Below are 144,179 nucleotides of genomic sequence, written 5' to 3'. Positions count from 1 at the left end.
AACCTGACATCATACTCACCAATAAAAAGAAGAAATTAACACAACTAATCGAAATATCCATACCCAATGCAACAAATATACAGAAGAAAACAGGAGAAAAAATTGAAAAATACACCCAACTGGCTGAGGAAGTCAAGGACATGTGGCATCAGGACAAAGTTGACACTATACCGATTATACTATCAACTACAGGAGTCATACCTCACAATATCCACCAGTACATCAACGCAATACAGCTACATCCAAACTTATATATACAACTACAGAAATCTGTAATTATTGATACTTGTTCAATTACCCGAAAGTTCCTAAATGCAATGTAACATATACCGTACAGTTAAAAGGAAGTCACGCTTGATCAAGATCCGCGTCACTTTCCATTTTTAACCAGACATAACATCTGAGAAAGAAAAGAAATAATAATAATAATAAGCAACTTGCCATACAACATAAACTAATAAAACAACACGTTCCCACATACAAGTATGCACCACAAAATATACTGGAGAATGATGAATACAAATTATACTGGAACAGAACAATTATAACAGATAAAACAACACCACATAACAAACCTGATATCATACTCACCAATAAAAAGAAGAAATTAACACAATTAATCGAAATATCCATGCCCAATACAACAAATACACAGAAGAAAACAGGAGAAAAAATTGAAAAATACATCCAACTGGCTGAGGAAGTCAAGGACATGTGGCATCAGGATAAAGTTGACATTATACCAATTATACTATCAACTACAGGAGTCACACCACACAATATCCACCAGTACATCAACGCAATACAGCCACATCCGAACGTATATATACAACTACAGAAATCTGTAATTATTGATACATGTTCAGTTACCCGAATGTTCCTAAATGCAGTGTAACAGTTAAAAGGAAGTCACGCTTGATCAAGGTCCGCGTCACTTTCCATTTTTAACCAGACATAACATCTGAGAAAGAAATATAATAATAATACAGATAAATGTTTCTTTTTTCACATATATTACACCGATTTTGCAAATGTCTTGCGAAACGTCATAGCGCCCATATCGAAATTTATGGTAGAATTTTTAAAGATGCAGAGGAAGGCAGAATGAGGCAGCTGGTGCTCCACTTCTCAGACGGAGTCCTTTAAACAGGGGCGTATTCGGCTTTCTTTTTTTCTCCAATACGATCATTTTTCCGTTGATATCAAACGGATCAACATTTCCTGCACCGCCCGGTAGCAGAATGTTTCCTCCAGTTAACTTGTCCTCAGTCCCTGCGAGCGCTCAGTTTCGATCGCAGACACAGAGGCCGGGATCTGCTTGCTGCTCGCGCCCCTCCACAGCTGGCTGGCGGCGCCCAGTTCCGGATCGTAGGAACAAACGAGGCGGTCTAGCCGAGTAAACTGTTTACTCAGCCGCTCCGCACGCCTCCCTCCCAACCTCCAGTGTAGGAGTCGCCCAAGGCGGGCCCTGTGACTTGGCAACTGTTGGCTCGTCAGCCAAGGAGGCGTGCAAAGGGCTGCCACTGACTGAGCGCTGTCGTAAACACACTGGTCGCCAGACTGAGCCATCTACGTTTTTCGGTGTTACAGCTTAAAACCATTCTTCCAGCTGCGTGTACCGGCGCATTACAACGACTGCTGTCAAATAACACAGATGCTACATGTATGGACTGCATTCGAGAACACACTCTAGAAATCCCTAAGCTAGCAGGACAGAGCGGATGAGGTTATATTTGTGGAAAGGGGCCAAAATAAGTTACTGTCAGTTGCACTCAACACATAAACTTTATTTCCTAAAACAGACAATCCCACAAGCAAGAATCAAAAACTCTCAAGGTTTTAACGAAAAGCCTCCTTTGATTTAATTTAGATCGCCTGAAGGCCACATCGAAAATCCAAGGCACAAGGCATAAGCAAGGAATCGAGGTACAGGAGTTCTTCTAGAGGTTTCACTTCCTTAATATAAATAGTTTGAAAGCCTTAGCTTAAATTTCTCCATAGAACTCGGCTGAAGGCCTCACATTAATCAAGAACAGTGTTACGGCTTAAGGCCGAGTCAAAGATTTTCAGTGTTCAATCTAAATAGGCTGAAAACTAAGGCCGCATATCAACAAAACAAAAAAAATGGTTTAAATGTCTCTGAGCACTATGGGACTTAACTTCTGAGGTCATCAATCCCCTAGAACTTAGAACTACTTAAACCTAACGAACCTAAGGACATCACACACATCCATGCCCGAGGCAGGATTCGAACCTGCGACCGTAGCGGTCGCTCGGTTCCAGACTGCAGTGCCTAGAACCGCTCGGCCATTCCGGCCGGCTATCAACAAAACAATTTAACGGCTTAAGGCCTAGGAAAAAGAGCTTTCAATTTGAAAAAGCTGAAGGCCTTATCTTAAAATATTTTGTTTAAAAGTCAGCTGAAGACCTCATACTAAAGAATAACAATTTTATGAGTTAAGGGCAAGACAAGGATTTGATTTTTTAATTTAAGAGAGATTAAAACTCGGCTGAAGGCCACACACCATGCAGAAAAGAATTTTACGGCTTAAGACCTAAAGGGAAGAACTTCTAAATTTCAACTAAAATAGGCTAAAGGCTGTATCCGAAAATGCTTCACACAAAAATCGGCTAAAGGCCACATACGAAACCCCAACAATCTCACGGCTTAAAGCCTAGACAAAGAAATTTCCAATTTTTAATTTAAACTGGAAAACTCGGCTGATGGCCACATACAAACTAGAAAATATTTCTTACGGCTTAAGGCCTAGACAAAATTGTTCAACTTTTGATTTAAAAGGCTGAAACTCGGCTGAAAGCCACATACTAACTTGAAACAAATTTACGGCTTAAGGCCTAGGCGCAAGGAATTTTCAATTTTAATGTTGAAAGGCTGAAACTCGGCTGAAGGCCACATGCCAAACAAGAAACAATTTTTTTACTGCTTAAGGCCTAAGAAGAAAAGGCTTCTAATTTTTATAGACTAAAATTCGGATGAAGGCCACACAGACTACTTAAGACGAAAAAGGAAATCAATATGTATAACCCATGGAGCGGTGCTCAGAAGGTTCCAAGGATCGGGCTGGGAAGGTAACACTAACGCACGTTTAGGTGAGACAGGCAGCCATACCAACAACCTCTTCATCGGAAGCCAACCCAACCGAAACCTAGCCAACGAACTAACTAACAAGATCAGTTCTGCTCCAACCGACCAGCAAAACAACAAGCTATCAATAGCAAAACGTTCTGGATTCTGGTACCCAATCCAGCCAAGTCAGAATAAGCGCCCAAAACTACCAACAATCCTGAGCTGTCGAACTACACGTCTTGCTGGCCTGCATCAACACTGCCGAAAACTACGTCAACGACCAGGGCAGGTCACCGGAACGTCAACGGCCATAAGGCAGGAGATACCGCTGGCACACTTCATTAACGAAGGAATGAATTAAATTAAGATAAACACCACACAGGAAGACGGCTGCAATTCTAGCCGACTTCAATGCACACACGTTGTTGCTCGCAGGAATCCCCCAGAAAGCGACGACCAGGATCAAACGAAGAGATGTGATAGCAGTTGAGGCTCGATAGTAGGTTAAGTGAGCACTCAACTTTAGTGTTCACGATCGGTGGGCGACGAACTTCGCAACCCTCGCTAGAAGCGCCTCACAACTCCAACCGCGCATGCACACTGCCAGCGGTTCCGGCCTGACTGCTCGCCACGGAGACTTCCTCACTGCTCTGCCCCAACCGACCGACTGCCCCAGATCGCACAGCCGGAAAATATATCCGTCACACCAAAGATAGTACAGCAGTACTAGTATCGATACGTGCTGCTGCTGCTGCCATTCATGGAGAGAAGACAGCAACGTTATGGCGGTAACCGAAGAACAAACAAGGCGCGATGCGAGCCAGCCACGGCTCAATTCTCTTCAGCTACTGTTACTGCAAGCTGTAGTGGAGAGAGAGAACACCCACACGCTACTTCAGCTCAAAGTGATGAAGGACTAAGACCAGTCGACCATTGTAGCGCGTCCGAGTCAAGTACAGGGTTACTGGTAAGTAACTCCGGGGTTTTAAAGGACGACTGCGACAAAACCACACTGTTAAGCCAAAACATTATGACAACTACCCACCGCGAGGCTGGATGTTGCCTGGTGATGCGGTAGAAAAACTATGTAAGTGGAGCAGAGACAGGCGAAGGATCACCCTAGTGAAGATATGAGCTACAAATCCATCGAGATAAGCTACTTTGACAGGGGGCAAATTACACTACTGGCCACTAAAATTGCTACACCACGAAGATGACGTGCTACAGAGGCGAAATTTAACCGACAGAATGAAGATGCTGTGATATGCAAATGATCAGCTTTTCAGAGCATTCATACAAGGTTGGCGCCGGTGGCGACACCTACAACGTGCTGACATGAGGAAAGTCTCCAATCGATTTCTCATACACAAACAGCAGTTGACCGGCGTTGCCTGGTGAAACGTTGTTGTGATGCCTCGTGTAAGGAGGAGAAATGCGTACCATCACGTTTCCGACTTTGTAGCCTATCGCGATTGCGGTTTATCGTATCGCGACACTGCTGCTCGAGTTGGTTGAGATCCAATGACTGTTAGCAGAATATGGAATCGGCGCGGTCAGGAGGGTAATACGGAACGACGTGCTGGATCCCAACGGTCTCGTATCACTAGCAGTCGAGATGACAGGCATCTTATCCGCGTGGCTGTAACGGATCGTGCAGCCACGTCTCGATCCCTGAGTCAATAGATGGGGACGTTTGCAAGACAACAACCATCTGCACGAACAGTTCGACGACGTTTGCATCAGCATGGACTATCAGCTCGGAGACCATGGCTGCGGTTACCCTTGACGCTTCATCACAGACACGAGCGCCTGCGATGGTGTACTCAACGACGAAGTTGGGTGCACGAACGGCAAAACGTCATTTTTTCGAAAATGAATCCAGGTTCTGTCTGGAGCATAATGATGGTCGCATCCGTGTTTGGCGACATCGCGGTGAACGCACATTGGAATCGTGTATCACCTGGAGTGATGGTATGGGGTGCCATTGGTTACACGTCTCGGTCACCTCTTGTTCGCATTGACGGCACTTTGAACAGTGGACGTTACATTTCAGATAGTGGGAGCATTATTATGCTATGGGAGACATTCTCCTGCGTTTGCATGGGACCGATGGTTGTAAGCGAAGACACGCTGACCTCTGCGAACCTCAGCTGCGAACCACCTGTATCCGTTCGTGCTTGATGTCTTCCCCGATGGCGATGTAATCCTTCAGCGGTATAATTGTCCGTGTCTCTGAGTCAGAACGGTACTACAATGGTTTGAGGAGCATTATAGTGAACTCCCTCCAAGTTTTTAACTCGGACTACAGATGCTCAGTGTGAGCACTATGCGCAGCACAGGGAACGTCAATACATGCATGCAATTCACTTAAGTCACTGACACGAGTTGCATGGGAAACTGGGACAGCAAGCCACTTTGGAAATCTAGTTGTTAGGCTACCTATCTGCAAATATGGACTAATTCGATATGACAGTGAAGAACGGATGATTTGTCTGTATGTTCTGATACACTTGAGCCGTGCACGGCTCGTGTTCATGCCATTTATTGTTTGTCATCTTCTCTTACGGTGCTGTCGCCTCGTTTCCTTATTCCATTTACTGGCGTCACTAACTTCCTGACTTATTTGTCCGTGAGCGGCAGCAGCAGCGCGTATCGATAAGTGCACTGTCGTACCATTTCTGGACTGACCGACAGTATTTCCGGGTCGTCGTGTGTCTGGCAGTCAGTTGGAGACGGACCAGCAGCGCAGTCCGGACGCAGCAGCAGTGAAGTCGAGGACGGAGCGCCGGTGAGGCGCGGACAGCCAGTGCTCGCCGACCCCTGGCGACACACATGAACTGTCCAACAGAGGGAGATTGGAGTGGGACGACGGTTGGTTGGTCGTTCGGTTGGTCGTCTCATCGGCCGACGTATATTTGGTCCTTTCAGCGTTTCCGGGCCTGGGAGTCGGTCAGTTGGCGTGGAGCAGTAAGGAAGTCTCCGTCCCGCATACTCTGGCCGGAGCCGCTGGCGGTGTGCACCCGTGGTTGGAGTGTGAGGTGCTGCTTGCGAGTGTTACGAATTTCGTCACCCACCGATTTTGGACATGAAAGTTGAGTCCTCGCTTAACCTACTATCCAGCCTCAATTGTTTACCTTTCTTCGTTTGATCCTCGTTGTCGCTTTTGGGACATTCCCGCGAGCAACAATGTGTGTGTATTTAAGTCGGCTAAGATTCCAGCCGTCTTCCTAGGGAGTTTAACTTAACTTATTCCCTGTTATTGAAGTTGACCAGCGGTTGTTTCCGTTGACGTTCCGGTTACCTCCCCTGGTCATTGATGTAGTTTTCGACAGTGTATTTTCCTCGTCATGTTGTTGCTAGCCGCGCTGGTTAACCGAGCGGTCTAAGGCGCTGCAGTCATGGACTGTGCGGCTAGTCCCGGCGGAGGCATGGGTGTATGTACTTGTCCTTAAGGTAATTTAGGTTAAGTAGTGTGTAAGCTTAGGGACTGATGACCTTAGCAGTTAAGTCCCATAAGATTTCACACACATCTGAACATTTTGAACATGTTGTTTCTGTCCAGCGCGGTGTGTAGTTCGACAGCTGAGTTGTTGTCGGTCTTTGTGGGCGGCAATATTCTGTGCGTCGTTGTACTGAAATCTTATGGTCGTTTTGCCGGTTGCGTGGAACGGGACTGATTTTGTTGATTGGTCAGTCGGCTGTCTGTCGGTTGGGTTGCCTTCAGATTAAGAAGTTGCCTGTCTCGTCTAAACGTGCGTTAGTGTTACAATGCCAGGCCGACCCTTGGAAACTTCTGAGCGCCGTTCCTTGTGTGTTACATAGTAATTTTCCTGTTTGGGTGTTAGTAATGTGGTTGATGTGTGATCTTCAGTCGAGTATTTATATCTCTTAAATTAACGTTCTTGTCTTGCCCTTAAGGCATAAGATTGTTATGCTTTTGTATGGGGCCTTCAGCCGAATTTGCATGAAATGTTTTAACATAAGGCCTTCTGCCTTTTGATTGAAACTCTTCTTATTGCTTAATATGCGGCCTCCAGCCAAGTTCCATTAAAATTAAGTTGCTAAGGACTTCAGCCTGTTTAGATTGAAGAGTGTGGCCTTCAGCCGATCTAAAGTTAATCAAAGGAGGTCGATTAAAGTTTTGAGTGGTTTGCATCCTTACTGTAATATTGTGTGTTGATAAATAAAGTTTGTATATTGAGGGCAACTGACAGCAACTTATTTTGGCCCCTTTCCACAAACTAACCCGCTCTGTTCGGCTAGCTCAGGCATTTCACTAAGTGTCTTTGGCTTGGATGTTACATTTGCAAACAAAACACGGCATTTCTGTGTAGCCAGGTTGTTGAAAAAGTAACATACCGGCTACTTTCTAATCCCCTCATATTGTTCAAGGATGTTTTTCTAAGTTCACGTGCAGCCTTGAGGTTTCTATATGTCTCAGTGTGGTATATTGAATGGGCAATAGATACGGAGACAAACTTTCATTATGTAAAAGCACATCTTCAGGCTACTTTTTGACGAGTCTATAAACAAGCTCCACTGCTATGGATCATAAGTCATTTTGAGATTTAGTATACCCTCAGTGTCAAAAAAGTATTTTTTTCTTGAAACTTCCTGGAAGATTAAAACTGTGTGCCCGACCGTGACTCGTACTCGGGACCTTTGTCTTTCGCGAAAATCTGCCAGGAAGTTTCATATCAGAGCACACTCCGCTGCAGAGTGAAAATCTCATTCTGGAAACATCCTCCAGGCTGTGGCTAAGCCATGTCTCCGCAATATCCTTTCTTTCAGTAGTGCTAGTTCTACAAGGTTCGCAGGAGAGCTTCTGTAAAGTTTGGAAGGTAGGAGACGAGATACTGGCAGAAGTAAAGCTGTGAGAGCGGGCGTGAGTCGTGCTTCGGTAGCTCAGATGGTAGAGCACTTGCCCACGAAAGGCAAAGGTCCCGAGTTCGAGTCTCGGTCGGGCACACAGTTTTAATCTGCCAGGAAGTTTCATATCAGCGCACACTCCGCTGCAGAGTGAAAATCTCATTCTGGTATTTTTTTCTTCTTTAAGAAATTTTATTAATTCTTTTTCTCTGCTTCTGTACGAAGAAAATGATACTCCGGGTAGAAGCGCTCTGTTGCTTTTAGTTTTGATCCCAACCATTCGGTGGCAGCTTTTGACAGACTGAAGTCACGAGTTAAATCACTTAGTTCATTTTGACTAAATAATTCTGGTGCTGATATTCAAGGATGGTAGGTGGGCTTTGTGTAAATGGTCAGGCCGAAGAAATGTTAGGACGTTTTACATCCTTCTTAGATTTTGCGTTATGCCGTTCTACGTTAAGCAAACAAAAACAATAATCTTATACACAATTTTGCGGCTCCCTCCAGACAATGGGAATTTCGAAAAGCGCTGATCTCTTCTTCTCATTTTTACTTACAACTTAAAAGGTGTGGCTACAAACTAACGGGATCGAAGCTGTCACAGAGTAAGTACGCATGCGTCAAAAAGCAACGACCAATAGCTGTGAAGCGCGAAGCTTTCTCAGTCGAATGCGGCATCTCTAATGGTTCAAATGGCTCTAAGCACTATGAGACTCAACTGCCGAGGTCATTAGTCCCCTAGAACTTAGAACTAGTTAAACCTAACTAACCTAAGGACATCACAAACATCCATGCCCGAGGCAGGATTCGAACCTGCTACCGTAGCGGTCTTGCGGTTCCAGACTGCAGCGCCTTTAACCGCACGGCCACTTCGGCCGGCCCCGGCATCTCTAATGTCTGTAAACTAACCAATTGGCCGTGGCCTTCGTCTGCGTAAGAGCTGTTATTTTGTTTCGTGGGAAAAATGATACGTGAATAATAATGAAACGCATTGTCACGAAGCTCGAAACACTGCTACTGAAACCTATCTCTTACGAAAACAAGTGAATGTTGAGGAATGTTTATCACGTAGGCAAATTTTTGAGTGGTTCAAGCGTTTCTAAAATGGTCAAGAAGCCGAGGAAGATGACTTACGCTCGGAGCTCTCTTCAACGTAAAAAACGGATGAAAATAAAAAAAAAAATGTAGGTAACTATTTCGGTCTGACAATCGGTTGAATATTCGATCGATTGTTGAAACTGTAGGAATCTGGGATTGACAAATAATGCTTATGGAAAATTTTATATAGCCAATTTAACATGAGAAAATTGTGGGCGAAACTCGTGCCGAAAATTCTCGCGGTCGAATAAAAAGAAGCTCGTGAAAATATTTGTACTGGTACTTTGAATACCATTGAAAATGGCCCTAATTTCTTGGAAAGAGTGATAACATGTGGCGAATCTTGGTTTTTCACTTATGATCTAGAAACTAAGCCCCAATCAATGCACTGGAAGGACCCAAGATTCAAAGTGATGGTGATTTTTTATCGATATTCATGGAACTGTGTATCTTCACTAGACTCTCTTTGTGGAACTTTGGCTTAAATGGAAAATGAGTTTACTTTATTTGTGAGAAAACTGTACATGATAGAAAAAAAATTAATATAAGATCGGAAATCAGTGCAAGAAAGTTCTTCAGGAACAGCTAAATTTGTGGAAACATGAAAAGTCATATGAACTTCCAGCATGCTGTAGTAGCTTGGGTCAGTAACTTCTGTTAAACAGTAGAAAGTAAAACCAATCCAAGTTGCAAATATTTTACCGCCGGCCCTGTTTCCTTCACACCCTTTCCTTCCTCCATTTCCGCCCCCCCCCCTTTTCTACTCATTTTATAATATTCTCATAACCACATTTTGCTCTCTTGATTCGTTGTCATGTACTGCGATTCAGGTACCAGCTTTTTTATCTATCTAGTTACCGCGTGCAACTTGTACTACCCCCGCCCCTTCGCCCTTACCTTCTCCTTTTCTCATTTCGTAAAAATATATTGCATATTTTACGGTATGTGGATCGGTTGTTGCATCGTTGTTATATCCTATTTTTGATACACTGAGGAGTATAGCTCTTTTTTTTAAGTATGCACTGTTGTCTGTGGTGCCTGTAGGCTGCTGCTAGTTGGAAAATAACGTTTCCGTGTTTGTTGTGCATTTACGCTGCTTATGTAGTCTGATGTGTACGGCATATTATGAAGCTCGGTTACTTGTTAATTTTGTGGTCTTCACCACTAAATTATTTTAAAAAGTTGTTTGGATTCCTTTTTGTTAGTATATATTATCTGTACGGTTATTACTGAGTAACTTATGGTTTCTCTATTGAAGATGGCAGTTATTATTTATTAGATTGTAAAGAGATGGCACATTTACATTCATGCCGTGCTGTCCACTTAACCTTTTCCTTTCTTGGCTCCTTCATCTACATCCCCCTTCCCCTCCCAGTTTCCATCCTCCCCCCTCTCCTCTTCCCCCCCTCCCCCTACAAACGTAGTCCCACCTTACAAGCCCATGAGTATGGTTATGCAGTGCCTTCCTCTGAAAGGCATGTACATCTTCGGTGCCTTGAAAAATGACAACTTCTGGTTCAATGTTTGTTTTTACGTGGGACATATTATGAAAATGTTGTTTTATGTGCACGGAATTTGTAAAGTTTGGGCGTTAAAAATTTTTATAATTGTAAATGGTCGGAAGTGATCAAGATTTTTAAATTCCTATTGTTTTCTTTTAATACTAAGGTTGCTGTTCATTTTTAGAGATTTTTTCGTGTCTATATGGCATCCAACTTTGTTTTACTGTTCAGTGGTTTTAAATAGTTGAGAGTTTTTGGTAATGGATTTAAAAAGTAATAATTTTATTGTAGAGTTGCACGGTTTCACGTTTAATGATTTTTACGTGACAACATGACATTCAGTTTTGTAATACAAGCAGTATGTGGCACTACTATATATTACTGGTTTATGATTGTTAGGTGTTTGACTCTTTTTGGTAAAGATTTTAAAAAGTTCTCCGATTGTTTGGTTTCTTTTAATACTAGTTTTTCTGTTCGTATTTAATGTCTACGTGCCAACGTGGCATACATATACGCGCCGTATGTGGCGCTGCTGTGTATTACTGTTCAGTGATTTTAAGTATTTGACATTTTTTGGTAAATACTTTAAGAAGTGTTCATTTTATTCTGGACTTGAACGGTTAATGTATGAACTGTTGTAATCTTGATGGCTGGAGAACATTTAAATAAATGTAAAGGTTTCCGATATCCTGACAGGGCGCCTCGTTCCCTAGGTTTCCTTGCGATAGGGAAGGAGTATACTGCCAGTTATCTGTAAGCACTGTAAATGTACATCACACATTTTTGACATCTTCGGAAATGCCATTTTCGACTTTGCTATGTAATTTTAAAACGATACGTTATGTGTCTTTGGCATATGCTTAAGACTTTGGTAAGAACTGTATTGTGCATGAGTGTAAATGCGGTTTTCTGCCCTGTAGCTAGATTTGAAAATGGGTCTCTCCCCGAAACTAGTCATGGAATGAATAAAATGTAAAATATTTGCAACTTGGACTGGTTTTTCGTTCTACTGATGAAAAGTCATGTAATGTATTTAATGCTGGCAAGTCATCCGAACTGTCTGAGAAATTTACTTTTTTGGTAAAACCACACTTTAACAATGCGTTTCTTTGGTATATATGATCAGTAGTAGCCACTTCTCCTTATTACAATCTGATCCCAAACCAACGAATTTGATCGTTGTTTGTTTGCCCAGCACTCGTTAAAACTGCTGATACTATGGGATGATCACAAGATGTCTGGTGCCCAACTTGGCCTCTCGAAAAATGTAATGCAACATAACTGGTACCCACAATGGGGCCAGTAAGGGTAACCACTACAGTAATCACGCATCTGTAGGATGTCTTACATTCCAGTTCAGGAAAGGCGATACGAAGGAGAAACAATCCGGGGGATTATAATTCCAATTCTTCGGGTATTACTTGGACGATATTAACCCGTGTATATCATCTGGATATGAAGAGAGCTATTTTTCATGCTCTTCTCAGACGACAAATATATCGTCAGAACGTTTCGTGGATAAAGGGGGCGCACTTTTGACAATACAACATAACGTACAGTATAATGCAGTACTTTCTTAATTGTCTTTTACCGAAATATGAGTATTTAAAAACTTTCTGTGTCCTGTAATTAATATGCACATCTGTACATATATTCATATAACACAAAATGATTTGGATTTATTTTCCTTTTTGTTTGATAGAACTAGAGAGATAACCCTTAGCTAATACAGAAGCGTGGATATCTGCTAAAATGTAAAATGAACTGATTGTAAACCGAGGCGTGTTTCTTTTATGGATTACTTAACTATACTGTAATGTAAGCTATCAGAGATTACCTTTTATGTTACTTCCACCTTCAGTAATTTAGTGCCATCCGACATCTTTCCTTCCTGATGCCAATCATTTCATAACTGCCATAAATGCCAATTAAATCGGCAAATGATAGAAAAGATGAATATGAAATTGATCCGAAATATCGATAGCAAATCACAGCTTCGTGCAAATAAAGTGCTAGGTTGCTCCAGGTCAGGGGCTATGGGTCAGATGACAGAGAAATCTGAAACTATGGTCGTGTGGTAAATGTCATCTGCACGTTGCTCAAATTAAAGCGACTGGCTTGTTCCTGGCTAAGCTAATGCGTTCAGACTGTCTCGCAGGTGTGTGGCATACATTAAGTAGGACGCGCAGAACCAAGCCCAAGTGCGCAGTGACAAGGTGTACTGGAAGCAACAAGCAATTATTTTATCAGATTATCTGTAAGAATCTGTAACGGCCAACTTAAATATGACGTTGATGAAAGTGTGTGATAAATCTGCTAAAAACTTCATCCAGGTTTGTTACAGTTTTCACATAGCGATATCAATAGAACAAGAAAAAATTTATGCCTTTCTAATATACACTCTAAAAGCGAGTGGTACGGAAATCGGTAGATGTGATCTACATGCTTCGAGAAATGATAATTACAATTTCAGAAGAATTGGATGACTTATTTAAGAGAAAGAGCTTCACAAATTGAGCAAGTCAGTAACGTGTACTGGGTTTGAGATTGATCGATAGTATGATTACATGTCCTCCTGAGGTATAACGTGCCAAATTCAGTCCAATTGGTGCGTTAGGACGTCAAAATTTAGAGCTGGTTGGAGCGACCTGCCTATAATGCTCCAAACGTTTCCAGTTGGGGAGAGATCCGGCGATCTTGTTGGCCAAGGTAGGGTTTGAGAAGCACGAAGACAAGAAGTAGAAACTTTCGCCTTGTGCGGGCGGCATTATCTTGCTGAAATGTATGCCCAGAATTGCTTGCCATGAGTGGCACAAAACGAGGCGAAGAATGCCTTCCACCTGCCGCTGTTCTTTAAGGCTGACACGGACGATAACCACAGGGGTCCCTCTATGAAAAGAAAAGGCAGCCCAGACAGTCACTGCTGGTTGTCGGACCGAATGGCGGGCGATAGGCTGGTCGACATCCCACTACTGTCCGAGGCATCTCCAGACGCGTCTGGAATCTCAATGACTGCCAGGAAGTTTCTCAGCAGCACACACTCCACTGCGGAGTAAAAATGTCATTCTGCAGTAGACTTGTATTTAACGATGAGTCCTTCTTTGAACTGGGCCACGATGACCAGCCCCAGAGAGGAATGGAACGCAGCCTTACAGGACAGCCCTACATCGGTGATATTCTACGAACCGTTTTGTTGCCTTCATAACAAGCCATCCTGGGCTTACGTTTCAGTGAGATAATGCCCGCACGCAGATCGGTATTTTTACTATCTAACGCTGCAGCTGGACAGAATTTGGCACTATATCGCTCACGAGGACATCCAACTTCGTCAGTCAATGCCAAGCCATATAACTGCTAGCATAGGGGCAAGTGGTGGACCAATGGCTCATTGACTTGCTCAATTTGTGAAGTTCCTTCTCTTGAATAAATCATTTAGTTTTTCTGAAATTGTAATCGTTTGTTTGTATGTTTACATCACCCCCCACCCTCCCCCCCTGTGGTGTCACCACCAGACACCACACTTGCTAGGTGGTAGCCTTTAAATCGGCCGCGGTCCGTTAGTATACCTCGGACCCGCGTGTCGCCACTATCAGTGATTGCAGACCGAGCGCCGCCACACGGCAGGTCTAGTCTAGACTCCCTAGCACTCGCCCCAGTTGGACAGCCGACTTTGCTGACGATGGTTCACTGCCTGCATACGCTCTCATTTGCCGAGACGACAGTTTAGCATAGCCTTCAGCTACGTCATTTGCTACGACCTAGCAAGGCGCCATATTCAGTTACTATTCTGAACAGATAATATTGTGAATCATGTACCGTCAAGAGCGACGTTCATCATTAATGGATTAAAGTTAAGTATCAAACTAATTACGTCCACTTTCTGAATTCTAATTCCTTGTCATGTTCCAGACCTCACGCCAGTATAGTCCTTCCCTCCTCACGCCAGCCTGCGTGAGCTAAAACGCGTGCATTTCGGCCTCCTCTAGTAACACGGTGTTGGCTCTTCTGCCAACACTACACCCCGCCCCCCCCCCCCCCCCTTCCCGGTTTCCGTCCTTCTCGGATAACTCCTTCGTGGTATGTCGATTTTTATTTGTCTTTCTAATATGCTTCGATACTGAGCAATGTAACTGGTCTGGAAACTGATTATGATGACAAGAGTGCATCAGCACTTAACATAGGCGATCGAAATTATACGTAAGATTAATTGAAAGAGTAAATAAATAAATTAGAGAGTAATAAAATGTGTCCATCTGGAAACACTACTCTTTTAATAATCCAGTTTAAACACTGGTACTGGCATTGCAACAAGAATGTATCAAACTGTGTGTACGTTCCACGTGATCAAACACATCCGTCACTAATTACGCACAAGAACGTGTATTGTTAGTGTATGATTACATAATTAAGGTGCTCAGCCTGAAATGTTATCTGCATCGTTGAGCACACGTGCCACGTTATTAACACTGTTTGTGGGTGACCTGCATCATTAGCAGCAGAGGAATACATAAATATTTCTAGTACATAACACATTGTGATTATTTCGCATGTGTCTGTTTCGCTGACTCGGTGTTATGCGCGGATTACACTGAGACCATATGATATGCAATACGGCACGTTGCAGTAATGGTCGCGTTATGCGATACTTAACACACTCGTATTCTCATCGGGACGATACGACAAGCAACAAGACAGCACGTATTACGATTCTGCCTCAGTTGCAGTTGAAGAGGGCGTACATTATTGCGGCTTATCATTAGTTAAAGCGCAGAAAACTGAAAAAGATAAGGTTCAAATGGCTCTGAGCACTATGGGGCTTAACATCTGAGGTCATCAGTCCCCTAGAACTTAAGGACATAACACACATCCATGCCCGAGGCAGGATTCGAACCAACGACCGAAGGGAAAAGATAAAGAAGTATTGGGTGTATTCGCACAGTGCTTGTTTCTCGTCAGCTCTCTCTCTCTCTCTCTCTCTCTCTCTCTCTCTCTCTCTCTCTCTCTCACACACACACACACACACACACACACACACACACACATCACGAACACAGGTTCTACGAATTGTACTGAATGTATCCAAACATTTTCCAGTTTTTGGAGCAACTAGTTGCAGCCATACTGGTAAATCGGAACAGAAATTTTCGACTTATTATTTCTCCTATTGAGAAGCTACTCATTACAATACGATAAGCTGGTGCAAGTGTTTGAAAATACCGCTGTGAAAGATTTATTTTTGATAAGAGCGCCTAGTACAGTACTTTATGCAGTGTATTACATATATAAATAATGGTTACAAATTAATAAAGCTAGTATACTGTTTCTATAACTGATGAATTTCAATAGGCAACAGGGGGTACTGAAAAGTAATACCCCCGAAGTTTTTAGTCTGTTCTCAATATCTGCTGAAGTATTACACATCAAGTATATTACTCGGACGACTTACCCCGCTCTCTGACGCAAATTGCAACCCTCTGCCGCTAGGTCTCCGAATCGTAGCATGTAACGTGGCGGTGTGTAAAATAGCTATTTTGGTGCTTGAGAAGCAGCGTTCTGTAGTCGATATTGTAAACGCAGAAAACGTGCCGAGAAGTTCGTCCACATATGGCGCGTCCTCTCCTTCAGCATGACAAAGACCACACACGAGCGCTGCGGCATCTGCAACAATCCGATATCTGATATCGATCATCCTCCGTACGCTGTCGACATGGCCTAGTGCGACTTTTACCTTTTTACAAAATTTATACAACACTGAGCTGTGGCTGGCTCGTCATATGCTTTGCATTAAACCTTGGTTGCTATTCTGTGTTTAGTCTTCCGCGGTTATCGCGATTATGCTGCTATCCTCTCTCTTCACGAGTGGCAGCGGCAGCGTGTATCGATATTGGCACCCTTGTGCTATCTTTGGCCTCGCGCTTTTAGTTTCCGCCTGCGCCGTGTGCGGGCAGTTGGTCGGTTGGCGTGGAGCAGCGAGGAAATCTCCTCGGCACGTAGTTGGCCGGGGCCACTGGCGGCGTCCATGCGCGGAGGGTGCGTGAGGGGCTGTTCCCATTGCTACGAGGTCCGTGTCTTACCGATCGCGGACACGAAAGTTGAGTCTTTACTTAATCTACCAGCCAGCCCCAACTGTTCACATTGTGTCGTTCGAATTTCGTTGTGGGCAGTCGGGACATTTCCATGAGCAACAACGTGTGTTTTCAAGTTTTAGAAATTCTAGCTGCCCTCCTGTGGAGTTTAAATTGATTATTTTTGAGCTGAAATACACCAGCGGAATCTTCTGCCTTGTGACCGTTGACGTTCCGGTTACCTGCCCTGGCCGTTGAGGTAAGTTCTGGCAGTCTATTTTCTTTGTGGTGTTGTGGCTGTCCAGCACGGCATGTAGTTTGACAGTTGAATGTGTAATTCGTTGTGGGCGCCGATACCTTCTGTGTTGTTCCATTGAACTCCCTGTTGTGTGCTGGTCGGGTGGAGCAGAAGTTATCCCAACGCTTGGTTCGTTGACTGTCTGTCGGTTGGGTAGCCGTCGGATTGAGAATTGTTGGGCCGAGTGCCTGTCTCACCTAAGCGAGCGTTAGTGTTTGAATTCCAGGCCGACCCTTGGAAACCTCTGAGCGCCATTTGATGTACTGCCTTTTCTTATTTGTCCTTGTTGTTTGTTTATGTTTGGCTTCTAGCCGGTTTGAAATTAAAGTTGTTTTGCCCTTAAGGCGTGAGATTGTTTGGGCCTTCAGCCTGGTTTAAAGAAATTTTTAGGATAGGGCTTTCTGCCTTTTAAAATTCAAATTCCTGTTTTGAGCTTTAAGTTATTGGCCTTCAGCTGGTTTTAAATTAAAGTTGTTTTGCCTTTAAGGCGTCAGATTGTTTGGGCCTTCAGCATAATTTAGAGAAATGTTTTAGGATAAGGCCTCCTGCCTATTAAAATTCAAATTCTTGTTTTGGAGTCTTAAGTGATTGCCGGCCGGGGTGGCCGAGTGGTTCTAGTCACTACAATCTGGAACCGCGCTGCTGCTACGGTCGCAGATTCGAATCCTCCCTCGGGCATGGATATGTGTGATGTCCTTAGGTTAGTTTGGTTTAAGTAGTTCTAAGTTCTAGGAGACCGATGACCTCATAAGCTAAGTCCCATAGTGCTCAGAGCCATTTGAAATCTTAAGTAATTGGCCTTCAGCTGGTTTTAAATTAAAGTTGTTTTGCCCTTAAGACGTGAGGTTGAATGGCGCATTTAGCCGGGAATTAAGCTCTAAAATTAATGTTTGGCTTGCTCTGTTTTTAATGTTTTCTTTACTCTTGCAATGTTTGCCAAATGAATAAAGTAGTATGTTCGAGTGCAACTGACAGCCACTCATTTTGGCCTCTTTCCACAAAATGGTTCAAATGGCTCTGAGCACTATGGGACTTACCTACTGAGGTCATCAGTCCCCTAGAACTTAGAACTACTTAAACCTAACTGACCTAAGGACATCACACACATCCAAGCCCGAGGCAGGATTCGAACCTGCGATCGTAGCGGTCGCGCGGTTCCAGACTGTAGCGCCTAGAACCGCTCGGCGACTCCGGCCGGCCCCCTTTCCACAAATTAAACTATCTAGCCTGTCCTGCGGGTATAGCAGGGGTTTTCTAACACCTTCGAGGACTTCACTTTGATAGTGAAGAAGCTGTGCAAGCAGAGGTGAAGCTCTGGCTCAAACCTTCTATAATGGCGGTATCAGTAAACTGGTGTCTCGTGGTGAGAAATGTGTTCGTCGCAAGGATTATGTTGAGAAGAAAACATGTAAAAACTAAACTAAGGTAAACTAAACTCCGTCCGAACAGGCCTCAGAAGACCCAACGATGTTGACCGATCGCCGTGTCATCTTTAGCCTGAAGGGCATTTGGTCAGCACACCGCCCTCCCGGCCGCTGTCAGTTTTCTCGACTGGAGCCGCTACTTGTCAATCAAAAGTTCGCCTCACAAGGGTTGAGTGCACCTCGCTTGCCGACAGTGCTCGGCAGACCGGACGATGACCTATCAAAGTGCTGGCGAAGCCAGAGTGCGCTTAACTTCGGCGATGTGATGGAAACCGGTGTTACCACTGCGGCAAGGCCGTTGGTAAATAAATGTGTAGACATGAAGAATAAAAATTCAGAATATTAACAGCGCTTGTTTTATTTAAAAACCTTTATGCATTTACACATGAAAAGTCTTAAGCATTACTTTTCAGCACGCCCTCATAGTATACAATTCAACTTGAGGAGTACAGAAAAAACGTTGATGGATTTGAAGTGAGGTCGATGGTGTAGCTGTGGGTGTTGAATTCTGCTTAGGGGTAGTTAACTTGTTTGAGGAAATGAAAGAAGCCTACGGTGATAAGGAAAATCCGACCGTATGCTTCTCAGCTTCGTCCAACTGCTTGTTCAGAAGTAAAAGGAATTTTAGTTCCAGATCTCTTTTACGCCTGTCACAAAGCTTGCTGTAATAAGGGACCATAGACTGAAAAAGACATTCAGTTAGAACCATCAGCTGTTGCCTCATGGTGTCTTTTCATTTCAATAAGTTTTTTTATTTCCAGCTTCAGTTTCTGTCGGCAGCGTACGGAAAAGAATAACACGAGGCAGGTCCGTACTCCGCATAGCAGGCGGCAATTGCCTCGCGTGTAGTGCACGTAGCACGTAGCTGCCAGACCCTCGTTGCGAGCGACCTCCGATATATCTCACGTATTTTCTTGAGAATGAAAAGAGGTTGAAAAAAATGTCTATATGTTAACTATAATCTGTAAGCAGCAACGTATATCGTAAAATACCAAATGTAAACTCAGCAGTGACTGCGTTCTTCACTGTAAACTTTTCAAAAATGTGCCCAGAGTTGTAATTATTTCCCAGATATCAAAACACGTATCAGCAGTAAACAGCAGAAAAAATGTTTGTTATCAATCTATTGTATAGGACAACAAGAGGCAACAAAAAACAATTTCTTTTACTGAGTATTTGCCATAGAATCGAGTGAGAAAGACTGCACTGTGGAGAACACATGAGAATCTAAAATCTGTGGCTTTTAATTTTTTACTATAGAAGTAAAATCTTTACTAAGAAATGATGTAGAGAGACGGAAGTATCTTTGCTTCACTTAAAGAAAACAATTTTTTTCGAGACACATCTGATAACTGGAAATTTGAAGCATACGCCGATTGGAGCAGCCAGCAATTCCTGTTGCGCCGGGCATTGTGATAGAAGATACGTTTCGATGTCATATCGGTATCGTCCCAGTGTGAACCAGTCAATCTGTATTCTACGCACTCCACCAGTGCGGGTTGTTCTGCGTTGCATCGCGTGTCGCATCGTACAGCATTATCGAATCGCCTCAGTCACAACCACGCATTAATGTGCCCACCTAGAAACTGAAGGTCTATTGTTCTTTCCCTGGTTAGCCCTTGGAATTTTATCTGTTATTTATAATTTTTGTCACATCTGGCAATGACTGTTGATGTAGAAACAACGTAGACTTGTTCCGTGATTCGGATTTCAAGTTCCACTGTGTGTCCCCCTACAGCTGACTAGGTAAGTCAGGAACTGAAATGGAGGAAGGCAACGGATTCTGACAGGACCGTGCCTAGTAAAATACTGTGGTGTTCAGACCAACCATCGGAATGATGATTGTTCTACCTTTATTTTATTTTATGATTCGAGAATTCTCATGGGGGCATACGAAGTTGGAAGATTCTCTCGTTTTTGTAGCCACGAGATGTATGCTAGTGCTGCTCCTATTTCAGCTCAAAATGCACCCTCGTAGATTTACATCTACGTGTGTATCCCTCAAGCCAACCTTCGGCGTGTGGCGGAACCTACCATCGTCACCGTCCCATTCTTACTCCATCACTGACGGTAACTGCGAAGAGAACTATGGGCTAGAACTGCTCAAAGTTTAACGTTGTGGTCATTATGTTAACTGGAAGCTTGAGGAAAGGGCACGTTCCTGAACTGGCTCGTGCGCTGTCGAAATTTTGTCAGCGGGGTTCTTCGCGATGCACAGGGTTAAAACACAGCTGCTCTTGGGCAGCTTTTGGTTCATACTGGCGAACGAGCAATGCTTCACAATTGCTAAATACACTCCTGGAAATTGAAATAAGAACACCGTGAATTCATTGTCCCAGGAAGGGGAAACTTTATTGACACATTCCTGGGGTCAGATACATCACATGATCACACTGACAGAACCACAGGCACATAGACACAGGCAACAGAGCATGCACAATGTCGGCACTAGTACAGTGTATATCCACCTTTCCCAGCAATGCAGGCTGCTATTCTCCCATGGAGACGATCGTAGAGATGCTGGATGTAGTCCTGTGGAACGGCTTGCCATGCCATTTCCACCTGGCGCCTCAGTTGGACCAGCGTTCGTGCTGGACGTGCAGACCGCGTGAGACGACGCTTCATCCAGTCCCAAACATGCTCAATGGGGGACAGATCCGGAGATCTTGCTGGCCAGGGTAGTTGACTTACACCTTCTAAAGCACGTTGGGTGGCACAGGATACATGCGGACGTGCATTGTCCTGTTGGAACAGCAAGTTCCCTTGCCGGTCTAGGAATGGTAGAACGATGGGTTCGATGACGGTTTGGATGTACCGTGCACTATTCAGTGTCCCCTCGACGATCACCAGTGGTGTACGGCCAGTGTAGGAGATCGCTCCCCACACCATGATCACGGGTGTTGGCCCTGTGTGCCTCGGTCGTATGCAGTCCTGATTGTGGCGCTCACCTGCACGGCGCCAAACACGCATACGACCATCATTGGCACCAAGGCAGAAGCGACTCTCATCGCTGAAGGCGACACGTCTCCATTCGTCCCTCCATTCACGCCTGTCGCGACACCATTGGAGGCGGGCTGTACGATGTTGGGGCGTGAGCGGAAGACGGCCTAACGGTGTGCGGGACCGTAGCCCAGCTTTATGGAGACGGTTGCGAATGGTCCTCGCCGATACCCCAGGAGCAACAGTGTCCCTAATTTGCTGGGAAGTGGCGGTGCGGTCCCCTACGGCACTGCGTAGGATCCTACGATCTTGGCGTGCATCCGTGCGTCGCTGCGGCCCGGTCCCAGGTCGACGGGCACGTGCACCTTCCGCCGACCACTGGCGACAACATCGATGTACTGTGGAGACCTCACGCCCCACGTGTTGAGCAATTCGGCGGTACGTCCACCCGGCCTCCCGCATGCCCACTATACGCCCTCGCTCAAAGTCCGTCAACTGCACATACGGTTCACGTCCACGCTGTCGCGGCATGCTACCAGTGTTAAAGACTGCGTTGGAGCTCCGTATGCCACGGCAAACTGGCTGACACTGACGGCGGCGGTGCACAAATGCTGCGCAGCTAGCGCCATTCGACGGCCAACACCACGGTTCCTGGTGTGTCCGCTGTGCCGTGCGTGTGATCATTGCTTGTACAGCCCTCTCGCAGTGTCCGGAGCAAGTATGGTGGGTCTGACACACCGGTGTCAATGTGTTCTTTTTTCCATTTCCAGGAGCGTATGTATGGCAACTGGATACTGGTCCCTCTCTCTGTAAATCTCCTCCTCTCTTATCATTATCACCATCCCCCCCCTTTTCCTCTTTGCCCCCTCCTGCTGACCTTGAGACTTGTTTATTATTATGCTCAACGAAGCCTTGATTGGAAATAAATGGGTATATCAGTTGCGATCTATGAGGATAGTAGCTTCAATGACAGTATTTCACATAATTTTAATCTGTGAATGGGTAAGAATATAAAGTTTCGGACGATTCAGATTTCGTAGTAGTATTCTAATCAGAAGCCGATAAACCATAAGCACAACGTGGAGTACATGTGAAATCAACTATTAGTCTGATGGTTTAAGTGCCGTGCTATCGTAGTTAAAACTGACTGCAAGAAAGAAAACGAAACCGCATGTCTTCACAGGACAGCATTTTCTTTCTCATGGTCGGTGAGCCGTGGGTGGCTCGTGTTCCCACCATCATGCGTTTTACACCCTCTTTTTAACGTACTTCGACCTCACTACGTTAATTTAAATTACTACTGTCACTGAGTTGCTGCTTTGCCTGACCGTGACCGGCGCTGGCAACGCGTATCGATATATCCCCTCTCGTAGTATCTTTGCTTGAATGCTATTACTTCCCGGTCGTTGTCTGTCTTATGGAGTTCGGGTCGCGAGTTCGGGCTGCCAGTCAGTTGGAACGCGTCTGGAGCGCAGTCCGGACCTGCCAGTCGGTGAGTTGCAATGCGGCACTAGGTTTCATGGGACAATGAAATTACATTTTCTAAGGTGTTTTCTTGTGAGGACAAAACAGAACACAAATAATTTTTAATTGTTTATTACCAAGATACATCAACATTAATACAGTTAACTTGCAAACAGAGCCCTCAGCACAGTGAAAGACTTCAGGAGTGTCCTTAATTTCTACTGTTACTACTACTATCTGGGCAACCAGATCCTCTTTTCGTTCAAGAGGGCTTTTGTAAACATGGTTGCACATGTCACACAAAAAAATCCAGAGGGGTCAAATTATGGGATCGAGTAGGCCGTGATATAGGACCACGACTGCCTGTCAACTTTTCTGGAAACTATCGGTTCGAGATCGACGCACCAGGACGACTAAAATGTGCCGGCGACCCGTCATGCTGGAACAACGTGCGCTGTCTTATGGCGAGTGGCACGTCATCCAGCAACTCTGGCAATGCTCTAGCGAGGAAATTGTAGTAATTCCTGTCATTTAGTGGACTAGGTAGGAGAAACGGCCCAATTAAATAGTAACCAACAACACCTGCCCACATATCCACGTAGAACCGCACTTGACGAGCGCGAGTAAATGTGGCATGTGCATTAGCATCACTCAAAACACGGGAATTGTCAACGTCGAAGACTCGATCACGCCCGAACGTTGCTACTGCTGTAAACAGCACAAGCCACGAATGTGTAAGATACTTTTGGCACTGCGAAAACTGTGCTCCGAGTGGATAATCATCTAGTTCCAGGTCGCGTACGCGCTGTAAGTCAAATGGATTGACAGTGGCTCATGATGGACGTTTCCTACATTCAGCTGATTCGTACTCATGTTATACGCAATTGCGCGAGTGCTGAGGACGATTACGCGCTCTACCGGATTAAAACGTGTTCGCAGGTAACTACGACATTAGAGAGAAGTGTTTGTTTTGGTATCCCATTCAACCTACTAGAGTTCGTCAGTTTAAATAATTTTCACCCTCTATAAAGGAAAACACTGCTTGAACGAGACCAATACGAATGAAATGTGCTTTATATGTTATATAAAGATAAGTCAATGTTAAACGTTGTCACGAAAAATCTCGAAAAGTTCTTAACTGATTTAATTCAACTTTTTACGTGATACGTAAATCCAGAGGGGTCAAATTAGGGGATCGAGTAGGCCGTGATATAGGACCACGACTGCCTGTCAACTTTTCTGGAAACTATCGGTTCGAGATCGACGCACCAGGACGACTAAAATGTGCCGGCGACCCGTCATGCTGGAACAACGTGCGCTGTCTTACGCGTTGGAACGCGTTTGGAGCGCAGTCCGGACCTGCCAGTCGGTGAGTAACTTTTTAGATATATATGATATATAAATATACAGTGAAAGTCAAAAAGAAGTTTACAGATTTGGAATGGTATGGAAATTTGTTGAGATAACTTACAGAACAGGAGCGCCAGTCAAAGTGGCTGCTTTCACTGGTGCGGAGAATGCTCACTGTGACTTTTGATTTCACGAAAAGAACTCTGTAACAACTGTTCGGCGTAAATTCCACACCGGATACGCTAAAGGACCCCCTAGCAGACATACAATTTACTCTGCCACAAGAACTTTGTTGAGACTAGTCGTTCACTACGACATGCTAAATCACCAGGTCGACCGCGTGTTGATTATTGTGTCGAACAGATTAGGGACAGCTTTGCCCGCAGTCCACAAAAATCAACGCGACGTGCGTCTCGTGAGAGGCATTCCACAAAAGACTGCTTGGCGAATACTATGAAGATGTTTAGACAAAAATAAGGTTGCTCGTGTGGAATTCTGTGCGGATATGCTGCATCGTATACTGGACGATGAGACTTCCTGGACACAATAACCTTCAGCGAGGCGTCCACATCAGTGGCATGGTGAATACCCACAACTGCAGAATATGGGGCAGCGAAAATCCTCATGGAACCCTCGAACACGTTCGTGGTAGCCCCAAGGTTAATTTGTTTTGTGCCCTTAGCAAATTGAAACTGTATGGCCCTCTCTCTTCTTAAAGAAGAAAACTGTCACCGGTATTGTGTATTTGGATATGCTTGAAAACCTCTTAATTTCACGGATGGATGAAGAGGACGGGATGGTTTACTACCGGCATGACGGTGCGCCATCTCATTTCCTCGCCTAAGTTTCCTCGATAACCGCTTCCCAGAAGGGCCAATCACTTGGCCAGCTTACTCCCCAGACTTGAGACCACTAGATTTGTTTCTCTGGCGTTTCATTAAAGACCATGTCTACGTTCCTTCCCTACTACACAAGTTAGCCAACTTCAAAAATCGAATCCACGCTGCTGCTGCACAAGTTACACCCGATTTGTTGCAATGGGTGTGTGAAGAAACTGATTATTCGTGGGATGTTTGTCGCATCGCAAATGGTAGTCACATTGAACCAGATGTTGTTTGCTGCAAAATTACACACCTACCGATTATGAAAGTTATCTCAATTAATTTCCGTATGATTTCAAAGTTGTATAGTCCTTTTTTTAATCACCCTGTATATGTACTCGTAGTACGTAATGAGTCAAGCTTGGTAGCAAAAATCTGGAAACGTTCGTGACCGAATCACTTCATATATTTACACGATGCTCTAATAAACCTTCGCATAGACATGGGTTACATTTTTGTTAATATTTATTGTGTATAAATATATATTTAAAATTTATAATACTAAATAAAGACAAGTAAGTATAGTTGTTACCAAAACTCTCGAAAGTATCTTGACCAATTTATTTCGAATTTTATCATGATACTCTAATATAAGGTGGAAGGAAAAGCTGATAGCATAACTCTCGAAAAGTCCTGGACTGATTTACTTCCCATTTGCACGTGATACTCTAATGGAAGTTCGGACAGACATAGGCTCTATATTTTTTATAAACAACACTGAATAGGTTTTCTGTTAAAACCGACCGAAACGGCCACTAAACCCGCTGCGCAGAACATGTGATTAGGACTGTGGAAAGAGCCAAATAATGTTGGGGTCAGTTTCACTTTAACATTGTAATTTAATAACACATTTACAACCAAAGTGGCACATAGCCAAACTTTTACAACTACGAGTTTCAAACTCCAAATCTTTCACGGCTGAAGGCCTCCAAACAAGAAATCATAAAAATTAACAAGGTAATTTCAAGTGATTGAAAACACGCAGTTACAATTACAAATAAAATAATTAAAATGTACATATAACACAACTAGACTGAAAGCCTCGAAACAAGGGTGGACAGACGAACATAAAATTTTCAAGATTTTAAAATAAATTACCATAACCTTTCAAAGGCAGAAGGCCGCAATGTTTAAGCTTGAAAGGTAATTTTAAGAACAAGGTTCCAAGGCTGAAGTCCCATAATTAATTTTCCAAAATTAAAAAAAATATAACCATAAGCCTTAAGTTTTATGTAGCTGAAACTGAACTAAAAGAAAACAAAATGGCAAAAACCTTTCAGCAAATATCCATTTGCCGGAATTCAAACTTACTTACATAAAACACAGTAAATCCAAGAATTTTTCTTTTATCATTGGCTGTGACAGATTGTAAACAGACAATTAAACACCGGTGAGCAAGACAGTAAAGGCAATAGCACTCAGAAGCCTCCAGGGGGTCGGTCTGCCCTCGTTCACTTAGGTGAGACAGGTGGTGAGCGCAACTACACTTAATCCTTCGGAACCCAACCAAGCGACAGCCACGGACCGACCGACAAACGACTTTCTTGCAACCAATCAGTACATGAGAATTCGAACACAAAATGTTACGGGCGTGATTATCCACAATGAAATATGTATATGTATTAAGCTGTCAAAACTACACACTGTGTTGGACAGCGACAACAGGTGAGGAAAGGACACTGTCTGAAATTACGTTAGTGGCCAGGGCAGGTAACCGGAACGCTAATAGCCACAAGGCAGAAAATTCCACTGATGCATTTGAATTGTAGTCAACCAATATAGTTAATTCCGTCGCATTGTGGCTAAATTTCAGCAATACAAACACTCGGTGTCGCTCACAGGAAAACCTCTCCAACAGCGAACCACCGAAACGAAGCACACAACATGAATGGATGTGGCTTAGGTACTTGATACCATTACTCAACTTTGACGTCCAGGGTCGGTGAACCACGAAGCTCGTAGCCATCGGACAGCTCCACGCACCCTCCGACATTGCACAGGGACCGCCAGTGGACCCAACCGACTGCACAGCATGGAGATCACTTCCCTGGTCCGCAGCAGCCGACCGACTGCCCGCACACCCCCTAGCCGGAAACTATATGCACAAGAGCAAAGATGGTACATGGTGCAAGTATCGATACACCACGGCATAACCGCAACAAGGGTGGGAAACCAATAATCGATGCTTTTTATTGTGTTAAAAGCTCCTACGCGTGATGACACAGTGCTACTATAAGGTGCACAATATTTTAAGAGAGTGACATTTGTAAGGGTCAGTAGTTTCCGTTTGAAAGCCGCACAACCCAGAACCGGCCCGCCAATCAGACAAAATTTCAGCGACCCTTGAGGCAATGCTACTGTAAGGTGCATAATATTTTAAGAGATAACATTTGTAAGGGGCAGTGGTTTCCGTTCGAAGGCCGCACAACCCAGAAGTGGCACGCCAATCAGACAAAATTTTACTGAGCCTTGAGGCAATGATCCCACCGACGCACAAATTGAAGATGCTCTTTTCATAAAACACTTTGTCTTGCTGCGCAAAGAAGTCCTTAACTGCTTGCCACACATCCTCAACCGACAGGAATCGTCGACTTTTCGATGCCTTTTTTAAGGGATCAGAGGCGTGAAAAGTTACTCTGTGTTGGTGGGGTCAACTTCGTATTTTAAAATGTGGAGCTCCCTTTTTATTGCGTATTCGGATTCCACGCCAAAATGTACAAGTTACCAAACTACGGTTTTGAATTCGTGGTACATGACACTGTAATCGATAAATATCATGTGTGCCTACTTTTGCAATTAAGAACCGTCACTTTTGATTCTACATTTCATTTATAATGAAAAGGTAAACCTTTGTGTTCTATCCATTGATACTGATGTTCAGACGTTTCATAAGTGTTGCAAACGTGATTTTACAATACAAATAATATGGCTAGATACAGACATTTCTGGTAAATAAGCTACTTGTCTGGTAACATAGTTTTCTTTTCTCTATGGGATTAATCGTGGTAAGCCCCTAAACCTCCAGGATGCTTGATTTCTGTGACCGCCATCGAACCCCGCTCTAAGGGTGACTGGTCTCGGTGTATGATTCCATGCAACCGCCGTAACTCTGGATCTGACCATTCCGCAGCCTTCAGCGGAATACAACCCTCAACCATTGTAATAAAGTGAAAAATGTTCTTGGAGTAATGGTGACGGCGCACTTGTAGTAGATACTCACCGAAGTCTAGCACCCAAATAGTGAGAGGCAACGAGACTCAACGAGTCCCGTTGAGGACTTGTAATGTCAATGACAATATTTTCTGTCGCCACTGTATGGGACAGTGCTCGAGACTTATGAATTAACGAATATTTTTCCAGAAATGACTTTTAACTGAGAAAAGAATTATTATTATATTGTGAAATAACAACAATATTTTTTATTATTTTATAACCAGTTTGCCGGCCGGGGTGGCCGAGCGGCTCTAGGTGCTACAGTCTGGAACCGTGAGACCGCTGCGGTCGCAGGTTCGAATCCTGCCTCGGGCGTGGATGTGTGTGATGTCCTTAGGTTAGTTAGGTTTAAGTAGTTCTAAGTTCTAGGGGACTGATGACCTCAGAAGTTGAGTCCCATAGTGCTCAGAGCCATTTGAACCATTTTTTTATAACCAGTTTCCTACAAAGAATAATCATATAACAAAAGAATGTATTGGGTTTGTATTGTCTGTGGAATTCTTCCTTCTTCTCTTCTTCTCTATAATGTATGAAGCGGATAAGATCGAATATAAGCTGAGGTCTCTTCTTGTAAATATTGTAACATGTAGTCATTTAGTCATAAGTGACCAAAGGAAAAATATAACGTAAAACTTACTAAATAGAATTCTAGTGTACGGACTTTTATTTATAACTAAATAACCAACTACGAACGTTTTAAGTTTTGTGTCCGCAGCTGTCCAGACTGTGCTTTGTTTGCCGCCTTTACGTGAGCGTATGGAGCGGCAATTTTAAACTGCAGGAATAGTCAGACACTAATTCTTTCGATCGTTATTGCAATATTTGAACTCCGAGGACAAGACCCCACAGGAATTTTTTTCTATTGTAAAAGTGAAAATGACATTCAATATTTCATTTATTGCATAAATGAAATAATATTTGGCTGGTGCGTAAGATTATTTTTTCCCAAACTAATTCATCAGTGACTTTAAATAAAAATATTTACGGCACCAGTGTTGTTATAGGTAGAGGTTGTGCTGTGATGTATTAGTTATTTGGTGCATACATTTTAATGTCAAGACTAGAATTATTGAAACTCTTATAGTCGGGCTCAGCAGCACATAAATAAGAATTATCAGATTTCATTCATTTCTTTCAAATAATACTGTTGATCTTTCTGCAACATTTTCATACGTTTTACAATAACACGTACGCACCAAAACTACAACATTAAATAGAACCCCATTACCCATTACAGACTAAAAACTGTTATGTCCACATCGGTGTCCCAGGATCACTCTATACGTAGGTTCTAGCCAGACATTGAAACGGCCAACCATATTCTACGACAATTAAATTTGCAACACTGAAATAAATTTCGAAGATACATATCAACTCTTATAACTCAAAGGTTTACATTTACACCGTAAACGAAATGTAGGGTCAAATGCGTCAGTTCTCAATTGCAAAAACAGACACACATGGTATTTGTAAATTACTGTGCCATACAGTACGAATGGGAAACAATGTTTCGAGTAATCCGCACGTATTTTTTGGCGTAGAATGCTGATATGACATGGAAATAGGGGGTTTCCGTTGGAAAATACAATGTTTACCCCACCAACGCAGGAGGGGTGGGTAGGAGGTGGCCAGTTGTAGCACAGACGGATGGGACCTTGACTAATATGAAAGTTCCATCTTGATTACTTTTTTCGTACGACACGTAGTTTTCGAGGTACTAAGTTGTCCCAATTTAGAACAAATAACATGTATACTGAGTTGCGATGCGCAATAGCGATGCGCACATACAAACACATATAAAGTTGGCTGTACGCTCGTAGATACATTGATTGACGAGAAAGGTTTCTGTATACTATTTATAAACATTTCGTACAAATTACCTGAATTATGTGGAATTAAAGTTGTGAAATGGACGCCATTATCATCTAGCGAACTGTAGCCATAACTCGTGAGAGAGCAGCGCCTCGAGAATGCAGCAAGTAGTATATAATTAACAGTTGGTGCAGTGCCCTAGCGCTACCGCTTAGCGCGTTGGGGTAGCAGGTTGTCCCAGTTTCGCCTCTTACCGTAGCGCCGCGTGTCTTCCTTGTTTATGTTCAGTGCTGCGTGAGTCCTTGTTGGCTGCTGTTTGTCGTCTAGTGTCTGGTGCTTATGCCGCTCTGCCTGACGCAGCATTACCTCGCGCCGTGATGTTCAACATGCTTCCCACGTCTATTCCAAGTACAGTTACTGTCAGCTTCAGGTTTGATAAATCCACACAGCATCTGCTGTCCGACTCTTTAAAGGTACACGATCGGTTACTACGCATCAGATGCATAATACGTACTTTGATTCGGAACTGTACTTTTTCTTGCTAAATTTTTGGACCAGTTTCAAGTTTACAGGATATTATTACGTTATGGTACTCAGGTCCCCTTCACTCATTATGATGATTCAGAAGTGGTCTATACAAGTTCAAAAATGGTTCAAATGGCTCTGAGCACTATGGGACTTGACAGCTGAGGTCATCAGTCCTCTAGAACATAGAACTACTTAAACCTAACTAACCTAAGGACATCAAAACCATCCATGCCCGAGGAACGATTCGAACCTGCGACCGTAGCGGTCGCGCGGTTCCAGACTGAAGCGCCTAGAACCGCTCGGCCACCAGCAGCCGGCCTCTAGCAGTCGACCTGACCGCTGTTACCCTTCTGATACCTTGTGCGGGCAGCTTTTGGGCTTTGACGGTATACCCGTTTGTTTTACTTATCACTGCGTTGCAGCTGTCACATCTCATTATTTTCGGCAACCTATAAAATTATATCGTCTTCTCTGGATGCTCAGTGCAATCTGTATACAAGACCGTTCCCTTGGTGTTTTCATGCGGGAAATATGGGCCCGTTGTTCTCGCGCTATAGAACGGTACTCTTCTATTGTGGAATAGAGGACACTGCATGTCAAGCCAGAAATTCGTGAAGTGCTCATGCTTTTTGAAGGCTGCAGACGCCCGGCAAGCCCAAAAATTTTCTTACTCCGTGTTAAGTCAACATTACAATAGTGTTAGGCAAGCTCCTCTACGTTGCACACCTTATCACATAATCACCGGAGTACAAACAACAGCTTCGCCAACGTTGCGCCCTTTTGTACCGTGTGCACGCGATAATACTGCCATTTGTACGGTGCATATCGCTAGCCCGTGACTTTCACTATATGTGAGTAACGACTCAAATGACGGGAAGAGCTAAATCCCAGCCTTCCGAACGAGGCTTGCAAATGCAATACTGCATGCGAGATTGACATTTCTTTATAGTTGCAAACAAATCTCTGAGTTTTCTGAAGCATATATGTCGACTGGTAACATGCACAAGAGCAAGCAGTCAACACTGATGTGCGAGGGGACCCGCGCCGCAGTCCCTCGTCTGCCTTCCACCTCCCCCCTCCGCCCCTTTCCGTGCCCCGCTCCACGGCCCTAGGTCTCAGGTAATGGAAGAAATACAGGGTGACCGCAAAGTCTTGCCCTGATTGTAACAATTTATTACAGAATAACCGTTTGACATAAAAATTTACATTTGATGCCGTTACATAGGTTAGTGTTACAAGTTTCTTTATAGACTTCTTACGTTAGCAAACCTCAACGTGTGCTCCCTTGGTAGCTTGGAGAATGTCGAGGCGGTATTCCAGTTCCCGCCAGGTGTTTCGTAACATGTGTTCTGTCACGGTACCCACAGCAGCTTGTATCCCAGCCTTCAGTTCGTCGACGTCAGCAACTGACGTGACGAAGACTCTGTCCTTGATATAGCCCCAGAAAAAAAATCAAGGGGCGTAATGGCTGGAGAGCGGAGTAGCCAGGGTGTTGGACCGTTCCTTCCAATCCACCGATCCGGAAATGTTTCATCCAGGAAGTCACGTACTATCAGAGCCCAGTGCGGGAGGGGGGGGGGGGGGGCTCTATCTTGCAGGACTATTATCTATGGTTGATATTCTTCTAACTCTGGGGCAATGAACTGTTGCAAAACGTCTAAGTAAATGATGTTAGCGGCAATGGATTTTTCCGCAAAGAAAAACGGTCCACAAATATTTTTTGCATGAGGCCGCATCAAACATTCACTTTTTCGCTGTCTCGCTGTAACTGTACAGTAGCATGTGGAGAGTCTGAAACCCATATACGGACATTATGCTTATTTACCATTCCACTAACATGAAAGGTGGATTCATCGGCAAAGCAAATGCGATTTAAGTAATAGTTAGTGCCATCAATCCTGCTGAGAATTTCAGTTGTAAATTCTGCAAGTGTCAGCAAATCTTTCGGTTGCAAGGCCTGCACGATTTGCACTTTGTAAGGATGCAACCTCAGCCTTTCATGAAGAATCTTCACCACACTTGCTTGCGCTATTCCAATTTCACGTGATGCTTGACGAGTTGATTTAGACGGACTCCGTTGAAAGGACTGCCGAACACGATCAACAGTTACATCAGTCACACGAGGCCTGCCACTTCGATGATGGTCTTCAACGCTGCTTGTTTCGTTAAACTTTGCGTACCATCGCTTTATTGATTTAACGTCCATAAGACGCCCGAAATTTACGCTGAACACTGATCGACAATTCGTTTCGTGAAACCAAAGCTGACATTGCGTTTTCTCCTGCTTCGACGCCATTTCTCCAGCAACTAACGTGACGTAACAGACCGCGTCGCTGTTGTGGAATCCTAGCGCCATCTATTGGTCACAACAATTAGTAACACTAACCTACGTAACGGCGTTAAATGTAATTTATTATGTCAAACGGTTATTCTGTTATAAGTTTTTGTAATCAGGGCAAGACTTTGTGCGCACCCTGTATACTGTAGTAAAGTGTTTTTATTTCAAGAAAATAATTGAAAGTTGGTGTTATGCGGTTTCCTTGTAGGGTCGGAACTGGAGATTTTTATGGCGATTCGTCTTCCAAAATATGAAAAATATTCCACACCTCAGGTCTACCAGCCTGCCCCCCCCCCCCCCCCCCCCCTTACTCCCATACAAACTATCATGTGCCCTTGTTGATGTGTGCTTCAGAATGTGAGTGGCTGTGGTTGCGTATAGGGGTGTGCGGCAAGAGATGCGGGGAGCTCTCGGCGCTGTTGAACGATGCTCTGGTCTTAGCCACGGGGGGCGACCAGCGAGGCGTAACGAGGAGCTAGTGGGGCAGCGTAATCCGGGGCCACAGCGGGGGATTACTGGGTGTCGGGCGCTGCTCCAGCCCACACACTGACCCCTGGGGTGCGCACAGCACGCAGTATCGAAGAGACCCACGGCGTGAGCACTAACGGCGTTCTGCGTGATCACTGCCACACCTGCAGTGGTTGGAATGCGTACGTCACCGAGTTAGTGGGTGAACTGTGAAAATACACTCCTGGAAATGGAAAAAAGAACACATTGACACCGGTGTGTCAGACCCACCATACTTGCTCCGGACACTGCGAGAGGGCTGTACAAGCAATGATCACACGCACGGCACAGCGGACACACCAGGAACCGCGGTGTTGGCCGTCGAATGGCGCTAGCTGCGCAGCATTTGTGCACCGCCGCCGTCAGTGTCAGCCAGTTTGCCGTGGCATACGGAGCTCCATCGCAGTCTTTAACACTGGTAGCATGCCGCGACAGCGTGGACGTGAACCGTATGTGCAGTTGACGGACTTTGAGCGAGGGCGTATAGTGGGCATGCGGGAGGCCGGGTGGACGTACCGCCGAATTGCTCAACACGTGGGGCGTGAGGTCTCCACAGTACATCGATGTTGTCGCCAGTGGTCGGCGGAAGGTGCACGTGCCCGTCGACCTGGGACCGGACCGCAGCGACGCACGGATGCACGCCAAGACCGTAGGATCCTACGCAGTGCCGTAGGGGACCGCACCGCCACTTCCCAGCAAATTAGGGACACTGTTGCTCCTGGGGTATCGGCGAGGACCATTCGCAACCGTCTCCATGAAGCTGGGCTGCGGTCCCGCACACTGTTACGCCGTCTTCCGCTCACGCCCCAACATCGTGCAGCCCGCCTCCAGTGGTGTCGCGACAGGCGTGAATGGAGGGACGAATGGAGACGTGTCGTCTTCAGCGATGAGAGTCGCTTCTGCCTTGGTGCCAATGATGGTCGTATGCGTGTTTGGCGCCGTGCAGGTGAGCGCCACAATCAGGACTGCATACGACCGAGGCACACAGGGCCAACACCCGGCATCATGGTGTGGGGAGCGATCTCCTACACTGGCCGTACACCACTGGTGATCGTCGAGGGGACACTGAATAGTGCACGGTACATCCAAACCGTCATCGAACCCATCGTTCTACCATTCCTAGACCGCAAGGGAACTTGCTGTTCCAACAGGACAATGCACGTCCGCATGTATCCCGTGCCACCCAACGTGCTCTAGAAGGTGTAAGTCAACTACCCTGGCCAGCAAGATCTCCGGATCTGTCCCCCATTGAGCATGTTTGGGACTGGATGAAGCGTCGTCTCACGCGGTCTGCACGTCCAGCACGAACGCTGGTCCAACTGAGGCGCCAGGTGGAAATGGCATGGCAAGCCGTTCCACAGGACTACATCCAGCATCTCTACGATCGTCTCCATGGGAGAATAGCAGCCTGCATTGCTGCGAAAGGTGGATATACACTGTACTAGTGCCGACATTGTGCATGCTCTGTTGCCTGTGTCTATGTGCCTGTGGTTCTGTCAGTGTGATCATGTGATGTATCTGACCCCAGGAATGTGTCAATAAAGTTTCCCCTTCCTGGGACAATGAATTCACGGTGTTCTTATTTCAATTTCCAGGAGTGTATAAAACTTGTATTGGGAGGACATGAGCTCAGATTCCTGTCTTGCCACGCAGAAAGCGGTTTCCCGTCGTTTTCGTTAGTCGCTTTAGGCAAATGACGGCACAGTTCCTCCAAAACGGAAACGGCTGATATCCATAATAGGTCAGTTATTTTATTTCATCGTATTGATATTTATCATACTTACCACACAGCCAGCCAGCATCATATTACAGGGCGTTTAAAGAGATTCTTCGAATCACAACACTGTACAGTACCTCATCGCCAGTATCCTGTCATGGCACTCCTATGTAATGCGGATTAATGGACCACTAGATGCCTAGAGTTGTAGACACTTGTGAGAAACTGGAATGTGGCGACACTTGTGAGAAATCCGTGATACTGAGGGACCGGCACAGGGTGTGTCGCAAATGCTGCGCCACTACCTGCTCGGCCACTACCTGCTGCCGCTTGGTGTGACTGAGCGCTCGGCTTGTGCCGGCCCGGGCAGCTGCCGAGGGACATTCACACTCATCCAGTGCAGCCAGGTCACATTATTTCAGATGTTTTTGGGCAAGGAAAAGTAGCCTTAGTCAGATAAGAAATTGGAGCTGATTTTGCCCCCAAGATATCATTTCAACCATTAGTTGCAGCACAGTTATGCGTAAGACCTTTTTCATTGGCATTTTTGTTCTGATTAATCTTATATAGGGCATAATTTTCGCTCAACCTCATACTTAACGATGTACTTTACAGAAACTATAGAAACCGAAAACGTTTTCCATCTTCCAACCCCTCACCCAAAATTTGATATGATAGGAGTGGCAACCTTTTACCATATATTAAGAGGAGCTAACTAAAGAATTTTGTTCTCAGTAGAAACTTTTTCTTTAATTATTTCGAAATAAACCTCAATTTTTCCGTACCACGCAGGGAAGTGTACTGAGGTATAATGTGAGTCCTGCTAGCAATTAGCGTTAAGGAATGAAATTTATGTATTGCAACAAGATGTATTCATCGTCCACTCAAACAGACATTGTTTCTAAAATTCTCTACACAAAAATTCTGATTGTTAGAAAACCTATGACTTTTCAGACTTCATTAGTGAATCTTTTATAATTTGCAAGACATTTAGCCGACTTTGTGTCGTTTCCAGTGAACACCACGAGGAGGTAGTCTCTCTTCGTCCCACATTATATTCATTTACAATATTTACAGAATGATTATTTATTTACAATTTTTACAATAGGGCTAACGGCGTGAACTTTTTCCCCTTTTCAGTATTTACAAGTATTGCTGTAGCTTCAGCCATGTCCTTTTCATTTTAGTTTCTGAGCATAAGCCACGCAAGTAAGAAATGATTTTATATTGCCGTCAACTTGGAGTCATGTAAGGGTCTTAGAAACTATCTCATCTGTCTTAATTGCGGACTTCTTTCTTCTTCTCCCTCTTAGATTTAAAACTACTCGGCGCCCATGATATTCTGTTTCTTCTCTGAGAATTTTTACTACGGATTAAAAAATTTGGATGAACCTTCGAAATTAATGTACTTATCCTCCGATTCCACCCTTCTGAAACATTGTTGGTGCGGTGACGCCTTCCTGCGCAGTTCCACATATCTCTTGCCATGTCTTCATTATCCAGCCATTGTTCAACAAAATAGTCGTAAAAATCCTGCAGTTTTTCATTATCTGGCGTGCTCTCCTGAATGCATAGCCACCCATCATCTAACATGTCCAGGGGAATGTGAGCCAAAGAGGAACACAATCTTATGTGAAAACGAATTTCTTCGTTTTCCTTGTAGGCAGCAAGAAGGCCGCAATTCTGCATTTGCCTCCACAAGCACTGATTGAAATGGTAGTTGCAGCTATTAGTCTTTGCATCAAGAAACAAATGTCTTACTGACTGGATGATTGCAGCTTCAAAATCCATCATGATAGCTGTAGGATTCCATCCAGGTATGATGCTCTCAACAGATGTGAAAAAGCGATCGTACGTTTTTCGCTTTTTATTGGGTAGCAAGGCGTACACGGTTGGAACTGTGTTTGTTTCCTCCTCAGAACTAGAAATATAGGCATGAACAATAAATAACTGTCCAAACTGCTTGCTTGAGCTTTTGAACATTCCATCGACAAAGAACGAATTGCAGTCTGTTAAACAGGATTTTCCCCTTTCGCTGGCGAACACCAATATCCTATCATTTGGTCCTCTGTCGTCATCTGCAAGTAAAAGTTTGCTCCCATCATACATTAGCAAATGATGTTCTTGCAGAAATATTCCTGCAGCATCAGTCGGATCTTGTGTAGATCCCATGCTTTTTGCCTGATGCGTTGCAGCGATCGTTTTGCACTCCTGAGTGACGGCAGTGATGTGACGATGCAGTACTGAACTGCGGTGTGCTACCTATTTGGTATCCCTGTAGACCCCCCGCTACCTGTTCGGCCAGGTCTCCTCACAACTGTCGCTCCTCACAACTGTCGCTCCTAACAACTGTCGCTCCTCACAACTGTCACAACCCCGTGTTGTTAGTAGAGGAACAGTAACAGTAGAGTGGCAGACAGGGAGCGTCGAGCACTGCTGAATGTGTTTATAAAAAAAAGAAAAAAAAGTTTGAAATTAGCGGATGGAATCACTCGCGAATTCCAAAGTGCTACGAGAAATGCAGCTAACACAACAACCATGCATAGGGAGTTAAAAAGACTGGTATACAGTCTTCAGGCAGCTCCACGTAAGCCACACATTTGTGTGGTCAGTGCTGAGGGATGCCTGAAGCGGTGCAAAGTGAGACGCTACTGGACAGTGGATGATTGGAAGAAAGCGATTTCGAGTGATGAATCATGCTATACCTCATGGCAATCGGATAGAAGGGTTTGGGTTTGGTGTAAGCCTGCAAAACGTGACCAGCTATCATGTGTAGTGCCAACAGTGAAGTACTGAGGTAGTCATGTTGCGGTATGGCGTGTTTTTAGTTGTTAGGCTGTGATTCGTTTTCTGCGCTTAAGAAGAAGTTAATACGGAAGCATATGAACACATTTTTCAGTATTGACAACTGCTTACAGTACAGGGAGTATTAGCGGCTGATGACTGTTTGTGTCAGCATGGCGATGCCAGCTGCCATAAAGCTGCTGCATACGTGAGGCAATGGTTTCTGACAGTAAAATTCCTGAAATGGATTTGCCTGGCCAGAGTCCACACCTGAACCAAATAAAACACCATCGGGATTCCTCTTCTATTTCTATAATACTGTCCTCAAGCTTATTCCCCTTATATAGAGCCTCTGTACAGTGTGTCCCAAAAAACACTGACAATGGGCAGAAAGACACATTGATCGGTTTTTAAGAAGGAACCCATATCTCGAAAAGCATGGCTTGGACGCTGGGAATGGCGGACTTTCCACTTAACATAAATACATACAACAGGAGTAGCACTGCGCAATCTACATTACAGACGAGCTTCGAACTGCGTACCTCCTACGTCAATGCAGAGCCTACATCGGCGGTGCTGAGCCTCATCCACGTGAGCCAGTAAGTGCAGTTCTGTTTACAGCATTTCAATCCTTCCGCGACGCGCTGGGTAGCCGCGTTGTCTCAGGCGTCTTGTCACGGTTCGCGCGGCTCCCCCCGTCGAAGGTTCGAGTCCTCCCCCGGGCATGGGTTGGTGTGTCGTTCCTAGCGTAAGTTAGTTTAAGTTAGATTAAGTAGTGTGTAAGCTGAGGGACCGATGACCTCAGCAGTTTGGTCCCATAATACCTTACCACAAATTTCCAGTCATTCCGCAAACAAGAGCAATACCACCCAAAAGAAAATAGTCGACATGTGTCACGTCTGGCGACTGATGTAGCCGTGGAACTGGCCCGCCTCTACCAATCCATCGATTTGGATATGCGACATTGAGGAGATTCCACACATCGACATCAAAATGTGCTGGAACTCCGTTGTGTTGCACACGTCCATTCGAATATTTAGTAACACTGTATTCAGTAGCGCAGGAAACATTACTAATAAATGTGAGGTAGATCGGTCCTGTTAATGTCTTTGGCAGTGGATTTGGTCCAATGATGTGGTCACCAATTATCCGGACCCAGACGTTAATACCGACCCTGACATGCATCATCTTATGTTAAATGTTGAAACTTATCACAATATAAAATCCATTAAATCTGAGTTCAGAAGGGTAATAAAACAGTCAAAACTTTAGAATTTTAGGAGACTCCTCAAAGGCATGGACTGGGTAGATGTTTACAATATTACTGATTCAAATGGAAAATACAAAACATTCATTATTAAGTTTACTTCCTCATTTGAAAACTGTTTTCTTCTAAAAGTAAAAATAAACCATAAATTACAAAAATGACTCAAATGGCTCTAAGCACTATGGGACTTAACTTCTGAGGTCATTAGTCCCTTAGAACTGAGAACTACTTAAACCTAACTAACCTAAGGACATCACACACATCCATGCCCGAGGCGGGATTCGAACCTGCGACCGTAGCGGTCGCGCGGTTCCAGACTGTAGCGCCTAGAACCGCTCGGCCACCTCGGCCGGCTATAAATTACACAATGAACAAATGTATCATGTGGGACAAAAAGAGAAGCGTATCTACTATTTAGGAACAACTCTGATGTTAGTATTTTAATGCATTACATAGAACACTGCAAAATATTGGAGCAAGTAATCTATAAATTTCAGCAGCTTCGTTATGAGAAAAAGATAATTATATTATGCAACAAAACAAAAACTATGTGGGATATAGCGAAGACAGAGACATATGTCTCCAGAAAAGAAGACGAATAGATAGCTCTAAAAATAAATGAAACGTTGGTAACAAGTGAATGCAGTGTTGCAAACCTTTTGAGCAAAAACTTTGTCCTGATACTAAAAGCTTGGGGTTACCAGGTTTAGCAAATAGTGCAAAGGAATATCTGAGACCAGTCTCTACAAATAAGTGAAATGGAAATAACACTCACTTCTCCCAAAGAAGTAGCATCCATTACAAAATCCTTAAAATCAAAGTATTCCGGTACTTACGATAACTTATCAACGAAGTTAATCAAAGAATGTTCATGTGAGTTGAGTTCTGTCTCAAGCTATTTTGTAATCAGTCTGTCATCCATATTGGCTAAAATATGATGAAGTTAAGCTTCTTTACAAGAAGAGGGATGAAGAGATACCGTCAGACTATCGACCAATTTCAACTTTTCTTGGCTGGAAATATTTGAAAAGGTTTTGTTCAAGCATCTTCTTAAACATGTTACTACAACCAGTATATTGTTGAAGTTACAATTTTGGCTCCTTAAGAGTTCTGGTATAGAGAAGGCTATTTATACGTACAGTTAGAATGTACTTAATTCATTAGATAAGAAATTGAGGCTAGTGGCACTTTCTGTGACCTGTCACAAGCCTTTGACTGTGTGGTGTTCCCTTACGTAAATTATAGTTTTATGGTGACACTGGCGGTGGCACAAAATGTTTTGAGTTTTACCTGACTAACAGGAAACGGAGGGTGTCGTTGTGAAATATCTGTGGATCAGTCTTCATTTGATTGGGAATTAGTTACTTTTGGTGTTTTGCAAGGTTCATCTTGGGTCCTTTGCTATTTCTCGTGTACATTAATGACTTCTCGTCTGTTACATTGCCAGATGCCAAGTTTGTTTTGTTTGCAAATGATACAAACACTGCGATAAATAGCTAATCAAGTACATATTTAGAAAGGGCTGCCAATCAAATTTTCACAAACATTAAGAAATGGTTTAAAGTTAATTCACTGTCATTAAACTTTGAAAAGACCTACTGTAGGCAGTTCAGAACCTGTAAGAGATTTCCTTCCAGCACGTGTATAACATATGAAGACACGCAGATAGAAGAGGTTGTCAGTGTTAAATTTCCGAGACTGTAATTCGATAGTAAATTTTGTCGGGAAGGGCATATCACGGAATTGCTGAATCGTCTAAACAAATCTGTATTTGCAGTGCGAATAATGCTAGATGTAGGAGATATAAATATAAAAGCTTGTATACTTTGCGTATTCTAACGACCGCTTCTCTGTAAATTTATCTCTTAATGAAATTTGTTGAAAATAATATGTCTGTATTTCAAACCAATAACTCAATACGTTGTATCCATACAAGGAATAAGAAAAATCTACATAAAGACACATTACAGACATTGATTACGAGTGAGTGAGACGTGGTATTTACTGATATTAAGGGAAACGTGGGAGAACCAACCAATGTAACTTTCTTTTCATACAACCTGTGTATTTAACAATATATAATTATAAATTTGTTTTCTTTACAAATTAACAAATTTGTGAAAGGAATGAGCTTTTACAAGAGAAATCAAAACAAGAACAACATGGCAATAATTACAAGGGCGCGTACCTGCAGCCCGCCCTTTATCGGGTTAAATAGCGGTGTGTACTACCGCACTGGACATGGTTTCTCTTATTAAACGCCCCTCTGCGCTGGCCGTTGTGACCGAGCGGTTCTTGGCGCTTCAGTCCGGAACCGCGCTGCTGCTACGGTCGCAGGTTCGTTCCTGCTTCGGGCATGGATGAGTGAGGTTTAAATAGCTCTAAGTCTAGGGGACTGATGACCTCGGATAATGCTAAGAGCCATTTTAAACATTTTGAAACGCCCTTCTACAACACATGAAAACATATAAGTAAATAGATGACAAGAGTGTTTCAGTTACTCAAACAAATGACGTAAAATGTTTTTTATTTGGAAACTGTATGCCGAAAGGTTCAGGGTTATGATGCACACCATTCTTAAAAGTTAAACAAATTAGGAAACAATTATGACAATTATAAGGCTTGCTTCAAAGCTAGGAACCTTTTACATTTCAATCAGCAACAAGGTGCGACTGGATCCCAACTCGTCCCTTTCGACAATCTTATTCTGACTAAAGCCCTGGTGACAGTTGGGTACATCTACATCTACATTTATACTCCGCAAGCCACCCAACGGTGTGTGGCGGAGGCCACTTTACGTGCCATGGTCATTACCTTCCTTTTCTGTTCCAGTCGCGTATGGTTCGCGGGACGAACGACTGTCTGAAAGCCTCCGTACGCGCTCGAATCTCTCTAATTTTACATTCGTGATCTCCTCGGGAGGTATAAGTAGGGGGAAGCAATATATTCGATACCTCATCCAGAAACGCACCCTCTCGAAACCTGGCGAGCAAGCTACACCGCGATGCAGAGCGCCTCTCTTGCAGAGTCTGCCACTTGAGTTTGCTAAACATCTCCGTAACGCTATCACGCTTACCAAATAACCGCCGCTCTTCTTTGGATCTTCTCTATCTCCTCTGTCAACCCGATCTGGTACGGATCCCACACTGATGAGCAATACTCAAGTATAGGTCGAACGAGTGTTTTGTAAGCCACCTCCTTTGTTGATGGACTACATTTTCTAAGGACTCTCCCAATGAATCTCAACCTGGCACCCGCCTTACCAACAATTAATTTTATATGATCATTCCACTTCAAATCGTTCCGCACGCATACTCCCAGATATTTTACAGAAGTAACTGCTACCAGTGTTTGTTCCGCTATCATATAATCATACAATAAAGGATCCTTCTTTCTATGCATTCGCAATAAATTACATTTGTGTATGTTAAGGGTCAGTTGCCACTCCCTGCACCAAGTGCCTATCCGCTGCAGATCTTCCTGCATTTCGCTACAATTTTCTAATGCTGCAACTTCTCTTTATACTACAGCATCATCCGCGAAAAGCCGCATGGAACTTACGACACTATCTGCTAGGTCATTTATATATATTGTGAAAAGCAATGGTCCCATAACGCTCCCCTGTGGCACGCCAGAGGTTACTTTAACGTCTGTAGACGTCTCTCCATTGATAACAACATGCTGTGTTCTGTTTCCTAAAAACTCTTCAATCCAGCCACACAGCTGGTCTGATATTCCGTAGGCTCTTACTTTGTTTATCAGGCGACAGTGCGGAACTGTATCGAACGCCTTCCGGAAGTCAAGGAAAATAGCATCTACCTGGGAGCCTGTATCTAATATTTTCTGGGTCTCATGAACAAATAAAGCGAGTTGGGTCTCACACGATCGCTGTTTCCGGAATCCATGTTGATTCCTACAGACTAGATTCTGGGTTTCCAAAAACCACATAATGCGCGAGCAAAAAACATGTTCTAAAATTCTACAACAGATCGACGTCAGAGATATAGGTCTATAGTTTTGCGCATCTGCTCGACGACCCTTCTTGAAGTCTGGGACTACCTGTGCTCTTTTCCAATCATTTGGAACCTTCCGTTCCTCTAGAGACTTGCGGTACACGGCTGTTAGAAGGGGAGCAAGTTCTTTCGCGTACTCTGTGCAGAATCGAACTGGTATCACGTCAGATCCAGTGGACTTTCCTCTGTTGAGTGATTCCAGTTGCTTTTCTATTCCTTGGACACTTATTTCGATGTCAGCTATTTTTTCGTTTGTGCGAGGATGTAGAGAAGGAAATACAGTGCGGTCTTCCTCTGTGAAACAGCTTTGGAAAAAGGTGTTTAGTATTTCAGCTTTACGCGTGTCATCCTCTGTTTGAATGCCATCATCATCCCGGAGTGTCTGGATATGCTGTTTCGAGCGACTTACTGATTTAACGTAAGGCCAGAACTTCCTAGGTTTTTCTGTCAAGTCGGTACATAGAATTCTACTTTCGATTCACTGAACGCTTCACGCATAGCCCTCCTTAAGCAATCTTTGACATCGTTTAGCTTCTGTTTGTCTGAGAGGTTTCGGCTGCGTTTACACTTGGAGTGAAGCTCTCTTTGCTTTCGCAGTAGTTTCCTAACTTTGTTATTGAACCACGGTGGTTTTTTCCCGTCCCTCACAGTTTTACTCGGCACGTATCTGTCTAAAACGCATTTTACGATTGCCTTGAACTTTTTCCATAAACACTCAACATTGTCAGTGTCGGAACAGAAATTTTCGTTTTGATCTGTTAGGTAATCTGAAATCTGCCTTCTATTACTCTTGCTAAACAGATAAACCTTCCTCCCTTTTTTTATATTCCTATTAACTTCCATATTAAGGGATGCTGCAACGACCTTATGATCACTGATTCCCTGTTCTGCACTTACAGAGGCGAAAATTTCGGGTCTGTTTGTTATCAGTAGGTCCAAGACGTTATCTCCACGAGTCGGTTCTCTGTTTAATTGCTCGAGGTAATTTTCGGATAGTGCAATCAGTATAATGACGCTCGATGCTCGGTCCCTACCATCCGTCCTAAACATTTGAGTGTCTCAGTCTATATCAGGTAAATTGAAATCTCCACCTAAGACTATAACATGCTGAGAAAATTTATGTGAAATGTATCCTAAATTTTCTCTCAGTTGCTCTGCCACTAATGCTGCTGAGTCGGGAGGTCGGTAAAAGGAGCCAACTATTAACCTATCTCGGTTGTTGAGTGTAGCCTCCACCCATAATAATTCACAGGAACTATCCACTTCTTCTTCACTACAGGATAAATAAACTACCACTAACAGCGACAAACACGCCACCACCAGTTGCATGCAATCTATCCTTTCTAAACACCGTCTGTGCGTTTGTAAAAATTTCGGCAGAATTTATCTCTGGCTTCAGCCAGCTTTCTGTACCGATAACGATTTCAGCTTCGGTGCTTTCTATCAGCGCTTTAAGTTCCGGTACTTTACCAATGCAGCTTCGACAGGTTACAATTACAATACCGATTGCTGCTTGGCCCCCGCATGTCCTGACTTTGCCCCACACCTTTTGAGGCTGCTGCCCTTTCTGTACTTGCCCGAGGCCATCTAACCTAAAAAACCACCCAGTCCACGCCACACAACCCCTGCCACCCGTGTAGCCGCTTGCTGCGTGTAGTGGACTCCTGACCTATCCAGCGGAACCCGAAACCCCACCACCCTATGGCGCAAGTCGAGGAATCTGCAGCCCACACGGTCGCAGAACCGTCTCAGCCTCTGATTCAGACCCTCCACTCGGCTCTGTACCAAAGGTCCGCAGTCAGTTCTGTCGATGATGCCGCAGATGGTGAGCTTTGCTTTCATCCCGCTAGCGAGACTGGCAGTCTTCACCAAATGAGATAGCCGCCGGAAGCCAGAGAGGATTTCCTCCGATCCATAGCGACACACATCATTGGTGCCGACATGAGCGACCACCTGGAGATGGGTGCACCCTGTACCCTTAATGGCATCCGGAAGGACCCTTACCACATCTGGAATGACTCCCCCCGGTATACACACGGAGTGCACATTGGTTTTCTTCCCCTCTCTTGCTGCCATATCTCTAAGGGGCCCCATTACACGCCTGACATTGGAGCTCCCAACTACCCGTAAGCCCACCCTCTGCGACCGCCCGGATCTTGCAGACTGAGGGGCAACCTCTGGAACAGGACAAGCAGCCATGTCCGGCCGAAGATCAGTATCAGCCTGAGACAGAGTCTGAAACTGGTTCGTCAGACAAACTGGAGAGGCCTTCCGTTCAGCCCTCCGGAATGTCTTTCCCCCCCCCTGCCACACCTCGAGACGACCTCCCACTCTACCACAGGTGAGGGATCAGCCTCAATGTGGGCAGTATCCCGGGCAGCCACAGTCGTAGTCCGATCGGGGGATGCGTGGGACGAGCTGGCCGTCCCCGACAAACCCCCATCCGGACCCCCACAGTGATGCCCATTGGCAACAGCCTCAAGCTGTGTGACCGAAGCCAACATTGCCTGAAGCTGGGAGCGAAGGGATGCCAACTCAGCCTGCATCCGAACACAGCAGTGGCTGTTAATATGTCAAAGTTAAACTGCGTCTTAGTTATGAAGGCCGCTCTGAAGGAACGTTTTAAAACATTACATACGAGCACGTATTACAGAGAACTCACTCGGCGGAACCACAAGATCCAGTTAAAATACACCAATAATGATCAGGTCTTTCAAAGACAGGAACGCACAGCTTAGTACCACAGGTAGTTCAGATTATCTCAAATACAATTATAAACAAGGAATTGAACCGGCTAACATCTAAATCTAACCAAATGACCCCTGTTTGTTTAATGGCAACCTGTGTCTTGGTACAATTGGTCCGAATGTATTTCGGACCTGGAGCTGATTCATTAAAACATTAATGATCGGGTATGAACTAGAAAGGAAGGACAATATAACATCAGAACAAATTTTCAAACGACAGCTAGTGTCTAGTACAACATTACGTTCTATATTTACGACCAAAGAGCCGACCGAGTGGAACTCTGAGGGTCGGGTACAAACCAGAAAATAATTAGGAGGTCGGGTAGACAATGACGCCAATCACCACGACGATTACAGAATGTTACTCCCCTTTATCAACAAGCAGTTCCATGGATCCACGGTGCGTCGCGGTGGTCACTGAGTGGTGACGGCGACAGCCAGGCAGAAGGGGGCAGCCAGGCCACGAGCGGTCGCCCGACACAGCTGTTGCCAACCAACCGACGGGATGTCGGCCTGCTGCTTGTATTCGACGCTGACCCGGTGAAGTACTCCGGTACTCTTCCTCTGCGCAGGCCCCTCTTGCGTAGCTCGTGGCTTCGGCCGCTCGGACCTTGTGACCGCCTCTTGTCGCGACGCTACCGTCAACCCCCCAACTTGGTGCCACCCCTCCGTTGGGCCAGTGAACCACGTGTATATATCGGCAAGCAAAGACCTTCTAAGGATACAACTGTTCTTCGTAGGTATTGGCAATGGGGCCGCAAGAGGGATAGTCGATACTACACCTGAGCCAGTGGCGCCAGACAGAACAGTCTACTAATTCAATGGCACCACGGTTCAGCGAGCATTGATTAAACAGTGTGTGGATAAGAATTTGGGTTGGACGGGAGGTGTACGATGGTAGACCGTGCAGTTGCCCTGGGCACTGTGTTCGGATGGCTTAATGGTCAGAACATCTGCCTAGTAACCAGGAGTGAACATGGTTCAAATCCCAGTACGGCACAAATTTTCAGCTTTCACGACTGATTTCAATCAATGCCCGCTCGCAGCCAATGTCTGTAATTCCATTGTCACTTGATCTCAAAAACATTTCTCAGTTCACCACTTTTCTGACAGCATCTAAGAATGCCAGTTGGTTCTAGGTTCAGTAACACTGTACTGTCAATTCGTTGCGTTTTTTTCTACTGCTATCAGTCGGTGTCAAAAACTACTACAATTGTGAATACAGACAATGTTCTCATGTATTTAGAGGTTGTCTCCCTGACAGTGAAATAGTATCAGCAAAACTTACACAAACTATAATCAGGAACATTCTAGGATAGGTACCTATTATAAAGTGGTAGCATTCGAGAACATGGTTAATAATAAACACAGTTTTCCAACAGATTTGAGTTTTACTTTATAAGAATTGCGCTTCGTTCCCTCTACTCCTCCACTTGCATAAAATCAATGGTTTGCCTCCCATCTCAGTTTAGATCTTGATTACACTCTTCATTACATCTGAAGTTTTAGCAAATTATGTAAGTACACACAGAGCTCATACTAGCTGAAAACGGAACACAGAAAGACCTCAGTATAATGGGGCAAAGAATACAATCCATTTAGTTTAATTTGGAGAAAAGGTAAAGAATAGAGCGCGCGCGCACACACAAAACACACACGCACACACTAATTTGTTTTGAAGTGAGAGTACGGCATTACCTTCTGATTATACAGTGTAATTCAAAAGGAAAGGATTCGTCGATACTTAAATAAGGCATGTCCGTGGTAAGATACAGATGTCTTTGGGAATAGATACTCAATCACTGTAAACTCGATGTCACGTACCCCCACAGGACGTGGTAGCGGTCAACAGTAGAAGAAAGGTGCCTATAATGATGTGGCTGGAAACCAACACCTGGTCAGATATGAGGCAATCTATAGACAAATCACCTGCTTCGTGTTGTTGAGCTGAATTAACTCACGCCTGCAGACAGGCAACACAGCGGGTTCTGTTGTTGCTACGTCACAAACGGTATGCGCATGACGTATTTTGTTTGTGACAAGCGTGTGTAGTACTCGGTCGTGGCTGTCTTACTGTTGCAGACCATTGGACATATCTGAACCACTGTAATTCTTATGGACACCGATGATGGCGCTGATAACAATCATAGCATAGTTCCTCATACGCTACGTTAGCAGAACAAGGTTAGTGAGGAAAATGGCAGACATGGTACTGTGTTATGAGTGGACAGTAATCGCCGTGCCCGTCAACTGCATCCCGAACGACATCAACAACTCTCTATTTGACAAACTGCCTATTGGCTTCTGTCTCGGGTTCTTCGGCCGACGTTCATCCAATGATTTTTCTGACGTTTCGCCGGCACGAGTGGCTGGCATTGTCAAAGCTTCACCCTCCATTGCCGGTGGCGAACTGGAGCCGAGCTCGCGGCCGCAGACTATATGTACCTGGCGCGCCAACGTCCGAGGGCTTCTCCGCGGTCATTTCCGGTGCGGTTCTCCTCTTGCTACCTGCGACGGTCGTTCGCTGCAGTACGGGAAGCCAGGATCCGTTTACCTTAAGGCTTTCCTCTTTCTTGTTCAAACTGTTCGCGTGTTTTTGTATTTCTACAGCTTCTCTGAACATGCGCGTGTGATAGTGCTTCTCTACAGCCAGAACTTCCGTATCAGCGAATTTTATTACGTGGTCGGTCTCATTCAGTGCGTGCTCTGCCACTGCCGATTTCTCCACCTGCAATGTCGCTTATGCTCTTTGATCCTGGTGTTAATGGATCGTCCAGTCATTCCGACATAAGCTTTTCCGCATGTGCATGGTATACGGTATATTCCCGACATTGCAAGTGGGTCTCTTTTCTCCTTCGCCGATCTAAGACACTCTTTGATCTTCCTTGTCGGTTTGAAAATCGTCTTTACGCCATGTTTGCGCAATATACGGCCGATTCTGTCCGTCACTCTGGGAATGTATGGCAGAAAGACCGTACCCGACATTTCTTTTTCTGGTTCCTTACTTCGCCGAGTGTTTGGCTCTGTTACACTTCTAATATAATTTCTGGAGTACCCATTGATCCTCAGGACAGTTTCCAGGTGTTGCATTTCTCGTTTGAGGTGTTGCGGCTCACATATTCGTCCTGCTATCGTGACGAGCGTACTGATCATGCCTCTTTTCTGGCTAGGGTGGTGGTTTGACAGTTTGTGCAGGTATTTCATCACCTAGAATGTTCGTCAGGCTATTTTCAGCGACTTGCAGGCACTGGAGCATTCGCAGCAGGGACAGCAGACAGCGGTACGCCTCACACAGCTCGCATTCTGGAGATGAAGGAGCAGGTATCGCGATATGTGGAATACGAGCCTGAAACAGGCGTACAAAGAACAGGAGCTGCGTGGTCCGCTCTGCACGAGCAGTTTCTTTATCCCTGTCACATGCTATGTGTGTAGGTTTTTTGTCCAGTAGTCCACCGCGCCCGATAGAAGTTCTGCCAATGGCTTGTGCAACATATTGCCGAAGCTCAGCAGTCCACAGCCTGCATTCCGTTTCAGATAAGGCAAAGTTCACAAGAGATGGTGTAGTATATTACTACAATACATAACTGTGGGGTACAGCAAATCCTCAAGAAATCATGGAGATTCGGTATCAGTGTCGCTTCAGTTCAATTAATTGGCAGGTGTTGCATTTCTCGTTTGAGGTGTTGCGGCTCACATATTCGTTCTGCTCTCGTTACGAGCGTACTGATCATGCCTGATCAGCCCTATTGCAGAAAGACAAAGCTGTGGTTTTTGTGTGATGGGCCACCAACCCGTTTCGTACGTATCATACGATAGTATCTCATTTCACAAACTTGAAATAACTAGGATCGCTTTACAAACAGAATTCCTCTTCACCATACCTCATATTGGTCGAGGGTGTCTGATAGCACGCGCTGTCCCTTAACCGGACCTGAATGTGTGTGGTTATTGGTTATAGTCCATATGCTCAATACATCTACAATGTGCAGCTGTTACAGGAACGTGTGACCAATGCATACGATGCAATCAGGATGGGGTCGGGTTGTTGTGGGTTGGCAGGAGAGCCAACACCGGTTTACTAGAGGAAGCCGAAAGGCACGCGTTTTAGCTCACGCAAACTGGCGTGAGGTCTGGAACAGGTCTAGGAAATTAGAATTTAGAAAAACGGACGTAGCTGGTGGAATACTTAACTACTTTAATGATGAGCGTCGCTCTTGACTGTACATGATTCGGTATCAATAGTAACTGGTAATGGCGCCTTGCTAGGTCGTAGCAAATGACGTAGCTGATGGCTGTGCTAACTATCGTCTCGGCAAATGAGAGCGTATTTTGTCAGTGAACCATCGCTAGCAAAGTCGGTTGTACAACTGGGGCGAGTGCTAGGAAGTCTCTCTAGACCTACTGTGTGGCGGCGCAAGGTCTGCAATCACTGATAGTGGCGACACGCGGGTCCGACGTATACTAACGAACCGCGGCCGATTTAAAGGCTACCACCTAGCAAGTGTGGTGTCTGGCGGTGACACCACACGGGTGTATTTGAAAGAGTGCGTGAATCACTGCGAAGAGGACTGGAGAATGTATCAGAATGTGTCGTAACCACATGCAGTATTGCCTATAGTGCCTACAACTATGTTCAAGCAGAGGTGGAAGAGAGGATAGAGTCGCCAACGTCTCAACGCGCTTCTGTCTCCGGAATATCATTATAGGAACTTTTCTGCTAGTTTTGACCAATACTACCTCTTGCAAGAATTTGTAACGCATTTTTTAAACTCCCATTATATACAGGCTACAGCCTTATTAAAAGTCGCTTATTTTGTACTTTTTAATTAATTAATTTTATTTTTTATGAGAAATTAGAAGTGTCTCATCTTAGTGTCTTGTACAAACTGGTGCGTTCTTCGCGACAGCCGCACGGGGTAGCCGTGCGGTTTGGGGCGCATTGTCACGGTTCGCGCGGCTCCCCCAGTCGGAGGTTCGAGTCCTCCCTCGGGCATGGGCGTGTGTGTTGTCTTTCGCGTAAGTTAGTTTAAGCGGGATTAAGTGGTGTGTAAATTTAGGGACTGATGATCTCAGTAGTTTGGTCCCATAGAACTTGCCACAAAATTTTTTCATCGTGACAGCCATACTGTCATCTTAAATCGTACAAACAAGTTTGTGCAGTTCTACTGCCTATTCTGTGGAGGGGACATTTACAGTTACCTGGATGGGAACGTATTCATCTACCGGACGTTAGATATCGACTGCTGTATGTCTTATTCGTAAAGCACGATCTGTCGGTAGGAACAGATTGCACACTGTAGAAATATAGGCCTATCAGCCACCATGCTTCTTCCACTCTTGTTTCAGTCCTTTAAATGCCATCGTTTTACGTTGAAGAGTAGTGGTGGATGCACTGAAATAGGGGCTAAGTGAAGTGCCGGTTTTGCGCTGCGTCCATTGCGCGGAGGTTCACGTTTTTGTTTTCTTGGAGTTCTTAGTGCACCGGAGCCCAAAGAACTGTCTTCGAAGTTCCGTACCGCTGCAGGCGGCTTCTGCATTATGTTCACACGACGAACGGCTATGGTTTCAATTTGAGTCGCTGGTGTGTAATAAGTGGAGAGAATAATTACAAGGGTCAGGCATGATCCATATTTTGTTCAGTCGGAGCATCCTGTCAGCATGGAGACTTTCTGAACTTGTGGTCTGTCTCTAATGACACTGTAGTAGACTGGACATTAAACCATAAGCTTCCTTCATTCCATCCTTCGCTACGCAGTTTATAAAAGAAGACAGTGTGAATTAAGGAAGCAAAATTTGTTAACATCGAAAGCAAATCTGATGATAGGAAGACTTTTGTGAAGATATTTCTTTAGGATGATGATGATGATGTTTGATGTGTAGGGCGCTCAACTGCGCGGTCATCCGCGCCTGTACAAAGTCCCAATTGTTACACAGTCCATTTTCTTTTCACAATCCAGTCTAGTCACTCTCACAAATGATGATGACAACACAAACACTCAGTTCCTGGACAGAGAAGGTCCCCAAGCCGGCCGGGAATCGAACCCGGGACCCCGTGATTCAGAGGCAGCAGCGCTAACCGCTAGACCACGAGCTGCGGATTTGTCTGGAGTGCAGCCTTGTACGGAAGTGAAACGTGGCTGGGAGAATGCCGATTACTGGGTAAGTGGATCGGATGGTTAATGACAAAGTACTGAGTCGAACTGAGGAAAAATGATTTCTGGCAATGAAGTGGACAGTACGTCCGCTTTGGGTAATATTGTGCGTAACTGGTGCCACAGCTTTTTGCCTGCAGCTAACTAACTAAATTTTTTTCTTGGCGCTGCAAATTAATAGCCCAGCCTATGGTGAAGCAGAATTTACATGTGTACATTTATTTCTTTGTCTCAGTGCAGTCCGTTTTGCCTTCCATTTCCTCCTGTGCGAGTATGGATCTATGTAACTGGCAGTATAAGCATGTTTAAAGTCCTCTCCACCAAAATCAAAGAGGGAGGCAGTGCAGTAGGACTGTGATACTAACATAACTTTTTCGCCGCCTTGTGGTAGATCGAAAGACGTGGCTTTGTAACAAGAAGTGGTCGCTCCACTCACGAGTGACATGCAGGCAGCGGTAAGTAGATCCTCTTCCTCTTTCTCATCAACCGTTCGTTTTAGGCGTGCTTGGACGCTATGCGGTGGGCTCAGTTTTGTCGTGGGGTCAGTAAGTAACGCACGCATTTGGCTTGCTCTGCTGTGAGTTGGTGAACAAAGTGTGTTGCTAGTTGGGATTAGCAACATATTTCTGTCTGTTAAATTCCTCTGTTTATCGTGAGAATATGTAGTGTGGACGAATCGCAATTATTTAACAAATTTTGGTTTAAATTTATGTGAATAAGTGTGAATTATGAATTTTGATTTGTTCTCGAAAACGGGGTTCAGTACTAGCATGTGAGGTACGGTGAAGAGGAATTCTGTTTCTAAAGCGATTCTAGTTATTTCATGTTCGTGAAATGCATTTTGTTCGCTTTCTTGAGATGAATTCTGATAGTATTTCTGTGTACACCTGGTAGACGTGGGCCTCAACCACCACTTGCTCACAAACTCCAACCTGACCCTCCTCCTCCTCCGTCCAAAGGTGCCCCAGAAGGCCCAACGGTACCGACCGACCGACCGACCAACCGACGGACCGACCGACCGACCTCAGCCTTTAGGCGTCACTGGATAGGGATACGGAGGGGAACGTGCTTCTCAATCAAGCAGCACATTAGTTGGCCTCACAATGGATGAGTGCACCCCACTTTCCAACAGCGCTCGACAGAACCGAACTGTCACCCATACAAGTGCTAGCGATTAACTTTGGAGCTCTGATGGGAAACAGTGTTACCTCTGCTGCCAGGGCTTCGGCAGTCTAACTCTGCTTTGCTATAATAAATGCAAATAACTCGTATTCGTGAGCTGAATGAAGTTCGTAGGCACAAATAAGGCAAATATTTTGCGAGTTACAGAGTTCTGCGTCAATGACTGCTTTTAGCTCTTAGTCACGACGTGTTCCTGAATTAAATTAATTGCGCAGATCTTTTCTTTCTGGACTCATTTATGCTATGTAGGTTTGTATAAGCTGAATACTTTGGAAATTTTAAGACTCCCCGGTTGAACAGATTTTGGGGCGCGCCTGCCATATGTGTCACGGTGTGAACCATAAGGCTCAGTACTTCTGGCCACAGTATAGTGAGGTGTTTCACGTGTATGGCGAGTTTTTGGAGATCAGTGACTTGTCAATTTCTACCACCTTGCCCTTGGTAATGATGAATTTCCCGATCATACCCATGCTAACCTTCCTTATGTTACAGAACGTTCTTAGGGCCTGCCCAAAGCATTTCTGTTCGGTTGGACCACTGTAGATGAGTTGTTGCCTGCTTTCCCTAATGTCTAATGAATGATTTTTACTTTGATGCTCTCTTATGACATATTAACATGACAATCCAGATTGCACTTTGTTGAATTATAGGACTACTGCTTCTTTGCTGACTACTGAGTAATATTAATTGAATACCAAGTATATTTCAGGTTTGTGTTAAATGTTAGTGGAATAGGAAAAAGATCCCATTGAATGGATGTAATAAATCACAAATGTCGTCAAATGACTTGGAAGTGACTGATCTAACCCATAAATCACCACTAATCCCCAGTCCCCTCCCATCAGATGACCATGAAAACCTTGAGCTCTAATAATTAAGGATGAGCCCCCTTCGACATATTTTATCAATCTAATGCACAACTCTCTAGTTATCTTTGAAATGAGTCTGTAGGCCTATCGTGTGTTAAATAGCGTCATAAATTCGTTATGCGTTGCGCGATAACAATTCTAGATCAGTTAACTTTGGGGCTATTTCTGTTAAACACTTTGTTTGAATGTGATCGATCGACATGCAGACAATGCGAGCGTCTACGCCGATCGGAGTACAAATGCAAAGCGTAGTAGGTTCGGTTAATGGCCAACAGTAGTGACCAACAGTAGCTGAGATTAGTCCTACATACACAAATCAAAAAGAGTTTTGCATTACTTCGGTTCCGAGAGTTTCAGAACCTGTACAGAAAATTGGTACAGAGATCAACATAAACATCATTTTCGCCCTTTCTAATGCTCATGAAAACCACGCATTGCATGTTTTACCACCATACAGAAACCTTCAGAGGTGGTGGTTCAGACTGCTGTACACACCGGTACCTTTAATATCCAGTAGCACGTCCTCTTGCATTGATGCAAGCCTGTATTCGTCATGGCATACTCTCCACAAGTTCATCAAGGCACTGTTGGTCCAGATTGTCCCACTTCTCAACGGAGATTCGGCGTAGATCCCTCAGAGTGGTTGGTGGGTCAGATCGTCCATAAACAGCCCATTTCAATCAATCCCAGGCTTGTTCCATAAGGTTTATGTCTGGAGAACATACTGGTCACTCTAGTCGAGCGACGTCGTTATCCTGAAAGACGTCATTCACAAAACGTGCACGATGGAGGCGCTATTGTCGTCCATGAAGAGGAATGCCTCGCCAATATGCTGCCGATATGGTTGCACTATCGGTCGGGGGATGGCATTCACGTATCTTACAGCCGTTACGGCGCCTTTCATGACCACCAGCGGCGTACGTCAGCCCCACATAATGACACCCCCAAACAGCAGGGAACTTCCCACTTGCTGCACTCTCTGGATAGGGTGTCTAAGGCGTTCAGCCTGCCCGGGTTGCCTCGAAACAGGTCTCCGACGATTGTCTGCTTGAAGGCATATGCGACAGTCATCGGTGCGGAGAATGTGGTGCCAATCCTGAGCGGTGGATTCGGTATGTTGTTGGGCCCATCTGTAGAGCGCTGCATGGTATCGTGGTTGCAAAGATGGACCTCACCATGGACGTCGGAAGTGAAGTTGCGCATCTTGCAGCCTATTGCGCACATGAGTCGTAACAAGACGTCCTGTGGCTGCACGAAAAGCATTATGGTGGCGTTGTTGTCAGGGTTCCTCCGAGCCATAACCCGTAGGTAGCGGTCATCCATTGAAGTAGTAGCCCTTGGGCGGCCTGAGCGAGGAATGTCATAGACAGTTCCTGTATCTCTGTATCTCCTCCATGTCCGAATAACATCGCTTTGGTTCACTCTGAGACGCCTGGACATTTCCCTTGTTGACAGGCCTTCCTGGCACAAAGTAACAATGCGGACGCGATCGATCCGCGGTATTGACCGACTAGGCATGGTTGAACTACAGGCAACACGAGCCGCGTAGCTCCTTCCTGGTGGAATGACTGGAACTGACCGGCTGTCGGACCCATGCACGGTTGTTTACATCTTTGGGCGGGTTTAGTGACATCTCTGAACAGTCACAGGGACTGTGTCTGTGGTATAATATCCACAGCCAACATCTATCTTCAGGAGTCCTGGGACCAGGATGATGCAAAACTTTTTTGGTGTGAGCATATCTGACAGGCTATAGAGAGCTCGTAACAAATGTAGAAATAGGAGGAGCATCTTTCAGCACAACTTGACTTAAAAGAAGGGCCTAAGGCTTCAATGAATCATCGATTTAGATACGGAGGGAACGGTGGGTGGAAAAAAATTTGTAGCGAGAAAAGGGATTGATTACAGTAGCCAGGCTCAAGTGGAATTAGACTAGCAATTATTCAGAGAATAACTTAGACAGTATAGAGTTTTTCAAAGCAACCTGATGATACAACAACAACAATAATAAATCAATTACTAATCCATTGCTGTTCATTGTCTACAGAGTGCCTAAAAAAAGATCATTCTTACCCATGTAAAAACCGCACCTTAATACTACTCAGTCAAGTCATGACGAAACGTAGGTTCAGAACCATCATTGTCTTATAGTCGTTGTAGGATCGTGATATAGAATCTCACACTTGGTGTAATGACCTTCAGTCGGAGTGTAACCCTGCGAAATGATAGTTAGAATCCATCTCTGTATTTAATATGGAATGTCTTGACTGACTGACTCATCATCGCCCGCCCTAAAGACTAAGGATAGAAAATTGAAATTTGCAGACGGTGTTGATCTTATACTGTAGACGACGTTTAAGAATGGTTTTTTGAAATTACTTCCCAAAGCGGGTGAAATAAATGATGAAAGGTTTTTTGAAAACATGTCGCTATTAAGGCAATTTTGAAGCTAGATCTACGTTAATTCGTATTTGGTTTCTCAGTCAGAAATAAACAAATACGTGTTTCACTATTTTTTAAAAATTAACGTCTAAGGAGATGAAACATTGAGCGAAAGTATTTTTGAAAATAAAACAGTTTCAAAGAACAACTTAAGTATTTTTAGGCTACGTCTTTGAAAATTGGTACTCGAGTTCTTGGCTACAAATAAAAAATACATGTTTCAATGTTTTGGGAATTCAACCCCTAAGGGGGCGAAACAGGGGCTGAAATGGTACATGAAAATGTTTCATTATGAAAGCACTTTTAAAGCTAAATATTAGAATATTTGAATTTGGCTTCTCGGTTAGAAATAAAGAAACTACGTGCTTCAGTGTTTTTGGAAACTCAGTACCGTAAGGGGGTGAAATAGGAGAGGGAAAGTTTTATTAAATTATTTCATTATGAAAGCATGTTAAAAGCTAAATCCACACAAATCGTATTTGGCTTCTTGGTTAGAAATAAAGAAAAAAGTGTTTCACTGTTTTGGTAAGTTAACCGTTATGAAGTTCAAATACCTATGGGATGAAAGTTTTCATGAAAATATTTCATTATGAAAACATTTTTGAAACTAAATTTATGAAAGCTGTCTTCCCTATTAGAAATACAAAAATACATGTTTGACTGTTTTTCGAAATTTAAGCTTTAACGGGTGAAACAGGGGATGAAACTTTTTAAGACAATATTTTGTTATATTAAGAAAAATTGTAAAACTAAAGCTATGAAAATTGGTATTTCATTTCTCAGTTAGACATACTAAAATATGTGTTAGGGTATGACAGTTTCTATGGAAATATCATCACATGAACCCAAAAGACATGATTAACAATAAACTAAAATCGCTATTTGGTCAGTAGCACATTCGGCAAAGACCATGCTTAATTAGCTTGCAAAGTTTACAAGGTGTCGCAGTTTGTGAACAACGTAAAAACTCAATAAGAAATTAAAAAAAATATTTTGCAGCTCAAACAGACTACGCGAGCGAAGCAGCGGGTGCTAAGCTAGTCACTAATAAAACAAATTGATTTATTTATTTATTTTAGGGTTATCACCTCATTGTAGACAATAGGGTGTCCCAGTTACATGCCTAAACCACAAAATAGCCCAGTACCTCTTTAAAGCGTCGTTTGCAGCATCACACTAAGCATTAGGAATAAATAAAGCTGAACAATTTGTACTGTTTTCCAGGGAAACGCCGCCAACGTTGATGCGACAGGCATTTGTCTGTTACGGAAGATAAGCAGAATATGAACAACTGCATCACAGGCGTTGCCGATTCAAGCTCTCGGAACTCCACTAACAGACATTTCCGACCATTGGTTACTCATATGGAAACACCGTTCGTAAAATTTTGACCCTAAAGTTTTCGGAAGATTGTTTATTTAATTGCAGAGTGTCGTGCTGCACAGTATTTTTATAAGGAGAAAAGAGTTGTATTAAGTAACACTCATACCATTTATTTTAAGCGAAAAAGATACTATCAATGTCTAACAGAAACGTTTCTGAACTTCACCCGATGGATTGTGCCAACAAAAAGTGACGAAAAAGTGAAGCAGCCAGAAGACGTGGTCGGAAGTCAGTGTTACTTCGGACAGGTACATACTATAGGTGGATAAAAGGGCCCGAGAGTGCATTAGCGGTGTTCGTGATTGGTGCTGTAATGAGCCTGATAGGGCACAATTTGGCGTGAAGAAGGTCGGATACTGAGTGATTACTATGAAGGATACAGAGTTGCCGTTTAGTCGTGTATTATCAGCACCTGACGGAGTTTGAATGGAACGTCATTATGGGTCTTCATTTGGCCAGATGGTCGAATCGTGCAAATATCCAAATTTGTGGGCCATTTGGATGTGACAGTGACAGAACGATGGACGACATGAGAACGTGATGGCAGGCATACTCGTTGTTTAGGTTCTGGTCGACCACCTCTGATCACCACAAAGGAGGATTGACGTATCGTGCATCAAGCACGTATTAAGCCCTTTACACTGTGCCTGCTTCCGAGAACATGTAACATTCTTTGTCATACCTGCCCTTGGTCGGAGACTAGTAGTAGCCAGAGTAGGGAATTACCGTCCCATGCGTAGAACTGCATTAACGTCACAACACAAATAGCTGCGTTTGGTGTGGTACAGTGACCGGGAATCTTTGACTGCTGATGGGTGGTGTGGCGTTGTGCTGAGCGATAAATCGCTGTCGTGCTGTACCTCAAACTGCCATCGTCGGCGATTATGATGGCGATCTGGTGAGAGGTCGTATTCCTCCAAAGTTCTGGGAAGGCTAGGCGCAGCTACTGCTGGAGCCACGGTGGGTGGAGGCATCCGGTATGACTTCACGTCACAGATGGTCACAGATGGTACTAATTGAGGGAACTCTCATGGCACAATGGTAGCAACGTCTTGGACATCATGTGTCCTCACGTGTTATCTATCATACGACAGTATTATGGAAAAAGATTCTCTACCCATGTCTGTATGCTCTGCCTGTGGCCAGCAACACCCTCATATTTGTCAGATCATGAATGAAATCAGCTCGGAAGTCTACTCCGTCCCGCTACCAGTATCAAGGATATCAAGGACCAGTTACAACAGTAAGGGGCAGCTTGCCTCGGAAGAGGAGAAAATGGCTTTATGACACTTTTCCCAACCCAATTACTGCCCACATCCTTGCTAGAGAATGTGCAACGTCGTACTGATAAATGTGCTCATAGTGACGAGTTCTTTGTCTGTTCGACTTGATTGGGTAATCACTGAAATAACGTCCCATACCCTCCGAAACCGTTTGATTTCTTTTCTTCCTTCTTTTGTGGATGCCTCCCTTTCTTTGTCAGGTAGTGTATCCTGAGAGATACTTCTTTGAGAAAGGATTTGCTGTAGTGTGGGCTTACGCCTACTCTGCCAGCAACCCACGTTAACTCCTAGTAACACAGGCAGCCTGCTTTTGTACAGGTGACACTGCAATGAAGTGAGTGATGGGGTCAATGGACGGGAGGTCCTTACGGGGCAGGTCCGGCCGCTTTGGTGCAGGTATTCTTACATTCGACGCCACAAAGGGCGACCTGCGCGCCAGATGGGGATGAAATGATGATGAAGAGAACACAACACCCAGTCCCTGAGCGGAGAAAATCCCCGCCCCGGCCTGAAATTGAACCCGGGCCTCTAGAACGGCAATCCGTCACGCTGACCTCTCAGCTATCGGGGCGGACACAATGACACTAGAAGGCTGCCACACCAGACATGGCCAACAGACGGGGACGGAAGCATCAGCATAGGTTGCTAATCCCATGGACCTTTCTCCTATGCCAGCCACGTGACAGGAGGCAAGATCGACTGTACCCTGGCACCGAATTCCGTACTTAGTTCAGCGTACAGACAGTGACAGGACAGTTCACTCTGAGTGAGATTCCTGGACCAGGTGCTGAGTACTGACGCATTCTTCAATCATCACTTTCGAGCCCCAGCAACGACGAGGCAATGCTTCATGTTAATGTGTCTGTGGGTTAACTTCTATACATTCTGGACTTTGTTTTCATTTTTCATATACCGGTCCTCACTATGTTTTCGTCATACTGTAACTGTAACATTGGACCGTCCTTTGGGGATTTTAACTTGAACTGAGTTTGAGTTCTCAACATTTTAACATGGGAGTGTCGCGTCGGGACTTGAACTTTTTCTAGCGTTGTCCTTCATGCAGTTACTAATCAGTAAAATTTTCCAATAGTGTTTACTTTCGTCCTTCAGCTTTTGGATGAGATACATGTTAATTCTTTCTTATTGCCAGCCTTCTGCCGCAGTAACTGTTTAAGGTTGACTTCAAACTTTTTGTTTATTAACCATTAATGCACACTCTACCTCAAGCGCTGCTTATATTCAAACCAAAAAGGTTTATTTCGTTCCTGACTGTTTCACGATGTTTCCAATAACGAAGATTGTGTTTTGTTAATTAAAATAAACTTGGCGAATACATTAAGGCCAGCACTTTCCAAGCAGCAAAGCCTTCATTTTTAAGAAATTTATGTCGTTTCCAGAAAGGACCTGTATAGTGTAGCTGAGTATGTGCTGTTTTGAATCTTACTGGCAGATTAAAAACGAGTGCCACACTGGGACACGAACCTAGACCCTGGACTTTCGCAGGCACCGCTCATACGTCATAACTATCAAGGAATGACCGATACCCATGATCGGCCCCCCCCCCCTCCAACTCTAATCCCACCAATATCTCTCCCCTGCCTTCCAAACTTTAAAGATATTAAACTAAGTATGGCTTTGAGGACAGAGCGTGAGTCGTGCTTGGGTAGCTCAGTTGGTAGAGCACTTTCCCGCGAAAGGCAAAGGTCCCGAGTTCGAGTCTCGGTCCGGCACACAGTTTTAATCTCCCAGGAAGTTTCATATCAGCGCACACTCCGCTGCAGAGTGAAAATCTCAATCTCTTCAGATATTCTCATGTATGACTTGAGGGACTTTTCTCCGAGGACTGCTAGCCCCGCAAGGTATGCGGGAGAACTTCTGTGAAGTTCGGAAGGTAGGACAATGTTACTGGGGAAATAGAGACGTTAGGACGGGTCGAATCAGTGAGCTAAAGCATTATCTGCAAAAGACCTAGGATAAGGATTCGTGTCTCGAGCCGCCACACAGTTTTAATCTGCCAGGATGTTACAGTTCTGCCGTTGTCTCCTATACATTTCTATTGCTTTCACGTTCATGGCGTTTTAATAAAATCTTTCGCAGTAGCAGCCAGGAGAAGTTGTGTACTGTCACGAGCTTTCAGTAGAGATAGTATCTATTAGCTTTATGGTGTTTTATTAGCCTGGGGGTACACTGATTCACCTATAAATTAAACGAATACCGAATTAAGCTCTAATTTCCAAGGACATGGTCGATTGTGGTGTGACACTGTCGATACACCCAGAAATAATGTTGTTTGGTTGATAAACGTGAACATGGTCCGTAGTAGGCTGTAATTGCGATGTTTATTTAATAGTTCAAAAAAAATGGCTCTGAGCACTATGGGACTTAACGTCAATGGTCATCAGTCCCCTAGAACTTAGAACTACTTAAACCTAACTAACCTAAGGACATCACACAACACCCAGTGATCACGAGGCAGAGAAAATATCTGACCCCGCCGGGAATCGAACCCTGGAACCCGGGCGTGGGAAGCGAGAACGCTAACGCACGACCACGAGCTGTGGACTTATTTAATCGTGCGATTAGCTAAATTCGGCTATGCGTCATTGTCAAGCACATTTGTAACATCTCTATTTGATGTAAAAAGTAGTCATATTCCGTCATTTTACGAAAGGATCCACACCGCAGAGACACCTTTTAAGGTCTACTTGTTACTGATAGTTAAAAGTGATTTGAAGATGACATGAAATACAGATGTTACAAATGTGTCTGTCAGTGACACTTAGTCGAAATTAGCTAATCACACAGTTAAATAAATACCGCATTACAGCCTACTACGAACCATGTTTATGTTTATTAAGCATCTGGAAGCTGTGGATCTCCACAAATACAAAATTTTAATTATGCTTGGGATTCTCATTTTCCTTAAGAATTTAAGATTTTCGTCAAAGTGAATCGGGTTGAATCACCGTATTTAAATTTTGCAGAATATTATCAGACGTGAAATTCTGCTCCATGTTTGATAACACTGGCCACGGATGCACATCTGGCTACTCGTTACTTAGCGATCTCCACATTTAGTTGCTCGTTACTTACTGAGCGGTAAGGAGAGTGCTTGCTTCCGACGCCACTGTTGATGAGCACTCCGCTGGCAAAGTGCTCCTAGGGTCTGATGTACTCGTTACTACTCCTGCTGTGCAGTCGAAAACTCGCCTGTGTACGCTACGTATTTGCTTGCGGACTAGATGTATTTGGCAGAGTCAACACTCACAGATTGCCGTTTCCACGTATCTCGCTCTCTGACAACCCCGACAGTTGGTCAGAGGATGCCCTTAAGCAAAGAGTAAATAAAACCCTCTCTCTGATTTTACACGATACCATCGTTACCACGGTGTAGCGGATCACAGGCTGGCTGCAGGAAATGAAAGGTGCAGTGTACCGGCGTTAATCTAGTAGAAGGTAGCATCTAATTCTACCGCTGATTCCACTAATTAGTACTCTACTAAATAAAAATGTGGACCCTGAGACAGTTGGTATACGACTGCCATGTTACGGACAGCTAGCGTATATGTGGCTCACAAGTACCGCCCATCCATGGACAAAGGTTGAAAAAATAGTTATCATAAGAATAGCTATGGATGGGGGCGGAAAAGTGACTGCATACTACATGAGCAGGATGCGAAACATAAGCAGACTTTCTGATTACGGGCAACTGTAGCAACACACGACACCAAACAACACCTAATTACCGGTTATTCATAAGTAACTCTGGAGTTTCAGAAGCGAGTAAGCGAAATCTACAAACCATACAGAAAGAAGAGACATACCAGTGGATAGAGCATGTACAGTAAAAAACGTTTAACAAGAAACTCAAGGGAACGAAATGCCATTTCGCATTATACGAACGACGTATTAAACGAAGCAGGCGAAAAGAAAAACATTTCGTGTCGCAAAATTTTATTATGTTACAATAATACCACATCCTGCCAGCGGTCTTCTTCTAGGTGCGTATTGTACGACAGTTATATACAATATATAGGGTGGGATTAAGAAAAGTGGATCGGACAATTTTTGGCAGCATTAGCGGAGGAGGAAAGGACCTTCTGTGCTCTCGTCGGTATCGACGTCTTGCATGCATCTAAATAAATAAATACAAATCAGTGTGATGCTTCCTCTGAATGTAAAAAAAAATATTCACTCTTTGACACCTCCATCGGTACTGACGTCATGCACCATGTGACAAAAAAAGATTAGTTTGTTGTATGTCTCAGCCTTTTTGATCAAAGTTCGTAAACTAATTTCAAATCAAGAGTCTATATAAGACAAAAAATAGTGAAATAGTCAGCCTAGTTTTTATTAGGAATCTGCTCTTTTTTTCCGAAGAGATAATACAAATGAATTTTGACAAATGACCAACAGAAACTATTCGATAGTGAGCACTAGAAATTTTATTTAAGTTAATGAGCCAACAGTCATTTAAGACCACAGGGCGCTTATTTTATTTAAACTCGAGGCGTTGTACTGGGATTCGAATTCGATAAATGGTTCCAGTGGTTCTGAGCACTATGGGATTTAACAACTGAGGTCATCAGTCCCCTTGAACTTAGAATTACTTAAACCTAACTAACCTAAGGACATCACACACATCCATGCCCAAGGCAGGATTCGAACCTGCGACAGTAGCAGTCGCGTGGTTCCAGGCTGAAGCGCCTGGAACCGCTCGGCCACATCGGCCGGCGATTAGAATTCGGATCTCCTCTTTCCTGGCATATGACCCAACGAAAGGGGCTTCTTTTTTTTCACTCACCAGTCTTCTGGCCGATTTGATGCGACCCGCCACGAATTCCTTTCCTGCGCCAACCTCTTCATCTCAGAGTAACAACCTACATCCTCAATTATTTACTGGATGTATTCCAATCTCTATCTCCCTCTGCTGATTTTGCCCTCTACAACTCTCTCTAGTGCCATGGAAGTCATTCTCTGATGTTTTTATAGATGTCCTATCATCCAGTTCCTTCTACCATATAATGTCGTGGTATACACGTACATTCTTAGATACGTCTTCCTCAAATTAAGTCCTGTGTTTGATAGTAGTAGACTTCTCTTGTCCAGGAATGCCTTTTTTCCCCAGTGCTAGGCTGCTTTTGATGTCCACTTTCCTCCGTCAGTCATTGGTTAGTTTGTTACCTAGGTAGCAGAATTCCATTACTCCATCTACTGTGAGATTATCAGTCCCGACGTTAAGTTTCTCGCTGTTCTAATTTCTGCTACTTCTCATTACTTTTGTCTTTGTTCGATTTACTCCCAATCCATATTCTGCATTCATTAGATTGTTCACCCCATTCAGCGGGAAAGTAATTTCTCTTCACTTTCACACAGGATAGAAATGTCATCAGCGAATCGTATCAACCATAACGTTTCACCTTGAATTTCCACTTCTGAACCTTTGTTTTGTTTCCATCATCGCTTCTTCGATGTACAGATAGAACAGTAGGGCAAAAGACCAAATCATTATCTTAAACCGTTTTTAATGCGAGCACTTAGTTGTTGGTCCTCCACTCTGATTATTCCCTCTTGGCTCTCGTTCATATTGTATAATACCCGTTTCTCCGTATAGCTTACCTCCATTTTTCCCAGAATTTCGAACATCTTGAACGATTTTACGTAGTCGAACTTTTTTCCAGATGACAAATCCTGTGAATATTTCGTTATCTTTCTTTAGTCTTGCTTTCATTATCAACCGCAACATCAGAATTGCCTCTCTGGTGCCTTTACCTTTGCTGAAGCCAAACTGGCCGTCATCTAATAAATCCTCAATTTTCTTTTCCAACCTTCCGTACGTTATTCTTGTCAGCAACATGCAAGCATGAGCTGTTAAGCTGATTGCACGATAATTCTCGCACTTTCCAGCTCTTGCAGTCTTCGGAATTGTGTGGTTGATATTTTTCCGAAAGTCAGATGAGATATCGCTAGACTCATACATTCTACATACCAACGTGAAAAGTCGTTTTGTTGCCACTTACTCAAACGATTTTAGAAATTCTGATGGCGTGGTATCTACCGCTTCTGCCTTACTTGATCTTAATTCCTCCAAAGCTCTCTTAAATTTTGATTCTAATAGTGGATCCCCTATCTCTTCTAAATCGACTCCTGTTTCTTATCGTATCAAATCAGACAAATCTTCCCCATCACAGAGGCCTTCAGTGTATTCTTTCCACCTATCGGCTCTCTCATCTGCATTTAACAGTGGAATTCCCGTTGAACTCTTCATGTTAGCACCCTAGCTATTAATTTTACTGAAGGTTGCTTTGACCTTCTATAGGCTGAGTCAGTCCTTCTGACAATCATTTCTTTTTCAGTTTCTTCACATTTTTCATGCAGATATTTCGTATTAGCTTCCCTGCACTTCTGTTTATTTCATTCCTCGGCGACTTTATTTCTGTATTCCTAATTTACCTGTAATTTTTGTACTTCCTTGTTTCATCGATCAACTGAAGTATTTCTTCTTTTACCCGTGGTTTCTTTGCAGCTACCGTCTATGCACGTTTCTACCCGTGGTTTCTTCGCAGTGACCTTCTATAGAACTTTCTTTTCCAAATTCTGTGATTGACCTTTTCAGAGATGACCATTCCTCTTCAACTGTACTGTTTACTGAGGTATTTCTCATGCTGTATCTGCAGCCTTAGAGAACTTCAAGCGTGTCTCGTCATTCCTTAGTACTACCGTACCCCACTTCTTTGCATACTGATTCTTCCTGACTAAGCTCTTAAACTTCCACCTACTCTTCGTCACTACTAAATTGTGATCTGAGTCTATATCTTCTCCTTGGTAACCTTTACAATCCAGTATCTGATTTCGGAATCTTTGCCTGACCATGAGGAAATCTGATCTCTTCCCGTATCACCCGGCCTTCTCCAAATATACCTTCTTGAACAGAGTATTCACGAATACTAGCTGAAATTTATTACAGGACTCAATTAACCTTTCTCCTCTCTCATTCATTGCCCCAAGCCGATATTATCCTGTAACCTTTTCTTCTACACCTTTCGTTCTACCGCATGCCAGTCTCCCATGACAGTTATATTTTTATTTACTTTTACGTACTGTATTACTTTTTCAATATCCTGATATACTTTCTCTATCTCTTCATCTTCAGCTTGCGACGTCGGCATGTATACCTGTCCTATCGTTGTCGGTGTTAGTTTGCTATCGATTCTTATCAGATCAACTCTATCACTGAACTACTCGTGGTAACAGACCCTTTGACTACTTTCCTATTCATAATAAATCCTACTGCCGTTATACCATTTTCTACTGCTGTTGATATTACACTATACTCACCTAACGAGAAACCCTTGCCTTCTTTCCATTTCGGTTCACTAATGCTACACTGAAGGGCCAAAGAAACTGGCATAGGCATGCGTATTCAAATACAAAGAGATTTAAACAGGCAGAATATGGCGCTGCGGTCGGCAACGTCTATATGTGACAAGTGTCTGGCTTAGTTGTTAGATCTGTTACTGCTGCTACTATGACAGTGAGTTTGAACGTGGTGTTACAGTTATCGCACGAGCGACGGGGCACAGAATCTCCGACGAAGCAATGAACCATATCACGAGCGTACCGTGAATATCAGGAATCCGGTAAAACATCAAATATGCGACATCGTTGTGGCCTTAAAAAAGTCCTGCAAGGACGGGACCAACAACAACTGAAGAGAATAGTTCAATGCGACGGAAATGCAACCCTTTCGCAGATTGCTGCAGATTTAAATGCTGGGCCATCAATAAGTCAGCGAGTTGACCATTCAACGAAACATCATCGATATAGGCGTTCGGAGCCGAATGTCCATTCCTGTACCTTGATGAACGAACGCCACAAAACTTTACGCCTCGCCTGGGTCCATCAACACCAATATTGGACTGTTGATGACTGGAAACATGTTGCCTGGTCGGACGAGTCTCGTTTCAAATTCTATCGAGCGGGTGGACGTGCACCGGTATGGCGACAACCTCATGAACCTATGGACCCTGTATGTCAGCAGGAACTGTTCAAACTGGTGGAGGCTGTGTTATGGTGTGAAGCGTGTGAAGTTGGAAAGACCCTGACACATGTAATACGACTATGACAGGTGACACGTACGTAAGCATCCTGTCTGGTCACCTGCATCCACTTATATCCATTGAGCATCCCGGCGGACTAGGGCAATTCCAGCAGGACAATGCGACGCACTACACGTCCGGAATTGCTACAGAGTGGGTCCAGGAATATTCTTCTGCGTTTAAACACTTCCGGTTGTCACAAAACTCCCCAGACATGAACATTGTACAAATGTGTGTGAAATCTTATGGGATTTAACTGCCAAGGTCATCAGTCCCCAAGCTTACACACTACGTAACTTAACCTAAATTATTCTACGGACAAACACACACACCCATGCCCGAGGGAGGACTCGAACATCCGCCGGGACCAGCCGCACAGGACATGAACATTATTGAGCATATGTGGGATGCCTTGCAAAATGCTGTTCAGAAAAGATCTTCACCCCCTCATACTCTTACGGATTTATGGGCAGCCCTGCAGAATTTATGGTGTCATGAATGTTTCTCCAGTCACTTGGCAGTTGATGGTTGGAGTGCTGACACATTATCTGCGTATCCAGTGATGATAACTGATGTGAGAAGGTCGCTGTGGCCGAGCAGTTCTAGGCGCTTCAGTCGGGAACACGCGGCTGCTACGTTCGCAGGTTCGAATTCTGCCTCGGGCTTGGATGTGTGTGATGTCCTTAGGTTAGTTAGGTTTAAGTAGTTCTAAGTTTAGAGGACTGATGACCTCAGATGTTAAGTCCCATAGTACTTAGAGCCTTTTGAACCATTTTTGAACTGATGTGATATAGAGATCATACCAACCCGTACCGCATCAACAACAGCCTGAAGATGGCGCATTGAAGCGTTGAAACTGGTTGCAACAAAATAAGATAAAATCATAAGGATGGCTATAGGTGTTTTATTTTGTCATAATAGTAAACGGCCGTCATCCCAAAGACCTCCGGCCAAAAGGTTGGACTTACAGAACCTAATTCAAGGAGATCAAAGGACCACAATCGTGCACCTCGCTGCTCGACCGGACGTCTCTGTCGGTGGTGCTGATACAATCATTCACCGTTGGGTTACTCAGAGGTGTGTGCCCATTGCGTCCCTCACTGCCTAACAGAAGACCATAACGAGCAACGGAAGACCACGTGTGCGGAATTGCTCGTGGGTTACGACGCTGATCATGACAATTTTTTGTCCAACATCGTCACAGGCGATGAAATATGTGTTCATTACTTCGAACCGGAAAGAAACGGCAATCCATGGAGCGGCGCCACATCACGCCTCTCCGAACAAAAACTTCAAAAACTGCACCCTCATCCGGTAAGTCATGGCGATGGCCTTCTGTGACCCTGAAGTTATTCTTGTTTGGGGTCCATTCCCATGGTGGGACGATCACCTCTGAAGTGTGCTGTACTACCCTCAGGAAATTGAAGAAACGACTTCAGCGTATTGGCTTCCCAAAACTGCAAGCTAACTTCTCGTTCTCCATGACAACGCAGTGCCTCGCACATGTGTGCGCAGCCGAGAGAAGCTCAGAAAACTTCGTAGGATTTCTTGTCCTCATCCACGCCAAGTACTTAAACGTATGGTGGAAATCTTGCAGGAGGACACAGTTGGCTAAACTTCGTTGAAGTAAAATCTGTTCGGGTCTGAGGGATGATCCAGCCGAGCTCGTTTTTAGTGACAGAGATTTTTCGTGAGACTTAGAATATTTCGCGTGAATTCATTAAGGACTTGGAATTAATCACCCCTAGTCAGGACTCTGATTTTTTTTCTGCCAGCAGTTCGGCAGATCTTATAGTTCTCCATGGGAATATGTGAGCTGATTTTGGGCTTGGAATCAGTTTGCAGCAGTCCGTTATGGCCGAGCGGTTCTAGGCGCTTGATCCAGAACCTCGCTGCTGCTACGGTCGCAGGTTCGAATCCTGCCTCGGGCATGGATGTGTGTGATGTCCTTAGGTCAGTTAGGTTTAAGTAGTTCTAAGTCTAGGGGACTGATGACCTCAGATGTGAAGTCTCATAGTGCTTAGAGGCATCTGAACCATTTTTTTTTTTTCAGCTTGCAAGTGAGGGACTTTTTTCAGCTATTAACCAGCGCTTAGCTTATAGTATCGTGTATTGAACAGAGTGATTAGACGTGAGATAGTATGAGATATAGCTTCAGTTACCTTTTAACTGCGAACATTGTGTTTCACATCTGTTGAATTTTCTTTACACACTGTTAAGACAAAACATTATGACCACTGCCCACCGCGACGTTGGTTGCTGTTGTATTCTCCAACAATTTATTGAACGTAACTTCTTCTGCAATACAACAGCTGGATGTACAATAGATGTAGACGTCCGTCGATCTAGCCGGAGATGTGGTTCCTTTCGGTCGGCTGGTACTTCGATCGGCGGTGCAGTACAGCGGCTTCGGTGATATCTTCTCGGAGCCTCTGCTATAGCGGTTGCCGTTAGCAGCGGACGAAGACTGGTCTGCCTTCGACCGGCCGGGCCTATATAGTGAGCTGGAGCCAATAGAAACCCGACGTAGCAATCCATGGCCGGATATGTCGCGGTGACCTCTGCAAGGAAAGGTTCCTATTAATCGACTGGAATCTTCGGCGTGTTTACCTGATGTCTTCGCCTGTTTGGCTGTTCGTTTGTTTCCCACATAGCGTGGCTGTTATGCGGTGCTGCCTGCCATGTAGGGGAACCCGATGGCAGACAGTACAGATGCTGCCAGCTGGCGCAGCGGGCACGTGATGCGGTAACGAAAGTATGTAAGCGGAGCAGAGACAGACGGAGAATCACTCTAGCGAAAATGTGGAATGCAAATTGGGAAATCGATTGATATAAGCGACTCTGACAAAGAGCAGGATGTTATTGTGCAGCGCCTATGAACGAGTATCTCGGAAACGACGAAGCTGGTCGAATGTTCACGAGCTACTGTCTTCAGGATCTACGGAAAAAGCTAGAAGGACAGTTGAACTACCGTTACGCGCTAAACGGTTCGGTGTCCATGACTCTTCACTGAACATTGGATACGGAGGTTTGTCTGTTCTGTAAACTAGACTAAATGTTGATATGTGGCATCTCTGCCGAGAAAGAGTACAATGCTGGTGCACGCACAAATGTTTCGTAGCACACCGTTCATGGTATTCTGTGGAACATTTTAATGTGCCCGTACTCTGACTGATTTTTATACATTCTTTGAAAATTTTATTATTTGCTAATTAAATATTGCTATTATTACTTCAGTGAAATTGTTTATACGTGGCGTAATATTGCTACAATTTTACAACAGTAAACGCATTCTAGCAACGCAATAAAAATTCTAAGCCACATACAATCGACATTTTACGAACACATTAAAACACAACCAAATACAATTTGATATTTATTTGTGAAAATAAATGTGTTTTAGCTATCACACAGCTTTTCAACGTTCCGGGTCTAGGTCAAATATAATGTTCAAGCTTTGCAGTGAAAGTCATCTTCCTTCAGAAGTAGTACAGGCCAAGGCTTAATTCCAGTCAACACCTTAAAATGACTTGCAAATTCGCCATTAAACTGCATGCTACAGGCTTCCAGATTTTCTAGAAGAAGAATTATTAAACAGTTTGCGCAGATAGCAACGCGCCTGAGAAACAGAAATGTAAATTTTTTAAATGTGCCACGTAATGGCGGCGGACTGCTGTGCTCCAGCGACGATGTCTTTGCTCCGCTACAAACAAATAATTATGAAAACAAGGGTTATTTGACAAAGGTTTAACACTTTTATAAAAAAAACTTAACTGACATTTTAACTTATTATCTATTTGACATAAGCTCAATAAATTACATTACATTACAGGCTTTGATAGGCAGTATACGCAGTAACGCTTCGGAAAACACACACACACAGAGTGAGAGTGAGAGAGTGAGAGTGTGAGAGTGAGAGAGTGAGAGAGTGAGAGTGTGAGAGAGTGCGGGAGAGTGCGGGAGAGTGCGGGGGAGTGCGGGGGAGTGTGGGGGAGTGCGGGGGGGGGAGTGCGGGGAGTGTGGGGGGGGGAGTGCGGGGGAGTACGGGGGGGAGTGCAGGGGAGTGCGGGGGAGTGAGGCGGAGTGCGGGGGAGTGAGGGGGAGTGAGGGGGAGTGAGGGGGAGTGAGGGGGAGAGGGAGGGAGAGGGAGGGAGAGTGAGGGATGGAGAGGGAGAGAGTGAGGGAGGAATGGGGAGAGAGTGAGGGAGGGAGAGGGAGAGAGTGAGGGAGAGAGTGAGGGAGAGTGTGGGAGAGAGGGAGAGTGTGGGAGAGAGGGAGAGTGTGGGGGAGAGGGAGAGTGTGGTAGAGAGGGAGAGAGGGAGAGAGGGAGAGAGGGAGAGAGGGAGAGAGGGAGAGAGGGAGAGGGAGAGGGATAAATCGGTTGAATACCGCAGATAAACATTTGGAAGTATAATGATATCGTTTATTTTTCAAATACATTATTAATGTCACTGTTTTCGTAATTGTTCGCGTAAGGCAATGTCTTTACACATTTCTTAGTCACAGGACCTGTTTTTGTTGTTTGTACATGTCTCATTTCAATTGCAAAAAACATTGTTATTACATATTGGGATCGGGACGCTATACAATGGAGCTCCGCAGCAGGCCATCCCCTGTGTGTTCGCACGTTGACACAAGGACATCGTCAGTCACGATTCTAGTGGCCCGGGGACCTTCAGGATTCGATCGTCGATCGGTGGATGTGTTCGCTCTTCGAGTGAATCACATGTTTGCCTCAGTAGACGGATGGTCGTTTCCACATACGCCGTCATCGAGGTGAACGGCGGCTCGAAACGGGCAGCGCGCTACGGACGCAGGCTGGTGGGAGCAGCATTACCCACCGGGAAACATTCTTCAGCAGTTGCATGGGACCTGTGGTAGTAATGGAAGACATGGTAACAGCTGCGAACCACCTGCTTCTTCATACTTGACGTCTTCCTTGGCGGCGATGTCATCTTTCAGGAGTATAATTCTCCGTGTCTCGGACTCACATGCTACAACAGTTTGAGGAGCATTACAGTGTACTGATCTTGATGTCTCGGGGGACCAAATTCACCTGATTAAATCCTATGGAACCCATCTGTGTCGCTATCGGGCACCATCACCGCGTACTCAGATGAGAGGCCCGTTATTTACGCGAATTAAATGACCTGTGGGTGGACATCTAATGGCAGCCATCCCCACAAATCTACCAACAAACTGTTGGATCCTAGATGCGCAGAATCAGTGCTGTATTTCGTTCCAAAGACGGACACACAGGCTATTAAGCAGGTGGTCATAATGTTTTCATCAATGTATATTTCATGTAATGAGTTCGCTATCCACCATTATGGGGTGGGGGGAGGGAGGGGGGATGCCGAGGCCTTTCGGATCACTTAATTGCGTAATTGTTTTCACAATCCTACAAATTAATGTGTGCTTTTTATGGACAACACAATTTAATAGACTAAAATTTAAACATTGTAGTTCGGACTCGTTATTAAACGTAAACTGAATGACTGGTTAATTGCAGTTAGGGCGAGTTCACTAATTTATCTGATTTTAAAAGAGCACTGAAGGGAGGCAAGTGGAAATGTCATCCCCAAATACACAACGAGAGTCGTCGTATTTTCTTGCAGGACAGAATATTCCGATTTGGGTTGTCCGTGCTTCCCGGAAATGGATCCTTTGAAAGGACACGGTTGATCGGCTTACCCATTCTTTAAAAATTCCGAGCCTGTGCTCCGTCTCAAACTACCTCGTTGTCGACCGGCCCGTGAACTCTAATCTTCCTTCCTTCTTCCTTCCTTCCTTCTCGCTAATCTGCAGTAATGAGTTCGACTTGCAGGATCTTTAATCACTTTTCTGCTCACTTTCACTGTCAGCTGCAGACATTCTTTTGTGTATTATAACAAAATCAATAGTACGAAACAAAGCGCATGACGGTATCAAATCAGAACAGTTGCATAAGTGGCCGTAATCGGCATCCGCAGAGCGACATGATAATATAGAACAAAACAGGGCCGAGATTAAACTTATAGTGACATAGGGACACCTTACAAATATCTACACCTTACGTTAATTTTAGAACTTCTACGTGGTTTTTGTGGGAGACAGGCACTTAAGACATCATACATGTTACGATTTAATTATTGACGAAACTGCCGAAACTGCTATTATAAGAATTTCCTGACGTTCTGGAGTAATTTTTGTCGTTTATAGTCGCCCAGTTACGACACCGTCTTTGTTTCTTTTTAATGCAAGTATATGCTTTATTGTGACATTTGAATGAAGTTTCTAAGAGAACTTCCGTGGTATTTGATTAAATAGCAACAAGATAACAACGCCGCAAACCACTCTCCAGTCTTCAGGACAAGAAGTTCCCCAAACGTCTGTCCTGTTATGCCAGTTGCAAGAAAACACGTTACTCAGGTATGGTTATTACTTGAAGCCCATCAGTGTTTGATCTGCTGTTGTAGCAATCCGATAACTTGCTTGTAAAGCTGTTAAGACATTCGCAATGTATACGGCAGCCGAAAATGTTAACATCGGTAGAGCAGGAGTGGAACTTAATGCTGGAGAGTATCCAAGCACTCACGATCTGTTTTTGCAAACGTTATAAAAGGAAGTTCGAGAAACTGGAAAATAAAATACGCCAAGGAAAAAGAAGAGTAATTGATGAAAGAAATCAAACCACCATTTTAGCAGAAGTAAAACTCAATGCAAATTTCACTAATAGGCATGTTAGAAGTACGAGAGGTATCAACCATACGAGTGTTCTGCGAACACTACATTCCATAGCATTTCATCCTATTCACATTTCGCTGCATCTACAACTTCACGGCAGTGACTTCCAAAATTGGTTGTTTTTCCGAATGCCGTCTATGAAACATGCAAAGCCATGAAACACATCTTTGCAAAAATTTTGCTTAAGGAAGAAGCATCGTTTACAGACCATGGGCAAGTCAATCTTCCTGAGCTAAGTAAAAGAAGTGGTTAAAAATGTCACTTGATCTATAAACATTTAGTGCGTGCTTCTCAAGACCCGCACCATTGTTCCCTATTTTATTGAGGGAATCTAAACACACCCAAGTATCTCGAGTCCCTACGATATGCTGCTGCAACGTTTACTGAAAGACATCTCACTGGGAATAAGGCAATCAGAGTGATACCAACGTGATGGATGACCCTTCCATTCCGCACATGTAATGATAGAGTCTCATCAGAGGAAATTTGGAGAGCATTGGAACGGCCGTTCAGGAAACACTGAATGGTCTACACACACATCAAACATGACACTTCTATACTTTCATCTGCGAAGAAAACTAAAACAATAGGTCTGTTTGGAAGCATCGACGACCGCTGAAGCCTTGAAAGCCTTATAACACGGGCCTTTGATGGCGTTAACTCTAGATGAAATTCAACGTGCAATTTCTCTACAATCACTTTATAGCTTGCAGCAACGTTTTGAGTACTTCATATGACAGCCGTGATAATGAGGACTCGAACGGTACCTGAGCTGTGCGTTTGCTCACATTTAGTGCAGCAGAGCAAACGTTTGTGGAACCTCTTCTCCTGAAGTAGGGATAGTGGTTTGAGGCGCTATTTGATCCAAGCCACATGTGTCTTAGAAGCTCTTTTCAAATGCCACAAAAGGTATATAGTGCCATTAGAAGAAAACCAAGTCGATGTAAGTCGGCGAATATAAATGGTAAAAATTACTTGCGATCATCAAGAAATTGGCCATATTGTCCGCTATAACTTGGCTAAAACCGCAACTCGTTGTATGTATTCATTCTGGGTATATTTGGGGCGGTCTGTCTTCGCTGGCTCACCTCGTGTAGGCTGGCTGCTTCATCGACACACTCCTGTCAATATCAGTGCAACTGCAGCAGTGGGTGGTAGCGCGGGTGGGCTGCCGGCGCCTGGTTACGAACTGCAGTCTCCCGTCAATCAGCGGACTTCACTGGCGGGAACGCTTTGATTTTTCTCTGCTCAGTACAGGATTCCACACCTGAAACAGCTGTAGGCCGCTATATCTGTTAATTCTACATCTACAATACATACACCGCAAGCCATCGCACGGTCCTTTGCAGAGGGTACCCTGCACCACTAAGAGTCATTTCCTTTCCTCTTCCACTCGCATACAGAGCGAGGGAAAAACGACTATTTATATGCCTCCGAATGAGCCCTAATTTCTCGTGTCTTACCTTCGTGGTTCTTACACGTAATGTAAGTTGACGGCAATAGAATCATTCGGCACTCAGCTTCAAATGCAGCTTCTCTACGTTTTCTCAATAGTATTTCTCGAAAAGAACGTCGCCTCCCCTCTAGGGATTCCCGTTTGGCTACCCGAAGCATCCCCGTAATACTTACATGTTGTTCGAACCTAACGGTAACAAAACTAGCAGCCCGCCTAGCGACCTGGTACCGATCCCAAACACTCAAGCAGTACTCAAGAATAGGTCGCACCACCTTTTTGTCTTTATAGGTGAACCAAGCGTTCCTAAAAATCTCCCAATAAACCGAAGTCGAGCATTCGCCTTCCCTATCACAGTTCTCACATGCTGGTTCCATTTTATATCGCTTTGGAAGTTAAGCCCAGTTATTTGAACGACTTGACTGTGTCAAGCAGGACAATAGTGATATTGTATCCTAACATTACAGGTTATATCATCCTAATCATGCGCATTGACTTACATTTTTCCACATTTGACTACCTGCCATTCATCACAACAACTTGAAAATTTGTCTAAGTTGTCTTATATCTTCCTACAGTCACTCAACTTCGACACCTAACTGTACACCACAGCGTCATCAGCAAACAACCGCAGATTGCTGCCCAACCTGTCCACCAAATCATATATGTATATGGAGAACTACAGAGGTCCTGAAACTTCCTGGCAAATCAAAATTGTGTGCCGGACCGAGACTCGAACTCGGGACCTTTGCCTTTCGCGCCCACGTGCTCTACCATCTGAGCTACCCAAGCACGACTCACGATCCGTCCTCACCCAGCTTTACCCCTGCCAGTACCTCGTCTCCTACCGTCCAAACTTCACAATAGTTCTGCTAACCTTGCTAGTTCGCCTACCAACAACAATGGCTGCTCACACAAACAGAGACTGACAGCAAGTCGTTTGCCTGCAGAGGTCAAAGCAGGTGAGTGGTAGCACAGCCCTGGCTTCCAACTGAAGCCAGCCGGGGCAAGAAGTCAGTAGCAGCTGAAGCTGGTCCACATGTGGCTCACCGGCTGAAGTCAGCAGCATTGGACTCAGTGTGAACATCAGGGCTGCAACTAGCATCAGCAGAGTCCTAGGGCGGTGGAAACTTGATTGATGCAGACTTGTAAATCTGTCCAGGTGCCCCCCCCCCCCCCCCCCCGAGTTCTAAGGTTGTTGTCTGGTTGATTTGAGGGGATGGATCAAACACAGAGGTTATCGGTCCCATCGGATTAGGGAAGGATAGGGAAGGAATTCATTTGTGCTCATTCAAAGGACCCATCCTGGAGTTTGCAAAATCAAGTAAAACCTAAATCAGGATGCTCCTACTCCTCTTTCTGCTTTGATTCATTCTTCTAATCTCGTTACTGCTGGAGTTTATTTATTAATTCTAATAGTTACTATTAAAATCAGTCTTGATCACAAATGTATTTATTCTGGTAACCGGTTACCAGTAACTATTAGTAATAGTTACTCGTACTATTAGTAATAACATTAATCACTGTCTGCTCGCACAATGTATACAAAAGTAATTTATTAATTCGTTTTAGCCCTTTATTAGAAACATGTAAACGGACGCGGGTTTGAGCCGTCGTCCTCCCGAATTCGAGTCCAGTGTGCTAATCATTGCACCACCTCGCTTGATCTGAAGGATGTCAGACTGCATACTTCTGTCTAGAAATGAGTTGTATTTATAGGGTTTGACCCATTCTAGTTTTGACAAGGCATCGATTATTATCACATGAGCAATGATGATGTTTGGACATGAAGTAATCAGATCACCCACACCACAGTAGCTCTGCCTGAAGTGTCTCCGCTTGGGACACTTTCACAGCAATTCATTTGATTACACTAAAAATCAGTTCATTGACACAATCAGTTTACGTTAACAAATATAAGTTCTATGATTCGTTTGCAGTTTACCACAAATAAGAAAAGTTCCTCTAGAGATCAACAGTAGGTAGAAAATTAAAGTCCCATTTCACGAGCAGTAAAAGGAGTTCTAGCATCAAAATCTACGGACGCTGAGTCCAAGCGGCGGCGTGATTATGGCGATCTTATAATTCTGCCGGTGGAGACTGAACTGCTTGCTAGTCGCCGGGCGAGAGCAGCTATACTATCGTGGCCAGACAGCTGTTGGTCTAGCGATGTGGGCTCGGATTGGCTGACGAAAATGGTGCGGCGAATACAGCAACAAGTAAGTGCACGTGACGGCCTATACCGCTCTTGCACGCGCCCTCTGAACTACACTACTGTCCATTAAAATAGCTGTACCAAGAAGAAAGGCAGATGATAAACTGGTATTCATTGGACAAATATATTATACCAGAACTTACACGTGATTAAATTTTCAAGCAATTTGGGTGCATTAGTACCCAGAACAACCACATCTGGCCGTAATAACGGCATTGATACGCCTGGGCATTGAGTCAAACAGAGCTTGGATGGCGTGTACAGGTATAGCTGCCCATGCAGCTTCAACATGATACCACAATTCATCAAGAGTAGTCACTGGCGTATTGTGCCGAGCCAGTTGCTCGGCCACCATTAACCAGACGTTTTCAATTGGTGAGAGATCTGGAGAATGTGCTGGCCAGGGCAGCAGTCGAACAGTTTCTGTATCCAGAAAGGCCCGTACAGGACCTGCAACGTGCGGTTGTGCATTATCCTGCTGAAATATAGGGTAGAGCCACGGTTCGTAACACATCTGAAATGTAACGTCCACTGCTCAAAGTGACGTCAATGCGAACAAGAGGTGACCGAGACGTGTAACCAATGGTACTCCATACCATCAGGCCGGGTGATACGCCAGTATGGCGATGACGAATACACGCTTCCAATGTGCGTTCACCGCGATGTCGCCAAACACGGATGCGACCATCATGATGCTGTAAACAGAACCTGGATTCATCCGAAAAAATGACGTTTTGCCATTCCTGCACCCAGGTTCGTCCTTGAATACACCATCGGAGGCACTCCTGTCTGTGATGCAGCGTCAATGGTAACCGCAGCCATGTCTCCGAGCTGATAGTCCATGCTGCTGAAAACGCCGTCGAACTGTTCGTGCAGATGGTTGTTGTCTTGCAAACGTACCCATCTGCTGACTCGGGGATCGAGACGTGGCTGCACGATCCGTCACAGCCATGCGGATAAGATGCCTGTCATATCGACTGCTAATGATACGAAACCATTGGGATCCATCATGGCTTTCCGTATTACCCTCTTGAACCCAGCGATTCCATATTCTGCTAACAGTCATTGGATCTTGACCAACGCGAACAGCAATGTAGCGATACGATAAATCGCAATCGCGATAGGCTACAATCCGAGCTTTATCAAAGTCGGAAACGTGACGGTACGCATTTCTCCCCCTTGCACGAGGCATCACAACAACGTTTCACCAGGCAACGCCGGTCAAGTGCTGTTTGTGTATGAGAAATCGGTTGGAACCTTTCCTCATGTCAGCACGTTGTAGGTGTCGCCACCGGCGCCAACCTTGTGTGAATGCTCTGAAAAGCTAATAATTTGCATATCACAGTATCGTCTTCCTGTCGGTTAAATTTCGCGTCTGTAGCACGTCAGCTTCGTGGTGTAGCAATATTAATGGCCAGTAGTGTAGGTTGATTTCTTCAAGTTAGACCAAGTTCGGCTGATTTCATCCGGTGCCCCTGCGGAGCTGGAGCGATGACCCGTATAGTGATGCGACGTTGCAGGCAGCCGGCATTGCAGGAGACTCTAGAAGCACCCCACTGCCATTCTGCTGTATCAATGATACGATAAAATGTTCTCGGGTTGACAGCCGAGTCAATGCGTTGTTCTTCGTCTGAAGATGGCAAGCAGGAAACTTGCTGAAACGTTACCGGAGAACAACGCATTGACTCGGCTGTCAACCTGAGAACATTTTATCGTAGAGATTCGCCGAGAAAGCCTGCATTCTCATGTATCAATGATGTTACAACTCTGGTCCTCTGCTGGGCTGGGCTGCGTGGTAATTTCAAAGTTTATTTGACACTACAACAGTGAAGCCATAGTCATAGTATAAAAATTTTTTCTTTGTAAAGAAAGGTTTACATCACCGGTTTCAACGAACTATGTTGTCATTTTCAAATGTAAAAGAAATTAGAGAAATTAGAGAATATATAATGGAAATTTCTCGTAATTTTGTCAGATGTGGTCATAATTCCCATTACATATTTTCCTACATATTCGTTGAAACCAGTAATGTAACCATTTCTTTTTAAAGAAAAAAAAATACTATGGCTATGGCTTCACTATTGTAGTGTCAAATAAATTTTTATATCATATTTCAGTCGCACTTCTTATCACAATCTTGTCAGGATATGTGTGGTAATTGTTCGGCACTGTGGTGACTATAGCTGTATCAGCAGGTTGCTCCTGGCTTAAGCACCTGGAAGACCCTGGTATGACACACTGCCGTAAGGCCTTTGTATTACTTTACACAGCCAAGCCAACTAAATTAATAACTGCGCAACAGTACTGAAGTTATTAGTTCTGATGTGCATGCCACATTCCAGTAGCCAGCCAATGTGTACCACTGCTCCTCCAGCTCCATATCAGACACCACCTAACGAAAAAGCTCCCTGAATTATAGTGTTGTGCGCAAACCGATGCTTGACATTGTTCCTAAACCGCTTGTCTTGGAATTGTCAGTCTTCGATTTCATGCAACTCAGCACAAATTTCTCTCTTCTGCCGCGCGGGATTAGCCTAGCGGTCTACGACGCTACAGTCATGGACTGTGCGGCTGGTCCCGGCGGAGGTTCGAGTCCTCCCTCGGGCATAGGTGTGTGTGTTTATCCTTAGGATGATTTAGGTTAAGTAGTGTGTAAGCTTAGGGACTGATGACCTTAGCAGTTAAGTCCCATAACATTTCACACACATTTGAACATTTTCTCTTCTGTCAACATCTTCATGTCGGTGTAGCTCCTCAGTTCTTCGTTAGATGTATTCAAATCTCTGCCTTCCCCATGCAACATCTCTATTTTTCTCTGAAACTCTCCACTAACTTATTTCAGAGGATGATATGAAAATCCCCTTGATCGTTTAGTGACACTGCTCTGTAATTCTAGATGTGGCTTTTTCATTTCACTGTTTTGTTTCTTTACCCTTCCTCTGTAGTATGGTGAATGTTTCCAAGAGTTGAATGCTTACAAGCTGGCTGCATGACATAAAATTCTTTTAAGAGGAGTTGTCCATCATAAAAATGTTGAACTCTAGGTAGAATCGCAGCCTCAGGTAGACAGAACAGCTCGTCTACAGGATTTAAACGGAGCCCTGTTTTCTGATTGGGTAATGCAATACTGTTACGTGTTTTCTGGAAAGGCCGCGCTTTTCCGCTTGGTCTACTTGCAGAGCATTGGACAGATCCTTTTCAGTGCGAGAGGTTTTCTGCCTTCCTCCACACCTCAGAGCACTATTGTTTCATTATAGCGAACCACAAGAATAGATTGTTTAACATCTTCACTGTAGTTTTAGCGATAGGCACTCACAATCTTTGCCACTATTGGCTAACGAGTTTATGCTCTGACGGAAAACAGCAGAGTTAAAAACCAGCCAGAAAGAGAAGACATCTCTTTAGAGCTTTGCAGAGTAAAGATTGCATGTTAGGCTTACGCAGAATTTAGGGCAGGAGATTTCTTTAGAGGTTGCAGACGCTGAGGCTTCCGTTGGTTCTCTTTTAAAAGAACGAATGTGGCGATAGGGGTGATAGAAATTAAAATGGCCGCCTGACCTCCGATTCCCAATTAATAGGTACATTTCATGTTACGTGCTAATCTTCAGCTGTCTTGACCATGGTCAGCATCAGACCTCATATCTTCTATCAGGAGACTCTGATTGTTAAAGGATTTTAGGTGGCAGCAGGGGGAACCTACGGACAAAGTCGAACAGATCTGTTAAGATCTTGCATATATTTCCATACAGACACACTTGGGAATGCGATGTAGCGTATTACAGTTAAAGTATCGGATGATACACACACAACGATGCATAAACCTGATACAGATCACGTCTTGCTGCAGGAGAAGACAAAAGGGACAATTTGGAACACAAACGAACGTCCTCTTAACTTGCCCAGCCCTTGATCAGAGAAAGAGAGAATGTATTCACTGAGAGAATAAAATAATGATTATTATTGACGAGAAAGAATAAGTTGAAGCCCAGGCAGGGGCAGTACGTAGCACTATCAAGCAAACGTGGTTAGCTTTGACGCGCCTACCGTTCGATATGAAAGCCGGTGCATTTGTGATGGTCCAAGACCAAAATAATCGCTTATGCGATACCTTTAATGCGAAGCAGTTGGAACCGTAGCTGTAAGGTCCAAGTCTGCTTCTGAGAATAGTAGGTAAGCACAGAGACATACAAATGATGGCAATTTCAGTGCTTGTCAACTCCACTGGCATGCTCCAACTAACTACTGTAAACAACTGACGACGATAGGGTCTCTCCCGTCAATTTTGTTACCGGTAGCATCTCAACCCAGTAAGTGTTCGCCGGTAGAGAGAGGAGCCTGTAGCCAAACTAAGCAGTGTGACGGTTTTGTTCTGGGCCGCAGGGTCTGGTCTCACGGTTCCGACGCCGGGTTCCCCAGAGTGGCGGAAACTCGTCGAAAGGGGATGGACGGACTGGCGTCCCTTCGCCAAGAAGCAGCTACGGACTTGAATTCAAAATAACGGCCCGAACAGCTTTTGTGGTTGTTCGCTATATTGCAAATTATTGGGAATATTTAAATCAAGACTTGGAAAATTACTCCGCCCTAACGAGACAATAGTCCTCTGGTGATGCAACGCAACGTTGAATGCCAGGGAAAAATTAATTGACGATTAATTTCGCCGCCTTTGTGAATATGAATCGGGTCGACCTTTGTGATATAACAAATGATTCGTAAATTTGCATATAGTATAAATCCACTGTCAGAAAAGTAAAATGTGATTTGTTGTGACACTCTCTCTTTGTCACAAAGGCTGGACGAGGTGTCACTCGATCCTACTGGGCACCTTGTGGTAGGCTGGTGAAAACTCTCTCCTCTTCAAGGTGCTTGATGAGGTGAGCCTTCCTCCAACTATATCTGCATATATCCAGATGGGCCCGTGGTATAGGGAAGCTGGCACGGTAGTTCAGCGTGTTCGGTCAGAGGCCTGGGTGGTTGCTGTAATTAAAAAACTGGGTGAAGCGATCAACAACAAACTTTATTGGATGTCATGTGACGTCCGCTACGATCAAATACAACGAACAATAAGGAAAAAGAGGGAGATGGTGTCTTTAATTAGTAATCAAATGGTACCCGGTCTCAAGTTCGAAATCCGGCGCTGCTTAAATTTTGATTAATAATCAGCAGTGGCGGAAGAAGACTATCAGGATAAGAAGTCGTCCTCATTCCGCCGAAGGCCATGTCAAAGAGGGCGAAGGAGCGAACAGAGGTTCAGGACACTCTCTTGCCCTAGAGGTGGAAAACTGGCTCTACAGGCGGAGGAATAAGCAATGATCAACGGCATGAGTATGCAGAAGGCAATGGAAACGACTGAGTTAAAGACACAGAATGTATATCCACAGATTACAGGATTCCTGTAATTGGAAAACTGTCACGATTATCTCTCCATTGCTTTGGCAAGATTCTAGAATGTCACCCATTCGGATCACCGGGAGGAGACTGCCAAGAGGGTGGGGCGGGGGGGTAGGGCGGGGGATGACCATGAGAAAAAGATTGAGTAGTAAACGAAAGGATAACGTTGTAAGAGTCGAGGCGTGAATGTCAGAAGCTTGAACGTGGCAGGAAGCTAGAAAATTTGGAAAGGGAAACGCAGAGGCTCAATCTAGATATAGTAAGTCTGTGAAATCTAATGGAAAGAAGACGTTTTCTGATCAGATCAGTATCGGGTGATATCAACAACAAGAGAAAATGGCATAATGGAAGTAGGATTCGTTATAGATATAAAGGTAGGGCAAAGAGTGAGTTACGATGAACAGTTGAGTGACAGTGTTGTTCTTGTCAGAATCGACAGCAAACCAACACCAGAAACGATATTTCAGGTATATATGCCGACGCCGCAAGTTGAAGTGGTAGAGAAAGTATAAGAGGATAGTGAAAGAGTAATACATTATATAAAGGGAGATGAAAATCTGTTTGGCAATTGGGGGTGGAATGCAGTTCTAGGGGAAGGAGTAGAAGGAAAGATTGCAGACGAATGTGGGGTTGGAACAAGGAATGAGAGAGGAGAAAGACTAAATGACTTCTGTGATACATTTCAGCGACTAATAGCGAATACCCTGTTCAAGAATCATCAAAGGAGGAGGTATACGCGGAAAAGAAAGGTGATACAGGAATATTTCAGTTAGATTACATCATGGTCAGACAGAGATTCCGAAATCAGATACTGGAGCAGACATAGACTCAGATCACAATGTAGTAATGATGAAGAGTAGACTGAAGTTCAAGAGATTAGTCAGGAAGGATCAAAACGCAAAGAAGTGGGATACGGAAGTATTAAGGAATGACGAGACACAGTTGAAGTTCTCTGAGGCTGTTGATAATGGAAGCAAGATTAAGGAAAAATCAAAAACGTCCATAGGATTTGTCGACCTGAAAAAAAGAGTTCGAAAATATGAAAAGGCGCAAGAAATTCGAAATTCTGGGAAAGCTAAGGGTAATCTGTAGGAAGAGACGGGTAAAAATAATATGAACAAGAGCCAAAAGGAAATAATAAGAGTGGACGGCCAAGAATGAAGTGCTCAGATTAAAAAGGATGTAAGACAAGGATGTAGTCTTTCGCCGCTACTGTTCGATCTGTACATCGAGGGAGCAATTTTGGAAAATAAAAAGAAAGTTTCAGGAATGGAACTAAAACTCTGGTGAAAGAATACCAATGATACTATTTTATGATGACATTGCTATCTTAAGTGAAAGTGAAGAAGAATTACATGATACGCTGAACGGAAAGAAAAATCTAATGAGTACAGAATATGGAATGAGAGTAAACCGAAGAAAGACGAAAGTAATGAGAAGTAGCAGAAATGAGAACAGCGAAAACCTCAGCATCAGGATTGATGGTCACGAAGTAGATGAAGTTAAGGAGTACTGCTACCTGCGCATAAAAGTAGCCAATGACGTATGGAGCAAGGAGGACATCAAAAGTAGACCAGCACTGGTAGAAAGGGCATTCCTGGCATAATATCAAACGTAGCGCATCATTTGAGAGACAAATTTCTGAGAATCTACGTCTGGAGCATAGAATTGTATGGTAGTGAAACATGGATTGCGGGGAAACCACAAAAGAAGATAATCGAAGCATGTGGTGTTTCAGAAGAATGTGGAAAATTAGGTGGACTGATAAGGTAAGGAATGAGGAGGTTCTTCGGAGAATCTCCGAGGAAAGGTATACATGGAAAACACTGACAAGAAAAGAGACGGGAACAGGAGATTTGTTAAGACACCACGGAACAACTTCCATGGTACTAGAGGGAGCTGTGGAGGGTAAAATCTGTACAGGAAGACAGAGATTGGTATACATCTAACAAATTATCGAAGACATAGGTTGAAGATGCTGCTCTGAGATGGAGAGGTTGGCACAGGAGCGGAGATCGTGGCGGGCCGCATCAAACCAGTCAGAAAACAGACGAAAAAAAAAAAAATCCACCTCTCAGTGTGTATTTTGGCAATGTTGTGATATTAGCTCCTATATTTCTGTCTGACTAACAACTTATGCAGTGACTATCCATGTCCGCGAATTATTAACACAACTTTGTTTCATACTCCCCATCCACATGTTCCAAGGTTATATTATAGAGTTCATCTACATCTACATCTTCATGATTACTTTGGAATGTGCCTGGCACAGAGTTCATCGAACCACCTTCAAGGTATATCTCCACCATTCCACTTTCGGACAGCGGGTGGGAGAAACGAACACTTAAATCTTTCCGTGTCAGCTCTTATTTGTCTTATTTTGTGACAATGATCATTTCTCGATATGTAAATGGGCGTCCACAAGCTCTTGCCGCAATGAAAAACTGCCCCTATTTGGGTATCTTATCCGTGGCACTCTTTCCCTTATTTTGCAATAATGAAAAATGAGCTGCCCTTCTTTGAACTATTTCGTTGACCTCCGTCAATCCCATGTGATGCGTATCCCACACCGCACACTAATACTCTAGAAGCGGGCAGACAAGGTGTTGTAAGCAGTGTCTTTAGTGGACCTGTTGCATTTTATAAATGTACTGCCAATAAACCGCAATTTCCATGTGCGTAGTGCGATACTCAGTTACTTCACGCTTAATTGGGCCATTATTAATATTCATTTAAATAAGACGTGACAGTATCCTTGCTTTAAATTAGTTCGGTATGATCATTTGGGTTGGTTCCTGACTCTGTTGGTCACCAGAGATTGGTCCGATGCATCATAGGGTTGTGCATCCAGCCACAACCAACACCCAATACCTACAGTTTTTTCTCTCTGCAGGTTAATCTTGCAGCACATAAGCTATTCACTGATGTCTTAACATCATGTGTAGTCGTATTTTTCCTCTTTGCCAGTTTTTCCATGCTTTCCTTTCTTTGCCTATTCTCGAGATAATCTCCTTCCTCATTTTATCAGTATACCTAATTTTCAACAGATTTCTGTAACACCACATCTGCCGGCCGGTGTGGCCGAGTGGTTCTAGGCGCTTCAGTCTGGAACCACGCTACCGCTACAGTGGCAGGTTCGAATCCTGCCTCGGGCATGGATGTGTGTGATGTTCTTAGGTTAGTTAAGTTTAAGTAGTTCTAAGTTCGAGGGGACTGATGACCTCCGATGTTAAGCCCCATAGTGCTCAGAGCCATTTGAACCATTTGAACACCACATCTCAAACACCTCAATTCTCTTGTTTACCCACAATACGTGATTCCTTACCATACAATGCTATCCTCCAAATGTTCATTCTCAGTACATTCTCGGTAATTTCTTCCTCAAAATAAGGCCAATGTGTGATACTATCAGCTATCTCTCGACCAGGTATGACCTCTTTGCCTCTGTTAATCTGCTTTTTATGACCTCCTTAGTCAGCCATATGTTATTTTGCTTACAAGGCAGCAGAATTAACTTCGTAGTCTCCTTCCGTTAAGTTTATCACCAATCTTCTTTCCGCTATTCGTCATTACTTTGGCCTTTGTCCACTTTATTCTCAATCCATATTTTATACTAATTAGAACATCCATTGCATTCGACACTTCCTGTAGTTATTCTTCCTTATCACTGATAATAGCGAATCTTTTCACTTTTGCACTTTCGCGATGAATTTTAATTAGAATCTTAAACATTTCTATTACTTTCATTGCTTCTTCCGTAAATGGATCAGTAGGGGAGAAAGAATGTGTTTCTGTGTCCCGTCATTTTTTATCGCAGTATTTCGTTGTTGCCGGCCGGAGTGGCCGTGAGGTTCTAGGCGCTACAGTCTGGAACCGAGCGACCGATATGGTCGCAGGTTCGAATCCTCCCTCGGCCATAGATGTGTGTGACGTCCTTAGGTTAGTTAGGTTTAATTAGTTCTAAGTTCTAGGCGACTGATAACCTCAGAAGTTAAGTCACATAGTGCTCAGAGCCATTTATTTCGTTGTTGAACGTCCATTATAATTGTTCCCTGAAACATGTTGTAGATTACTCCTTTTTCTTTGCGGGTTATTTCTCTTTTCAGCAGAATTTCGAATATCTTGCACCATTTTACATTGTACATTGCTTTTTCGAGATCGATTAATCCTATGACCATGTCTTGATTTTTCTTAAGTCTTTTGTAAGTAGGCTGTTTAGGTTTTTATATTGGTAACGCCACGTAGCGCTCTGTATCAAAATCACTGACTGTGCTGTGTGCAGTCTGTGGCTGGTTGGCATTGTTGAAATATTCACTATTGTACTGTTGGGCAGTTGGATGTGAACAGTGCGTAGCGTTGTGCAGTTGGATGTGAGCCGCCAGCAGTGGTGGATGTGGGGAGAGAGATGGCAGAATTTTGAGAGCGGATGATCTGTACGTATGTCCATCAGAGAGAGTAAATTTGAAATATATATATATATATATAATGAACACCATTAAGGTAAATACATTGTTTGTTCTCTATCAAAATCTTTCATTTGCTAACTATGCCTATCAGTAGTTAGTGCCTTCAGTAATTAGAATCTTTTATTTAGGTGACAGTATTGTCGCTCGCTTATTGCAGTAGTTCGAGTAACGAAGATTTTTGTGAGGTAAGTGATTCATGAAAGGTATAGGTTATTGTTAGTCAAGGCCATTCTTTTGCAGAGATACTTGAAAGTCAGATTGCGTTGCGCTAAAAATATTGTGTCAGTTTACTGATGATCAGAATAAGTAAAGAGACAAATGTCTGAGTACATTCAGCTTTGCTCATCTGTTTGAAAATCAAATAACAGAAGGGGTTTACCAGCACAGTAATTCATTAATTTTTCTAAGGGGACGTTTCAATTTTTCCCAGTATCAATCGCAACGTCGTAACTGCCTCTTTAGTGCTGTTATCTTTCCGAAAGTCAAACTCATCATCCTCTAGGAAATTCTTAATTTTCCTTCTGTTATTCTGAATTATTCGCACACACCAATCAGTAGTTTCTAGTGAGGTCAGCTGCCCTGCTGCAACACGTACTTTGCGACAGAAAGGTGATCACGGCTGCAATAGCCAGAAGTGTTACACCCTCTGTGCGAAGCTTGGAAATAGGAGTTTTAGTTTCAGCACAGTCGGACACGCCGCTCGCCCTGCCAGTCACAGCAAGTGGGCTGTCGGCAGCCGCGTCGGCTTACAGCGCCTCCGCGGTTTCACCGGATCCGCCGCCGGAGGTGTGTGTCGAGAGGCGGTGACGGCTGCCGACGGCGTTGGATTGTCGCGGCGGCGCCAGCGCCGGCGGCCGAAAGCCGACACCGCAGCCGAACGCGCGGTGCGGTTTTCGGTGTCGGTAAAATAAGCCAAGAGGCCCACGGAGCCGCACGTATCGAGGAAATACGAGGCGCCGCAGTTTCCTGCCGCCTAGCAGCGTAAACCTATTCCGGGATTGCTTCCGACATTATCCCAGCTGAAACAGGTAGCTCATTATTTACACCGAGCCACTGCCTTCGGTTTGTCATATTTCCTTTACCTTCAAAGCTTTCTGCGTCTCCATTCTTTCCGTTACACCGCGACAATTTTAATGTCCTTTCCCATTTCCTGCACGTTTAAAATCTGTTATAAGTTCTGGGATTCACCTGGGCCAAGCTTCTTATTTCGTACTTCCCTGGTCTATATTGTCCTCGATGGTGAGCGTTCATCGGAGGTGAGGGTATCGTCTGGAGTGCCCCAGGGAAGTATGGTAGGTCCGCTGTCGTTTTCTATCTACATAAATGATCTTTTGGATAGGGTGGATAGCAATGTGCGGCTGTTTCCTGATGATGCTGTGGTGTACGGGATGGTGTCGTCGTTGAGTGACTGCAGGATACAAGATGACTTGAACAGGATTTGTGATTGGTGTAAAGAATGGCAGCTGACTCTAAATATAGATGAATGTAAATTAATGCAGATGAATAGGAAAAAGAATCCTGTAATGTCTGAATACTCCATTAGTAGAGTAGCGCTTGACACAGTAACGTCGATTAAAAATTTGGGCGTAACATTGCAGAGCGATATGAAGTGGGACAAGCATGTAATGGCAGTTGTAGGGAAGGCGGATAGTCGTCTTCGGTCCATTGGTCGAATTTTGGGAAGATGTGGTTCATCTGTAAAGGAGACCGCTTATAAAACACTAATACGACGTATTCTTGAGTACTGCTCGAGCGTTTGGAATCCCTATCAGGTCGGGCTGAGGGAGGACATTGAAGCAATTCAGAGGCGGGCTGCTAGGTTCGTTACTGGTAGGTTTGATCATCACGCGAGTGTTACGGAAATGCTTCAGGAACTCGGGTGGGAGTCTCGAGAGGAAAGGAGGCGTTCTTTTCGTGAATCGCTACTGAGGAAATTTAGAGAACCAGCATTTGAGGCTGACTGCAGTACAATTTTACTGTCGCCAACTTACATTTCGCGGAAAGACCACAAAGATAAGATAAGAGAGATTAGGGCTCGTACAGGAGCATATAGGCAGTAATTTTTCCCTCGTTCTGTTTGGGAGTGGAACAGGCAGAGAGGATGCTAGTTATGGTACGAGGTACACTCCGCCACGCACCATATGGTGGATTGCGGAGTATGTATGTAGATGTAGATGTACATTAACAACATAGGAGACTATTTGAGTAGCCGTCTTAGGTTGTTTGCAGATGATGCTCTCATTTACCGTCTTGTAAAGTCATCAGATGATCAAAACGACTTGCAAAATGATTTAGATAAGATATCTGTATGATGCGCAAAGTGTCAATTGACCCTGTATAAGGAAAAGTGTCAAGTTATTCACATGAGTACTAAAAGAAATCAGCTAAATTTCGATTACCCTATAAGTCACACAAATCTGAAGGCTGTAAATTCAAGTAAATACTTGGGGATTACAATTACAAATAACCTAAATTGGAACGATCACATAGATAATATTGTGGGTAGAGCAAACAAAAGACTGCGGTTCATTGGCAGAACACTTAGAAGGTGCAACAGGTCTACTAAGGAGACAGCTTGCACCACGCTTGTCCGCCCTTTTCTGGAGTATTGCTGTGCGGTGTGGGATCCGCATCAGGTGGGACTGACGGATGACATCGAAGAAGTACAAAGAAGAGCAGATCGTTTTGTATTATCGCGAAATAGGGGAGATAGTGTCATAGACATGATACGTGAATTGGAGTGCCAATCATTAAAACAAAGGCGTTTTTAGTTGCGACGGGAGCTTCTCATGAAATTTCAATCACCAGTTTTCTCCTCCGATTGCGAAAACATTCTGTTGACACCCACCTACATAGGGAGAAATGATCATCACGATAAAATAAATCAGGGCTCTCACAGAAAAATTTAAATGCTCATTTTTCCCGTGTGCCGTTCGAGAGTGGAACGGTAGAGAGAAGGCTTGAAGGTGGTTCATTAAACCCTCTGCCAGGCACTTTATTGTGAATAACAGAGTAATCAAGTAAATGTAGATGTAGTTGTAGTTAATAAATCCCTTTCGTGATATTAGTTAATAGCAAATTTGGGAGTACCGCTTTCTGGAATTCAATGGAATGGCCACTCATTTCATTAATTACTTTAATTACATCTATTGCGTAACTTTTATTAAGCAAATAAATTTCGGGGTGCGATTTGCCGATCACGTAGCCCAACTGATGCACATCAGCTTAGTCCCCACGCCGGTATTTTGCAACTATTTTGTGGACGCAAGCTATCAACTCTGCAGCGCAATGACGCAGGAATGTCGAGATATGTAACCAAAAAGTTATCCAGCCATTACAACTGCAACGCCAGAAGTCTAGCAAATTACGAAATTTTGCTTATTGTGCGTGTACAAAACAGCAGGAAGATTAAATAAATTTGTGATGTGAGAATGTGTGTATGTGAATTCCCAAGAGACCAAACTGCTGACGTCATCGGTCCCTAGACTTGCACGCTACTTAAACTAAAAACTAACTTAAACTAACGTAAGCTAAGTACAACACACGCACACACAATCACAAACACACACACACACACACACACACACACACACACACACACACACATACACACCCATGCCCGAGGGAGGACCCGAACCTCCGGCTGGAGGAGCCGCGCAATCCGTGCATGGCGCCTCGAACCGAGCGGCCCCGCAGCGTGGCGTTGTGGGAATGCAGAGGCGAGAAATGTAATACATTACGCATCAGCCTCTGGCCAAAAGGGTAGTGTGCCACCTTCACTAATCCCCCCTCCCTCCCCTAAGTCTAACAGACTTGGGAAGTTTTGTGTAATTTGTTAGATACGTTTAACAAAAATGAATCGTTCGTGGAAAGTATTATGTAAGTGAGCTGTATAGATGTAAAACGTTGAAGACAACACATTAAATGCATCAATGTAGTAAATAAATTAAAATATGTACAAAATTCTAAAAGAATCAATCTGTAACAAAATTTACTAATTATCCTTTCCGGATTTTATTTGCTCGTCATTAATTATTAATAGTCCATAAATAATTAAATGGAAATAAAAGAAGAAAACGGCTACAACTAAGGTTGACAAAACGTTCATTCACAAGAACTGTGCTTTTATTATAATTTTACTTTCCATTTCCTTGCTTTGAGCGAAGCACACACATTGATTATGTGAGTGAAACAAAATGTAGCAGCCGTGTCATATTCTGTCGACACGATTGCTGAATTTGACAGTATGTGTCACATATACTCGACCATAATAAGTTTTTTATCGCCTTCAGTTTGCTGAAACTTAGCTGGAATCGTCGCAGATATCCTCAATGCTATTTCCATGTTTGGATAAGTATCTCGCAACTCATATTTTCAAAACAAATTCAAAATCTACAAATGAGGAACTGTGTCAATGTTCCCTATTAACTCTTTCCACTCGAATTTGAAAGCCGCTATTTCATTAACTAGCCCAGTTGTGTCGGTATTTCTGCTATATTCGGCACCAAAATCTGCTGTATATTAAAAAAAAAAAAAAAGATACAGAGCTCCCATTTAAGGCGTAGCTGACGGGAAATTAAAGCGAGATGAAATTGTATGTTGTATGTAGCATCTTTCACTTATTATTCTATCAAATAATTTGAAGCAGTTAGCTAAAATAGTTTTACTCCACTCCTAAGTCGGCAGAAACTTGCAATAATCCGAAGCCTTCGGTTAAACAGCATGCAGCCGGTGGTTAACAATGGAGATCCTAGAACATCGCAGCAAAGATGCAGAAAAGATTACATTGATGAACATGAGCTAGCTGTATGAACCAAGCATACTGCTGACACACAACCGTTGTGACACATCTTCGGTAGTAGTCTTTAGGATGCTACTTAGACGAACTGAAACCGTGACAGCAATATGCGTTTATAGTTCCGTGTTGAGTGAAACGTTTCTTCTCACAGGCTGAAGGTACGAGCACACAAGGCACGAAAACTCATCTTCCTCTTACTGCTTGGTTGCTAAATTGTTTTTCTTGTACAAATAAACTTATAGGGCGGCCAGACACAGGTAAAAAAAGTATGCGTGATGTGAAGGACAATCAACCGATTTAAAATCAGATATGGTAAAATAGTCTATATTAAAATTGAGTGAAAGTCCAAATACGCCGTAGCTGTACCTTGTGTTTTCACTGTGTAACGATCAGTTTCATGCCTGTGAGGTATATCATCAGGACGTATCTGCATATGGAGTACAACTACATCAGTAAAAGTGGTAGCAGTCAAAATAACCTACTGAACAAAGTACACAGTAAAGAGATGTACTCACAAAATTATTATTAAATGTGCCATGAATTCCAAGGTACAAACAAGAACATGTTACTCCTCAGTAAAATGTTGGATGAAACGGTAGATGGACATCCGATGCGTGATCAGTAATACATCCCCAAAACACAGTCAAAGACGAGCCTGGAGAGTACATAACAGTCCACGTGTGTTAGCATAAAACCTATGAGCACAAAACATTGCGTTTTATTTCCTTTATTGGATTTAGATTCCCCCTCAGAGGGGGGCCGGGCAGGCAGCAGCACAATACACCGCTCTGCAGCCTATAGAAAAGTTAAAAAGACAGAATTAGGAGATATCATAACAATAAAAGCAGGCGATAAAACGGTGACTGTTAAAAACTGAAACATGATGAAAAAGTTGCGAAGAAAATAGAAACACAAAATGTCGGGATGCTGAGTAAAAGCATATAGTAAATAGCACTCCGTCTTCAGCCACAAGTGGCCCACCGGGACCATCCGACCGCCCTGTCATCCTCAGCTGAGGATGCGGATAGGAGGGGCGTGTGGTCAACACATCGCTCTCCCGGTCGTTATGATGGTTTTATTTGACCGTAGCGCTACTATTCGGTCGAGTAGCTCCTCAATTGGCATCACGAGGCTGGGTGCACTCCGAAACATGGCAACAGCGCATGGCGGCTGGATGGTCACCCAACCAAGTGCCGGCCACGCCGAACAGTGCTTAACTTCGGTGATGTCACGGGAACCGGTGTATCCACTGCGGCAAGGCCGTTGCCTACATAGTAAATAGACAGGCACAATAAAAAAAAAAAGAAACAGCGACAGTCTGGTTTCTATTTGCAACAGTTAAAACACACCTAGTGACAGTATGGAGGCTGTTTGCCACACTGACAGTGGACACTCAACACTGAAAATACACTTAAAGCAGCACTATGGAGGCCACAGGCGGCAGATGGGGGCGTGGGAGAACCTGGACCGATGAGGGGAGAAAAGGAGGGTAGAAGAGGAAAAGAAAACAGGAAGGTGGGAGCCATTGTCGGGAGAGGACATAGAAAAGGGGGGAGGGCAGGGTGGACACGAGAAAGATGGGGGAGGCAGTGGAGGGGAAAGCAAAAGGGGGAGAGAAGAGGGTCAGAGTGAGGGTAGGAGGAGAAAAAACAGGATGGAAGGAGGGGAGAGGAGCCTGGGGAAAGGACAGAGGGAGGGAGGATAAATGGAGGGAGAGAGGGCATCATCAGTAAGGGGGAGTTGGTGGAAGCCACCTCCGGAAAGGAGATGAAGGGAGTAAAAGTGGAGGGTATAGAGGACACAACAGTGAAGGCGCAGCAGCGGGTGGGGGTTGGAGAGGAGAGGAGCAACTAGGGCATGAGGGGGATCAAGTCGGCAGGAGGTTTAGAGGACGCGGATACGTTCTAGGAAAAGGAGCAGATGGGGGAAAGGAATTGGGTTATAGAGAATCCATGTGGGGGACAGGAGGCGTATTCGGAAGGCGAGGTGGAGTGCATGGCGTTCCAGGATCTGGGGGGCCTTATAGAATTTGAGGAGAGGGGGGGGGGGGGGGGATATCCAGCCGGGACTGGCATAACGGAATGGGGCGGATTACAGATTTGTAGGTGTGGAGGAAAACATTGTGGAATGAATGTAATGTAAATTAAAACACAGCTCGAGGTATAAGTAGAGTAAAAACAGAAGAAAGCTGAAATCGTCAAAATCTGCTGTGGAAACAAAGAATAAAACACATACAGTCCTTGGGAATCGTCAACATACTAAAATATACTGGTGTGTGTCAAATAGAACTACACGTTACAGCGCTAGCCACACACTGAATACTGTGAAACCAAGCACGTGCCAGCCCATCTCGGGTTGAGGATCGCGACATCTAGTGGTAGAAACCAAATTAAAAGGATGCGAAAACTAGACCTTGGGAATCGCAGCATCAAAATGTATCTCAATGTTAAATAACAATCCAGTACAATAGACAGAAAATATTAACCATTACATTTACGAGAAGTGAGATAAATTAAAGTTACTTAACGCGAAAGAAACTGAACTACCTGGTTCCCTCAGGAAACCGAGTGAAGTCCTAGTCCACGCTGGAAAAATATATATAACCAATAAAGATATGAAAAATATTAAAACTATAATAAACATACAAAATATAGAAAAACAAAATATCTAAAATGGGTCTACAAGTAATGCTAGACAAGGTTAACGTAGAAATCGACCCCTATCATTTTTAAAACAGTCCAAATCAACACGGAGATTATACAGCCCATACGATGGATCCTAGTGGAATCCTAGTGGAACCAGATCAGAGTTGATATAGACCAATTAATGGACCAAAACCCTCCTGTAACTAATCTCTCAGTAATGGACATTAATCCCCATGGGAGGTGTGGGGGATGGGGAGGGAGGGGGAGCGGCGGAGGTGGTTGGGAACAGAGAAGGAATGTGGGAGAACTGCATGTAGGCAACAGGAATTACTATTTATCCAGGATGATTGTAAACACGTGTGGACCCTATCAATAGTGAGGAGACCATGCGAAGGTCCATCTGGCTGTTCAACATCTGTAAAGGGGACTCCTTGATGCCCACGTGCCGTTTCATCCAAGGTTTTACTGAGGAGTGACATGTTTTTACGCGGACTTGTACAGTGGAATTCGTGGCACATGAAGTATTAATTTTGTGAGTACATCGCTTTATTGCCTACTTTGTTCGGTCTTACATGGCAGAGGAGGGTACGTCATTCCATGCTGCTTCAAGAGTATTCTCGGGTCCACGAATCATAAAGGCTGGTGAATGCTGTCGAGTCAGTTAGTCTGCAACTTATCACCAAACGTCTTCAGGGCGTGTGAGATGAGTAGAAGGTGCTGGCGAGCCAACAATCGACCACCCCCTGTATGGAGGTAGTTCAGGACAGCACGGGAAACAAACTGTCACGCGTTTTCTTCATGAAAAATACCAAAGGTAGAGGACAGCCACCGACCTAAGCACATTAGAAATGTAACGGCTGCCATGCAAATTACCTCCTATGCGAACCAGTGATCGTGTTGCGTAACCAGTGGCATCCTATACTACAATGCCAGGTGTTCGGCCCTAATGCAGATAACGAATGCAGTCTGACAATGTCCAGTGTCCTCAGAGCCAATACATACTGATACTTCCATTGCAGTGCTGCACGCATCACCGGAACCAATATGAAACGACGACATGCTGCCACCCCTGTCTCTAGACGTGCTGTCGGGATCGCTAATGTCAATGAGTCTCTCTCCCTCTGCTGCCGCATTAAGGGAAGGAGCAACAGTCGTGGCCGAGCTAACAGTCTGACTTACAAGGAGACCGCGCCTACTAGTCATCACCGATATGGTCCAAACAGAAATAAAAGTGACAAACTGGAAGCACTAAAAGGCCAAGCGTTTAGAAAAAATAGTATTTTTAGCGTGGGTCGGGGTAAGCATGCGCCTTTTAGATTACTTTAGGTTCCATTCAGCGGTTGGCGTAGCGGAAAGAAAACAGAACAGTAACCCGAGGGCCGTGGCATCAAATACCGATGTGGAAAGTACTTTCATTTTAGATTTTCACGTTCTATACCCTTCAAATAAAACGAGTTAATGCCCAATACACTTTATTTGATCTCATGTAATCCTAAGTGCAGGAGAAAAATCTAAAAATCTGTGAATTTTCCTGGGGGGGGGGGGGGGGTGGTGGGGAGGTTGAGGGGGGGGGGGGGGAAGACAAACAGATTCACAGCTACGCAAGGAGATTTTACAAGATGAAGAGTTGACATCGTGTAGTAGTGTAATATTAAAGTGTTACCCCCCTCCCCCCCCCTCCCCAGCAAATGCACTCCAGTAGTGGAAGCATGCGGTGTTCGTTTTTACCGTCAGCTAAAGAATTTGGTCAAAAAGATTCAAAACTACTCTTATCTCGTCGAGAGAGTAAAAGAAATCACACCCCGAAGAAGACTGCATCAGAATACATTCCACTGTACATCACCAGCTATTGTAGCTAACATTTGGCGAAATGGGGCGTTACGCTTACTTTGGTTGTCAAACTGTGCGATCAGAGAGAATCTTCCATGAATGTGAAAGAATTTTGTTTTTGTATACTAACTTTAAATCAACCATGTAATAGTAAAAACAAGTCGTTTGTAACGTAGCAAGATTCCGAGAAAATCATTCTGTTTTTCGATGAATATTACCATAACATTTGTAAATCATAAACTGCAAAACAATGTAGCAGCCTGCGTGAACCATGGATCTTGCCGTTGGTGGGAGGCTTGAGTGCCTCAGCGATACAGAAAGCCGTGCTGCTGGTGCAACCGCAGCGCAGGGGTATCTGTTGAGAGATTAGACAAATATGCGGTTTCTGAAGAGGGGCAGCAGCCTTTTCAGTAGTTTCAGGGGAAACAGTTTGGATGATAGATTGATCCGGCCTTGTAACTTCAACCAAAACGGCCTTGCTGTGCTGGTATTGTGAATGAATGAGCACAGGACAAACTTTTTCTAGAGGACATGCAACTCTACTGTATGGTTAAATGATGTTGTCCGTCCCCGGTAGCTGCGTGGTCGGCTCGACGGACTGTCAAACCCAAGGGCCCGGGTTCGATTCCCGGCTAGATCGGAGATTTTCTCCGCTCAGGGACTGGGTGTTGTGTTGTCCTAATCATCATCATTTCATACCAATCGACCTTCAAGTCGCCGAAGTGGCGTCAAATCGAAATACTTGCACCAGACGAGCGGTCTCCCCGACGGGAGGTCCTCGTCACGCGTCATTATTGTTATTATTATTATTATGTGCTGAGTAAAATATTTCAGACCTAGAATAGTCCCCAATTCTGATCTCCAGCTGGGGAGTACTCAGAAGGATGTCTCCGTCAGGAGAAACAAAATTGGAGTTCTATGGATCGGAGCGTGGAATGTTAGATCCGTTAATGACGCATGTAGATCAGAACATATAAAAAGGGAATGGATACACTGAGGTTAGAAGTAGTGGAAAATGTGAAATTCGGATACAGGAGGAACAGAGATTGTGGTCAGATACAGGTTTTTAAATATATAATCAGTTAGGAGTAAAGTAGGAGTATGTTTGATGATGAATAAGAAATTACCAACGTGGGTATGCTACAATGAAGAGCACAGAGAACACATTATTGTAGCCAAAGCCAACACCCATTACAGTAGTACAAGTTTACATGCCAGTTAGCTCCGGAGATGATGAAGAGGTTGAAGAAATGTGTGATGAGATAAAAGAAATTATTCAGACAGTTAAGGGAGACTACTACAAACAGCATAGTGAACTATTATAGTGGCCATGATGGACACGAAGCCCATGCCTACTACAGTAGTACAAGTTTATATGCCAATTAGCTCTGCAGATGACGAAGAAATTGAAGAAATGTATGATGAGATAAAAGAAATTATTCAGGTAGTGAAGGAAGACAAAAATTTAATAGTCATGGGTGACTGGAATTCGACAGTAGGAAAAGGGAGAGAAGGAAACTTAGTAGGTGAATATGGACGGGGGCTAAGAAATGAAAGAAGAAGCCACCTGGTAGAATTTTGTACAGACCATAACTTAATCATAGCTAACACTTGGTTTAAGAATCATGAAAGAAGGTTGTATACATGGAAGAACCCTGGAGATACTAAAAGGTATCAGATAGATTATATAATGGTAAGACAGAGATTTAGGAACCAGGTTTTAAATTGTAAGACATTTCCAGGGGCAGATTGGTTATGAGCTGTAGATTAAAACTGAAGAAACTGCAAAAAGGGGGGAATTTAAGGAGATGGGACCTGGATAAACTGAAAGAACCAGAGGTTGTACAGAGTTTCAGGGAGAGCATAAGGGAACAATTGACAGGAATGGGGGAAAGAAATACAGTAGAAGAAGAATGGGTAGCTTTGAGGGATGCAATAGTGAAGGCAGCAGAGGATCAAATACGTAAAAAGATGAGGGCTAGTAGAAATCCTTGGGTAACAGAAGTAATATTGAATTTAATTGATGAAACGAGAAAATATAAAAATGCAGTAAATGAAGCAGGCAAAAAGGAATACAAACGTCTCAAAAATGAGATCGACAGGAAGTGGAAAATGGCTAAGCAAGCATGGCTAGAGGACAAATGTAAGGATGTAGAGGCTTATCTCACTAGGGGTAAGATAGATACAGCCTACAGAAAAATTAAAGAGACCTTTGGAGAAAAGAGAACCACTTTGATGCAAACCCAGTTCTAAGCAAAGAAGGGAAAGCAGAAAGGTGGAAGGAGTATATAGAGGGTCTATACAAGGGCGATGTACTTGAGGACAATATTATGGAAATGGAAGACGATGTAGATGAAGATGAAATGGGAGATACGATACTGCGTGAAGAGTTTGACAGAGCACTGAAAGACCTGAGTCGAAACAAGGTCCTGGGAGTAGACAACATCCCATTAGAACTACTGACGGCCTTGGGAGAGCCAGTCCTGACAAAACTCTACCATCTGGTGAGCAAGATGTACAAGACAGGTGAAATACCCTCAGACTTCACGAAGAATATAATAATTCCAATCCCAAAGAAAGCAGGTGTTGACAGATGTGAAAATTATCGAACTATGAGTTTAATAAGTCACAGCTGCAAAGTACTAACGCGAATTCTTTACAGACGAATGGGAAAGCTGGTAGAAAGCGACCTCGGGGAAGATCAGTTTGGGTTCCGTAGAAATATTGGAACACGTGAGGCAATACTGACCTTACGACTTACCTTAGAAGAAAGGTTAAGGAAAGGCAAACCTACGTTTCTAGGATTTGTAGACTTAGAGAAAGCTTTTGACAATGTTGACTGGAATTCTCTCCTTCAAATTCTAAAGGTGGCAGGGGTAAAATACAGAGAGCGAAAGGCTATTTACTATTTGTACAGAAACCAGATGGCAGTTATAAGAGTCGAGGGGCATGAAAGGGAAGCAGTGGTTGGGAAGGGAGTGAGACAGGGTTGTTGCCTCTCGCCGATGTTATTCAATCTGTATATTGAGCAAGCAGTAAAGGAAACAAAATAAAAGTTTGGAGTAGGTATTAAAATCCAGGGAGAAGAAATAAAAACTTTGAGGTTCGCCGATGACATTGTAATTCTGTCAGAGACAGCAAAGGACTTGGAAGAGCAGTTGAACGGAATGGACAGTGTCTTGAAAGGAGGATATAAGATGAACATCAACAAAAGCAAAACGAGGATAACGGAATGTAGTCGAATTAAGTCGGGTGATGCTGAGGGAATTAGATTAGGAAATAAGACACTTAAAGTAGTAAAGGAGTTTTGCTATTTGGGGAGCAAAATACCTGATGATGGTCGAAGTAGAGAGGATATAAAATGTAGACTGGCAATGGCAAGGAAAGCGTTTCTGAAGAAGAGAAATTTGTTAACATCGAGTATAGATTTAAGAGTCAGGGAGTCGTTTCTGAAAGTATTTGTATGGAGTGTAACCATGTATGGAAGTGAAACATGGACAATAAATAGTTTGGACAAGAAGAGAATAGAAGCTTTCGAAATGTGGTACTACAGAAGAATGTTGAAGATTAGGTGGGTAGATCACGTAACTAATGAGGAGGTATTGAATAGAATTGGAGAGAAGAGAAGTTTGTGGCACAACTTGACTAGAAGAAGGGATCGGTTGGTAGGACATGTCCTGAGGCATCAAGGGATCACAAATTAACATTGGAGGGCAGCTTGGAGGGTAAGAATCGTAGAGGGAGAACAAGAGATGAATACACTAAGCAGATTCAGAAGGATATAGGTTGCGGTAGGTACTGGGGGATGAAGGAGCTTGCACAGGATAGATTAGCATGGAGAGCTGCATCAAACCATTCTCAGGACTGAAGACCACAACAACAAGGGAGACCACTGTTTAATTGTTCTCCGAGACTGGAATTCGATAGCAGGAAACGGAAGAAAAGGATAAATTATAGGCGAATGTGGACGGGGTAAAAGAAATGGAAGAGGTCGCCACTTCGTAAAATTTTGCACACAGCAAAATTTTATCATTGGTTTAAGAACTATGGAGGAAGGCTGTATACATGGAAGACACTTGGAGACACCAGAAGGTTTCAGATTGATTGAATAATTCCAAGATAGAGAGTTTAGAACAAGATTTAAATTGTAATACATTTCCAGGGCTAGATTTATCCTTTGACCACAATTTTGTGGTTATGAACTGCGAACTAAAACCAAAAAATTGCAAGAAAGGTAGGAAATTAAGAAGATGGGAGCTGGATAAGTAGAAAGACCCAGAGATTATTGAGTTTCAGTGGGAGCACCAGGCAACAATTGACTAGAAGAGGGGGAAAAATACAGTATAAAATGGATAGTTTTGAGAGATGAAATAGTGAAGGCACCAGAGGATCAAATAGGTAAAAACATCAAACCTAATAGAAATCCTTGGGTAACACAGGACACATTGAATTTAATTGATCAAAGGAGAAACAATAAGAATGCAGCAAATGAAGCAGACGGAAGGGAATACAAATGTCTAAAAAATGAGATTGGCAGGAAGAGGACAAAGGTGAGGACATAGAAGCATATTTCACTACGGGAAAGATAGATAGCGCCTACAGGAAATTAAAAGGGCCTTTGGAACCAAGGGAAGCAGATGTATAGATATCAAGACCTCAGATGGAAAACCCCTCCTAAGCAAAGAAAGGAAAAGCTGGAAAGTGGAAGGGGTTTAAAGAGGGTTTATTCAAGGGAGATGAACTTGAAGGCAGTATTATAGATAAGGAAGAGGAGATGCATGAACATGAGATGGGAGAATTTGACAGAGCAATGAAAGATCTAATTCGAAACAACTATCATTCAAAACTACTGATAGCCTTGATAGACCCAGAAATGACAAATTTCGTCCGTCTGGTGAGCAAGATGTATGATACAGGCGAAATACTCTCAGATTTCAAGAAGAACATAACAGTTCCTATTCAAAGAAAGCAGATACTGACAGGTGTGATAGTATCGAACTATTAGTCATGGCCACAAAATACTAACGCGAATTCTTTACAATAGCATGGAAAAACTAGTAGAAGCCGACCTCGGGGAAGATCAGTTGGCATTAAGAAGAGTAAGAGAAGGCTAGGCAGTACTGACCCTACGACTTACCATGGGACATAGGTTAAGGAAAGCCAAACCTACGTTTATAGAATTTGTAGAGCTTTCACAATGTTGACTGGAATACATCAGTTTGAAATCCTGGTGGTAGCACGTGTAATATACAGAGAGCGAAAGGCTATTTACAACTTTTACAATAACCAGATGGCAGTTATAAGAGTCGAGGAGCATGAAAGGGAAGGAGGGTTTGAGAAGGGAGGAGACAGGGTTGTAGCCTACCCCCGACAAAAGAAAAATTTCGAGTAGGAATTAAAGTTCAGGAAGAAGAAATAACAACTTTGATATTTGCCGATGACATTTTAATTCTGTCATCCAAGGAACTTGGAAGCGCAGCTGAACCGAATGAAAAGTATCTTGAAAGGAGGATATAACGTGAACATAAAAAAATGGATTGTAGTCGAAGGAAACAAAATCATGCTGAGGGTATTAGATTAGAAAAGGAGACACTCAAACTAGTAGATGAGTTTTCGTATTTCGGCAACGGAATAACTGATGATGGTCGAAGTACAGAGGATATAAAATGTAGACTGGCAATGGCAAGAAAAGCGTTTCTGAAGAAAAGAACTTTGTTACCCTCGAATATAAATTTAAGTGCTAGGGAGTCTTTTCTGAAAGTACTTGTATGCAGTGTAGCCATTTGTGAAATTTTATACAAGAAGAGAGTAGGAGCTTTTGTAATGTGTGCTACAGAAAAATGCTGAAGATTAGATGGGTAGATCACGTAACTGATGAGGAAATTTGTGTGGCACATCCCGACTAGACGAAGGGATCGGTTGATAGGACACAAATTGAGACATCAAAAGGATCACTAATTTGGTATGGGAGGAAAGTGTGGATGGTAAAAACTGTAGAGGGAGATCAGGAGATGAATACAGTAAGCAGATTCACAAGGATGGAAGTTACAGTATTTATTCGGAGATGAAGAGGCTTGCACAGGATAGAGTAGCATGGAGAGCTGCATCAAACTAGTCTTGGAACTGAAGACTACAACAGTTTTATATACGATGTTTTCGAGTACGCCTCACAAAACTTTCCCTCGATTTCTTTTAGAATCCCATATTTTGTTTTGCTTTTTCTTTCACGAAAATATTGGTCAATACAATATACTGGACATTATTTCGGTCTATTTGGAGCGTACGTAATGTAAAAATTTGAAATTAAAATAGCTTCCGAACAGAGAGAACCTACCACGTTGTGAATACCATTTCGTACTCTTTCTACTGCGCCTACCACTGTCTGCAAACTACACTAACACAAAAGGCTCATGCCGCGTCCGACCCGGACCAAAAATGCTATTTTTTATAAAACTTGGGCGTCTGGAGCTCTCAATTATCTAACTTTCACTTCTCTGCCGGCCGTAGTGGCCGTGCGGTTCTAGGCGCTACAGTCTGGAGCCGAGCGACCGCTACGGTCGCAGGTTCGAATCCTGCCTAGGGCATGGATGTGTGTGATGTCCTTAGGTTAGTTAGGTTTAATTAGTTCTAAGTTCTAAGCGACTGATGACCTCAGAAGTTAAGTCGCATAGTGCTCAGAGCCATTTGAACCATTTTTTTTAACTTCTGTACAAGCTCTGCATACAAAACAAATTTAGACGCAACCAATGATGACGAGTAGACGCGGTCCCCTAGCTAGCGCTAACACCCCCATTTCCTGGCTGAAGGTACGTAATGTGGCTGTAAGATTTCGCCCAGCAGACTGAACCATACGTCTATCTTTTCGGCGGCTATCCGAACTGCGGCATGTGGTGCTAGAAGTTTGCATTCTTACACGATCTGCTAACAAACACTCAACATTAAACCGCGATTTAGGATGAGGAAGACGTGCATTATTTTTCCTTATATACAGAATGTCGATGGCGTTACCACTATAAATTTCACGCAGCTGCCCTGGAATGCTAGTCATTTGCATATCCAAACTTCTTGCCAGTTTGACACTATTCCTTGCCACCTTCATAACTCTGAAATTTTAATGACCTCCACTGTATTTCAGACACAGTCACAATCAATTATTATACAGTCTTTTTTTAAGCACAGTCATATATTATGTGATTGACTCTAAAATATAAAGAAGAGTGCATAAACCTTCAGTCACTCTTGTCCATACACAGAATGTCGAATTCTTCTGTGGCCGGCCGCTGTGGCCGAGCGGTTCTAGGCGCTTCAGTCCAGCTATTTATATTACTGTCCATCAGTAATTTAAATTATATATATTGTATCACAAGGTCTCTAGTGTTCGTTGCCAGCATATTTATACCATCTACTGTTTACAACTATGTCGTCGTGATTGGTCGTGATTAATCACTTACTTTCATTGTTCTACTCTTCTCATGTGCCTTTTGATTCTTCCTAGACGCTACCAAGCGCAAAGTACACGTTTTAGATTGATAAAATGTCACCATTACACTGATCGGCCAGAACATTATGACCACAGACCTACTATCGATATAGACCCGTCCAGGCGATAACAGCGTCACTTTACGATGAATGACTGCTACTAAAGCACACGCACAGACCATGTAGTACCAGTTAGTGTGCTGTCCGTGCTTAGAATGGGGAAGGCGAGCTGTCTATCAGAATTTGAACGAGGGAAGATTGTGATGGCCCGGAGGCTCAGCACGAGCGTTTAGGAAACAGCACAACTTGTCAGTGTTCGTGGAATACTGTGTTAAGGGCCCTCAACACGTGACGAAACCAAGGTGAAACCACGTATGAGCGTTGTGGAGTTGGGCGGTCACCGCTTATTACAGATGTCGGACTTCGTATGCTGGGCAGACTGGTAAAACAGGACAGGTGGCGAACTGTGGCGGAACCAACATCAATGCTGGGCAGATACAGTTGCGTCTGGATACACAACCCACGAAAAACTCCTAACGATGAGCCTCCGCAGCTGACAACCCATGCATGTGCCAATGTTAACAGCACGTCATCGGCAAATACCACTGAAATTGGCACGTGACCATCGGCACTGGACATTGGCAGAGCGTTGCATGGTCTGACGATTCCTGATACCTTCTTCATCATGGCGTTGGCAGGTCCAGAATCCATTGTCTTACAGGGGAAAAGCTCCTTCACATCTGTACTACGGGACGGAAACAAGCTGGCAACGGCTACATTATGCTATGGGGAACATTCACGGGAGCATCCGTGGGTCCAGTGGATCTGGTTCAAGGCACCATGACGGTCAAGGTGTACAGTGCAGTGGTTACACCGCTTCATGACGATCACGTTTCCTGATGGAAGTGGCTTTTCAACAAGGTAATGAGCCATGACGCAAGGCCAGGAGTGCGGTGGAATAGTTTGAGAAACAAAGTGAGATCCATTTGATGTGTTGGTCCCCCAGCTCGCGAGATCTGAACCCGATCGAACACATCTGGGATGTGATTGAACGTGACTTTAGAGCTCAACGCCCACTTCCCCTGAATTTGCAGGAATTAGGTGATGACCAAGAACAAAGTGCTAAAATTAAGAAGGTTGTAAACAGGGATGGAAGCAATAATGGGAATAAAAGAAAGGTTCAGGAGTGGAATACCAGGTGAAAGGATAGCGGCGATACGCTTCGCCAATGACATTGCTAATCTGAGTGAAAGTGAAGAAGAATTACATGGTTTGCTGAATGGGGTGAACAGTATAATGAGTACAGAATATGGACTGAGACTAAATTGATGAAAGACGAAACTAATGAGAAGTAGCAGAAATGAGGACAGCGAGAAACTTAACATCAGGATTGATGATCACGAAATAGATGAAGTTAAGGAATTTTACTACTTAGGCAGCGAAGCAACCAGTGGCGTATGGAGCAAGGAGGACATCAAAAGCAGACTAGCACTGACCAAAAGTGCATTCCTGGCAAAGAGAACGCTATTAGCATCAAACGTTGGCCTTAATTTGAGGAGGCAGTTTCTAAGAATGTACGTGTGGTGCAGAGCATTGTGTGGTAGTGAAATGTGGAATCTGAGAAAGGGAAGGGAAGAGGTGGGAAGGGGAGGGGAGGGGGGAGGGGAAGGGAATGGGGGGGGAGGGGAGGGCAGGGGAGGGGAATGGAAGAGAAACATTTGAGGTATGGTGCTACAGACAAATGTTGAAAATTAGACGGGCTTATTAGGTAAGGAATGAGGAGGTTCTGAGCAGAAGTGTACAGGAAAGGAATACGTGACAAACACTGACAAAGAGAAGGGACACGATGATAGGACATCTGTTAAAGCATCAGGGAATGATTTCCTTGATACTAGAGGGAGCCTAGAGGGTAAATACTGTAGAGGGAGAGATAAATTGGAATACATCCAGCAAATAATTGAGGACGTTGGTTGCAAGTGCTACTCTGAGATGAAGAGGTTAGCACAAGAGAGTAATTCGTGGCGGGCCGCATGAAACCAGTCATAATACTGACGACTTGCATGTGCAACTCCTTCCAGCGACCTACCAATGCCTCATTGCTTCCATGCCACGACGCGTCGTCGCTGTTATTCTTACCAAAGATGGACAGATCTGGTATTAGGTAGGTGGTCATAATAGTTTCGATCAGTGTATACATTTCACTACACGCAACGTTTCATGGTGGATACTGCACACGGGTTTGCTCAAATACTGCGAATGAGGGATAATGGGAGCTGTAGGGATTGAGATTGTAAGGGGTCTGTACTTTCTTTCCATTTTTTAAATTTTCTTTTAAATAATTTTCTAATTTTTTACTTGGAATTTTGTATTTTTATGTCATACTATGTATTAGTGACGATCTTTCCCTTCTGTTGTTGGTCTTTTTTGTCATTGAACACATTTCATTTTTGCTTATTGCCCTCTGTAAGAAATACTTTTCCTGAAGAGTGAGCATTTCCTGTCTTTCGTTATGATACCATAAGCCTGTCATGTCTGTATGTATCCTAGTGTTGTGGAGATCTTCTTTTATTAGATATTGTGATTTTGTGAAGTGCATACATTCACTCTTCAAGTCCTTAAATATTCTTTGTACCTGGTATTGAAATTTATTGCAGTCGTTCCAATATGTTTAGAGTCGCAGTTATTAAAAACTATTGTATTTATCTTTCTCAGTTTTTAAATTCCTTTTTATTGTGTTATTAATTCTAGGTTTTTCTAATATGTTACTAATCTCTGTGTTGTGGTACGTTTTGGCATGATATTCCATGTTTGCCTTGTAGGACGTTTTCTCCTGCATGAGTATGTATGGTGTGTTACTGTCTGTTAAATAATTTTCTCTATACGATAGATAACCGATGATGACTAATATGCATAGGTGAAAAATGCTGGGTTAAAAGAAAAGTAAACATTAAGGTGCGGAGGACGAAATAATTCTTATCTATATGATAAACATAATCGAAGTAGCATCTGCGGAAGAATAGTTGCAAACATTAACAAACTGATACAAATGAAACTTGATGGCGGATTATAACTGCGTGACTGAATTGGAACCGAAGCCAGACTCGTGACATTCGTGGGCAATGCTCTTACTGACTTAGCTACGCAGGTACGACCTACGACGCGCCCTTACAGGTTCCCTTCAGCCAGCACTTCTTCCCTTTTTTCCACACCTGCACCTATTGCTGGAACAGCACTTCTGCTGAATGTGGCTTACATTTAGCCACAGCCCAGGGGCTTGTTTCCAGAAACGATATTTCACTCTGAAAGGGAGTGTGCATTGTCTCTGTGAAATTCTTCGTTCCAAGAGATGGAAGGGAGCAGGAGGGCTTTTGTATAATTGTCAGATAGGGAGAGCGACTGGCAGAAGTGAAGTTGCGAGGACGGGCTGTGAGCCGCACCTAGATAGTCAGTCAGTAAGAGGAACTGCTAGCGGTAGTCGAAAGTTCCGGATTCGAGTCCTAGTTTTAATATGACAGCAAGTTTCAGACCAACGGTCTCTCCCCCGCAGAATAAAATGTCATTCTTGAAAGATGAGATCGTTTTTAAAATAATGGAAAGTGTTTAATCAGTAAACTTCAGGCACAGAAACAATGCCGTTGCGCTACTCAAACCTTTTTTTACCAACCGCAACGTCAGAATTACCTGTCTGACGCCTTTTACCTTTCCTAACGCCGAACTGATCGTCATGTAACACATCCTGAGTTTTCTTTTCCACTCGTCTATTTATTACTCTTGTCAGAAACTTGTATGTATGAACTGTTAAGCTGATTGTTCGGTAATTCTCACACTTGTCGGCTCTAGCAATCTTGGGAAAGTCTGGGGGTATATCGCAAGACTCATACACTCTACACACTAATGTGAATAGTACTTTTTTTACCATTTCCCCAATGTTTTGAGAAATTATGATGGAATGTTATCTATCCCTATTATCTTATTCGATCTTAAGTCTTCCAAACTTCTTTTAAATTCTGATTCTAATAATGTATCTCCTACATCTACTATATCGGCTCCTATTTCTTCTTCTATCACGTTATCAGGCAAGTCTTTCCCTTCATAGAGAGCTTCAATGTTCTCTTTCCGCCTTTCCTCTCTCTCCTTTGCATTTAGCAGTGGAATTCCCATTGCAACCTTAATGTTACGACCCTTGCTTTTAATTTCACCGAAGACAATTTTGACTTTTCTGTACGATAAGTCAGTCCTTCCGACAATCATTTATTTGTAGATTTTTCACATTTTCCGTACATTTCGCCTTTGCTTCCCTGCACTTCCCTTTTATTTCGTTCATAAGTGACTTGTACTTAGGTATTCCTGAATTTCCCTGACATTTTTATGCTTCCTTCTTTGACGAATCAACTGGGTTTTTCTTCTGTTAACCATGGTTTCTTTGTAGTTATCTTCTTTATACGTATGTTTTTCTTACCAAATTCTGTGATTCCCTTTTTCAGAGATGTCCGTTTCTCTACAACTGTACTACGTACTGAGCTATTCCGTACTGCAGTACCTATAGCTTTAGAGAATTTCAAGCGTATCTCTTCATTCCTTAGAATGTCCGCTCCCGGTAGCTGAGAGGTTAGCGCGACAGAATGTCAATCCTAAGGGCCCGCGCTCGATTCCCTGCTGGGGCAGAGATTTTCTCCGCTCCGGGACTGGGTGTTGTGTTGTCCTACTCATCGTCATTTCATCCCCATCGAATCGCAAGTCGCCGAAGTGGCGTCAAATCGAAATACTTGCACCAGGCGAACGGTCTACCCGACGGGAGGCCCTAGTCACACGACATTATTATTATTATTCCTTAGAATTTCCTTAGTTCACTTCTTTGGGTATTGATTCTTCCTGACTAATGTCTTAAAATTCAGCCTACGCTTTATCACTACTAAACTGTGATCTGAGTATATATCTGCATCTGGGTACGTCTGACAATCGAGTATTTGATTTCGGATTCTCTGTCTGACCACGATGTCATCTAAGTGAAATCGCCCCGTATCACCTGACCTTTTACAAGTATACGTCCTTATGATTCTTCAATAGAGTATTCGCTATTACTAGCTGAAATTTATTACAGAATTCAGTTAGTCTTCCTCATCTTTCATTCGTATATTCTACCGTGACCCTTTCTTCTACTCCTTCGCCTACAGCCGCATCCCTGATCGCGATGAGTATTACTTTTTCATCTCGATTTAAGTACTAAATTCTCCATTCAGTATTCTCATATACTTTCGCTGTCTCTACACTCTGCTTGCGATGTCGGTGTGTATGCATCAACTATCTCAGTCGGTATTGGCTTGCTGTCGATTCTGACAAGAACAACCCTGTCACTGAACTTTTCACAGAAACTAAGTCTCTGCCCTACCTTCATCTTCATAACGAATTCTACTTCCGTTACCCAATAGTCGTCTGACCAGAAATCCTTGTCTACTTTCCAAATCACTTCAATGTGCCCCACTGTATCTTAACTGAGCCTTTGAGTTTTTCCTTTTCGGATTTTCTAGCTTCCCTTCCACGTTCAAACATACCGTTGTAGTGGATCGATACATCTGCTTGTACTGTTCTCTCGTGGGCGGCCGTCCGCAGACGTTGACGAATAGCGTACGCGGAGAATGAACGCCTTTGCTACATCCTGCCTGCTTTATATTCCTACCAGAATGAAAAATGCTGCTTTCGTAGAACAAAAAAGGTGAATTTGTCTTGGGCAGAGTTAGGGATGTGAAAGATGGGAACTAGCTTTTCGACTTATCTGGCGGCTTCAAAGACATTTCAAGCAAAACGTCGCGCTTTTTTATTTCTTAGTATTAGTATTTATGTCATGTAATATAAGGCATCGTGATAAGTAAAGTAATATGATACATGATGTCATCCCCCTAGAAACAAATCCACCCCCATAAATTTTATCACCCCAGGAAAACTTTCCTAGCTGTTACATGTATGCTCCTCAGCCATATGGTATTATATATTGTTTGCTATGGCTGGCGAATCTTCTGGATTTTAGGCTTAGGTGAAACGGACTTCAGCCTATAAATTGCAAGATGCAGGTATGTCAACGCCTTGCAGCTAAGATGGCCCACTGCGCTGGGGAAGTAGGGTTAACTTGTAAAAATCGCGAATATGCCAAGATGTTTCGATTTATATGTCTTTGAAGATTACAGAGCAGGAGTAGTTTACATTCTGGATCCAAACCTTAACTCTACTATAATTTTGATATTAGACCGCCATAGACTGGCAATCGTCGTGATTTTTGTGGCCTCAGGGGTCTTTTGAAGCATGTTGCTTATATCGTGGCAACAGATCAAGCTTTCACAAAACAACGGGACGACCATCAATTATATGTATTTGCCTACTTTGTAACAAAATTCGAAATGATTCGCGCAAGTTTGAGACATTTAAGTGGTGCACGTAAATAATCTCACAAGAATGTGTTTTTCTGCAAGTAAAATCTGAATGACGTAAAATATTTCAAAGGAAGCGTTGACTTTTATCATAAGAAAGCGCTTTTTATTCATCTGAATCACTTTAAACCGTTTCCCGTGAGGATGATATTTACTTGCTACATTTATCTCGTGTTTGAAACATCATACCTCGACAGCGGATAAATGTTACTGTCTGAAAAAATTGTCCTTATACATTTATCTACCTTATTGTAAAGTTTGAACCGATTCGTTCAAGTTTCAGTAAAAGAAATGGCCAGCATCAAATACCTCCTACAACAACGTATTTCAGCACGTCATATCCGAACGGTGCATATACAAATGGTGCCATTGCCTGAGCGTTAACTTCAGCCCAATTAACATCTTTTGCAAATTGAATTAATCGATTAGCACCAATTCCGGTTCGTCGTTCAAACCTTATTCAATGTACTGTAGCGCAGCTACAGTAAGAGAGATGTTCAAATAGCTGTGCGCATGTGCACCTGTCAAGGTTAAACCAAAAAATTCAGCCCCCCCCCCCCCTCGGCCATTCTGGGCTCAGCCTTCTCAGACATATTTGTTACATCCCGCCCTTCCTCCGCCTTACGTTGCTGGCCTGGGGTGGGAGGTAACTGCAATCTCCGGATGCTGGACACGAACTTCGGTCCCTCAGTGCTTCAGCAGCAACCATTTAGCACGGAATTCGCTCTCAGTCGACGTTCGACGTTGTAACCTCAGATCACAAAGCATCAAGGTCTCGCACTGTGAAGGTTCAGTCACGCCCGCTATTTTTAATCATTCTTAAAATACTAATTCCAAATATAAAGATCGGATTTTCAGATGTTTGGTGACCGATGGGAAGTAAGTGGGAAATAAATCTATGAATTAATCATTTTGTGAAAATCTATTTCATATTATCTTCAGTTACGAGCTTCCGAGACGCCACTCACCATGGAATCCCGGCCACAAATTACTTGTCTCTTAACACTCAGATTACCATCCTATGTCGTCCCACCCTAAAGTTCTGAGACACCTCGCTACGATGGTACATTGTTTCCTCACGTTTCTGGATGATGAGACATTTGCTTCACATATATCCGAATGCTACTACACACATAAAGAAAAGTTTATTGATCACCTCAGTTCTGAGTGTTCCGGAACCTTTACAGAAAATGGGAATATAGATCACCATAAACATCATTTCCGCCCTTTTATTGGTCATGAAAACCTCACATTGCATGCCTGTATTCGTTGTGGCATACTATTCACAAGTTCATCAAGACACTGTTGGTCCAGATTGTCCCCCTCCTCAACGGCGATTCGGCGTAGATCCAACAGGATGGTTCGTGGATCATATCGTCCTAAAACAGCCGTTTTTAATCTATCCGAGGCATGTTCGATAGGGTTCATGTCTGGAGAATATGCTAGCCATTCTAGTCGAAGTGACGTTATCCTGAAGGAAGTCATTCACAAGGTGGGCAATTTTGGGGGCACGAATTGTCGTCCATGAAGACGAATGCCTCGCAAATATGCTGCCAATATGGTTGCTCTTTCAGTCGGAGGATGGCATTCACGTATCGTACAGCCGTTACGGTGCCTTCCATGACCACCAGCGGCGTACGTCGGCCCCACATAATGCCACCTCAAACCAGCATGGAACCTCTACCTTGCTGCACTCGCTAGACAGTGTGTCTAAGACGTTCAGCCTGACCAGGTTGCCTCGAAATACGTCTCTGACGATTGTCTGGTTGAAGGCAAGACACTCATCGGTGAAGAGAACGTGTGACCAATCCTGTGAGGTACATTCTGCATGTTGTTAGGCTCAACTGTACCTCGCTGCATGGTATCGTGGTTGCAAAGATGGACCTCTTCGTGGACGTCGGGAGTGAATTTGCGCATCATGCAGCCTACTGCTCACAGTTTGAGTCGTACACGACGTCCTGTGGCTGCACGAAAAATGGTTCAAATGGCTCTGAGCACTATGGGACTTAACATCTATAGTCATCAGTCCCCTAGAACTAAAAACTACTTAAACCTAACTAACCTAAGGACATCACACAACACCCAGTCATCACGAGGCAGAGAAAATCCCTGACCCCGCCGGGAATCGAACCCGGGAACCCGGGCGCGGGAAGCGAGAACGCTACCGCACGACCACGAGCTGCGGACAGTGCTGCACGAAAAGCGTTGTTCAACATAAGGCCGTTGCTGTGATGGTTCCTCCGAGCCATAATACGTAGGTAGCGGTCATCCACTGCAGTAGTAGCCCTTGGCCTGCCTGAGCGAGACAAGTAATCGACAGTTCCTATCTCTCTGTATCTCCTCCATGTCCGAACAACATCGCTTTGGTTCACTCCGAGACGCCTGGACACTTCACTTGTTGAGAGCCCTTCCTGGCACAACGTAACAACGCGGACGCTATAGAACCGCGGTATTAACCGCCAGGCATGGTTGAACTACAGACAACACGAGCCGTGTACTTCCTTCCTAGCGGCATTACTGGGACAGTTCGGCTGTCGGACCCTCTCCGTCTAATAGGCGCTGCTCATGTATGGTTTTTTACATCTTTGTGCGGATTTAGAGACATCTCTGAACAGTCAAAGGGAGTGTGTCTGTGATACAATTCCACAGTCAACGTCTATCGTCAGGAGTTCTGGGAAGCGTGCTGACGCAAAACGTTTTTGATGTGTGTGTTTTGTATCTAAATACAAGGGCATGCAGAAAAGTAATACCTCTGTTTTTCTTTTCTTTTCTTTTCTTTTCTTATTTGATTTATTCTGTTCTCAATATCATTTGAAGTATTACATGTAATTCATATTACTCGGCCGATTTTCCCGCTTCGATGACGCAAGTTCCATCCCTCTGCTGCTAGAGGGCACTGAATAGTAGAATGTAACATGATAGTGTGTAACGTAACTGTGTCGGTATGTGAGAACCAGCGTGCTGTAAAGCCTGTAACGTTCCCTGGCAAACTCACGTTATTAATGCACAAGAGTTTATTTGTACCATATACGCCGCTCTGAGCAAGTTGTATATACCGTAATTATTGAACAAAAGACATTTGTTATTATCGTAATATTTTTGTAGTAATATTCTCTCTGTATTTAGTATAGTAATTTTTCTATATTTATTATGTGATTGTGAAATGTGTCAGTATCTGCGACTACAGAGATGTAAAAATTAGCCAGAGGAGAATAATATTGTCAAATTACAAAGAAATGTTAATAGTCAGCAGTAGTATAAAAGAACCATGTACAGCGTATTCTTTGGTCTTCTCTGTGTAGAGCTGAATGCGATAGGAAGCTGTGTTGAAGCGATTTATGAATGCGTAGACTTCTTTTGTCTCTGTCTTGACTTAGCCGCCATTAGAGCAGAAGTTACAAATTAATGTGAGTTGAATTATTGTTTGATCTAAATATATCAGAATTTATCAAAAGTGTGTATTATTAATGTAAATTAGCTTGCCCATGTCATCTATAAAATTTCTTTTAAGAATTTTCAGCATTTTTTAGCGGTGTTGCTGGGCTGTGCCGCGACCGATCGATTTGCAGCGGCGGCACATTTAAAAAAATTGTTCCGCTAAAGGAAAATCAACCAAACCCGTAAATCGGGAACAGATAGATGAAAATTAACAGTGAATTAAGAAATTGTTCTTCTTTTACAGTGATCATGATTTTAAACTAATTATACGTTTGTGCATTCGTAGGCGGATAGTTAATGTTAGTTAACATTGAAATTTAACAGTTTTGGTTCTTTCAAATAACTTAAATGTGTAGCGAAGTAGGTTTGATCAGTGATAATTAAATGTCGGCTTGGCAATAATTAACCATTTTCTGTTAATAGAGATAATCTTGTGTTCCATAGTTAACGCCGGGATAAAATTCAGTAAATACACTCCTGGAAATTGAAATAAGAACACCGTGAATTCATTGTCCCAGGAAGGGGAAACTTTATTGACACATTCCTGGTGTCAGATACATCATATGATCACACTGACAGAACCACAGGCACATAGACACAGGCAACAGAGCATGCACAATGTCGGCACTAGTACAGTGTATATCCACCTTTCGCAGCAATGCAGGCTGCTATTCTCCCATGGAGACGATCGTAGAGATGCTGGATGTAGTCCTGTGGAACGGCTTGCCATGCCATTTCCACCTGGCGCCTCAGTTGGACCAGCGTTCGTGCTGGACGTGCAGACCGCGTGAGACGACGCTTCATCCAGTCCCAAACATGCTCAATGGGGGACAGATCCGGAGATCTTGCTGGCCAGGGTAGTTGACTTACACCTTCTAGAGCACGTTGGGTGGCACGGGATACATGCGGACGTGCATTGTCCTGTTGGAACAGCAAGTTCCCTTGCCGGTCTAGGAATGGTAGAACGATGGGTTCGATGACGGTTTGGATGTACCGTGCACTATTCAGTGTCCCCTCGACGATCACCAGTGGTGTACGGTCAGTGTAGCAGATCGCTCCCCACACCATGATGCCGGGTGTTGGCCCTGTGTGCCTCGGTCGTATGCAGTCCTGATTGTGGCGCTCACCTGCACGGCGCCAAACACGCATACGACCATCATTGGCACCAAGGCAGAAGCGACTCTCATCGCTGAAGACGACACGTCTCCATTCGTCCCTCCATTCACGCCTGTCGCGACACCACTGCAGGCGGGCTGCACGATGTTGGGGCGTGAGCGGAAGACGGCCTAACGGTGTGCGGGACCGTAGCCCAGCTTCATGGAGACGGTTGCGAATGGTCCTCGCCGATACCCCAGGAGCAACAGTGTCCCTAATTTGCTGGGAAGTGGCGGTGCGGTCCCCTACGGCACTGCGTAGGATCCTACGGTCTTGGCGTGCATCCGTGCGTCGCTGCGGTCCGGTCCCAGGTCGACGGGCACGTGCACCTTCCGCCGACCACTGGCGACAACATCGATGTACTGTGGAGACCTCACGCCCCACGTGTTGAGCAATTCGGCGGTATGTCCACCCGGCCTCCCGCATGCCCACTATACGCCCTCGCTCAAAGTCCGTCAACTGCACATACGGTTCACGTCCACGCTGTCGCGGCATGCTACCAGTGTTAAAGACTGCGATGGAGCTCCGTATGCCACAGCAAACTGGCTGACACTGACGGCGGCGGTGCACAAATGCTGCGCAGCTAGCGCCATTCGACGGCCAACACCGCGGTTCCTGGTGTGTCCGCTGTGCCGTGCGTGTGATCATTGCTTGTACAGCCCTCTCGCAGTGTCCGGAGCAAGTATGGTGGGTCTGACACACCGGTGTCAATGTGTTCTTTTTTCCATTTCCAGGAGTGTATTTGACAAAAAATCCACTGCATTTGGAAAATGTGTGCCAAGGCCGAATGATGTAAAGGACTTAACTCTCTACTGAATGTTCTTAATCAGTCAATATGAGTTCACGTAATTTTTAAATGTACGTAATTCTTTTGAAAGTGAATTTTTTTATTACCACACGTAAATAAGAGAGAGGTTCTACAACAAAGTTCGCACGCAAAGAAAGTAAGGTAAAGAAAATTAACTTAAAAGCAAATTTTATTCTTTAACGAAATTTACACGGCAATTTCGTTAAATTGGCGCCCAACGTGGGGCTCGAATATGCAGTGGCCACTAAATACCCGTGAGATAACTAGGGAATTATTATAGTCGAACTTTGTTGGAGAACATTTAATAATTTTTCCATGTTTGTATGTATTGCATAACCAATATTGTGTGGTAATACCTGTATATGATTTTTTTGCATGAGAACACTATATACCCAGAGGCAAGCTGAAGAAGAGAGCTCATTATTTCGAAAAATTAATTACCTACCACAACATCAGGGGGCAGCTGCACCCAACATAGATCACCAAAAGGTAAAGCTACAGTGTAGTTGTCCTGTGGGTAGTAAAGTAGCCTCAGTGCAGTGTTCTCGGATCATTAGTGGCGTGCTTGTTGTTAGTGCTTTGTTTTAAAATAACAGGACATTTGAGTAGTTAGTCATTGTAGTATATAATAAGTGTGTTTTAACAAATGACCATTTCTTGTGTGATTATGTCAGTGAAACCTGAGTGTTAGGATATTTAGTTCAGATTTTATTTCTTTTGTTTACTATGGTTAGATTGCGTAGTCAGAAGGATATCAACATGGATAATGAACAACAGTCAATAAGTAGTGATGCCGAGTTAGAAAGTGGGACACAAAGTAATGTTAGTGACGTAGTTCAGGAAGTACAATGTGAGAATCTGGGGGCAGAAGGGCAAGAAATGTTGCCACTGCAACCCAGTGATTCAGTTGATAGCGGAAATACTGTGCCACCCGCAAGCACTGGACACGGACCAGAGAGTGGTGAGGTGTCAGAAGTGCAATCATTAAGAGTTATGTTCGAGCGCATGCTCAATTTCCAGGCTGAATTTGTACGTATGCAAGCAGAACGTGAAAGAGAACGTGATGCTGAACAAACAGAGCGTGACCAGAGATTGGTAGCTGAATTTGCATGTAAACAAGCAGAGCGTGACCAGAGAATGGTAGCTGAATTTGTACGTATGCAAGCAGAACGCGATAGAGAGCGTGATGCTAATCAAGCAGAGAGAGACTTGCAGTTAATGCAATCTATGGAAGCTATGCAAAGTGAGATTGTTAGTATGAAGCAAAACTATGAAACCATACCCAAAGCGGTGAAAGAACTAAGCGAAAGAGTAGATAGTATCCAAGTGGCTAACGCCAGTATCGTAGATGAAATCAGTGTACTGACCAAGAGATTGGAACAATTAGAGATTGACACAAATCAAGTAATTGAGCACAAAGTGTCCGAACAAGTGCACGCCGCGATTGAAGCCAAAGATGCGGGGTCAAATGCGGAAGTGCAGAACCTTAAAAAAGCGGTGCACACTGACATTCCGCTATGGCAGCGGGATGTCAACCGTCGTCTTGCCGAGCTAGAAATCAGCTTGCGGCATGACGACTCACAGGTGTATGTCACGCCAGCCAGGTCCAACAATGATAGGCATATAAATACAGCAGTAAAAAATTGCGACTGCGAGACAGAACAGGCAACCAATGTAAGCGAAACAAATAAATGCCATTCCAAAGTAGTGATTGAAGAAAGTCTGATTAGAAACCGACAGTTTCAGATCTTTACAACGGAGAAGAAATCTGTTCACCCTGTAGTGTTATCAAGGGATTTAGAAACATTTTGCCTAGCGTTTGGAGTCATGCACAGAAAATACAGTTCGTTATGTCTTACATACAAGGAGATGCTGCATTATGGGCAACCGAAGCAGCTGACCGTTGCGATACATATGAGCAATTTGAAAAGGCATTCTTGGCCAAATATTGGTCAACATGTATTCAGGAGAGATTACGGTAGGAGGTATATAATCCAGAGCCGTATTCTCCACGATTAGGCAATTTGCGAAAATATTTTGAGAAGTACATTAATAAGACCCGTTATTGGGACGAGCAGATTTCATCCCGGGATTTGATCAGACTTTTGAAATCACACTTGCCGATACACGTAAAGGAAAAACTTATACACGTGCCGGAGAATGACATGGAACATTTCTTGTCTGTTCTGGACTCAATTGACCTGATTCAGGAGGACGTTAAGGCAGCCTCTGAACAGGCTAGAAGTAACGGAAACGGTTACAGAAATGGTCGAAATAACACGCCTCCACCAAATAATGGAAACGGCGGAGGTAACAATAGGAGACAAGATTATGTACAAAACGGGAATAGAGGTAGAGACTGGAACGGCAATAGTCCGCCGGTGAATAATGACCGGAAAAGGAGGTCAGATGACAGATATGAAACAGGCCCACCAAGCAATAGTAGATGGAAAAATGCCAGGGGGCCGTGGAACACTAATACTTATAATGATGCAAACCGAACTCAGCCACAGAACCAGAGGCCCAGTCCGGACCGGCAAAACAGTGAAAGATATGACAATAACCGACCGCCACCACAAAATGCGCCAATTGCGCAATCGTGGCGGCCGACGCAACACAACTTACACATAGTGGAGGTCAGTGACACAGAGCAGCCACACCCATCCACTAGCAATAATCCAACAAACTAGATTCAGCCGAGATACGCTCTCCATCGTCGGCTGAGGTTTGGAGTGAGAGCAGCCCGACACAGAACAAAACATCGGGAATCTGTATCCTTAGGTATAATGACGGGGTACAGATGGGACATGAATTAATAACTGAACCATCCACGTGCATAAAGGAGCACAAAGACAAAGTACAAGCGATAATAGAGATCAAAATTAACAATATTGATGTGCAAGCAATCGTAGATACAGATGCTACTGTCAGTGTCATGAGTATGGACTTATTCAGAGTACTGGGGAAAGAAAAGCATATGCTGACTTTTCCCGTGAATAATTGTAAAGTCACTGGAGCCATAAGTGCACAGCGACAAATAATTAAACTCCAAGTGCGGGTAGAGATGTATATAGGGGAAGAAGCCATAGCGAGCTCATTCCTGGTAGTAAAGGGTTTAAAGGTAGCCTGCATTTTGGGGGTAGATTTTTTAAGAGAAAGGGACGCAATAATCGACCTTTCTCGGGGAAAATTAAGTTTGATGAACGCTGGTAGGAGGATAGAATTGTCCATGCTCAGATGTGAAGAAGTACCTGTGCCTAAATGTAATGCTATTAACATAAAGTGTAGGAATCAGCGGATACTACATTTAGATAATCATTGTCAAGGACAAAATCTCTATTATCCAGACGTACAAAGTGATCAATTAAAAGCAAATGTGAACGCACTAGTGAACAAAGTATCACAGTCCGAAAATTTGAACTCAATGCAACAGCCGGATTTGGTACAGTTATTAACTAACTATGCAGATGTATTTTCAGAACGATCAGGAATTGTTAAGGGATATCAGTACAATATCGAGGTGAAGCCTCACAAAACCTAGTGTCGAGCCTCATACTCCATTCCTTGGTCCAAGAAGGAAGTAGTATCTAGAGAAGATAAGAAAAGCAAGTGGCAATTGGTGTACAATGGACCTTTTGGAGTAGTAAGTGTGCCACATGAGTGTAGCTATCTCTTAGCAGATCCCCACTCAGAAAGAGTACGGGGACTGTATCTGCGTAAGGATGTAAAAATATTCCTACAGTAAAAGACTAATAGTGCTATGTGGACACCATTCTTTTGTAAATGAATGAACATTAATGATGTGTGGTCTGTAGACATAATGTATTAGTGTAGAAGTATTTAGTTATAAGAATATGATTGACTTTCTCTTTGGTTTATGAATATTTGTGTTATGTCTTCCTTTAATTAATGTTAGCTTAAACATGCTCTAAATGTCTGCACAGATAACCTGATTAGTGCAATTATTTATAGTGTTAAATTGTGACAGAGATCAGTCAGGAGGAACATTTTAGTAATGATTAGTTTGTGTACTGCATAATATTCTATATGTGTGTCAAACTTGAAATATTTCTTGTACAATCTTTTCTATTATATGTGTATATATGTATATATGTGTAGCTGTCAGATTGACAGATTCGAACCCAGAATAATATCAATAATATGAGGCCCTGAGAACTTTATTATCTAACCAATGTTATCAGAGAGAATAATGCACCCAGTAGTGACCCGAGGGCACCATGGGAGGCAAACTTATTGCAAATTTAAGTAGCGCAAAGTTACGCACAAAGAAGCTTCAATTGAAGCATGTGCAGATTCAATCAGTAAAAAAGGAGCTAGCCTGATACAGTCCAAGTCAAGTTTAGCCTACAGAGACTACACTGTAGTTACGTAGGACCTTGCAAGTGAAGTAAGACATAATTTCAAAGGAGTTATTGAACAATATGCCTGAATCCGGCTGGAATGCACAAATAAAATCTACTCGAACACGAATATAGATGATTTTTGGGCAAACTAATACGAAATTTTAATATTTGTTACCATGTACGCAAATATCACACACCTTGGTAAAGAGTTACGAATGTGCTGTTACAAAAATTGAACAACGGACATTGTAAATAAAAATAAAGGAACTTAAACAAAAGTGCAGTATTGTGTGGCAGAGACAGACAGTGACTGTTAAACCTGCAGCAATACGTCACGAAGTTGTTGTGTATAAGTAATAAAAAACTGTATCATCGCCGTGTGTGCAAGTGGACAAGGAACTAGCACGACACGAACAGTGAGCCGATAACGGACGGTGGACCAAGTTAGTGTCAAACTTTAATTCTTCATGTGTCAAGGGACGCTAGAAAAGCGCATTGACTGCAGAGATACATTTTGTCCTAAGGTGAAACTTGCGTGTGACTAATGACAAGTCATGACATGGTGGAAAAATATTGTGTGCCCATAAAACGTGTTACTGTGACAACGAAACATTGTGCAAACCAGACTAGTGAAGGCCTACTGAATAATAACTGCTAATAACTGTGTGCGTTCTTTCCCACAGCAGGAAAAATGCCCATAAGGATAGTACACTGTTTGTGAACTTGTTGCATGTTTGCTGGAGCACTGCAAAAAGACGTCACACGGGCGAGCTGATATACAACGCGCATCCGGCTACATCAGCCATGCGGCGGCCGCAGCAGCCCGTAGCAGACCAGACAGCCACGCCCCTCCGTGCCGTAGCTGTCAACACCGGGGGCGGTGACCTACACGGAGCCGACGCGCCGCACCGAGCGCCGCTCAACAATCACTCCGCACCACTCACCGACTACAGCATTGTTGTCATTTTCCAAAATATTTACACAAACTGCATAACATGTCAATGACTCCATTTTTGATAAACATTCACATTTATTATGTATACCTGTGAACTGATAAGAGAAAGTGAACACTAACAAGTGTAGGAGATGGATTTGTGACACGTAGGTAGTGGGAACATTATAAAAAGTGATGCTGCGCTAAATGATTTCAAAAAAAATAAGTGATATATCCTAGGACAAGTGACCTTGCGGTATATCGTTGAACTGTATGTAACAGTGATATTATGTAACCGTTGATGACAAACTGTTAAATCAATTCGAAAGAATGACTGCTAAAGAGACAAGATTAATCATGAACCAACTGGGATGGCTGGGCTCCGGCACAGTTTTGCCCAGGTTTTCTGTCTGCCTTCGCCCAAATGGGGGAGCCATAAACATATATAACCCTGGGACTAATTAAAAGAGCCATTCCATAAAAATACAGAATTGTAAAGAACGTTACTGGCACCATTGCGTCAAAGAATAGAAACTCTTTGCCAAATGCTGCCAGGGGGCAATGTAACGTTCCCTGGCAAACTCACGTTATTAATGCACAAGAGTTTATTTGTACCATATACGCCGCTCTGAGCAAGTTGTATATACCGTAATTATTGAACAAAAGACATTTGTTATTATCGTAATATTTTTGTAGTAATATTCTCTCTGTATTTAGTATAGTAATTTTTCTATATTTATTATGTGATTGTGAAATGTGTCAGTATCTGCGACTACAGAGACGTAAAAATTAGCCAGAGGAGAATAATATTGTCAAATTACAAAGAAATGTTAATAGTCAGCAGTAGTATAAAAGAACCATGTACAGCGTATTCTTTGGTCTTCTCTGTGTAGAGCTGAATGCGATAGGAAGCTGTGTTGAAGCGATTTATGAATGCGTAGACTTCTTTTGTCTCTGTCTTGACTTAGCCGCCATTAGAGCAGAAGTTACAAATTAATGTGAGTTGAATTATTGTTTGATCTAAATATATCAGAATTTATCAAAAGTGTGTATTATTAATGTAAATTAGCTTGCCCATGTCATCTATAAAATTTCTTTTAAGAATTTTCAGCATTTTTTAGCGGTGTTGCTGGGCTGTGCCGCGACCGATCGATTTGCAGCGGCGGCACATTTAAAAAAATTGTTCCGCTAAAGGAAAATCAACCAAACCCGTAAATCGGGAACAGATAGATGAAAATTAACAGTGAATTAAGAAATTGTTCTTCTTTTACAGTGATCATGATTTTAAACTAATTATACGTTTGTGCATTCGTAGGCGGATAGTTAATGTTAGTTAACATTGAAATTTAACAGTTTTGGTTCTTTCAAATAACTTAAATGTGTAGCGAAGTAGGTTTGATCAGTGATAATTAAATGTCGGCTTGGCAATAATTAACCATTTTCTGTTAATAGAGATAATCTTGTGTTCCATAGTTAACGCCGGGATAAAATTCAGTAAATATTTGACAAAAAATCCACTGCATTTGGAAAATGTGTGCCAAGGCCGAATGATGTAAAGGACTTAATTTTCAACTGAATATTCTTCTTCAGTCAATATGAGTTCACGTAATTTTTAAATGTACGTAATTCTTTTGATAGTGAATTTTTTTATTACCACACGTAAATAAGAGAGAGGTTCTACAACAAAGTTCGCACGCAAAGAAAGTAAGGTAAAGAAAATTAACTTAAAAGCAAATTTTATTCTTTAACGAAATTTACACGGCAATTTCGTTAAACGCCCCAGGGAACTGAAAGCACGAATTCGAAGAGTTTGTCCCCACATGGCGCCCCCTATCCTTCAGCATGACAATGCCAAACCACACACGAGCGTTGCGGCATCTGCAGCAATCCGACGCCTTGGGTTCACTGGCAGCAATCATTCTCTATACAGTCCCGACTTGGTCCCATCCGGTTTTTGTCTATTTCAGTTTGATAGTGATGAAGCGTTGCAAGCAGAGGTGTTGCTGTGCCTCCGTCACCTATGTCAAACATTCTGCAGTGATGGTGTCAACTAACTGCTCTCTCTTTCGCAGAAATGTGTTCATCACCAGAATGACTATGTTTAGAAAAAAATATATATATTGACTTAAAAAGTGAAGATGTAGAATCTTAATAATGTTTGTATTTTTTAAAAAGTTTTAAGCGTTTTCACGTAGAAAAATCGGAGACATGTCTTTTCAGCACGCCATAATACAAACCATACACGCACCTGACTAGGAGTAGGTCGGATAGTATCGTATAGTGGATTATGGCAGCACTGCTGTGTAAACTGTGGGGGCGGTCGAAGTGGCCGTGCGGTTCTAGGCGCTACGGTCTGGAGCCGAGCGACCGCTACGGTCGCAGGTTCGAATCCTGCCTCGGGCATGGATGTGTGTCATGTCCTTGGGTTAGTTAGGTTTAATTAGTTCTAAGTTCTAGGCGACTGATGACCTCAGAAGTTAAGTCGCATAGTGCTCAGAGCCATTTGAACCATTTAAACTGTGGGGGAAGAATTCACGCGGATCTGAATCGAAAGAACAGTGCGTTCCGGAGTGGCAACGAGTTATGAGTTCCTACCGATATTCGGGTGAACGAACTTAACTTTGAAATGTTGTGTTCTGTTAGTAAGCAATTATAAATTTTTATTCTGTTTTTAGATGTAACTGATAATATTCTCTATGTTGTAGACCGTAACATTACAAAGTCGAAGTAACAACGATGGTAATTTTAAACTACCACACCGGCAGGTTTGAGTTGTATTGGACAAACGAATTTTGAGTTGTACCGGACAAACATAATAAATACTGATATTTTTACCGTTTGTTTCATTTTAACAGGTGAAGATGGCCTCCGGACGTAAATGGAGTGAATATACTGTGAAGGAAGCCATAGAAAGGCAGACTTCTTGAAATGTGAAACAAGAACCGAATGAGATATATTCAGTTCCAAGAAGCACAAAAAGTGACAGACTTAAAGCCTTACCGGAAAACAAAGAGGTGGACATGAAACCTGATTTTGCGAACAACATTCATTGATGAGCAGAAAAGATATAGTACGATCCCGTTAAAAATTACATCTTTAAGTTACGAAGAGTTCTTAAAAGCTGCTGTCCAGATATACATAGCAACTGAAAATAAAACATCCATTCCGTAAGACAAAAATGAAAGTTGATAAAGACTATCACTATGTTTTTATGAAACGTTATGGAGACTTACGGCTGACGGCTCTGAATCCAAAAGTGTGCAGAGCAGCAGGCTTCAGCAAGAAGTCAGCTGACATGCTCTGTCACTCCACTTATTTTCTCATTCGCCAGACATCAGCGAAAACACCCTGTGAGTGCGTTATCGTTACTAGAATAAATTAAGGGGTAGGAGTGGATCCTTATTCTCTGAGAGAGCACGTCGGTGGTTAGCTGTACAAAATTGGTTTATTTACTGTAGGCCCTATTATTGTCAATTATGCAAACTGGTTTACATAGAATGAGACATGGCAGCTTCAGGACAATTGTCAAGATAACGTATTACGTCCTGATTAGCAGAAATGACACTGAACACAACAACATCAAATTTAAATAGAAGGTTCTCTACTAGTTTTTTCTTACAAATAGACAGTGAAGCACTGTCCGAGTTGGCCAATATTACGTCAAATCATCCGATTCCAGGTTCTAAGTTTGTTAGTATTTAGGATGACAAAATATAGAAAAGATTACTCAAGGTTGTTGGTGTTCACAGTGGACGCAAGCTGGTGATCCAATATTTTTACGCCTCTGCCATCGGTGTTTACCTCTAGCTGCGACGTGTTGTCGGCTATAAGGCTGCCCTCGCCCTCTGAAAATCTTGTTAAAAGTTGATCAAAATCCTTACTGATTTTAACAGCTGTAACTGCCCTATGTTTCTCGTTAGGTGAGAAAACATGTACTCATCGCGTGTTTGGAAAATATGGCGATATACGCGGTATACACGCACATACATGGAGCAGCGTGTACCTCAACGCCCGCTCAGTTCTCGCAAGAAGAATTAACTACGTGGCAGTTTCGTTTCTCCGCTATCGGAGCTCAACGACTCTTCAGCTAATTTATAGCTGAATTTCAGCCAAAGTGAACACAGTGTTCACACAAAATTCCTCGTTTCGAGTCTCGCAGAGCGTCATGCGCCACGTTCTACTCTTGACGCTGGTTCAGAGGAGAATCCCCACAGTTATCGATATTCTGTCTGTCGCAACAAACTGTCCCCCACCTGCTGTGCTTCACGTCATGGCTTTTTAGACCAATTGAAGTGTTCCTTTCATAATTTGGGAACTACCCAGCCAACCGCAAAGCGTGTACCTTCAAATTGCGCCATAATGTCGCCACTTCTACTCCTTCCGAGTTTATTTCAGCCAATCGGACATTTTGTGCTCGCTCCTGAAGCCTCTAAGTTACATACGCACATCACAAGAGCAAGAGCACCATGGACCTTTCTCCTGATCAGAAATTCGACTCTGTTTTAACTGCATCTCAGGCCTGTTTGTACCCATCTGGAAATCCCCCAACACAAATTTCTAAGGTTTTTTTCCCGTCGCAGGCAGTACTTGGCCGCCACCTGCTTCCTTCGGTGTACCGCCTGGTGCGTTCATCATCTCCCTTGCCATGGGCCACACCCTGTTAAAAGTGTTTTGATGTACGCAGGCCGTGGCCGGGCAACCCGAGTCCATCCCAAACTGAAGCATCTCTTCCAGCACCTTTTCTTTTTTCACCTTTTGTACATTGACATTCAGGATTTGGGTGCGGCGTGCTAATACTGTAGAATCGAGTGTCATACCTTTTTGCATTACATACAGAACACTTTGACAGCCAAATCTGCTCACTATCACCAAAGAGTGCCATGTGACATCTACTCGTTACAACGTATTGAATCTCATGTAAGGTGCGAAATCAACATTCATTCAATCGGCCACCTTACAAGGCTCTTGGACGATCTAGGTGATATGATGGTAAAGTTCAATTTTATAACCATTTTAGGTCAAATTAAAACTTTCTTTACAACCAAAAAGACTTTTTTTACACATTAAAATATCATGCCCGGTGCAGCCATTTAAATATTAAAAGCCGCGCGGGATTAGCCGAGCGGTCTAAGGCGGTGTAGTCGTGGACTGTGAGGCTGGTCCCGCCGGAGGTTTGAGTCGTCCCTCGTGCATGGGTGTGTGTGTTTGTCCTTAGGATAATTTAGGTTAAGTAGTTTGTAAGCTTAGAGACTGATGACTTTAGCAGTTTAGTCCCATAAGATATCACAAACATTTGAACATTTTGGACAAATATTTAAATGACCAAAGTGAGAAAGGTAAAAATAAATATTTAAAAAATTAACGACTGTATGAGATGCATTCAGTTATATTAAATGACAGAGTTAGAGCCTTACCGGGAAACAAAGAGGTGGACATGAAACCTGATTTTGCCAACAACATTCTACATCTACATCTACATTTATACTCCGCAAGCCACCCAACGGTGTGTGGCGGAGGGCACTTTACGTGCCACTGTCATTACCTCCCTTTCCTGTTCCAGTCGCGTATGGTTCGCGGGAAGAACGACTGTCTGAAAGCCTCCGTGCGCGCTCTAATCTCTCTAATTTTACATTCGTGATCTCCTCTGGAGGTATAAGTAGGGGGAAGCAATATATTCAATACCTCATCCAGAAACGCACCCTCTCGAAACCTGGCGAGCAAGCTACACCGCGATGCAGAGCGCCTCTCTTGCAGAGTCTGCCACTTGAGTTTATTAAACATCGCTATCACGGTTACCAAATAACCCTGTGACGAAACGCGCCGCTCTTCTTTGGATCTTCTCTATCTCCTCCGTCAGACCGATCTGGTACGGATCCCACACTGATGAGCAATACTCAAGTATAGGTCGAACGAGTGTTTTGTAAGCCACCTCCTTTGTTGATGGACTACATTTTCTAAGCACTCTCCCAATGAATCTCAACCTGGTACCCGCCTTACCAACAATTAATTTTATATGATCATTCCACTTCAAATCGTTCCGCACGCATACTCCCAGATATTTTACAGAAGTAACTGCTGCCAGTGTTTGTTCCGCTATCATATAATCATAGAATAAAGGATCCTTCTTTCTATGTATTCGCGATACATTTGTCTATGTTAAGGGTCAGTTGCCACTCCCTGCACCAAGTGCCTATCCGCTGCAGATCTTCCTGCATTTCGCTACAATTTTCTAATGCTGCAACTTCTCTGTATACTACAGCATCATCCGCGAAAAGCCGCATGGAACTTCCGACACTATCTACTAGGTCATTTATATATATTGTGAAAAGCAATGGTCCCATAACACTCCCCTGTGGCACGCCAGAGGTTACTTTAACGTCTGTAGACGTCTCTCCATTGATAACAACATGCTGTGTTATGTTTGCTAAAAACTCTTCAATCCAGCCACACAGCTGGTCTGATATTCCGTAGGCTCTTACTTTGTTTATCAGGCGACAGTGCGGAACTGTATCGAACGCCTTCCGGAAGTCAAGAAAAATAGCATCTACCTGGGAGCCTGTATCTAATATTTTCTGGGTCTCATGAACAAATAAAGCGCGTTGGGTCTCACACGATCGCTGTTTCCGGAATCCATGTTGATTCCTACATAGTAGATTCTGGGTTTCCAAAAACGACATGATACTCGAGCAAAAAACATGTTCTAAGATTCTACAACAGATCGACGTCAGAGATATAGGTCTATAGTTTTGCGCATCTGCTCGACGACCCTTCTTGAAGACTGGGAATATGTGTGCTCTTTTCCAATCATTTGGAACCCTCCTTTCCTCTAGAGACTTGCGGTACACGGCTGTTAGAAGGGGGGCAAGCAACATTCATGATGATTTTATGATATCTAGTTTTATAATTCTAGCAGCATATCACAGTATTATTAGAGTGAAAATGTTCCGATAGCACCATCAGAAACTATAATTTCCAAATGCCTACGTGTCCGAAAATACTCGATTTTCGCCTATTTATTATACAATCATCTACTTAGAGATGCAGGTTGCCTATATAACACCTTCCAAGGGCAACAAAAATTAGATTTTTCAATATTTTACATAATTGTGGACAGAAATTAAGAGATCAAAATGCTATCATAATTTACTCATAAAGAGGCGTAATATTACTTCAGAGGTTTAGCACAATAAGTAGGTTATTAAAGTTAGGTTCTTTGTACATGTCTTGAAACAACATAACTCATGGCCTGCGCTAGTTGAGATTTTGAGCCCTTAGTGACATCAGAGCTTACTCATATTCGAAACTTTTTCTGTCTTACATCCCAAAAAAGTAATGAAAGTTCTAGTGACCGGGGTGGTCGGCTGCTATGATGGTGGTGGAACTAGGTACATAGTGGTCAGCATGCTGGTCGTCCGTCACCAAGGGTGGGATGGTAAGTGGTTGCCTGACGACGACATTCTAAAAGCAACGTGGTTTAACTATTCATTTACTGCTCAGTATTACGATGGGGTGTCGTTGCACCAGGGAGCCAGCGCCTGCAGCACATGAGCAGTACGTATTACGAAACTTTATTCGCACACTGCGAGTCTGAATTGATTTCGGCTGTACTATTTATTGGTGACACACGAAAATTTGTGCCTGACTGGAACCCGAACCCGGATTTCCTGCTTATCGCGAGTGGTCACCTTATAACGGATCTTTTAATTGAGAAAAATACTATCAGGCGTATCCTCATCTAGGTGAGAGGTGATCGATAATATCGGAAATAACTAATAGCATTGAAAGTTTTAATTAAAATTATCGATATGTTTTCTGTCAACAGAATAACGCCCGCAGCAAAGTAGCGCCTCGGGAAAATCAAAGAGGATTCAACGCTGCTGCTTTTGTTTCTAAATTCTACTGTATAAACCATGCGCGGGATTTGTTAGTTCTCTTGTCTTGTTTTCTGCGCTCTGAATAAGTCTACGCATTTGCGGCGTGCGATATAGCTGGCATTTCCGAGTGCAAATGGAAGGGATCAGGGCACTTCTGTGAAACTGCAAGAGAAGTGACTGTAGTTCATTTATACCGAACAGACTTACGGTGAAACTCATACTGAGGTCAAGGTAGATCTTTGCCGTAAGGTCACGGTCTAAAAGTATCTGGGGAACTGTGTGCCCGAGAGAAAGTAACGGTCAGTATTAAACTTTATTACATGCCGAATAACCGATAATAGGATCCGTGGACTATACGAAGGGACGTTAATAATATCTTTGAGTGACGAACTGTAAAAATCACTGACATTTTAGTTGCCGCAGTTGCTGCGGGTAATTGTAAGATCAATCCTCCTTTTCTCTATATAGAAAACGCTATCATTCATGATCATTTAATAAATATTAAGGTTGTTAATAAAAAACTAAAGTGATTTCCACAATAGTTTATGTACAGGGTTATTACAAATGATTGAAGCGATTTCACAGCTCTACAATAACTTTATTATTTGAGATATTTTCACAATGCTTTGCACACACATACAAAAACTCAAAAAGTTTTTTTAGGCATTCACAAATGTTCAATATGTGCCCCTTCAGTGATTCGGCAGACATCAAGCCGATAATCAAGTTCCTCCCACACTCGGCGCAGCATGTACCCATCAATGAGTTCGAAAGCATCGTTGATGCGAGCTCGCAGTTCTGGCACGTTTCTTGGTAGAGGAGGTTTAAACACTGAATCTTTCACATAACCCCACAGAAAGAAATCGCATGGGGTTAAGTCGGGAGAGCGTGGAGGCCATGACATGAATTGCTGATCATGATCTCCACCACGACCGATCCATCGGTTTTCCAATCTCCTGTTTAAGAAATGCCGAACATCATGATGGAAGTGCGGTGGAGCACCATCCTGTTGAAAGATGAAGTCGGCGCTGTCGGTCTCCAGTTATGGCATGAGTCAATTTTCCAGCATGTCCAGATACACGTGTCCTGTAACGTTTTTTTCGCAGAAGAAAAAGGGGCCGTAAACTTTAAACCGTGAGATTGCACAAAACACGTTAACTTTTGGTGAATTGCGAATTTGCTGCAGGAATGCGTCAGGATTCTCTACCGCCCAGATTCGCACATTGTGTCTGTTCACTTCACCATTAAGAAAAAATGTTGCTTCATCACTGAAAACAAGTTTCGCACCGAACGCATCCTCTTCCATGAGCTGTTGCAACCGCGCCGAAAATTCAAAGCGTTTGACTTTGTCATCGGGTGTCAGGGCTTGTAGCAATTGTAAACGGTAAGGCTTCTGCTTTAGCCTTTTCCGTAAGATTTTCCAAACCGTCGGCTGTGGTACGTTTAGCTCCCTGCTTGCTTTATTCGTCGACTTCCGCGGGCTACGCGAGAAACTTGCCCGCACGCGTTCAACCGTTTCTTCGCTCACTGCAGGCCCACCCGTTGATTTCCCCTTACAGAGGCATCCGGAAGCTTTAAACTGCGCATACCATCGCCGAATGGAGTTAGCAGTTGGTGGATATTTGTTGAACTTCGTCCTGAAGTGTCGTTGCACTGCTATGACTGACTGATGTGAGTGCATTTCAAGCACGACATACGCTTTCTCGGCTCCTGTCGCCATTTTGTCTCACTGCGCTCTCGACCGCTCTGGCGGCAGAAACCTGAAGTGCGGTTTCAGCCGAACAAAACTTTATGAGTTTTTCTACGTATCTGTATCTGGAGCTACAGTGAATGTATGAAATCGCTTCAATCATTTGTAGTAGCCCTGTATTAGTCAACGACAATAATAGGAAAGCTGCAAACTGTATCTCAGGATGACGAAAGGGTCGATTATAAGATGTTACGATGCGTAAATTGTGACTTGAAAGCTATTCCACGTTTCGTTTCCAATCGGACAGAAATAATACAAAATCAGAAGCAGTGCGGGTAAGTAGTAACGCCGGAAATAGGAAGTCTAAATAATAACACCCTAAGCGTTATTAACTCTCTTGTCCTCCGTAACGAGGCAACAAATGAAGGGCGACAGACTGTGCAAAAAGTCAACATTAATTATCGTTATAAAAATCCGAAATTTTTTTGCCGTTACAGTAAAAATGTTTGTGGGTGCTCCAACTGATGTGTAATAACGGAAGTCGGGCGTATACAGTAGATAACATCAGCATCTTACATCCGAGAAGTCGAGGAGGGCAGATCGACGGAGGGTGGCTACAACCTTAATCACTACACCCCTCTCGGACCGACCAAAACCTCCATATGCTGCACTTATCCACATTTTCTAACGCTCGTACACACATTAAATGATCCCCGCAAGAAGGACCAACATTCGTTGTGATCGTCGTTTTAAGCCGTCGAGGCGTGTAAAACTTATTATCATATGTACAATGTTTGTGTTTACAATTTGTATTATATAATGTTCCTTCGGATATGGATGCATGTCTGAAGGACGATTCTAAAATATGTATTGTAAACACAGACACTATATATGAAATTTAAAAGAAGTGGACAGTACATGCCCGACGAGGAAGGCGCTGTGATCAGCACGCCGTCCTGAGCCATGCAGGCTAGGAAGCGATGACGCCAATGGCATGGAAGGGTCACTGGCCCATCACGATGAGCGCACTGTGTCAGCCGGGGTGCGCAATAGCCACGAAGCAGCTCTGGACGAGACACTCTGCGGTGCGCAGAACAATGGCGTGGACGCAGTGTAGAAGGGGCAGCTCACGTCAGCGAAGTAAGCCCACATGAGCAGTAGGCAGTCAGGAGTTGGTCTGCACAGGCTGTGGCGGAAGAACGACTGCAAGGACTCCTGCACGAGCTGTAGGCAGCCGAGGCAGAAGGTCGGCAGCGATGGAGCAGGACCACCAGGTAGCCAGCCGCCTGAAGAGCGGGAAGTCCACAGCACTGATCTTGTCACGACCAGCAGTGCCGTAGCTAGCACCAGCTAAGTCTGAAGGAGCAGACTTGCAGTACCATGGTGATTCGCAAGATCATTGGCTTGTAGCCTGTAGACTGTCACAGGTCTCACCTCGAAGGTGGTTGCTGGCAGACTTCAACACCTCCGACTGGATACCAGGGATATTTTTTACGAACCTGGCCCGTCCTTGTTTTGCTAAAGCACTGATTCCCAACAGAACCATGGCCCGGCTCGGGTGTGAAGTAATCAGTTCATTCAAACAGAGTTATTTTAGCCTTTCTGGTGCGTCAGTGTTGTTCAGTTAATGAAAAGCCGTTCCAGTTACTTAATTAGAATTTTATTAATTGCACACGACCAGCATCGACCTTTGTATTAGACTATTCTCAAGAGTATTTAAAAGTAATGCTGTAGAGAAACAATGCCAAGTGGTGATTTGGACGATGCGACGCTGTCTGTATTAAGCAAGGACTCGATTTTGTACCTACACGTAGACCACCGTCTTTAATTAGTCTTGTGAGTCGTGTCGAAGAAGCCGTGCGACGCCTTCCTTCGGATGCTGCACAAGAAATAACAAGGGAAGCTTTCCGCGCACTTTTGAAAGCTCCTCCTCAGGCTAGTAACTTAACCTCTACAGAAAGAGTTGCCCTACTAAATCTACGAGAGGACACTGATGTAGTGGTACTGAAGGCTAACAAATGTAATGCAACCGCTTTCTTACCGCATAACGTGTCTGTCTGTTTAGCTGAGTGATAACGTGCTTGCGTACCATACAGCTGGCACGGGTTCGATTCCCGTCCGGATTGGACATTTTCTCCACCCGTGGAATGAGTGTTGTGTTGTCCTCTTCATCATCTCTCATCACCGATGCGTAAGTCGCCCAATGTGTTGTCACCTGCAGCCGGCGGCCGAACTTCCCGGGACGGGGCCTCCCGGCCATTAAAACCACACGATCATTTCATATCACCTCGTAGTGTGTATGATGGCAAGACGTACTACTCTATCTATAGGAGGACGGATTGCGATCCTATAGGGCGTGTGCAACGAGAAACTTCTGCACTGTTAAATTCCTTCTCTTTAGATCAAATGGTTCAAATGGCTCTAAGCACTATGGGACCTAACACCGGAGGTCATCAGTCCCCTAGTCTTAGAAGTACTTAAACCTAACTAACCTAAGGTCACCACACACATCCATGCCCGAGGCAGGATTCGAAGCTGCGACCGTAGCAGCAGCGCGGTTGCAGACTGAAGCGCCTAGAACTGCTCGTCCACAGCGGCCGGCCTCTTTAGATCATCAAGAGGTTAAAACCTCGTGGGTGTGTACCACCAAGACTGTATGGCCTTACAAAAATTCGTAAGGAAAGTGTTCCATTACGTCCATTAGTGAGCAACAATGGAGCGCCTACGTATGATTTAGCCAAACATCTCGCTTAGTTGCTGAGATCGTTGGTTGGAAAATGCCCACATCACACACGCAACTCAGCTGACTTCATCAATAGACGGGCGCTCGCCATCTAAGCAGTTCTGACCGTTTGGTTAGCTTTGATGAAGTGTCACTTTTTATGGAGGTCCCTCTCGCAGATTCTTTGGCACTCATTGACAAAAAGTTTCAGTTGGACATTACTGCTTTGTTTCGGAATGCTCTATTTTGAAAAGACTGACGAAGTCGCCATGGGTAGCCCTTCGTCCCCCTTGGTGCCCAACCTTTTGTGGAGGATTTCGAGGAGAGAGCATTTGAATCAGCTGCCCTTAAATCAACTATATTCTGGAGGTATGAGGACGACATATTCATAGTGTGGCCTCATGGAGAAGATAGATTGACGCAGTTTCTTCACCATCTCAGCCGCATTCATAACAACATTCGGTATGCCATGGAAATAAGGAAGATGGTTGTCTGCCCTTCTTGGATATCTTGGTCAGACGAAAGAATGACGGTTCTCTGAGGCATTCAGTTTATTTTAAGTCCACTCACACTGATTTGCAAGCGTCAAGTTGTCATCAACCGTCGCAAAATATGAGCGTCCCTACGACATTCGTACACAGAGCTCAACCCGTCTCGGATCTAAATAGTTTACCTTGTAACTTCCCCGCAAAAATGAAAGATAATAATTAAATATAAATGGAGCCAAGTGTAACCTCCCCGTCAAAATATGAAAATGAAAAGAATTGAATAGAATTGCAAATGGTGCCAAATGTTAGCTTCCCACAGCAATAAAACTCAATGATAATACAAATGTGCAAAAATGTTAAGTTCCCACAAAATTAACGTTATGGTGAACCTGATAAATTTTATAAGGGCAGCTGCGCTGACCTTAGGCCATGTGCAATAATTAATCTGTTAAATTGATTCTGGGAGGAAAAGCATAGGAAATATTGTTTCAATTGGAATGATTCTTTTTTTTAAAAAAAAAAAAAACGATTGCTTTGAAAACAAAATTATTATTGGGGAATATCTTGAACAAATTAATTACAATTAACATACATTACATTATCAGATGTGCGCAATGCTGCTTCATTACCTTATTTAACAATATACCTCGTCCCGAACCTTGACCAGAGACCCATGTCGACGCCCGCCGACTCCTCACACACCACTTCCGACTGACTACAACTCGCAACTCGCTACACACAACATCCTACTCGCAACTGAACTCTCGCGCAGTCAAGCGCAGACTAGCAACGATAAACAACTCTCTGGTCAGAGATTCTGTCATGCCTCGCCATCGCTGGTACTGAATACATACGCGTTTCATAACCCTCCACTGAGGGGGCAAAAATTTGGCAGCGATGGTGAGTCATTTGGACTTGCCATGAGAAACAAATTTTTTCTTAACTAATTAACTTTACAATAACTGAATATTCAGATGTAGAACATGAAGCAAATGTGGTGCACATGCACCGAGTACAAAACATATTAGGCAATAACAAAATGTATATACAATGAGTACAAAACATATTAACAAATGACGTAAGTGCACACGCACTGAAAAACTCTATAGCATTTTCACAACAAATAAACATAATGGAAAAAAATCATGTTGACAAGTGACATAAGTGCACATGCACTGTAGTTTAAAACATATCAGCAAATCAATAAGTAGAAATCATGTTAGAAAAATGATAAAAGTGCACACGCACTCAAAAACTCTTTAGCATTTTCACAACAAATAAACGTAATGGCAAAAAAATCATGTTGAAAAGTGACATAAGTGCACATGTACTATAGTTCAGAATATATCAGCAAATCACAAAATGTATATACAATAAGCAGAAATCATGTTAGAAAAATGACAAAAGTGCACACGCACTGTAGTTCAGAATATATCAGCAAATTGAAAAAAGTGTATAGGCCATGAATACAAATGATGTTAAAAAAAAAAAAAAGATTTTCACTATGTTACAAGAATTAGGATAGGAAAGGGAAGGATTGCATCATGGTTGTAACACTTTAGGTTGCACGCAGCTGCACTGAAAGTCCATATCTTTCCACAGAAGTACAACACCAAGTGAGACAATCTGAAGTTCTTCTCCCAGAAGTATTTATCAGCGTACCCAAGACACTGAAATGTCGTAGTAATATTCCATGTTATCATTTTGGCAGTACATCAGGTACACCAAACATTGGGACCATAATAACGTCTCCATCGCTCACGGTGGTGGACGGTATGTCGTGTCAACACCACGCTCTTACAAGGCACACCAACGTAGAATTAGTGCAAAAACCAAATATAGTGCTCCATGATCAAGAGGATATACAGGACAAATGGATATTGCAGTAATTCAGGGTAGTTAGGTCAGAAGGTGAAGGACATTAAGTCATATACTAGTCTTCATTGGGAATTACATTAGTAGTTTGCGGCAGTCATAGCCCAGTTATTGAACATTTCTGTACCATGTATGTAGTATTACAGAAAAATGTTCATTAATTGTTTTACAGAGAACATTGGCGCTCATTCTCTAATTACAAATCATAGAAGTCATTCGTTTTACAGAGAACATTTTACAGAGAACATTGGCATTCATTCTGTGGTGTCACCGCCAGACACCACACTTGCTAGGTGGTAGCCTTTAAATCGGCCGCGGTCCATTAGTATACGCCGGACCCGCGTGTCGCCACTGTCAGTAATTGCAGACCGAGCGCCACCACACGGCAGGTCTAGAGAGACGTACTGGCACTCGTCCCAGTTGTACAGCCGACTTTGCTAGCGAAGCTACACTGACCGATACGCTCTCATTTGCCGAGACGATAGTTAGCATAGTCTTCAGCTACGTCATTTGCTACGACCTAGCAAGGCGCCATAGCAGTTGATAATTAATATTATGAAGCATGTACCGTAACGAGAGATGTTCTACAATTGTGCATTAAAGTTAAGTATTACATCATCTACGTACTTTATTTGCAATTCTCAAGATATTGTCCTGTTCCAGACCTCACGCCAGTCAGCGTGTAATTAAACGCGTGCATTTCGGCCTCCTCTAGTAACACAGTGTTGGCTCTTCTGCCAACACTACATATTCCCTAATTACAAATCATCAGAAGTCATTACTTAAAACAGGAGGTAGTCAATAACATAGTATTAAAGAATAATGTTGATAATTAATCATTGGTCATCCCAATACAGTAATCAGTAGCATTCATATCCCAGTTACAAAGCATTATTAATTAATCATTGGTCATCTCAATACAGTAATCAGTAGCATTCATTTCCCAGTTACAAAGCATTATTAATTAATCATTGGTCATCCCAATACAGTAATCAGTAGCATTCATTTCCCAGTTACAAAGCATTATTAATTAATCATTGGTCATCTCAATACAGTAATCAGGAGTATTCATTATTCAAGTGACATACTATTCAGAGCTAATCAGAATTACTCAGAACTCTCTTAAACTGGTATCATTTATTTGGGACTGGTAATACATTTTTTTTTGTTAGCAATGCATTGCTTTGGGTAATTATAGGGGAAAGCAAGAAGAAAAAAAAATTGCTTCTGGGTTGTTCCTGTAAATGAAAATGTGTAACGTCATTCGTCATGAGTCAGCTGTAGCAAGGTTATGAAACAAATAGAGTATATGTAATCACATTCATAAATGACATAGGTTTAATGAACAACTGCTTATAGCACATTAATTTCATAAATAATTTCTCCTGCAAAAATATATAAAAAAATGGATTATTAAGCTGAAAGAAGAAACGCATTTTATGCTGAAAAGTAGTGAACTTCGAATTAACAGGCAGTGAAATGTGTATAAAAATGTGTTCCATAGCTGTCCTTTCCAAAACCTTCAGTCATTATACTATGCAATATAACACCTGCTGTCAAAGCGAACTGCAACAAATACTTAAATAACTACCGCATGAATACATAACTTCCACATTATCCTCATCTGTAAAGAAAAAACTTCATTATCCATCACTTCATTATCTATATTATCATAACTCCATTATTATCATCACCTGTAAAGAAAAACTTCATTATCCATAGTAGCATATTCTTCATCATTATTCATCAGCATTAATTATCATCTGCAAAAAAATCACTTCATTACTCATTACATAACTATTCCTTATCTCTAGTATATTCCATCACTAAAACTAAGATGTGTCGTTCTGTCTGACAGCCTGCATCAATCGCCTCGTATTCTGAAAGAAAAAATTAGTTAAGACTGCTATTCTACGATGTGTATAGTATATTCTTGTTAATGCTCGTTAATCCTGATCCATTTACTCTTCCTCACGAAGGCCGGCCGCGGTGGTCTAGCGGTTCTGGCGCTGCAGTCCGGAACCGCGGAACTGCTACGGTCGCAGGTTCGAATCCTGCCTCGGGCATGAGTGTGTGTGATGTCCTTAGGTTAGTTAGGTTTAAGTAGTTCTAAGTTCTAGGGGACTTATGACCTAAGATGTTGAGTCCCATAGTGCTCAGAGCCATTGAGCCTCACGAGGTTTGCATCTTCTTTCGATCATTCCGAAGGTGAAATTCCCATTTTCTTTAATTTCTTTCTTTCACGCATCATTTCTTTCTGAAATTGATGAACAGAGATTAATGTCTTGCATTTAAATCATATACTCACTAAATAATGCTTGGTTTATGGTAACATAATTAAGCATACAGCATAACATGACAGAAAACGTAATATGTGAAAAACTTATATAGTGTTCAGAGGCAAAAATGTACTCAGTGTAACACAATGTAACAGTAAAGTAGTCACGATGTTGAGATATGATAAGGCAAAATGTCAAAGTCAACTGGTGTTTGCTATATCTTAACTATTTCATAGTGCAACAAACAAAACATGAAACAATCGTATATACCTAAGAAAGACAAAAAATGTGACGTTCGTTGTGTTCAGCTTGTATGTTGTGTAGTTAATAGAGGCGAGAATTAAAGACTTTAATGGAGAGAAAATTTAATAAAATTAATATGTCACTAGATAGTATTGCATAATTATTCATAAGATACGTAAGTTTCTCTGGAAAAAAATGTGCACAGTCTGATATGTAACGACAGGAAGAGCGACCTGCTAACCTTACCTTGTCGGGCATTTGCCAAGAAAAAATACGATAATCATCAATAGGTAGTCACATAAATATAACTGCATAAGTGGTCATAAAATGTGTAAATTCATCTGGAAAAATATGCACGGTCTGATATGTAACGACAGGAAGAGCGACCTGCTAACCTTACCTTGTCGGGCATTTGCCAAGAAAAAATACGATAATCATCAATAAGTAGTCACATAAATATAACTGCATAAGTGGTCATAAAATGTGTAAATTCATCTGGAAAAATATGCACGGTCTGATGTGTAACGACAAGAAGAGCGACCTGCTAACCTTACCTTGCCGGGCACTTGCCAAGAAAAAATTCGATAATCATCAGTAATTAATCATGTGAATGTAATTGCATAAGTGATCATAAAACTAGCAAAATCATAGTGTCTTCATTCAATAAAAGGTTTGATGTTTGACCAATGGTGGTTGCCTTCGGATTTTCTGGTTCTCAAAGTTTCGACGTGTACAACATTGGGGTGAGGAATGCTGCGAATCCGATATGGACCTGCGTATAGAAGTTCAAATTTACTGCACCTACCTTTTCCTTTGTTGGATAAATAGTGTGTACGTACTAATATTTTCTGTCCAATGTGAAAGTCACGGCGTGTACAAACCTGTTTTTGCTGTCTTCTCCGGCGCTCTGCGGCACGTTTGATGTTGTTCAGCGCAATGTCAATTATTTCGTGGTGTCGTAATCGACGAGATGTAGGAAAATTTACTAATTCTGTAATTTTGTTTGGTGGTTCAACATTTTGCAGTATAACAGACGGAGATAGCATAGTGGATTCATTTGGAATGGAATTAATTACATCTTGGAATGAGAATATGTGTGTCCCCCAATCAATATGTCTTTTGTGGCAGTATATTCTACACAGTTTACCAATTTCTTTCATTAATCGTTCACAAGGGTTCGAGGAAGCATGGTACTTGGATATATAGATCAGAGAAATGTTTCTAGCTCGTAACATGCGTGTCCATATAGCCGAATGAAATTGTGATCCATTGTCAGAAATTACTTTCAACACATGCCCTACATGAAATAGAAAATGTTTTACAAATGCTTTCGAAACAGTTTTAGCAGTAGCATTGCGTAACGGAGTGAAGGTAACAAATTTTGAAGTGAGTTCAACAGCGACAAAGATGTAGCAAAAACCTCTATTAGTTCTCGGAATTGGACCAAAAATGTCTACAGCGGCCATATGTCTTAATTTAACAGGTACAATGGGATATAATGGAGGAATATGTGAAGTTGTGTCTGACTAGCTTTCTGGCAGATTTTACATGACGCTAAAACTAGTCGTATACGTTTCTCCATGTTAGCAAAATAAGAGTTCTGTCTCAGTATAAGAAAACATTTTCTAGCTCCGTAATGTGCGTAACTTAAATGAGTATACCAGATTAATTTGTTAACCAGTTCGTCAGGAATGCATAATAACCAATTGTTGCTGTCAGGATGAGAGCGGCGAAACAGAATGTCATTGCGTATAGTGTAATGGTTTCTAATCGTAACATTATTCCTATCTTGCCAGAGGTGTTTAATCTCTTTCCACACTTTGTCCTTATTCTGCTCTTGTGCTATGTCCTGTAATGACGACGAAATGAAATTTTCAAATGCAACTTGTTGAATGTACATGACGCTGAAATTTGCTTTGCAGAAGTTGGTTGCGATGTCTTGCTGATTGTTGCTGAGAGAACGAGACAGTGCGTCTGCTACAATATTTTGTGTGCCGGGAATGTGATCTATTGTAAAATTAAATTCCTGCAAGTAAAGTTTCCATCTGCTTAATCTGTCGTGAGTGAATTTAGCCGAAAGTAAGAATTGTATCGCTCTGTGGTTTGTGTAGACGGTAGTATGTCTTCCATAAAGAAAGTGCCTAAATCTCGTAAAAGCCCAAACAACACATAACGTTTCCAGTTCTGTAACAGAATAATTTCGTTCAGCAGGTGACAGAATGCGACTTGCAAATGCAATGTTTTTAATTACTGTTGAGCCATCTTCTTCAATTTCCTGAAAAATATGTACGCCTAAAGCGGTGTTGGAACTGTCGGTGGCAATGGAAAAATTTCTGGTAAGATCTGGGTGCGATAAAAGTGGTGCATTCAACAGGGCATATTTCAGGTTCATAAATTCAGAATGTGCTTGCTTATCCCAGGACCAAATATTGTTTTTTCCTGTCAATTGGCATAATCTAGGTGTGTCTAAAGCAGAGTGATGAATAAATTTACGAAAAAAGTTAATTAAACCTAAAAAACTGCGTAGTTGTTTTTTTGTCGTAGGAACAGTAATGTCACGTAAAGCTTGACGTTTTTCCGGATCAGGTGCAATGCCTTCTGCTGAAATTACGTGTCGAAGAAATTTTATAGAAGTTTTATCAAAGTGCGATTTACTGAGATTAACTGTGAGTCCTTGAGCATGAAAAGTTTGCAACAGTTGTTCTAGAATCAGATAGTGTTCAGTCCAGTTAGCTTCTGCAATAAGAATGTTGTCTACGTACGTCGTGATTCTGTCTTTAAGTTCTGTCGGAAGTATTGTGTTCAAACCGCGAATAAAAGCTGCAGAAGAAATAGTTAAACCGAATGGTAATTTGCAAAATTGATAACAGTCACCAAAACAGAGAAAAGCTGTATACTTTCTGCAATTCGGATGAAGCTGAATTTGCCAAAATCCCGATTTCAAATCTAGTGTGGAATAAATAGCCGTACCGTGAAATTTCTGTAGAAGTTCCTCTAATGTCTGTGGTCGATCTGTTTCATTAATAATAATGTCATTAATGTGACGCGAATCAAGTACAAGGCGAAGTGAGCCATCCTTTTTCTTAACAATATGTAGCGGGTTTATGTACGGACTAACTGCCGGTTCAATAATTCCTTGGTCGAGCATATCCTGCAATTCTTTCTTAACTTGTTCTCTGTGGATATATGGAATGGGATAATGCTTTGCTTTAAATGTGTCGTGATTTTTGACTTGAAATTCATACATAAATCCGGACATAGTACCAGGAACATTGTCAAAAACTGGAGCTTGCTGTAAAAGAATTTTGTGTAGTTGCGTGCGTCAGTCGTCTGTATTTGCACTGCTTAGTTTAACTTTATCAGAAATCATCTGCATTACGTCGTAGTCAGCTTCGTCTGGAGTATTATAGTTATGTACGTACGTATCAGTGAACAATGTGGAATTACAGTCTATGTCACGTGATGCAGAAATGACCTCTGTACGATTAATTGTTTGTTCTTCCGCAGATAAAGAATGCTGAAATTCTAAAGCCAATTGTACATTTTCATCCTTCAACATTAAATAGGAATTTTGAAAGTCAATAATGGCATCGTGTTGTACCAGAAAATTCATACCTAAAATAATGTCTGTCGTCAATAACGGAATAATCCAAAAATTTGAGTGAAATGTGTGACCTGCAATGAAAAATGATAAATGTGTCTGTAATTTAACGTCTACTCCTTTACTCGATACTGCTCCCTTTACTTTCGTTTTGCCTAAAGGTAATGTGGGATAGGTATTTTCTTTGTTACACTCGTTGAAAGTTTCTTCATTTATTACTGACATAGGTGACCCAGAATCGATTACTGCTGAAAATTTCGATGAACCAATTTTAATTTCGATCACAGGGTGTGAAATAGTTTTCTGAACAACTGGTCTTTCTTGTAAAAGTGTGTCTCTGATGTCGTCAAAAGTAATAACATTTTCGTGAACAACATTCTGCGTGTCAAAGGTAGTGCTTGTGTTACTGGAAGATGCGACCTGTACAGTATCTAGTCAGATTCTATCTGACGTGTTATTATTTTCTGGAGCATGTTGTGGCATTTCTACTATTTGAACTGTTCTATTATTTCTTCCAGACGTATTACGCTCTGGATGATACCTACTGTCGGGTTCATTCATGAGAATATGTTCTTGTGGATAATTTTGCTGTTGGTAAGACCGACTGTTGTTAGATGTACGCTGAAAATTGTGCTCATTATTTTTACGTCTGTCGTAATAGTCATTTCTATACGGTGCATAGCGATAGGAATTGAAATACTGTCTTTTCTGTACGTAGTTATTTCCTTGCTGCTGTGCGTTACTATTTGTTGCAGCTGAGACTGTACGTGCACGCGGCGAAACATTAAAGTTTGGTTGACCTTGTGCATTACATTGTTGGTTAGATATGCTAACCGGCTGACTTTCATGCTGTTGCGGTGCAAAACTTCTATTGTTACAAAAATGTGGTTGCGACTGCTGAAAATTTTGATGACATTGATAATTAAAATTTTGTTTGTTATTAAAGTTCTGGTGGTTGTCGTTCTTAAAGCGTCTGTTACCTTTGCTATTGAAATTACGTGGCTGATCGTAATTGCTGTACGTTTGTTGACCTTGGTTATTATAAGAAAAATTTTTGTTTATAAAGGAATAATCCGATTGCTGTACTTCCAAAAGCTGTAACAGATCTCTGAATGCCGAAATGTTTTCCTTCTGCTGACCCGTTAAAAGAGACACTCGTAATGATCGTGGTAATTTAGAGATACATAGTTGAATAAGTGCAGATTCACTATAAGGTTCACGTAAGTACTGGTTTTGTTGGACCATGTGCTCAAAAAATTGCGAGACAGTGGAAAAATTTGAATTCTCATAATTTGGCAAACTAATTAATTGATCCTTAATTCCACGCTGTGTCGTCTTCGACCAATACGCTGACAGAAAAGCATTCTGAAATTCTTCTACCAAATAACATTGTCTCGCGATCGGTCTCATACGAGTTGCCGGTTCGCCTTCCAAAAAACTGCAAATAAATTCAAGTTTACGCGTTATGGGCCAAGTCGGTGGAAAAGCAAAGCTAAATTGTTGTATCCAATCCAGTGGGTGAATCTGTGTTCTGTCATTTTTAAACACTTTAAATTTTCTCACTGACAGAAAATGTTTGTAATCAAAATTATCGTCTCTGTATGATAGAACAGGTTCAGGATTGTAAGAGAATCTATTTGTCTGTGCCGGCCGCAGTGGTCTAGCAGTTCTAGGCGCTCAGTCCGGAACCGCGCGACTCCTACGGTCGCAGGTTCGAATCCTGCCTCGGGCATGGATGTGTGTGATGTCCTTAGGTTAGTTAGGTTTAAGTAGTTCTAAGTTCTATGGGACAGATAACCACAGATGTTAAGTCCCATAGTGCTCAGAGCCATTTGAACCATTTGTCTGTGTCTGTTCGGAATCTAAGTCGCGTACTCTCTGTAGATTACCTAAATTATACGCGCTGCGTGAGTCTGACAAATGTTCGCAAAGTGGCGTCTGCGGTGATGTGTTATTAACTGAAATACTTTT

Source organism: Schistocerca serialis, chromosome 1 (assembly GCF_023864345.2).
Source record: "Schistocerca serialis cubense isolate TAMUIC-IGC-003099 chromosome 1, iqSchSeri2.2, whole genome shotgun sequence".
Classification (NCBI taxonomy): Eukaryota; Metazoa; Arthropoda; class Insecta; order Orthoptera; family Acrididae; genus Schistocerca; species Schistocerca serialis.
Note: the sequence above shows the minus strand (reverse complement) of the source record.